This window comes from Rhamphochromis sp. 'chilingali', assembly GCF_963969265.1.
Source record: "Rhamphochromis sp. 'chilingali' genome assembly, chromosome: 6".
NCBI classification, from domain to species: Eukaryota; Metazoa; Chordata; class Actinopteri; order Cichliformes; family Cichlidae; genus Rhamphochromis; species Rhamphochromis sp. 'chilingali'.
The window spans coordinates 14,705,005-14,831,832 of record NC_137933.1 but is presented as its reverse complement, the minus strand read 5'-3'; the positions used below and the strand labels follow the sequence as shown (position 1 = coordinate 14,831,832).

The 126,828-nt window shown below is 41.3% G+C and overlaps 5 protein-coding genes across 7 annotated transcripts; 2 read left to right on the top strand and 3 right to left on the bottom strand.

Moving 5' to 3' along the window:
* Positions 1-21,391: 21,391 nt before the first annotated feature.
* On the bottom strand, positions 21,392-31,105 carry leo1 (LEO1 homolog, Paf1/RNA polymerase II complex component). Its single transcript, XM_080884863.1, has 14 exons — positions 30,949-31,105; positions 29,644-29,795; positions 29,060-29,340; positions 28,645-28,853; positions 28,276-28,377; positions 28,072-28,166; positions 27,760-27,908; positions 27,567-27,651; positions 27,381-27,475; positions 27,147-27,281; positions 24,479-24,614; positions 22,107-22,299; positions 21,877-21,974; positions 21,392-21,686 (listed from the first exon to the last, which is right to left on the bottom strand). Exons 1-14 carry the CDS (start codon positions 31,004-31,006, stop codon positions 21,573-21,575), a joined length of 1,902 nt encoding a protein of 633 aa, XP_080740989.1. The 5' UTR covers positions 31,007-31,105; the 3' UTR covers positions 21,392-21,572.
* A 2,401-nt stretch (positions 31,106-33,506) lies between these two features.
* tmod2 (tropomodulin 2) lies at positions 33,507-50,553 on the top strand. 2 transcript variants are annotated; one of them, XM_080885624.1, is made up of 10 exons: positions 33,507-33,659; positions 39,051-39,270; positions 40,366-40,522; positions 46,057-46,179; positions 46,530-46,604; positions 46,691-46,821; positions 46,898-47,005; positions 47,086-47,229; positions 47,368-47,512; positions 48,091-50,553. In XM_080885624.1, exons 2-10 carry the CDS (start codon positions 39,145-39,147, stop codon positions 48,120-48,122), a joined length of 1,041 nt encoding a protein of 346 aa, XP_080741750.1. In that variant the 5' UTR covers positions 33,507-33,659; positions 39,051-39,144; the 3' UTR covers positions 48,123-50,553. The 2 variants fall into 2 exon arrangements, with proteins under 2 accessions (XP_080741750.1, XP_080741751.1); XM_080885625.1 differs by having other exon boundaries at positions 33,555-33,659; positions 39,055-39,270.
* A 12,217-nt stretch (positions 50,554-62,770) lies between these two features.
* On the top strand, positions 62,771-71,619 carry lysmd2 (LysM, putative peptidoglycan-binding, domain containing 2). Its single transcript, XM_080885920.1, has 3 exons — positions 62,771-63,242; positions 65,803-66,152; positions 70,666-71,619. The coding sequence occupies exons 1-3, from the start codon at positions 62,997-62,999 to the stop codon at positions 70,715-70,717; spliced, it is 648 nt and encodes a 215-aa protein (XP_080742046.1). The 5' UTR covers positions 62,771-62,996; the 3' UTR covers positions 70,718-71,619.
* Positions 71,620-71,756: 137 nt separating this feature from the next.
* On the bottom strand, positions 71,757-85,685 carry scg3 (secretogranin III). Of its 2 annotated transcripts, none has more exons than XM_080885918.1 (12): positions 85,274-85,685; positions 84,241-84,293; positions 84,062-84,104; positions 83,666-83,863; positions 82,391-82,533; positions 81,872-82,021; positions 81,577-81,790; positions 81,041-81,157; positions 77,932-78,015; positions 77,256-77,366; positions 75,217-75,306; positions 71,757-73,083 (listed from the first exon to the last, which is right to left on the bottom strand). In XM_080885918.1, exons 1-12 carry the CDS (start codon positions 85,377-85,379, stop codon positions 72,965-72,967), a joined length of 1,428 nt encoding a protein of 475 aa, XP_080742044.1. In that variant the 5' UTR covers positions 85,380-85,685; the 3' UTR covers positions 71,757-72,964. The 2 variants fall into 2 exon arrangements, with proteins under 2 accessions (XP_080742044.1, XP_080742045.1); XM_080885919.1 differs by having other exon boundaries at positions 83,678-83,863.
* Positions 85,686-94,384: 8,699 nt separating this feature from the next.
* tnfaip8l3 (tumor necrosis factor, alpha-induced protein 8-like 3) lies at positions 94,385-114,550 on the bottom strand. The gene is made up of 2 exons (XM_080885848.1): positions 114,195-114,550; positions 94,385-95,459 (listed from the first exon to the last, which is right to left on the bottom strand). Exons 1-2 carry the CDS (start codon positions 114,238-114,240, stop codon positions 94,897-94,899), a joined length of 609 nt encoding a protein of 202 aa, XP_080741974.1. The 5' UTR covers positions 114,241-114,550; the 3' UTR covers positions 94,385-94,896.
* Positions 114,551-126,828: the final 12,278 nt, after the last annotated feature.

Below are 126,828 nucleotides of genomic sequence, written 5' to 3'. Positions count from 1 at the left end.
CCAAACCAGACCGTTGCAGAGTCTGGACCAGCTGTATGTTATCAAAATATGCATGTGAGAGCATGAGGTCAAGCTGTGGGTTAGGGGTTGTTTGCCTATATTTTGCTTTCTAAATCGTCACTTGTTTGCGAGGAATTAATCAATGGAGTGTAGTGATTATGCTGCAAACTTGTGCGCTGCCATGAGCATTGCCTGCGCGAGCAATGCTGCGCTCACTTGATAAACAGCATTGATTAATTAATCACTGATTACCCTGCCTGAGTGCAGTGAAAAACCTTTACATAGCGCAGCTTACAGAAGCAATAAGTCCTGCTCTCGGTAGACTGACCAGCACTAATCTCTGATGCTTTTCACTACAGTGTCCTCTGTTATATAACAGTCTGCCTCACCGGAGCTCAAACTAAGGTGCAGAACGGCTCACAAAGGAGTTTCAACTCCTGCACCCTTGTAAATGACCATATGACCACAGGACGTGTACAGCAGCTATATAATCCATACACTGTCTAACGCTGCGATAGTCTGGTATTTCACAGTGTTGTGAAAGAGGCTGTGAAGTGTTTGTCATTGTGTCTCCAGTGCAAGCGGCAAATGTGTTTATGCAATGGCATGACTTGCATATCTTGACAGAACAGGTAGTTCTGTGTTTTAAAACCTTTTTTTTTCCTTTCGTGTATGATCACTTTATTTCCAAAGCTTGTTGTGTTTAAATTGAACTGAACTTCACTGCTGCACTGCTGCTCAAAGGTAAAGCAGCCAGCTGTATTGAAAAAGCACATTTCATGCATACAGGTAGTTTTGGGGTGCTGTAAAAAAAACAAAACAACACAGAACAAGTCAACAAATGCACTTTTTTGAATTTAAAAGGAAAAAACTTCAACTTAAAACCACATGAGGGCACAATAAAAAAAAGTATGTTTATATAAAACTGAACAATAAAAATAATAATCCACTGACGCTAGAAAATCCAAGTGTTTGTGAACTGTCGGTCTGTCTTCAGTCTGGATTAAAGGAGCATATTTAACGACACTTAAGTTCATGTCAAGGACAGATGAGTTCTCATCCAGCTGTTCAAACGATTTACTCCAGCCGGAGATTGTTAGTGGGATGTGACAGTACGATTACGCAAGACACAATAGTGCCACCACCACTAGCATGAAAATCAGGCTGTTCTTTTTATTTCGTGGTTCAATTCTAAGATGAGACCACACCATGTGAAGCGTGTCTTCAGTATCAAATCAGCTTTGAAATTAAAAGATTGCAGAATGATATCTCTAGTGATTTTTAAATTAACACAAATTTCATTCATCGTATCAACCGCATGACCAAAAAGTGTGTCAGAATGAAATCTCTGCTTTCCACAAAAGATAGATTTTAAATAAGTCAGAAACTAGAACTGCGTGTCTGCAGATCATAAATGTGTAATCGTTTTGTTTTTTTTATCAGCATCTTTTCAGTGCTGTATTTTTGGAAGCAAAAAGTGCGATGAAATGCGAGGAGAGGAAAAGACTATCTGCCTTTCCTTTTCTTTTTCTCTCACCATCTGTGAGTGGAGAATCCTCACACGCAGGATTGCTGGGGGTATGAGCCGTCCGTTCTCTGATGTGATATAACCTGTTTTGTCTGCTCCTCGCCCGCCAGAGAAATGACAAATAGTACATTCTTGGGATACTCTGAAGTGAAATGATTAAGTGATCTGGCAGGTACACTGTGCGTATTGTGTGTTCTGTGTGCTTGATGTGATTGGATTTGTTTGTTATGGGGTCAGAGATAAAACTGGGTGTTTGGCGGTGATGTAAGAGGATCAGAGGCCCTGGAATCTGGAAGTTTCTTAACAGCACTAATGCAGAAAGCATTCACTGCTTATGTGTTTGAATGTATTCAACAGGTTCAGGTGAGACAGATTATTAAAAGTCACTGTCCAAACATCTGAAGCCGTATGGCAGGATATTATTGCATAATAGTAATCAAAAGCAAATAAAAGAGTAACCGCTGTATTGAGCAAGAGCATGTTGATTATTAATAGATTAAAATAATTCCTCTAAATGAGCCGGGATTCTGAGTACACCATAAACCTGAGACGAGGTTCATTTCAAGGTAAGTTGCTAAATGTTTGATGACACTTGAGTGGAAAGTTTGTTTTTTTTTTCTTTTCATGGCAATAAAAGCGTAAAGATTAGCAAACAAGGTCAAAGTCAGATGCTGACCATGTTTTACGCCACAGCAGTGCCAGAACAAATCCTGAAGGAGATCATAAAGCCGAGATAAGAGCATGCTGTCCACAGAAGACTGAGGGAGAGCTGGACTATGATAACCATATGAAGTATGACACACCTGCAAATGAAAAAGCTGCGTTTAATATCAGACATCTCGATGTGTGATAATGATACAACCACACACCTTTGTCCCGTCACTGTCTTTTTACTGTCTACAAGGTCTTATTACTCATAATATTTGGGTTTAAAATAAGACCAAGGACATCCTGTGCCATCAGTAACTCTCTCCTGTCTCGAACTTCTGCATTCATCTCCTTCAGTGTGATTTTTTTCACGTTTACAAGCTGAATCAGATGATTTTCTAAACTCGTCTGTCTTGTCTTGTCTTGTCTTGTCTTGTCTTATCTTATCTAAAATGTGTTTATGCTTATTTATGCCCAAAGGGGTTATGGTGCAGTTAGAAGACTTAATTTTGAATAATTACATAAGATCATCCTCATCTTTCCTCTCTGACTTTCCATCACACACACATTTCCATTGTCTGACTTTAGCAGCTCTCTCAAATCCTCGGCAGCCGCAGCATCAAGCTTCTTATCACACATCGGGGTCACAGCAGCGATGGGCATGGGATTAATTGGCTTCCTCTGTCACACCAGCATTCTTTAAAGACTGATCCCAGATGAGCCTGAATCTCACTTCAGCTTTCCCATCAACTAAACCCTCTCTTATAATATCTCAAAATTCAGGGGCATGGCAGAGTGGCTGGTGTGTTGTTGAGAAGCAATACTGGGCTATGAAGCCAACCAAAGCGTTGAGATTACTAGCATATAATCACACCTCGCTGTCAGTGAATAACGCTGCAGCTGCTCTTACCGCCCTGCTTTCTGAGCCCCCCTGCTTTGGCTCTGTGTGTCTGTCACTGCGGATCTGCGGATCGATGTAGCATTGGGGGGGGGGGGGGGGGGGGCAGGGTTAATGGGAAGCCCGTCTGGCCAATCTTGGCCTCACCTAGCTAGGCTGTCACTGGCATCATCCCACCTTCGAATACAAATTATTGGATAAAAGGGTTTCACATTCCTCTGCTGGGATTGGCCAATCGCATCGCTGGGATGACATCACAGGCCCAGTGCTGCAAGAAAATGCTTAGGGGTCCTTGTCTGAGACAAATCCTCCAAGGATATGCTGGGGTTTGAAAGTCAATATGAGCTTGTTCTCCAGTGACCGTAAACACAGGCTTGAAAGGGTAAGGGTTAGCCACAACAGGCACGTCTGTGACATCTGATTGATTGGCCTGTGTAAATCATCAATTATTAACTTGCTCTACTATGGCACGATGTGACCGGAAGGTGGAAAAACACCTTGCTGTTGTTTCAGGTCGATTGCACTTCATCCCTCTCTATCAGAGGACACTGAACTCGGGTTTGTTTTGCAATAACATGTAATCCTGTACCATGGAATGCCACAGCTCTTGGACCAACTGAGGTGTGTGCTCATTGGGTAATTTAGAGCCTTGAGAGTGTGCTTTATATGCGTATATATTTTCTTAGCTGCACTACATGCTCCACAGTACACCCTAGTGTGGGCTGAAAGCTTGGTGCAAGGTTTTTCAGTGGATAGGTCATTGCAGTTCAGTTCATCTCTGTTCCTCTGCACTGCTGAGGAATATATTGCATAATTAAAGAAATACAAGTGAAAAAGGATTAGGGTTCTTCTGTTGGACCCTTGTCTGCCTTATTCTTATCAGGGAGGATTACATGAGGCCATCAGGCAGTGCAGACTTCACCCAAAAATCCATTTAAAAGCTCATATGAGTTTGCAGTAGATTTGGGTTAGATGGGCTATAGGATAGTCCAGTAGTTACATAATGCCAGACGACAGCGAGTGCCCTGCCTACCCTGCAGTGCTCCCCTCTATTCACCAGAACCATTTCTCTTTCTGTTGAAATGAGCGAACCTCCACTGACGTAAATGCCCCGGTAATGACGGACAGATCAATAGAGAGGCTTTTGCTATGTGAATGTGCGGTATGCAGTCATGCATGCCTGGATGTGTTCTATATATAGCTGCTAATGAATGGGTGACTGTGTGGATAAATCAAGTGCCACAGACAAATCAAATGCTGAAGTGGCAAGTGAGGACTGATTCCATCATCCGTGGTAAATCCATCCACAGACCCTCAGGCAATGCAGACACATTATAAATACTTTCTCTCTATTTGTCCACATTTAAATTGTGAGGTTTTGCGTACCTGCAAAGAAGCTCAGGTGGTTTTATAGAAAAAAATTAATAAATAAGGAAATCCTGCCTTTCCAAGGGCATCAAGTCTTTTTAAAAAAATATTTTTTCTAGCGTTAGATAAGAAGATCAGTATCACTCAAATCATTGTGGTTATAGTGTGAGGCTCATGCCAGCAGTTTGATAGCTTAGCTAAGCAGAGATGCAGAGGAACACAGCTAGTCTGGTTCTCCCCAAGGGTTAAATAAATTAGTAAACGAATAGAAAGCTATTAAAGCTACTAATTACCTCCAGCAAGGAGTTTATGTGTTATATTTTTAAAGAAAGTATTGTCAGGATAATACAAGCTACCTGGTTAGTTAGAAACCTGCTGTAGGATAATACTATAGAATAAGACCAAGATAGTTATATCCAGTTACCTACAAATCAGTAATTATTCATCACTTACTCCTACATGGCAAACTGCTTTAAAAACAATAAAGAAAGCAAAATGAATACATAAAAATTACAATACTATTGGCTTAAAAGTAAACACTGCCCAGACAGTGAGCAGGTTTGTGCTCTCAAAATGCTCCTTGTTAACATTTAAATCTTGTTGGTATAATCTGTGTAAAATAACAATAATAACAATTGTTGTATAAAAATGATAGTAATGATAGCAATGAAAAAGGCAACCCGGGCAACATCATTGTATTTTCTGGTGGGAAGTACTGTTATGTAAACTTTAGTTATCAGACAGAGGTAACATCACATTTGTTCTAGGATAGGATTTTATTAAGTAATCCAAATCCAATATTTTATTTTTTTTTTGCCATCAGTACAATGATTTTGGGGTTTTTTTGTTGTTTTTTTTAATCCAGTTGGGGGTCAGAGGATATCCCTTCTGACATTGGGCATAGTGGGGCACGTCCTGCACATTTCTTTATAGCACAGAGAAGCACATGGCCACTGCTAAGCAATTTTAGATCAATTTTAGATTGTAATTGATAATTGCAAGTTAGCTAACATGGATGCGTTTAATGTGTGGGAAGCTGAAATCTAAAGAAAACCCTCTCAGGCACAAGGACAACATGCAAACTCCACACAGAAAGGTAAAAACCCCAACCAAGTGCACGAAATCCATCCATCTTTGTTTCATTGCATAACTGGCCTTAATCATGCATGAGCAGCTGAATTCTGTAGGCTGTGCAGAGGAGAGGAAGGCAACAAAGGTATGTGATGTAAGGTGGCAGCAGCGTTTTGTGTAGAAAGCTGAAACAGACACAGACGAGAAATCCAAGAAGGGAACGATCATCACTTTCTACACTTTGAGGTACACATGCAAATTGCTTCGGGTGATGCGTTGAGATTCAGTCTTTCATCAAAAGGCCAATGACAGCCTGTCTTTAGGTTTATGTGAAGGCCTGAGACTTCTTTAGCACAGCTCTGCTTCTCTGCTCTTGCAAACAACTATTACCTTGCTATAATGCTTGTGTGGGAGGAGAGTGTGAGAGTCTGTGACCTAGAGACAGACTTCATTACTATGCACAGAAAAGAAATGAGGAACTGGCCCTTTTTTCACCATCTTTGAGCATCTTTTTCATGTCTGCTCTAACAAAACGTCATGTTAATTAACACATTTTGCAGGAAACTGTTTGCATAAAGCAAAAGCAAAGAAAATATTTTAAATGAATAGGAAGACCATTACAACACATTTCTTTAGCCCAACACGTCCACAATACTTGAACATACATGAGGTACAAGTGGGATTTTGGCTGCATCTGTTATTTAACAATAACACCAGCAGATTACGCAGTGTAACGAGACCATTTACCAGAGTGTTAAGCAAACATATCCTCAGGAGTACTAATGAGGGCCTGAGGGAGCGAATGATGAGAGACAACAGAGACTGATGTGAGCACACCATGTCTGTGCGCTGCTCTTTGCTTGTAGACAAGCATCCTCGTTCTTACAGAATGTCCAGTTTGTCGATTTAGCTGGAAACAGAGCTAAAAGCTGTAAGCAGTCTACTTTACCAACAACATCTAAGTCCTCACCATCATGTCTAATGCAAAGTGTATTATACCTACACACTGACCTTTACAGAGAAAGCACTATACACTATACATCCCCACACAAACTTATATTAAACTCATATCCTGTTAAAGAAGTTAAAAAAGCACTTTCAGAACAGGCAGGACAGCATTTCATTTCCTGCTTTTTTGTCTTTGATGCTTTTTTTGTGTTAGTCAGTGTTCCAGTTCATTTTTTAACCAATCAGCATTCAACTTTCAGAATTCACATTCATCAGGCTATGCATTTCCCCATAATCCTTCATTTTGTGTAGCCAAATACCCACAGAAATGCACACAAATTCACTACCATGAATTCCACTTTACAGTCATTGCTGTTCTTACGTGGTAAGTCATATATTTGCATTGGCACCCTGCTTGAATCATCTTTTTGTCACGGTTTGCCGGGGCAAGCCGTGTGGAATATGAAATAGGACCCAAAATGCGGCAGCTCTGGTGCAGATGAGTGTTTATTTACAGGGGTGTGAGTACAAACAGCGGTGGCGACAAAACATGAAACCGGAAACCTAAACTGGGTAAACTAATAAGACAAACCAGAATGAGGATGCAGGGAGGTCCGGAGAAATACATACGGGGAGACGCAGGGAGACCGAGGGGAAACAACACAGACGAACCAGCGATTACCAAGACAGAAAATACAACTTAAATACACTCAGAGAACACAGGGAGATTACACACAGGTGGGAGACACAGCTGGGAGTGATTAACATGACGAGACCAGGGAGGCAAACTGAAAACACTCACATAAGACGCAGACCTTCACAATAAAACAGGAACACACGGGGGGGAACAGGGTAAACACCAATTAGAGAACAGAACCAAAATCGCGAAGAGAAAACACAAAACGCTGGGTCAAAAGGACCCAGGATCATGACACTTTTATTGGACCAACAGAAACACATCAGAAATCATACAGTAGCTGTAACAAGGACATTCATCTCTGTCTTTGGTCTGAATTCTCTGTCTTTGGCTTGGGCGTGGGTACTTGCAGATAACTCCATCCTCTCTCTCCCAAAAAAATGTGGCCACACAGATTCGATAGCTTTGTCTACTACAGCACGGCGTTAGGCCCTCTCTCTAGGCAGAAGCATACCATGAGAACATGGAAAGACAATAAAGTGAAGTATAATTACCAACCTGTCAGACAGACTTGGGCAGACTGGCACAGACTGGGGGGGGGGGGGGTGTGTGAACGACAGGGTTTTTAGCCAAGGAGACATGTCATTGCTGGCAAGAATGTGGTCTGTCTGATTAATCTGGTAACCAGCCAAGAGAAAGAAGTGCTGACACAGGAGTTGCTGGGTAGTACTGGCACTTTTAGTGAGCAAACACGACAAAGAAAAAAAATCATTTTAGGACTGAAGGGAAAAAATTAAATAAATTGTTTGTCTATTGTAGACAATGAAATAAAAGGTGTGGCTGCCATATCTTTTCTAAGAATTGCAACCACAAACAGTATACAGTATAGCTATTTTTAACAATTTCCCATTTGCAACACATTGTAAGAGTCCATAAGAGGTCACACGGGTGGCGACCTGCAGCATTTGTGGTTGTTTAAATAATCATGAACGAAAAAGGCAAAGAAAAAGGTTTTTTTTAAGAACGTGAAAGGTTACGCTTTCTGCACAGTTCAACGACCAGCACATCCTGGTCCTGGTTCACACTGACAATGACACTAACAGTTATAAATAGAAAACAAGGCTTCTGTGTTGCTTTCAAGTGCTTGTTACATAAATGTGAACATCAAGTTAAGCAAAAAGTAATAGTGGAAACTGAGCCCTCTGCAAAACGTGCTGCTCTTCCGCTTCAGGCTTGCCTCGAGGATTCCTCAAGTAAGACAGAGACCAGAGCTTGCTTGCATTTGTTAGTCACTCAGCCAGTCCCCTTTCATGTCCCATAAATGGCATACACTATAATCAGTGCTTCTTTTTAAAATTCTATTAACATGTTAATGAAGATATTGTGCCGTTTTGTTGCTGTTGTGCAAACCAGCAAAAATCCACATGTCCAGATTTCATGAAACTATTTGAGATGTTTCTTCTACAAAAATCTATCTTTTTAACATGATGCTAAAATGTAGATTTCATGAACTTGTATGTATGTGTGAGTCCTGTTGTAATGACCCGAGAGCACTAATATGATGGTGAAAGAGAAAATCCCTTCACAAAGGTATGTAACCTCACAGATCAATCCTCTTAACTGATTAAAGCTTTACCACAGGCTGCGCTCCCTGCAGCCATTTGCAGGTCAGCCTCCTGCTGTTACGGAACAAACTGGCATCGACACTGATTAGGATCTTTAGACCTGTTGCTATCTTCATGGAAACAATTAAGATTAACAGGTGAAAGTGCAAAATGAAGGACTCCAGGACCATTAGATTCATTTGCTTTCAAATTGACTGCAGTACTCAAACAAGGGAAACAGTCTCATTTCATTCTGTATTACTAGAATGACAGTGCATTACTCCAACAAACACCATCCTGATGTTATTGGTCCAATTATCTTTTGAAGTTCTTTTCTTTTTTCCACCTCAATTTTAACCCAGTTTGTCCACTTCAGCGACCCAGCTATGTACTTGTGTCCACACTTATCCGCTGTGTCACAGCTGAGGGGAATAAAAGTAGGTCAGACTGAATATGTAAAGGGGCCCTTAAAAGGGGCTACCCAGCAGGATAGATCATTGTCTCCTAACGGAAGGTATGATAAATATGTGTAGTCCAGGTATTAAAACAGACAAAAGTGTGCCCTCCTTATATGAACTACAAACAAGCCACCTTGATGTAAATAAACATTTAAGGTTTTTTGTTTTGGATAAAAGGATAAGGGTTGGGAAATAACTGTAACTCAGCATTTTCTAAAGTCATACATGTGCTGTTTTGTGTGTGTGTGTGTGTGTGTGTGTGTGTGTGTGTGTGTGTGTGTGTGTGTGTGTGTGTGTGTGTGTGTGTGTGTGTGTGTGTGTGTGTGTGTGTTTGGCTTCTCCGTAATGCACTGGGTGCTCTTATTCAACTGATGCTCTATTTGTGGAAGTATCCATGGTGATAATGATTTGCAGTCATGGAAAAAAGGGCGGATGGACAAGTGGATGCACCTATTTGGCACACATGTGATCTCTGCTCTTCCTGCCAGTTTATTTACCCGCTCAAACAAAGGCTGGGAGAGTCTGATACGGGTTACGAGGGTGAGAGTGTTTCCTAAGAAGTTCCTGAAAATCCTGGATGATAAAAATGAGGGAATGACACGGAGGAATGGAGAGGTTAGAGCGTTCTGACGGCTGACACAGAGGTCAGGTCCTAAGAGTGATACCTGGAATCACAACCTGATTTAATAATTCCCGCTCTATCGGGGAGGCTGTTTTGGACAGACAAAAAGTCTCACTCAGCAGAAGCAAGCTCATTGCTCATCTTACTTCTCTCTGAAGTTCACTGTGGGGTGATTTCATAACAGCAGTCCAGTAACGATAAAGATAACAAAGACCAGACCATCAGTCACCAACCAATCAAAGCAGACATTTATATTAAAGTGTCCAAAGTGGAATCTAAATATTACCCTTGGTGCTGCGTGCTGCTGACATCGTTTTCTCTGATGCTTTAAAGCTACAGCGTTGTGTCACAGGATTGAGGACATCGCGTTATTGTGACATTAATTTAAAGCTATCGAATGCATGACGCAGTGTGTGACAAAGTAAGTATTTCAGATCTCTTCAGGGACTCCTAAATATCTGTTACTATGACAGTTATGAAAAGCTGTGGGTGGTTCAGCTGCAGGAAAAAAAGTTTCATCAAAACTTTTGTTCTTCCAAACTTAAAAGTAAAATCAAACTGGTTTCTAGGCAATTCAGATTATACTAGACTAAGATAACCAATCAACTAGTGTGTGCAAATGTAGAGATGGTACATTAGGCATCTGTCATCCCACTCTGCATGCTTTAGCTTATCAAAATCATGGCGGTAAGATAGAGGGTAGACAACGGATGAGTCAAGAGGGAAGAGAGAAAGACAGAGAGTTTGCTTGGCTTGGCTTGGTGCTGTCAGGGTGGTTAGATAACTGAAGGTCAGGGGCAGAATGTACTGTGCAGTGAGTCGCAGCGGGCTCTGAAATACTGCAGGCTAGGGAGACTGGGCAAGCTCTCTGCCCACACCTGACCTCAGCACCTTTCTCCCTTCCTCCACTCTCTTCCATAACATACCTAAGCTCTCTCTCTCTTAATTTTCCTCTCGTTCTCCCTGGTGGGCAAGCCATGCATTCTTTCATTAGCTTTAAGTCTTTTCTATTTTATCCGCTTAAATGTATGATCTGCTGATGGGCTTGGAGTAAACATCTACTGCATTACTTTGTTCATCTTTCACATTGAGGAGGAATTTTGGACAACTCCTCTTTACTGCGTTGCTTCAGTTCATTGAGGTTTTCAGGCATTCGCTTATGCACAGTCCTGCCAGAGTATTTCAAGTAGGTCGAGGTCTGGACTAGGCTGCTGTAGCACCTTGACTCTTTTATTTTTCAGTCATTCTGGTGTAGATTTGCTGTTTTTCTTGGGACCATTGTCCTGTTGCATGAGCAAAGCTTTAGCTGTCAGACAGATGGCTTCACCTTCAACTCCAGAATACTTTGGTACACAGAGGAGTTCATTGTGGTTTAAATGACAGCAGGTGGCCAGGTCATGTGACTGCGAAAGAAACCCAGATCATCAGCCCTCCAACGCTGTGCTTGAAAGTTGGTGTGAGGTGATTGTGCTGTGTTTGTTTTTGCCAAATATAGTGCTGCGCATTGTGGTGAAACATTTTTCCACTTTGTTCTCATGTGCGCAAAAAACATTGTACCAGAAGTTCTGTGATTTTTCAGATGTATTTCACATGCTACTGACCTGGTATATTTCTATGGAAGCAATAAGTGGGTACTTAGTTTTTTATTGTACCTTTTAAAACTTTGGTTTGTTTGTTTTTTGCACAATACTGTATTTTCTATATGAATTTGACCCATTTGTGTCTACATGTCAGCTGATAATCACACATCCAATGCTAACTCTTTCTCGCATATGAAACAACCAAAGATGATAGCTGAACTCATGTTTACTTGATAAAACTACCTACATTTAAAAAAGCTGACATTTAGGACTTAAATGAAACAGTTACTCATCAAAAAAATGTAGCTCAAATGTCAAAAAGTGTTCAATGTCTCAATTTTGCTCAAAATGCATTTTCTCATACACAACCACATCATAGGATGTTAATATAGATGAGCAAATGTGTGAGCAGCACTTGTGTGATGTTTTACTTAGTTATATCTGCAGTATTTGTTGCTACAATAAAAAATGTTTAGCTTGGTTTGGTGGTTTCCCGTTTTGGGCTATGGCCCAGATGTTCTGCCCAGATGTTGCCTAAAAGATAGTTCCAAAGATGATGAAGTGATTAGTGGTATGAAGTTCTGTTACAAAACTTAGTATATAGTTTAAATCACTGTGAGCAGCCCATGCTATAAGCATGTGTATGACTACATCTGTACTTGTCTGTATGAAACACACAGGTCAGATCTTTGCAGCTAAACCTGTTGTTAACCATGCTTTGCTTGTATGAACACTAACATCTATCCATGCCAGACAGCAGTAGGGAGAGAGCTACTCGGGATACTGGTGCATTTATCGATGGTGCACTACTTTTTGTGTTTAATGAGGGAGAAAAGTGACTCTGACTGAAGAGAATCTGTAACACAAAGGGTCACCTTGCTTTTCTTAAGTTTTCTCTGTTTTTTTTTTCATTTGGAAAAGCTCAAGTGTAATCTGCATACGCAGCAGCTCACAGTTGAAGGTAACCCGTTGTTTACAGATTAAATCACGATCCTTCGACAGAACAGGCTGACCCAAATCGTTAAGGTCAGAAGAAAAAAAAAAAGAACCCAGATGATACGGGATTGTTACAGTTGTGTTTGTGTGTGTGTGTGAATAACACACACCTGCTTGTGCATAAGGGAAATGTTAGTGTTAAGACCCCTGCAGCGGTCTCTGGGCCAGTGTCATGTGTGAGTGTTTGTGAGTGTTTGAGGATCCTGTAGTGAGGGTAGGGTATTGTATTTCTATTTTATTTATTAGCCTCTTATATAAGCACCAGCAGGGAGAGGGGACATACTGAGACAGGGGAAAAGGGCACCGAGCTATGAAATACAATCAGAGTGGACAGAGTTGAACTGTTATTGAAGTAAGTCAACAAACGGCAGAAAAAAAAGGCTTTTCACTACACAGACTTATTCCGATTATTGAGTCTTCTAAAATGTGTATTCTCTGAAAACAATTTGGCTCAATGTTAGCCCAGTGATGGACTAGCGATCAGTCCAGGGTGTAAACTGCCTTTGGTCCTGTGACAGCTAGGATAGTTTCCAAACCCCTGTGACCACGAACTGGATAAACAGTTAAGAAAATAGTTGAATGGATAACCACCACATTCTTCAGAGACTGAAACTGTTACTTATAGCCCGATCCGTACCAACAAAACAAAAGTGATGCTACCTACTTGTGTTATGGTCTCCACAGTTTGAAGCATTAATTTTAGAATTGTGTCCACTGCCTTGTTGGTTTTTGGTATCTTAAGTGACCAGATGAGTTATCAGGCTGCAGCCATAGACATGAGACAGGTATCAATCCCTGCGAATTGGTGTGAAAAGGCAACAACACCAAACAACACAGGTTCAAATGGTTCAAATATGCTGATATGAGCCCCCCTCCAGCAAAAAAAGGCAGGATCTGAACCAGACTCTGCTGTTGTTATTTTATTTTATTTTGTTTTATTTTGAAGGAACACATTTTATTTTATTAAACTTGAGAGTCTATGGGAGGCAGCTTCAATTGGCCACTGAATGAACTGGTTTTTTTGCACATCCATGTTGGCTTTATTATTCAGCCCTGGAAATGGCTACTACTACTGTGTGGGACAAATCATAGACTATAACCAAGCCGTGTAACCTTAGTGACCAATTATTTCATGAGGTTCTGGTGATATAGAAAACCCAAATGCAAGCCTTGGAGAAAGATAGAATAGAATAGAATAGAATAGAATAGAATAGAATAGAATAGCCCTTTATTGTTATTGTACATGTACAATGAAATTGTAGGTGAACCACACTGACTGTGCCAGAATAAAACATAAATAGTAGACAGCAGGAATAAATAGCAAACAGGTGGAAAGATGAAAAAAACACAGAACAAACCTTCAAATTCAACAACAAAATACAAGAAAAAAACAACAACTAAAAAACAAACATGCGTAAATAGAGACAGGGGAAAACAACAGACACTCAGAGACATGAAGGAACACAGGGCTGTACACTCAGCAGCTATTTCATTAATAATATCTCGCTAGTAGAAGGTTCTTCCTTCAGAACAAATTCACAGATTCAACAGAGTTTCAAGAAAGTGCCTGAAACATTCCTCAGAAATGTTCGTCCATCTTGACATGACAGTTTCACGCAGTTGCTGCAGATCAGTGACGAGAATCTCCCATTCCACCAGATTACAGAAGTGCTCTACTACTCTGTGCAGTCACTATGGAAGCCGTTTGGTGTCAAGGAACTTCCTGTGATGAAACCAGTTTGAGATTATTTAAGTTTGTGACATAGTGCGTTATCCCACCGGAAGCAGTCATCACAAGATGGGTACCCTGTGGACATAAATAGCTGGATAACAATAATAAGGTTGGGTCCAACATTTACATGATGCTGAGTTGGTACTAAGGGGCCTAGAGTCCATCCATCCGTCTGTCCATCCATCTATTTTCTTTTGCTTATCCAGGTTTAGGTCAGGGGTCCAGCAACCTACACACAAAAGTAAAAAAGTAAAATGTATCTGTTACAAAGTGCGGTCCCCAACCTTTTTTGCGCCACGGACCGATTTATGCCCGACAATATTTTCACGGCCCGGCCTGTAAGGTGTCGCGGATAAATACAACAAAATAAAACTAGTACCGGTACCGAAAAAAAGAAGATTTATTCATAACATACGTGAAAAGACCCAGGAAAACCGAGTTAACGATAACAAAATAACGCTGAAACCCGATAAAAACCCTGAAAACAATACATTTCACACACGAGCATCAACTCTCGCGGCCCGGTACCAGATGACTTATGGACCGGTACCGGTCCGTGGCCCGGGGGTTGGGGACCGCTGCTTTACAGAGCTCACACCTCTCTCTCCCCAGCCACCTCCTTCAGCTCATCCAAGGGAACATTTAGGCATACCCAAGCCAGCTGAGAAACATAATCTCACTAACATGTCCTGGTCTCACCCCGGGGATGTCCCAGAGCCACGATGTGTCTTGTATCCTTATGAGCATGCCACAAGATGAGGCATGCTAATCGTCTTGTATCCTGCTTGTGTTCACAATCTCCTTCTTTCTGTTATTAAGCCAACTATCTTGGCCTCACTGTTACTGTACGCTCTTTTCAGAATACACTTTGCCACCATGGGAGGCGCTTGGTCCACCTTTGCTCCTATTAACTCAGTATGCTCAAGGTTTTTCACTTGGAACTCTTCTCTACACCATGTATATGCTCTCCATTGGTCAGATCAAATCTCTACTAGCTTTTTTTCCACCTAATGAACATCTCTCAACTTTGTCCATCACTCACTGACTCTGCAGCAGAGACCCTTATCCATGCCTTTGTCTCCACCTGGATGGATCATTACAATGGGGTCGTGTTTTGGATTTCCACCAAAGCCCAGGACAGAACTCAGCCACCAGGCTTCTAACACCCACTAGCTCTGAGAACATATCACCCCCACCCTCATAAATCTCCACTGGCTCTCGTTTAAGTCACGCATTACTTGCGAGATCCTTCTTCTCTTCAGTACCTGTCTGACCTGCTGCACCCATACACAGAGCCTTCTGTGTGGCTCTTTGTATGGGCCACACTGAAGGCTCCCCTTGGAAATCAGTGTTATCAGACCACAGACAGTATTAACAGTAATGTCATCCAATGGTTTCAGAAGTCCTGCTCTCGAGCCTTGAGATCAATGCTCCCACTATCACTGTCTTGGTTGCAAATAGCTGGATTTGACAAGGTTGAAGAATTGCCAATCACAGATCAGCCCCCATTTTGAAACAGTACGACCAAGATTTTAAAAACAGAGCCTGTAAGCCCATAAACCCATCAGGAAATATCATTCTCCCACGGACTGGAGGTCTGTTTGTACCCACAGCTATGGTTACTCAGCAGCCTACAGATAGAGTGCAGGTTTAAGGCACTTGCACAGTGGCTTCACTTTTCAGACCCAGAAGCTTCACCCGTTTTATACTGTCTCTGATTCAGACACATGGAAACACGTCATTGTTTACTTAGAGCAGCACCTAGCATAATACTGACCTAGCCACTGCCTTCTCTTGGTCCTAGTTGGCAGAACGGTGCACAATTTAGCCCCAAATTACAACCTCCAAGGTGACTTGTGTTTTGCTGTGCAGTTGCAAGTCTTTACCCTCTCTGCGCTGGTCTGCCACAAGCACAGAATATGTGATGTTACAGATTCCAGGTACAGGCTGAGCAGCAGGCAGATTGCTATAAGAAACATCAGAGGTGATACAGAAAAAGAGAGAGAAGAAAACAAGAAAAAAGAGGGTAAAATGCTGCAGTCCTCTCCTCTCTGCCTCACCCCTATTCAGTCAGTGCTGACTGTGTAGCAGTGCCTCTCTCACTCCCCCACTCCTTACTGTGTGAAATTGGGTTTACATAACCTACTGCAGTCTGAGATAACGCAGCGCACCACGACTGGCGACATCTTCTCCTTAAAGGCAACAAAGACACACAACATTTGCATGAAGCAGCATTAAACATGCATGGCAGTACCATGCATAGACTAGTATGTGGTATACTAAAGGCTACTGTTTCTGCACGCCATTGTTGTGTGCAAAAACACGTATGTACAAACATCTGCGCGCTCACAGGCCTCTTCTGAGTAAATGAAATGGAAAACGCTAACGCTCTTCCATCACTCATTGCTGTCGCCCACAGCAATGAGTGGTTTAGGTGCATAAAAATATCCATAGCTCTTTAAACACTGCCGTCCCCCTCTCGCACATAAGCCTGTACCATGTGAACAGTATTCAAGAGGTCTTTGATATGTTCTCTTGTAATGACAGTAGTCTCCGGATACATCAAAAGTATGTGTGTGCAGCACAGAGGGGCCGTTGTCAAGAGAGAGAATGCACCCAGTTTATGCAACTCTTACTTAATCACTTCGTGTTTTACCAGTTTTGTATAGGCTTGTTGGCTACAGCCAGTTCTGTCTGGATGGAGCTGGGCAAGAGGTCACTTTCCAGGGCTGTTATCTATCTCTGGGAACCCAGTTTGTGTGCTTGTGTGTGCGACACTCTGCGTCATTCTGGCTGATGAAGTTGAATCAGTTACCAGGATTGTTGTTCCCTACATTCTCCTCTTACTGTGTAGCTCAGAAGGGATCAAGTCACATTACCTCAGTCAGCCTCATTTGTTTTCTAACAGCTGGAGGACTGACGTACCAACTGGACTGGACTGAACCTTTTTCCTAGTAAAGGTCCTGGTAAAGCTTCAGGACTTGAATTACCCAATGAATTAGCCAATAGCAGCACATGAAGTTCATCTTGGTTTAAAATGGAGCACTGTAACAAAAAATAATTTCCCCCAGGGATCAATAAAGTATTCTGATTCTGATTCTGATTCTGATCTTGAAGGTATATTTTTAATGAAGATTTTTTAAAAATAGATTGATAGTAGGAGCCTAAAAAGAAGTGCATTTTGAAATAAAACCTATTAGACTATACCAAATCAGCATATCTGACAGAGTGACATATTTGAGTATACAGAAATTTTTTTTAAAACTTATCAAGTTGATGAATTTGAAAAGATTGTAAGCCTATGATTAATATTTTCATACTGGTGATCCCACTAATGCTACTGGCTGACAATTGGCACCAGAATTAGTTTTGTATTTTCCAAAACAGTTTCTATTTTTTTATTTAATATTGACTTTTGGTTTTGTTTTGTTTTGTCTGTCTTGTCTGGCAGCATCAATCTTTCAGATCACAATTCTGATTGCAAATGCTGCATCGTGGTGCTGAACACATTATGCCTTTGCTAGAACAGCTATGGAGAGTCTCTATAGGCTTTTCTTGTTCATCTTTCATCTGTTCGTTTATTCATTTGTTTTTGTGTCATTTCAGATATTGCATCATATGTGGAATAGTATGGCAATGTCTAAGGCAAGACAGGCAAGAGACAAAAAGAAGTGGTGGTGGGGGGATAGAAATGGGGGGATAAAAACAAATACCAATGTACAATGTATCACCAACTGGTGCACCTGTAAGAGACAAAGGAAACTCCCAAACAAACATACAGCACCTGGAACACACACACAAAAAGAAAAAGCACAGATACATAAATCAACAATCTTCTTATAGTGTGTGTAAGAGAAAGAGAGAGCGAGTATGAGTGAGTGTATGAGAGTGTCACAAATGTACTTAACGATGAGGGTGGGAAGCCTGCAGCGTAACCTGTAATGACCACCACCACAAATTGAAAGCGACTGACGTTTTGTTTTTAATTCAGTTTAGTTTAATTTAGATTACAGTTTGGATTTTTGTAGTTTTGTTTTAGTTTTTGTTTGTTAGTTATAGTCTTTTTTTTATTATTACAGTATTACTATAAGAAGGACATATGTTAGGGGCAAGATTTAGATAAATCCACAGGTATTGCTACAGGTATCGCTAATTTTTATTTTAGTTAATTCAATTTTACATATAACTGTAACTGCAGCAATATACTACTAATACAGTTATGTTTTATTGTTGAAGCACCAGTCTTCTTGTAGAATGAAATATCTCACTGGGTACATCGCATTCATTTTGTCCAGGTACGATACTTGGTGCTTAGAGACACACTAATCATAGACTGTACATAAAAGATGCATTTAAGCCTTTTTTCCATTAGTACCTACTCGGCTCGGCCTGAGGCGGCTCGAAGTGGCACGATTCACCTTGACTCATATTCCATGAGAATCGAGTACCAGCTAATGGTCATTATAGCAATGCGAAAAGGCATCCTGTGACGTAATAGTATGCTACATGAATGCCACAACAAAGGTGGACGTCGAGGAGACGATATACCTGCTGCTCCATCTGTGGCTTGTAGTTAGACTCGAGGACCACAGCGTTGTCTTTTGTAGCCATTTCCCTCATTGCCGGGTTGCGATTTTCGTGAAGGAGATGCTCTCATGACTCATCAAGTGACCCCTCTGACCAGCCAATCGTTGGTATGCAGTCTGCTGACGTCTTTTTGAATCGGTCGGAATCCCGGCAGAGAAGGTTCTGAAAGAGAACTTGGTACCAGGTGCTAACGTATAAGGGTCTTTAGAGTTGAGTTGACCCTTTTCGCTGTCACCATCTTGATATTTTGAAACCAGATGTGATGAGTGAGGGGTGGATCTGACTCAGAAACCAAGGGGCACTGCAGACTCACACAGCAGTGTCTAGTCCACAACAAGGTACAGTTATGGAGCTCAAACTACCCCACTGACATCCTTAAATATGTATGAAGGTACAGCTTCAACTGCTGGATCAAACCATAAAATTCTTCCTGCTGCTGACTGCTTATGAGAATTTGATTAACCCAGAACCTGTTTCTTCCTTTCATGATTAGAACGATCAGTGCCAGCTCATTGTCACTTGGTGTTGACTTCATTTGTTTGATATTACAAGTTTTTTTGAGGATACAGTTTTTGCAAAAGCAATGCTTCCCTTTTATTTATAGAAGCATATGATGGGCTCTTTTGAGGACATTTCTTATCATTGTTATGCTGATGATATTCAGTTGTACGTTTCTTTTATGTCCGAGGATTTATCTAAGCTTCAGCGTCTGAATGATTGCTTAGATTTGATCAAACGTTGGATGGCTGCAAATTTCCTCCAACTCAACGAGGGGAAAACCGAAGTCCTCTTATGCGCCCCTGATAGGTTTCTATCGCAGATAGTGAAAGCCCTTGGTCCTCTCTCACTTTATGTTAAATCCTCTATCAGGAATTTAGGTGTCACCTTTGACTCGAGTCTCACATTGGATGGGCATGTGAAATCTCTGGTTCGGTCTTGTTTTTATCATTTAAGAAATGTGGCTAGGCTAAGCCCGGTTTTATCTCGCTCTGAACTTGAGATTGCTATACATGCTTTTATTTCGTCACGCTTGGACTATTGTAACTCGTTGTTTATGTGTCTAAGCAAAGGTTCTCTGGATCGTCTGCAGGTTGTGCAAAACGCTGCAGCTAGACTTTTGACAAAATCCTCCAAGTAGTCACATGTGACACCGTTATTATCTCAGTTACAATGGCTTCCTGTTAAATTTAGAGTTGATTTTAAGATCCTGGTCTTGACCTACAGAGCTGTGCACGGACTGGCACCTGCCTACATCTTTGATCTGCTACAGCCCTGTGTCTCTAGCAGGTCTCTGAGGTCATCTGATCAGGGCTTACTTGCTATAAAAAATACTAAGAGGAGGACTAAGGGTGACAGAGCTTTTGCCACTGTGGCCCCGAGACTCTGGAACTCCAAGTATTAAGAACTGTGGACTCAGTAGCTGTTTTTAAAAAACAACTCAAAACTTACCTTTTTAAAACTGCTTTTGGTTAATTTTATGCCCGTTTTATTTTCTCTTTTTAAATCTTTTTATGACTTGTAATCTTATGTGCAGCACTTTGTGATTCTGTCTTGAAAGGTGCTATATAAATAAAAATTTATTTATTTATTTATACAAAAACTTATATAATAAGTTAACAAGCTTGGTTATCATAGATAGGCTCTAGTAGTACATTGGCAAATATATAATTTGCCAAATAATTATGTAAGAAAAAAAACCCTAAAATGCCGTAAATGTTTCAAGAGGTTCTGTCATGAATCAACTGAAGTGATGCTTCACTGTTATAGTGGCTGCAGCTGCCTGTGTTGGTCTCAACCTGCACATTGCTCAGTGAAGCAAACAGGTTGTTTATGCAGTTTGGAGAATAATAAGCCAGGTTAGCTTGCTAATAGTAACACTAATTAGTGTTTCTTTTACAGCATTTAGCTGCAGGCAGGCTGTCATATCTCACTTTAATATGAGATTTAAAATGTTTTCTTTGTTTATATGACTATGTAATTCAAGTCTGCAGGGTTCCTGTGAGGTTTCACATCTTCTAAAACCCTTGGTGTCCTGACAGTTGAAACTGTGACGATTTGGCAATAATAATGGCACCGATCTATGGTTGACAATTTAAAAGGGTATCTATTAGCAGGCCCTATAAGGGCTGGATGTTTAGCAGAGGTGTAGCAATGGCATGGGTTAGAATATCAGAGGGGGTGCCAGTGAAAGCTTGGGACTTCCTACAGCTGCTTGTACAGGAAGAAGTAGATATTCCTACTCCTTCCTCTGCAGGCAGGTTATTGAGGGGGGGGGGGGGGGGGGGGGGGGGGGATCTTCTCCCACAGAACTACAGCTCCTTTGTCTCAAACCCCAAATCCTCTAATCTCTTGTGTCTTCTATCAGGTGGGTTTTGGCATCGTCTCCTCCTCTGACAACACTACACTCCCCGGTTCTTTCCTGAAACATTCACACGAACTGCAAAAAACCCAAAACAAAACGAAAAAACCCCACCACCTCTAAACCAGCGCACTGAAAACACTGGTCAATTATGTGTGTACATGAGGGAGAGGAACAGAAATGGCAGATGCTGCTTCTATGCCATTAACTTAATCTTTCGGCAGCCCACAGCAATTATGCCATTAACAGCCTCCCCTCGAAACGTAACAGTTTGTTTCATAACATCGCAACAGCGTGATTCATATATATATGATTCATGGTGTTAAAAAGATGAAGAGGCCTCGAGAAGCTTTGGTTACATAAAACCACCGTTTTTTGTTTTATTTCTCACCTCTTCTGTACACAACATAAACAAGCAAACACACAGACACAGCCACCCACAAACAGGTCATAAGAAAATATACAAAAAATATGGCTGTTTATATGCCATGCGGGCTGAGCACTGATAATACAGTGGAATGATAAGGGAAGATGAATTATTCCTCGTCGTCTTCCTCGTCTTCTTCGTCGCTGATGACATACTTCTTTGCCTTTTTGGTGGCCGTTTCCTCGTCATCTTCTGCCTTTCTCTTGCCTGATCCCTCGCCCTCCTGTGACAGGAGTACATACAGCGTTCAGTTACACTTCAACAGTGAGTGCAGAAAAGCTTTCCTGCTCTGAAGAGTCTAGCTTTTGCTGTCCTGCTTAGTTACAAAGGATAATGAGAAAAGTTGGCTTTTTTTCTACACGGTGTCCAGCCTCACACCGCCCCCTGTCTGTCAACCACATCACTGCACCTACCTCGTCACTGTCCAACTTCTTAGCCTTCATCAGCCTCTGGGCTTTATCGTCATCAGAACCTTCATCACTGTCTGATGAGTAGATCCTGGCTCGCTCCTCTGTACGTGAGGCAGAAAGAGAAGAGCGTGTGCATCAGGCCTCTGTAACTCCCAAACACGTCTCAACATACGAGGAAAAAAAATTATAGAAACAAAACGACAGCAGTCAATGTGAAACGCAGTCATCCTCACCTCTCAGGCCACTTCCACCCTTATACTTGCTCTTGATGGCTGCAAGGCTGATCGCCTCCTCGCCCTCTTCCTCGTCATCATAGCGATCGGGCTCCAGGTAGCTACTGCTCAGGCCTCTCTGATGCTGCTTCTCCCTTATCCTCCTCTGCTGGGACTCCCTGCGGATGGAGGCTCGCAGCCGCTCCTCCTCTTTCTGCCAAGACAGACCCGAGTGGCGAATTTATACAAAAATCATTTCAAGGCATTTAATTTCTAGCTGCTTAGTTGTTAATTGTTTTTCCCCAAACACACTGAGAAAAAAGGTCGCTTTTTATGTTAGGTGTGGGAAAAGTCTAATTAATTTCCCTTTAAAGCAATAAGCTGGCCTTGTTGGAAAAAAACAATAAGAAATGAGCCTATTATTCGTTTTTGCTCTAAAGTACATTTACCCTGCTTGTTGTTCTGTTATTCCTATAACATGACAATTCCTCACTGGAATAAACAGAATTAGCTGTCCTATAATAAAAGGACAACTGCAGGCAGAGTAAGGACAAACGAGAGAAAGGGTAATTACTTTCTAAAACATTTGCCCTCCTGCCCATTTTAAGTTTGACAATCAGCTAGTGCCAGTTAGTCAAAAATGTGCTTCAATAACCTTTAACTTTAAACAGGAACACACGCTTACTCAGTCTGAACATTATTAGGCATCTACAATATGTCTATAGCAAACCTTACTATCAAAAGAGCCGTTTTTAAGCAATTCTTGAACCCTCAAAAAGCATATTTAAGTCTTGATGTTCCTACTTATTTAAGCTACCTGCCATATGTTTGCGGTGGCAAAAGAATTTCCCAGCTTTCACAGAATAAAGTGTCTACTGTGTATAACTTAGCCCATCAGTATTACTAATATATCTAAATACTTCAAATCTTTTACCACATGTGACTACTCTTCATGATCATTAGTATTTTGTGCTTTAACTTTGCATTTTCATTACAATAATACTGTGTTTTCTAATCTAATCAAATTCATTTATCATGTCCTTATTTTTATTACCAACAATGAAACAATTGTGAAGAGAGGGGAAAAAAAAAAATATCCATTAGCTTGTTTCAGCATACTTTGAAACAGAAGCTTGACTTGGGTAACTAAAAGCAATGCTGTTTACTTTGAGTCCTACCTGAATCCAATCAAAAGGAGGCTACTTTGATAGTAAATAAAAAATATAACAGTCTAATATCTTAAAAAAAAATAAAAATAAAGTGAAAGCAAATAAAATAAAGTTTCAATTTGATTTTGACTAAAGCCAGCAGTGTTGGTGGTAAAGCAAAGCATTCCTTATCCATTTTTCCTGCATGGATCTCCAGAGCCACAGCTTCAACACCCCATGGGCTTTAGAGCAGGAGTGGGCAGTTAATGTGGGTACACGACAACCTGTGGCCCCCTCTGCCCACCATTGCTCTAGAAATCTACACATTGCGCAGCTACTGAAGCTCCCATTATGATTAGCTTTGACTGTCTGCCCAAAGGCTAGATCAGTGTCAGAATTATGACACTGCAGAAGCGATTAGAAACTGTGGAAACTTAAAAGACATTTAAAACCTATAAACAAAGACTGTGCTGTGGGCTACTGGTGTGTTTTTTGTACTTTAGTGCAAGCTTAAGGATTTCTGTCGCCAATTACCACCCTTTTCCACATCTACTACATTTTAGCTGCTCCTACCACATCTAACAGATGTCATGCTTTTTTCTTAAAAGTAAAGCAGCCTGATTTCAGCTGCTGGTACTGAAACAGCCTGTTTGGGCTGTTTGAGGCACAACAGAGGGAAGGACCTATGAAGTGTACTGAAATTACACCTGAAATCCACATTCTGTGGAAATGTGAGACTGGCATACACTTGTATAAAGGCACGGACCCTTGTTGCTGTTGAACTGTAATTATGATAACTTAAGAACCACCAACTGGGAGTACTGACTACAAACAATGGGGGAAGCGTAATTGATGTCTAGTATTTGGGCGTCTATTGTTAATTATTCAAACTCGCACAATCCCCACTGACACACATTAGACGTCATCATGCAGGACACGAGTGTTTAAAATACAAAGAGACAAATGTGTGTTTATATGTTTTAAAAGCCATTTTAAGCTAATGCTGCACAGTGAAGAACAATGTAATCTGCAGTCTTTCTCGAGCCGACAGTAAACGCATCACCAGAACTCTAGACTGGTTGACTCAGTTTCCATTTCACTCGCCACTGCGTGACCACATTATGCAAGCATGTCAGGTTATATTATTATGTAAGCAGCCATGGTGCCTGTCAACAGCTGACCTCATCTCACTCTTCCGGTCTCTGTGGTAACAAAAGAATTCCCACACCGGACGGCTCGTGCTACCTTGATCATTTCATTGCGATGGGACTCGGGATCTCGTCCAGCCATGGGAAGGATTCTGATCTTCTGTGTCTTTGAGCAGCGGTCAGCCAGAGACAGGGTCATCTTCCTGTGGGTGGCGCTGTCTGTGGAGTGGGGTCTGGAAGTGCAGAAAAAACAACCTGAATAATAACATTTCCCCAGTACGTCTTCATAAAAGTGAATCTCTTAAGAGTGGGAGGTTTTCACACATTTTTCCCTTTTCTTCTTTAACACATAGATCACACTTCTGTGTTGCAAACAGGCAGAAAGAAAAACACAGTATCGACTGCCAAACCTGTTTTAGCCCACACTCATTAAATCTACCTTGTGGAGTTTTTAATATCGCACGCTTTATTTCTATCTTGGGCAAACACATTGCACACAGGGCATGTTAAGCATATCCCTGCCAGTAATGTAATGCAGAAGGAAACTAAAGCACAAGCTAATTTATAGCTAACTGTCATCTTTATTAGGTCATGCAGCATTAGGTACATGCTGGTCTTTATGTTGCCCTGTGCTTTCACACATTTCCATGAGCTCCATATAGAGATTAAAAGTTGCACTGAGAACCTCTGATGTTATTTTGTGATGTCTTGCTAATAAGAAAGAGACTCCCACTCTGCTGCTGTGGAATCTCTGTTCACAATGATTCACGGCTACACAGCAACAAGCACTGAGAGCAGGTGTGGATTAAATAAAACACAATAAAAAATAAAACAAAATGTGCCATTTTCTTATGTACACCTGTTTGACTGTTCCCTAATAGAAATATATGATCAGCCAATCACGTGGCAGCAACTCAGAGCATGGTCAAGATGACCTACTGAAGTTCAATCTGAGCATCAGAATGAGTAAGAAAGGTGATCTGAGGGGAACTCTGAATGTGATATGGTTGTTGGTGCCACACGGGCTGCCTGACTATTTCACAAAGTGTTGATCTGCTGGATATTTCCCACATAACCATCTCCAGAGTTTACTGGGAAAGTTTATAAAAAGAGAAAATATGCAGAAGAGCATCTTTGAACGAATATCACATAAAAACCTGTAAGCAGCAGCTACAGCAGCAAAAGACCACGCTGGGTGCCGCTCCTGTGAGCTAAGAATAGAAACCAGAGGCTACAATTCACCTGGGTTCACCAAAATTGAGCAACAGAAGACAAAAACACTGCCTGATCTGATGAGTCCAGATTTCTCCTGTGACATTCAGATGGCAGGTTCAGAATTTGGCATTAAATTCATGAAAGCATGGATCCATCTGGCCTTATATCAAAAGTTCAAGGCGCTACTGGTGGTGGTGTAAAGGGGTTGGGCGCACGTGTACCCCATAGAGTACCAACTGTGCATCACAACACCAAAGCCTATTTACTACTGCTGCTGACCGTGCCCAGTCCCTTAACACTATAGGGTACCCATCTTTTAATGGCTCCTTCCAGCAGCATAACACACCATGTCACAAAGCTCAACTCATCTCAAGCTGTCAGGTCAATACGGACCAAAATCTCAGAGGAATGTTTCCAGCACCTTGTTGAATCTCTGCCACAAAGAATTAAAGTAGCTCTGATGGCAAAAAGAGGTCTAATCCAGTACTAGCAAGATGTACCTAGCAAACTGGCTGTTGAGTGTAAATGTGGTCTCATTAAGTAGGCGTACATGGATGTAAACAATGCTGGCGCATTAAAAAGCCCCCAATTCTAAGCCAGGTATGACGTAACAAATTCATCAATTATGTCTGCTTGATTAAAAGAACACACTGTGTTCGTTTGACTTCACCAAAGACATCTGTTGTTGTCGAGTGTCTCACGTTATTAGATCCCCAACAATGTTCTTACAATACAAACATTAACTGCTGGCCTCAGCTCCCTCATTTAATGATGACTTATGAAAATATCACCACAAATATAATCTATGCATTTATTAAAAATGCATTAAATTTAACACAAATCACTCACGATGCTGAGACCACTCGAAGCTGTGAATGACAGAGTCATGTGTCTGTTTGGCTTATTTAAGAAAATGTATTTATCTGTAACCTTAAGTTCACTGTCGTATCAAATGACCTCGTGAATGAAGAAGTCTTGTCATACAGTATGTTCTTTAGGTGCTCACATTTTTTTTTTTTTTAAACGTGAATTTTCTGGCTTTAAAAGAGTTAAAGGTGCTTTTAAAAGGAAAATAAAAGCATTGTAACCATCTGCACGCTGAGCAGTTCTAATCCTAATCAAAACTCAAATGTTAATGCTCCAAGGGAACAAACTGTAATAATGTTCTGTTTGGGAACACGGAGGCCTGTTGCACACTGAGGCAGGTTTGCCCTCATAGACCCATGTGGGGTGAAAGACAGAACATTCAGGTGGATGGGGGGGGGGCGCTAAGAAGCTTAAACAGTTCTTACTGGGAGAAACCTGTGCAGCTTGCACAAGGTGATCCGGGGACTTAAAGCATTCAGTACATTTCTAAATGGAGCCTGAATGAAGGGTGCCATTGTGGCTGCTGTTGTTGTTGTTTGCAGAGGTAGCCCGGAGTTTGTTGAGAACATATTCTACTGTCAGGGAGCCAGACGGAGGAGGAGTCTCCCTCGCAACTCTCAGTCTGTGCCTAAAAGGAAACAGCAGCCTGTTACCAAAGCCACACTGGCATGTTAGTGCATTACCTGAAAGTGAGTTTGGTTTTGAACACGGCCTGTCCCTGCAGCCCGGTGCCCTGTCGGATGAAAAGGTGATTGTGGTCTCCTTGGAGTGGAGCTTTGTAAACATCGAACACTTCGTTCCCCAGGTGGAGGGACATGCTGTGGAAAGAATGGGAGACTGAAAAGCGTGCCAAGTACAGAGTTATGTCCTGATCGCAGTGTCGCACCCCGCGGCATCCAGCCTGACGTAACACACACCTGCCGTCGGACCATTTGACAATGCGCGCATTGCTCTCTCGGGTTTCATTTCCCTCCTCGTCTCTCTTCGCTCTCCACCGGATTGTGTTCTCCACCTGTGGGGAGAAGATGATGAACATCAGGTGACGTAGGAAAAAAATCTAAATAAATAAAATCTGTCATCCGTCATTTCCAATCTACACAGACCTTCAGTTTGAGCCTGGTCCGCCCCTCTTCATCCAGCATTTCTTCATCCTCAAATTCATCCTCATAGTACTGAGGATCAAACGGCCTAAAAGGGAAAAAAAGAAAAAGAAAAGACAGCGTCAAAGAACATCTAATTATCTTATCATCAAGTGAAAATAATTTTTCCATCTATCTACACTGCACATGCTCTGACCTGGGCTCCACAGACAGGAAATTGGGCAACTTGACAAAATAAAGGTCGGATCCCAAGTCAGTGCTGACTTTTGGGATCTCTACTTCAATACGAGTTTCAGGCGCAGGCTCCTCTTCTGCCTGCTCCCCCTCCATACCATCCTCTGCATCCTAGACACACACACACGAACAAGTGAACAAACACTGTATAATCCAGTGACCCATGACAATAGGGATCAGCTCAGAGAGGCTTAGAGAAAAAGGGGATTTTGGATCTCGTTTAAAAGTGTGATGAGTGCAGAGAAGAACAGAGGGTGAGAGAACAGACACATACCAGGGGCTGGCCCGGGGTCGGGGGCTTCTCTGCATCGCTGTCTGAAGAGATGTCGTCCGCTTCTCCGAACAGGTCATCTGCTGCGGCCTTCTTTGCTGCGGAAGAGTACGGATAACTTTCAGTACCATAAAAATATCAAATTCAGCAGCAGAAACAAAAGACAAATCGTTGCTGCTACGTTGACCCAGTAAGGTTAGGGCTTACGTTTTGTTTCAGCATCGCTGTCTGAATCGGAATCGGAGGCGGCTTTCGCTTTGGGTTTCCGTCCTATGAAATCATCTTCGCTGTCACTTCCTTTTGCAGACTCTGAAAAACAAAACCAAGAAATTTTATGTATCATTTTCCACATGTCACGTTTATAGTGGAGGCACGGGACACCCACGCACATCTTACAGTAAAGGAAAACAGTTCATCGCCTCGTGCAAAGAGTCTGTGTGAAAAATTAATCTCATATTAACCTCTGAGTTTTAAGCTCGGGATAAAATGTTCACATATGGCCCCAATCCATGAAATTTACTGTGTAAAAAGATTAACCCTGGAGGCTGGCTCAGCGGCAGATCCTGGGGGTTGTACCTGATTTCCTGTTCCTCGGTCCCTCATCATCAGAATTTTCTCCCTCTTCGTCAGAGTAGTGGCGTTTCTCCTCCTCGTCCTCCGACTGGTCGCTCTTAGCTTCTCCGCCCCACTTCTCATCTTCCGATTGGTTCTCCCTCCCTGAAGCTTCGCCGTCACTGTGCGGTGTGCCCGGGCCCGACTGCGGAGTCCCAGGATCGCTGTGCATACTGAATAAGAACAAACACGGTAAACATATATTCTGATTTTTATTCCTCTGGAAGTCACTTAATCCCCCATCCACTTCCTTATGACAGATCAAAGACCTGATTGCGTTTCTCAAACTGGAAAAGATATATTTTAGCATCCCGATCTCCGTGCCATCAACGACCTCAGTTAAACAACGGTGAGCTGCAGCCTGTGTGAGACGTCGTACCTTCTGTCTGAGCGAACGCTGCCCCTGTCAGAACGAGGGCTCCCACCGCCAGACATCCCGCTGCCAGCCGGGCTTCCTCCGTCCGACCGGTGACCCCCATCCTCCTCGTCTTCATCCTCATCTCGATGGTCACGGTCCGAGCCGCTGTGCTGCTCTGCGTCGGAGTGATCGTTGTCCCCGCGGTCTGAGCGCATGCTGGCATCTGACTGGTTCCCTGAGCGCTCAGACTGGTTGTCGCTTCCGCTGTGTTGTTCATCCTCACTGTCGTCTCCAAACAGCTCCTGTTACGGAGAAGACACATGAGTACGTTTAGATGCAGCTCATGACTGTATCGTCACACAGACACACACGCACGCCTCAGTCCTTCTACTGCAGACACAGGACACCTTCATTGTGGGATAAACATACTAGATGGTTTGAGGTAGGTTGAAAGTTTATTAACTCAAGTCAATGCAAGATTAACATTACAAAAGGAATACAATTCTCTGAGGTCACTGTGGAAGTTGAAGCAGTATTTTCAGTGGCTAAATTCACAGCTGAACGACTGATTAGGCGGCTGTCTGAACGATGTCTGCAAAATGCACCTTATTCATGCTGGGCTTGCCGGCCTCCTGGCCTTCGTACTCGTCATCATCATCATCCCGCTCCCTCTCGCTGTCACTGCCGCTGCCTGAAGCGTTGCTGACAGAACGAGGCCTCTCCTGCTCCGACTCTGAACCAGAGCCGGAGCCAGACTCTGCAAAGAGATAAAGCAGTCCGATTTATTCTAGTTTGTAGTGCCAAACAGATGTTACTCACTCCTCTCACATTACAAATGTGTGACTAAAAAGGTGAAGCTCAGCTTGTTTAAATCCTCATACTCTCCATATACCAGTGTTTTGTTCAAACAAAGCAGGGCTGGGGGCAATCCTGTTTAAAAGAAATAATATTTATTTATTTATAACCACCTTAAGTCTCTTTGGGGTACAAAATCACAGTATTTCTATGGAAAAAACGAGTGATGCCAGAAAAAGCTTCCAATTATCAACTACTTTTGGACAAAAAGAAGCAAAGATGATATCAGTTAGCTCCTTTTTGTAGACTTTTTAGAAGATTTCAGCATCAACACAACAAAGTGCTTTGATGGTTTTCCACACTTTGTCTCATACAGACATAATATATTTATGAATAATACCCATATTATTATATTTAGACCTTTTTTGAATAAATACTGTTATATCTGACAATTGTTTGTATGGGATTATCTGATGCAATCACAATATTATTTATGTACGGCTGTATCAACAGTGAGTACTGAAATACACAGTGTCATACGGTTTTCTCGTACTGTTCTTCTTTCTGTAAAAATCATTTTAGTAGCAAGTCTGTGGAAATTAAAGATTATGTAGGTGAACTTAGGTGCTGCACCAGTTTGTGCGTGAAGACAATTCTAATTTTGACATAAGGGAATTAAGTTTTTTTAAGGTCTTAAAATGTATATTTGCAGTCGTGCTGCTAAAAAAAAAAAAAACATGAGCGCTGATCACATCCTGCACCACAGCAACAAAACAACTTAAGCCATGGCCCTCCGTCTCAGACACATCACGTGAATCCAAACACTGAAAACCGATTTTTTTTTTAAAAGGAAAAAGAAAATAAGAAAGAAAAAGAAAAGTGAAACTAGGTGAAGGATAAAAGAACTCCACGATGGTTTCCATTAAAGCCAACGTTTAAAACACATTAACATTATTAACGTCTGCCTCGATATAACGAACATCCGCGAAACGTTCCACACCTCACTCTCGCGTTAAAGCTCCCCTCTGCTACGCAGCTGCGCACAACGCGGCACTCATCTAAATGCACAAACTGATGATTAAACAATATAAGCCACGAGTTTCGGGCAACATTACCTCGCTGGTCGTTGTCGCTGTCCCCATCGCTCCCGAACAATTCATCCATGTCCGCCATTTCTTCCAAACTGTAGTAAAACGTGACCTACAGGATATAATCACTGGGTTTAAGGATTTTGGATCCGGGTCAAGCTGAGCTTAAGTGATGTAATAAATCTAGTCAACCGCCAGGGGGAGACACAACACCTGCTTAGCTTCTAACCAAAGAATATTCGTTTATATATACTTTTATGAAAACATCGTTATGTCTCTCCCCTCTCCCCCCCCTCTCCCCCCCCTCTCTCCCCATATATATATATATATATATATATATATATATATATATATATATATATATATATATATATATATATATATATATATATATATATATATATATATATATATATATATAAGTAGGCAGTGATATAACAGAAGGAAAGGGTGTAATTTATTTTAAACGTGTACATAGATAGCAAAGTCTGGTTAAATTTAAACCTGGCTATTCGGAGTGTTTTATGGTCTCCTTTCTTTGTTCTGTAGCCTTTTTAAATACTTTCCTTTGCCTGTAATAAATTCTGCAATGGCACACATATAATGTGGCTTTGTGTGTGGGAATAGCAGCTGTGTGACACTGGACGCTATTGTTCACTTTATAACAGCAGGCGTTGTGATGCTGTGGAGAGCTATAACGACTGATGAATTCATGAATGCATCAAAAACACTGGTAGGAATATTACAGTGGTGTTTAGTTATGGCTTAAGTTTGAATGTGCATTTTACCAGCTGGTTTGTCTTTCGTTTTTTTTCTGGCTATACTGGTTGAATTGTGTCAGTGTCAGTGCTGGGAGCCACCTGACAGCATCTGTAAGCCTTTATTAACCTTTGTTTATTACCAGATGCTAAAGCAGTGAGGCTTATTTTCCTCTCAGATAACATCTGTGCAAAAATCCATGTGAAACCTGCTCCACCCTGCATTGTTTTGTTTTTTTAGAGGAAGGCGCTCATGTCTGACACCACTGGAGCAAATCATAACGACAGCCAAGTGCTCTGACACCAGTTAACCCTCTCTCAGGCATGTGTTGATGAATGAAGAAAAACTGATTGCATTAAAAGCCATGTTCCTCTCTGCGCCTCAGTGCAGCTCAAATTCTTGAGCTGTTTATCTTAACAGCTTTAGCAAATAGGGAACCGAGGCATGTCTCAGCACCCTCATCTTTTGCTGAAGTTTTTGTGTTACAGACAAGGCATCTTATAAAACTGCGTGTACAGTTTTATGTGAGCCAAGAAGGTACAAACAATTGAGCAAGGTATGGCTTTTAGTGTAGTTTTTCCTCAACAGCAGTAAGTGTGAAAAAACTGACAGAGTGAATGGGATGTATGCCGGTAAACTCCAGATCCAGATGAGCTGATTGGTGGAGCCGTGGGGAAACTGTCTGAAAAATAATATTGATACGAAGGAGCTGGAGCCGGCAACTTTTTTTTTCTTTGCTAAGGTCTTTAATCATGAAAAGTGCATGACACACTGGCAGACCGAAAAGACCATTCAGTGAAAATACATGCTTAAGAGAGAGACCTGCTGCTGCCTCCTTCCTTTGGGTCCTTAGATGTAGTTTATCTGGACATCACTTGCCTCCGCTATGACGCCCAGACAATCAGACAAAGACAAAGTTGGAGTTATTCTGTATCTTTGCACAGCTATCTCTTCTTCTCTCACCCTCTCCCCCTCCCTCTCCTGTTGTTACTTCAATCATGAAACTGATCAATGATAAGCTGATTGGCTTTTCTGTCGCAAGTCCCGTCTCCCTTGTTTGTTTATCGCTCACTTTGCGCAAGACAGAGGAAAACAGCGGGTGTCCGCTGTACAACAGCAGCACGTTTAAGCTTGATAAGCTGTTGTTATTGTGAATTTATTTAATATTACTTTCTAGTATCAGCTGATGTTTGCTGGAGCCACAGCACCACACTTTTCATTCAAAGGCTTTATGGCTTTTCTGGTGGGCCGGTCTCTAGTCAAAATGCCCGATTTTTTGTCCCAGTCCAGCCCTGGTACACAGTGTAAGCTTTGTGCAAATGCTTGTGTTTGCATAAAAGAAAGAGAGAGAGTTTGATTTGCACCAAAATCTAATATTAGTGGAACAGTGACAATAAATGATAAAATATAGAATAGTAAGTATGATATACTAATATGATTCTAAATGCAGCCTAGTAGAATTTCATCTTAAATGAACATGCCCTTAAAGTCTGCAACACATGGTGGAGTTTACTCATTTAATGTAAAGACGTCATATTTAATTATCATGATGAGTAGCAGTGGCAATCATCCAAAGCTTATCTCAGCGTCTCAGTGCATTTCAATTCTTGTCCAAATTTGGTCAAAATAATACCTCTTTTTTATTTCATTTTTAAATATATTTTTGTTTAAATAGAGAAATTTTATGTTACTTTGTTTTATTTTATTTTACTCTATTTATTATTTTATTTCAGTTTGCCTCCTCCATATTTCATATGATTGGTCTCTTGTAGGAGAAAGGGCGGGTTTATTAGTGCCATTGGTTGAGGCTTGGGATACTACCATCCTATTCGTTCAACCAGACGTTACTCATATACTGTTCGGTTCCCTTTTCCTGTGTTACCGCCCTTACCCTGAGTGAGGAGTCAAGCACAGAAGACATCGCATTGGGAAGACTGGTGCTATTTGGACATTCCCTAGCTAGGTCCCATCAGCCTCAGGTAAGGAAATAGACGACTGTTTGAGGTTGGAAATCACTCATCACGAACAACTGTATAGCTTTGCCTGCTGTCATTTGTAGTATGTTCACTGTGGCTGCTAAACGGCTAGCAACTTGAGTGAACTGCAAAGGTTAGCGCGTTAGCTTCTACATTTCATCGGACTGTTTCCCATGGTAGTGTCCGTCCGATACGTGCAGCTAAGTTAGCAGAGCAAGTGCCCCATGAACCGCTTGTTCTGGCTTGAACTGAAGTGTGGCGGATTTTGCTAGGCGGTGATAATTACAATCATTATGGCTGCTGTCAGCGTGGTAATCATAAACATGTCAAGAACGGGTTAGCTAACGCCATTCCGTAGCCCGCGGTGTCTCCAGAAGATGAGACCAGCTAAGTTTTCACCAAAAGTAGCATATTTGATATTTATTATGTTAGTAGTGCTGTGTGGTATGTGGTGTAACTGCAGATTAACCCGGGTCTTCTCTCTTCTGTATGTATGATTATTGCTAATGCTATGCAGAATGTAGGTCCAATATAATGTGAGCTGCCCATCCCTGCTAGCCAGACAAATAATTAGAAACGCGGTATGAATAGTGCCTGTGTTTCTCTATTTGACCGAGACAAGAGTTGTTTGTTTTTGTGTTTTTTAAAGGACATACCTTTGGTGGGATGGCTCACACCATTGTTAGAGGTTAAGGGAAGACTTTGTACTTCTTGTCATCAAAGTGCAAAGTCATTTTACCTGTATCGCAAGTATTCTGACACATTCTTTGCTCAAGATTTAGCGTGAGGGTTTATTGGTGTGTTCACAATGGTAGTTTCACCAAGCAGGACTCAGTGGTGAATGAAGGGTGTGGCCCAAGACGTCAGCTTGGGTACTTGTGGTTTTTTGCCTTTAAGCCCCAGGGCAGGAGGCCTCCTTCCTGGATCTGAGAGTCATGCTTTGTAGCCAAATAATAATGTTGTGGTGGTTGCTGAATTGACTTTTCTTTTTTTTCTTTTTTTTTTCTTGAACTGCCACCACTGCAGTATTGCAGATAAACTGGCTTCTCAAATAGGTTTTGTTTACCCCGCATACCTTTCACTGAAGGGTGAAACCTGGCTCTGAGCCATGGTAGTGAATGGTGGCTTTAGTTTTTACAAAGAAGTGATGAGTTTTCTTGAGCCTGTATTCATACCCTAGCCCCCCGTGAGCTGAAGGCTAGGCCACTCCTTGAATCCGTTCTCATTATATAATAATGTGGTGTGTCTGGAGTGTGCGGGCAGGTCAGAGGGAATACACAAATCGTGTATGGTTGTTAGAGTACCACCCCACTTCCTGTCTCACCCTTGTCCGCTTTGTAAAGGAGCTGTTAGGAAACATTGTGTGAGTGCAAAGTTTTGTTTTTATGACTTAGCTTTTTAGCTATTAAATAAAAATGAAACTATTACCCTGGCAGTATCATATTTCAAACACTTTTCTCCTTTTCCTGACTCCTATATCAATGACTGTTTTCACTTTAATATGCATAGTAATATTTCAGTATCAGTGTGATCAAGCCTCTCTGTTTTCTCTCTGTTCCATCTGTTTTCTATCATTTCAAACACTTTCAGGCACCTGGAGAGACTGAACACACACACACACACACACACACACACACACACACACACACACACACACACACACACACACACACACACACAAAGTGAGTAACAGCAGGGTGGAGAGAGGAACAGCAGAGCGTAAAACTGGAGGAGAGTAGGTGGGAGGTGGAAGTACAGAGTTGTTTCCCATGAGTAGCATAGCTGGGTCATTCTAACTATAGTCTTTTTGTGCTGCAGTTAGGGTGGTGTTCTGTAATAATGCAATACCAGTCAGTGCTTCCTGTTCATCTTTAGGCTGCAAATTACTATTTGTGCAGCTTCTGCCTGCTGAGATCAAACCCATTGTGGCAAGAATTACGCTTGACTAAGATGAACTTAATGTTTTCTTGTAGCTCCCATCAGGTTATAGCATTTACTCTAGGCATATCTGGGGTGGTGTCTAATAACGTATCACAGCAGGTACGCAATTAGATATCAGACGCTGTCACTTTTGGAAAGAGGATAGTGCCCCACATTTGGCCTGAAACTGAGATAATGCTAAAGGTAGAACCAGATATTTTACATTGCACTCTCTCCATTTGTCTTACTTAATAATATCCTGAAGAATGGGGCCACTACTCTTGCTGTAAAATTGGAGCACAGAGTAGTTCCCATGAAACTTTGGTTGAAGTGATACAGATTCTCAAGAATAAAACTTTAGTTTAACTTTGCAGATGTCTCCTGCAGGGGGGGAGACCTCCAGGTGAATTTACATTAATAATAATAATAATAATGGATTGGATTTATATAGCGCTTTTCAAGGCACCCAAAGCGCTTGTTATATTTATATGGGTCTGTGTGTAGCCTGAGTGGACAGGCGAGTGTAGCATGCAGGCAGGTTTGCAGTGTTGTTGGCCTTGAGCCATCTGTTGTTCTCTTGAAGGATTAGCAGACGAGGAGGTGAAGGAGAAAGGAATCAGTCAGATTGGACTAATGGATCCTTCCAGTGTCTCCAGCTCGGCCTGAGCTAACCTATTGTTATCATTATCTCTGTCTCCGTGCTCCATTTCTTTTCTGTCTGTCTTTTTTCTAATGTGTTCAATAATCTGTCAGTGAAGTGGAAAGTGAGAGAAAGCTGGATAAATAGTGTTAGGATTCCAGAACAAGTAAAAGGAAAGACATCTGCAAAGCCATAAAATCAGGTTATACTCCCAGCCACAGAAATGCCTGTTTCCCCCACACTCGGTGTTGATCATAAAAATGCACAATAACCCTCCTCCTCCAGAATGAGCTAAAGCTTGTGATGATGTCACGAGAAACGTATCCTAGTGCCATTCCATGATCGCAGGCCAGGCGACTGTTGTGGTATTTGGAGCATGCAGTGTGATTTTCATATGATTTGGATGCATGGGATTTTTTTTTCCTGTCCTGTGACATAAAATCTAAAAGGTAGACTGTGTTCAACAAAAGTACTGTTTTCCTCTCATGCAGTTTCTTGGATTTTCTTCCGTAGGTGTTTAATTTGTAAAAATGAAATTTATAAACTTGCATGACGACTTCACCACCTTACTGTTAGCAGTGATAGGATTGATTAGCATAGAATTGAACAAGATAACAGTGTAAGTGTAGATTATTACATTTGTGAGCTTAGATTTTCCAGTCATCATTGAAGACATTTGAGCTTCATCTGCTGGAACTCACACTTGTGAATGCCCGTGCAATGACTATTGCAGTCATTTCAGAAATAAATGTGTGTAGCCGTAGCACAGTAATGGAGGAGATGGGGGGGAAAATTAGATGAGGACAGCCTGGATTGTTGAGACAATGAACTGAATGGTGTGAGAGACACCGGCCTTGTTGGACTCCTCGGGAATTCCCTTGATTGGAGAAACTAGCCAGACAGCAACGGGGAGCACATTGCATTGACTAAATCTTCATCAATAGTGTGACGAGGAGATGAAAGATTTTAAAATATTTCAATGAAGATTTTTTAAATTTTCTCAAACAAAACAAAATCTGTTATGTTAAACAAATGAAATGAATATTTCTGGCAGGCTTGACTTTTGGCTAAATTGTTATAAAACAAAAGACGTGGCAGTGTCTGTAAATGATTTGGCTCCAAGTGTTAGTTTGATCCTTAAAACATACAAAAGCAGCAACATTTGAATCACAATGTTTATTACAATTTTTTTTTTTTTTTTTTTTTGTGGCAACTAAATCATTTCTTTGAATGTGCACGCACTTGTTCTTTTTCTGTAGTGCTCAGTTACACAAGGGAAAACAGAGGTTGGAAAACATCCTGTGTTACCTTTGAAATTGTTACTTTGAAGAAGGGGGACCCAGTCTGAGACCACTCACACTCAGCTGTCCCCAGGCTGACTTTGGTGCATCAAGATGGCAATAATAATAGCAATAAGATGGAGACAGTCTGTTGTCAGTCTGCAATTAAATGCCAGCTAGCTGGTAATTAAAATTTACATTTGGTCCTGACATTCAGAGTCCAGCCAGAACTTCGAAAGCAGAAATTCCTCCACAAGTAGTGACATTGTTACTGCAGAGTGGCAATTTAATTGTAAAATCACAAAGGAACTCAGCAGCCTTATGTTTATTTAAGAAAATAATCAGAGTGCAAACAGCTAGCAACCAGAGAGTCGAGTCTTCGATTGCAAAGAGAAGCATCAGAGACGAGTCGTATCACTGGCACAGATTGACTCCGATTGGTTGCATGAGCAATTATTTGCAAACCTTCACCAGCCTGATAGTGATTACAGTCTGAGTCAGACTGCGATTGTCTGGAGGCAGGTTGCCTCCCACTGGGCGACATGTACAGTTGAGTGTGTTGCGCATTCAACATCAGGATGACTGTTGGTTAGTACAACTGCAAACATTTTTCTGGTTACCAGGAGTTTGCTGTAATATTTTTGGAAAGTGACAGTCATAAATTCTTATTACAAACTTGAGAATCCGGTCAGAATGTAATAATGGATGTGGCACTAATCTATAGGTAACAACTACAATGAGGTTCCTTGGTTTATTTGCTTTTACACTACTGGAGCAGCCACGAAAGAATGTCTGTTCTAAATATACACTTACATGCACAGTTGCTTTTCTTGCAGAAGAGGGGCACAACTGTTTTTTCTTTTCACTGTGACAAAAATCAGTTGTTTTAAAAGAATACAAGTTTAAGTGTGTTTCCAAAAGTGTACACCAATTATTTGGAGAAGTAGCATCTGTGGAGTCCTGCAGGGAGTTTGGAAAATCACGAGGTCGCTCTGTGTTCGGACTGTGGCGTGGGAGAGGAAACTGCCTCTTGATTTTATTTGAAAGGACACACACTCAGTCACTAACTCCTTCGCTTATCTGAGCTTTATTTAAACTTAACTGCAATGTTATGCTCAGCCTTTCAGTCCCAAAAGACAAAGAGACACATGCATTTCCTCATTTTTATTTAGAAAAAGCTTCCTTTATTTCTTCTTCTGTCTTGATAGTGTTTTATAAACTTTCTCAAAATTTTCATTTGCAAAGAGCTGTAGTTGATCCTTATGGGATTGGTCAGATGTTTTGTCCAAGCCTGAGAAAGTTCTTTGTTCCAGCTCTGTGTGTGTTGGGTGTGTGTTCACCCATCATTACATCATCCCAAGGCCTTATTATCCAGCCCAGCTGTGATCAAGTGTTGGTTCACAGCAATAAGATAAACAATCTTTATCTCAGTTAACGACATGCAATTTAAAATTGTCTTTTTGTGAGTCAGCATAATAAAATGAAATGTATGCACCATCCAGCGCTCATCACTAATTTATTTGTGTGTGTGTGTGTGTGTGTGCTTGTTTTCAGGTAGTGTCTTCCTGGTTTGGAGCAGTAATCCCGAGAAGAGCAGTGTGGCTGTGGTCTGGTGTTCGGTGTTGCTTAGCAAGCTATAGCTGGTACCATGGCGTTGTCCTACAAGAAGGATCTGGATAAATACAAGGATCTCGATGAAGATGAAATCCTCAACAAACTGTCGGCAGAGGAGCTCAAACAGCTGGAGACGGCCCTCGAGGAGATGGACCCTGAGGTCAGGGCTCGATGCAGGTTGGAGGAGCTCCAGGGCTCCTCAGTGGGAGGAAGTTCATTTAGAGAAAGGATTTATTGAAAGGGATTTATTGGCTTATCTCAAAATAAAATAAAAAAAACACTATGCAGACACAAGTGGGTCATTAGATTTGTTAAATGACTAATCGTTTTTCCAACTTTACGTCTCTTGTTGTGGTTGTAGTGCCAAATGGCGCAAAGTAGACCTGGTTGTGACAGGTTAATGGTTGGGAAATTTCCCCCCTGGAATGCCTTTAACCTCACTAATTCACATGTAATGGTGGGTTTTTTTCTCGTGTGCTCTGACAGTCACTTCCCACTCCAGTCTCTATGGTTTGGAAAATAATTTAAAGCTGCAGCGGCTCAGGTTGCCAAGTCTTTGTGAGAAGAGCTGTACAGCGTAATGAAATCCCCTCCAAGCCCCTGGACGTTTTCTTTAATTTCCATTCAGTGAGGCAAATCGGTCTACATGGCGACCACACGGGGCCCACAGGAAACAGTCAGCAGCAATGGGAAAATAATCATTTCTGGGTCTCATGTCGGTGAAGAGATGAAATCTCATTTGGTGTGGATGCAAAACAAAGCACTGAATTTTGTTTGTTGCTGTGTGTATAGATTAACACACGGCCTTGTTTGCTCTCTGCCAAGTTTTTTTTTTTTTTTTTTTTTTTTTTTTTTTTTTATTCACCCACAACTAAATATTCACAAGCTGCATTTTTGGATTAATCAAGTTCAACTGGTTTTAAAGTATTCTTTTACTTCCTTTTTGAGCAGCTTGTATTTCATGTTTTAATTTCTCATGTGACTGTCAAACTCCTGCTTCTGGCAACTAACACAGAGGCCGGAAGATGCAGAGGATACACTAGCAGAAATGTTTTTTGTTCTTTTTTCTAACAAATGGTGCCAAATATTGTTTAGCTTGGATTGTGCAACTTTTTCAATGTGTGGAAAAGGCTTTTAAAGCCTGCTTAAATGGATTTGATGAAAGTCTGGTCAAGGAGTTGTGCTGCGGCTTCATTACGGTGCATAAGTGCACTGAGGTCTTAAGCTCTAATGTGGCTCCATGTCTTGTTCCCAGAATGCTCTTCTCCCAGCGGGTTTACGTCAAAAAGACCAGACGTCTAAGACAGCTAGTGGACCGTTCGACAGAGAACGTCTGCTCAAATACCTGGAGAAGGAAGCCATGGAGTATAAGGACAGAGACGATATAGTGCCTTTCACTGGAGAGAAAAAAGGTGGGTTGTTTTTTTTTTTTGCTTTTTTCTCGACAGCGCGACCAACTAATCACCAATAACACCGGCAACAAGGTGCTATTACATGTTAGTGCTGTATTACTCGGGGGATGGAGATTCAGGGTGCACCTGCAGACCTAGCAGTAATTACTCTTCACCTGTGTTTGCAGATATTATTAAGACATGCTTGCACTTACATATAAGCATGTCTGCTCAGCATAGAGCAGTGTTGGGAGGGTGTGCTAATACTAAAGAAGGGAGGAAGGATTTTACATTTTGAAACTATGTTTTAATTGATGCTTTTAATAGATATGTTTATTTATATGCAAGCCTGAAACATATTTTTGAACCATGTTGGCCTGAAGTATACTACATAGAGTATAGTATATATTATACTCTCTATATAGTATGTACTGTGCTTGAACTCACAGCATAGTAGTATGATTGTCTGCCAAACCGTATGGGTTTAATGTCAGACTGATATATCCTAATCTTTCCGTGTGAAACTTGTTCTGATGGGTTTTGTGACATACTTGTGACACTCTTATCCACCTCTTAGAGGAAACAAAAGGTGAAATTCTTTATGTGGCAAAAAGCCAGAAATGCAGACGAGTGAGTAGAGTAGAAACCTCAGTGGGAAAAGTAGGAAAGTTTTTATGAGATGAAGCAGTTCCTTTTGTCGGGATCTCCACAGATAGGAATCTGAAAGCTACTCCCTCACCAGAGAGGAAACATGGACTGATGTGTTCCACTGACCTTACCATGGCCTCTTAGGAAATTAGTGTGTGCGTGTGTGTGTGTTTGCAGTGACAACATGGAAAACTCACATCACTGTGGTTTTGTGGAATGCAGCTGATTCTCTTTTCATTGTTAGACTCACCCCCTGCTGATAACTAATGTGGTCATGAGTGTTTATGTCTCTAGTTTCAAACTTCACATAATTTCTGAGAAAAACACTCAGTGTGACTCCATGGTAACCATTTTTAACCCTCTCGCAGCTGAATTTGTTGTAGTTGTTTTTGTCGCTTCTCCATTATCCATCTTTTCTGTTGTTTATTCCTCTGTCTAAGATGTGTTATCTGTAGATAACGAGCAGATGATGTATGATCGATGAAGCTACTTTTAGCTGCTCCCTTATTACAGTTTTTCTCAAATGCTAAAAGACATTTCACAAATGTTTCCACCATGTTCCCCAATGTCTAAACACAACACCCTTTTCTAAAGCTACATAAACACAACCACACCTTCCCACTGCAAAACTCAAACTTTCACAACAAAAGAGCAGCTTGAAGCTTTCAAAAATGTAAACACTATACACATCATTACACACTACAGCAAAACAATTAAAAACACAATGCTCAATTTGTGAGAAGGTTCTTTGTTTCATAACTGCCAATGCATATTTTTAGAAACTATACAGTAACGGATCGTCGTAGATCTCTGCAGAGGATTAGGCATTTAGATTTGTGTTTCATATGAAGAGTATAAATCTATAGGAAATCCTGCATGTACGTACACTACTGTAACACAACTCAATGCAAAAACAGAATCTATTGCACACAACAGTACTCTTGAAAACATGATCAGGGTGTGAAGTTTTTTTTAATTTACATTATTCACACCACAATCACTGTGCGGCATCATGTCGCTGAGCTGCATCGGGCCACATCACCTCATCCACATCGCAGGCTATATTGTCTCTTGCCAGGCACCGCGGGAAAAACGCCCTGGAATGGCAAATCCATCTTTGGAAGGCCTCCGCTGGGATGTCAACACAGGCCAGCTCCATTGCCCTTAGGAGGTTGTCTCTTGTGTATGGTTGTCTGTCATAAACCTTCCATCTCCACGATGAGAAGAACTCCTCTATAGGGTTCAGGAAAGGGGAGTAGGGTGGCAGACAGACGTTTAAAAAGTGGTCACTGTTGGTGGTGAACCACTCTCTGATTTGGTTTGTTCTGTAGAAGCGGACATTGTCCCAAATGATCACATCAATGTGATGTGTGGGCCTAGGATGGTGTTGGTGGTGGTCCAGGAGGATGTCCTTTAGCTCCTCTAGGAAGGTGAAGAGACGTTGGGTGTTGTAAGACCCAAGGACAGCATGCCGGTGGACAAGCCCCTCCGAACCCATGGCCGCACAAAGGGTAATATTACCACCACCACCCCCCCCCCCCCCCCCCCCCCCCCCCCCCCCCCGTTGGCCAGGGACCTCGGTGATGGCTCTTTGGCCAATGATGTTACGGCCTCTTTGCCTTCGTTTCTACAGGTTGTAGCCAGCCTCATCCAGGAAGAGGTAATCATGAGGTCTGGCCATCGTGTCCAACTGTAGTATCCTCTGTGAAAATGTGAAAGTGCACAGGTGTTCAGAACAACAGTCAATCAGGTAGCACAGTATTGTGCAGAAGTAATGTAGGCCACTGAGCAACACAGTATGTCCACTAACTGTACTGTGAACATGGATGTAAACTTACTTGCACATACTCGTAACGTAGGTCTTTGTGTCGCGCAGAGTTGCGCTCAAAGGGAACCCTATAGACCTGTTTCATCTGTCTTTTGGTGCCGGAGAACTTGGTCTATTGTGGCCAAGCTGACATCGTCAGTGCTCTCAAAGTTGACATTATCGGCAATGACTTTGTCTCTGATCTCCCAGAGTCTGATGAGGTTGTTCCCACGAACCATATCCACAATGAGGGTTTCTTGTGCCGCTGTAAATATAGCAACCCTCCCACCTCTATGTGGCATTCTTTCAACTCTACAGAAAGAAACACGTGTTGTCAATTGACATGTGTTACAATACAGTCACAACTGATTTGAAACCAATAGACTACTTTCACAGGTTTGTAAAACTGTATTGTGACAGAGAAAGCAATAGAGTTCAATACCTGTTGTGTTGTCTGAATGCCCTGATAATGGTGGCCACGGTGAACCTACTCAGGTGTGGACGGACTCTTAGTCCTGCTTCAGCCATTGTCATGCCATGGACAATGACATGGTCAATGACTGTTGCTCGCATCTCGTCCGTAATGATGGCGCGAGGTTGTCTTGCTCTCCCCCCTGGACCTTCTCCTCTCCCATGTTGGCCTCCTCCTCTTCCTCGTTGTCCTGCTCCTCTGCCTCCTCTCATTTGAACTCCTCTTCCTCGTTGGCCTGCTCCTCTTCCTCCTCTCATTTGAACTCCTCTTCCTTGTTGGCCTGCTCCTCTTCTTCCAGGGCCAGCTCTTCTCCCTCCTCTGCATCGAATTCCTCTTCCCCTGACTCTGCCTTCATCCGTTGTGTTTGTTTGGAATCTTCAGCATACTGTGCACTCTGAACTTGCTTTTATACATGTGGTCACAGCATTAGCAACAGGTGTCTTCAATTTTGAGTCGTTGTGTGTAATGAATGACGCCAGGTCATTGTGTTCAAATATTGCTGACTGTGGCAAGCATGTTGCATCACATGAGCTTTCATTTGAGAATATGAGCAGAGTTCTTTTGCAGCTTGTGTTTTAGCAAGGAAAGATGTGTTTAGATTTATGACAACGGAGGATTGTGTTCTGTGAATTGTGTCTTCATGTGACATGTGTTTATGATATTGGTAAATGATGGCTAGATTTAGTAAATGTGTTTAGACAACTGGTTATTTGGTTTAGAGGGTTGGCTTTTGTAACAGTGTAGAGCTCCGCACTTTTGATTTGGCAGATTTTTACACCGGATGCCCTTCCTGACGCAACTCCAAAGTTATTTGTGCCACCTCCTGGGAGTGAAGCATGGACTATTCAGTTGTTAGGCGAAAGTGTAAAGCGCTACACTGTGGAGCGGCGAAGATGTGTGATCGATAGAAGCCTGATAAGCATTTTGTTTGCTTAGGTTACAGTGGAGGGCGTTACTGTTGCACCAAGGAAAATACAAACACACAGCAGATGTGTTCCACATGCTCACAGTGCTCAGTTTTTCTCATGAATTGCTTTCAGAGTTGAAGCATATGGCTTTAAGCGTCCATGTAACAAAGCTATACTGATGTGATACTGCAAGTCAACTAAGCCTATTACTACAAATTCACTGTTCATGATAATAGTTCAGTTAGTTTAATTATTCTGGTTGAATACACACTAGTACAATGTGTAACCTGGGTTAGCCTTACGCACCCAAATAACAAGAGCGAAATGAATAGCTGAAAACAGATGGACAGACGTCCAAAGATTTCCTATATTTATTAGTAGGTATACATGTTTTGTACTGTTTTTGCTCATGTTCTGTAATTACCTCTCCGTGTTGGTTACTGTTACCTGGTTATGTGGTGAGCAAAGCCACATGATCAGAATCATTTGGAAGAGATAACAAAAGCCTGCGGTTTGCTGTAAATGCCGGCGATGGTGGAAAAACTGGTTTGCAGCTTCAGTTGACCTAACCTTACCTGCTGTATCTGTGATGTTAACTTTGAGTTAGTAAATAAAGTTTTCATTTGTAAACGGTGATAGTGATAAACTGCTCATTTGTAGATGTTGAGATTTTTTAACAATGCAAAAACAGATTAGTGCACGAAGACGGTGCCTTCTGCTTTAAGTTACAATTGAAACCTGATTGGAGAAACATGCCTCCCTTTGACACCTATTAGATAAGTTACTGCTAGAATCTAGTATTTCATGGGAGAAGCTTTTTGAATGAGAATCGATTTGAGCCAAAGATTTTATTTCTTCTTCCTTCTTTTTTTTTTTGAGGCACGTATACATTACTATCGTCATCTTTTATGTACAGTCCATGTGAATGCCTTTTGAGTTTTTAAATCCAGTTTTAAATCCGTCGTTCTATGGCCCTGGTTTTTCCTTGTTTCTGGCGAGTTGAATTTCGCTCCAGAGGGACTGGCACAGGATGCTGCCTGATGACTGTATTTAATGTTTGTTGGCTTTCAGGAAGTGCCAGTGCACCCCACTAGGGACCGGTTTGAGCAATTTGAGCAGCTTGACTGATTTAGGAGGGGGAGGGGGGGGAAATGAAGGGCTGTTCCCGGGGTGTTTTTGTTTAAGAAGACGGGCAAATGGAGAGGCAACAAATGGCACCCACTGGATGGTCTCTCTGCCCAGTGCAAGTGTTTGGTTGCCCCAGCAGTGCAGTTTAGATTAGACTCAAGTCATTGTTCCATGACTTCCTTTGTGCTTTCCGTTTCTTCCCTCTGATGGGTTACCATGGCAATACTGTAACTGTCAATGCGGTCCAAGTTGAGCGAGTCTTGTGCACACTTAACCTCTTGTAAGAAATGTAACCAGTTTAAAAAGTAATTCGCAATTTAAAATCCTTTAGTGACAGTCAGTGTCAGTGTAACTACCGTAGTTGCTCTTAAATGAAGCTTAATATGCTGCAAGGAATTGTGTAGAAATGGCCTAAAATGAGACTGTGATACATCATCCATGGTCCCAAAACTTGATGTTAAAGTAAAAAGTAAGTAGGTCTAAGGGAGTTTATTAACAGTTATGTGTTTGTTTTGTTTTTAAATAGAAAAGTATCTGTTTTTACTCGACTCCTTTGAAATTTGACTGAAGTGTTCTCTTTGTTTGCCCACAGGTAAAGTGTTTGTTCCTAAGCAAAAGCCAATAGAAACACGTAAGGAGGAGGTCACGACCCTTGATCCAGAATTGGAGGAAGCGCTCTCCAGTGCCACGGATACGGAGCTGTGTGATCTCGCAGGTAAGAATGAGAAAATACTTCAGAGAGTCTTTGTGGAAAGGCTTCAAAAACACAAGTGTTTAAGTGGGTGTGATTGAAGACAAGGCTGTATTGTAGTGGTGGGAACTTTCTCTGGGCTCAGTCTGTGCTGGGACAATAAAACACAAGCTCTTTTCACTCCTTTACTGTGTGTCTTGATGGGGGGAATAAAAAGGGCATTGAGCAAAATCACACCAGTGGCCTGCTATGCCATTTAGAATTGGTTACTTTTGTCCACACTGGAGAACATGCATGCATACATGTATCCATGTATGTTCTGGTCTGTGGTCTTAGCCTCAGTCACTGAAAATACCGTCTGCTTTCGTTCGCAGCGATCCTGGGTGTTCACACACTGGTTACCAGTAGTCAGACATATGATGGAACAGGAAGTAAAGAGGGTTACAACAGTGAGTATTAAACGTAATTTATCCCAGTTAACTCAACTATTCGGAAGAGAAAAATCTGCTGACCTACACTTGCGTTTGTGTCTTAGATGTGGTAAAAGGGGAGAAGATGAACCCAGTGTTCGATGAGCCTCCCAATCCCACTAACGTAGAAGACACTCTGCAGAGGGTGAAAAGCAATGACAGCACCTTAACAGAGGTCAACCTTAACAACATTAAGGTATGTAGAAACGTGCGTGTATGTATATGCTGGTCAGTCCCCGGACCAATGGCAGTGTCTTTGTCTGCTTTTCCAGAACATTCCGATTCCCACGCTGAAGGACTTCGCCAAATCCATGGAGAAGAACACGCACGTCAAGAAGTTCAGCCTGGCAGCCACGCGGAGTAACGACCCAGTCGCTGTGGTGAGTGGTTGATATGCTTCTCGTGGCTTTTGCAGACACCTGAGAACTTCACACTCACATCTTTGCCTTCTTCCTCCCAGGCGTTCAGCGACATGCTGCGGGAAAACAAAACATTGCGAAGTTTGAATTTGGAGTCCAACTTCATCACCGGGGCAGGAGTGCAGGCTTTGGTTGATGCATTGCGAGACAATGACATGCTCACAGAGATCAAAATAGACAACCAGGTACAGTAACAATTAGCTCAGAAGTTCCAGTAATGGAAAAGGAGGAAGGGGAAATTTCACACCTGTAATTTTGGTTTAGCTGAACAAGCTGTTGTATTTTTTTCTCTAATGAACTGTATCTATTTGTGCGTACTGTAGAGACAACAGCTGGGTACTACCGTAGAAATGGAGATTGCTAAAATGTTGGAAGAGAACAAGAGCATAGTGAAATTTGGCTACCACTTCACCCAGCAAGGGCCCCGATCCAGAGCTGCCGCAGCTATCACCAAGAACAACGACCTGGGTATGAACGCAGCACGCACAGACTCGACACTCTGAGATTTGTTTAAACTCGCAAAAGTCGGGCGAGCCGTTTCCGCTCCCCCCCCCTCCCCCGCCTTCCTCTAGTCATCTGTTTTATGGGAGTGTGATGACATAGTTGAAACATCTGTTCAATATCTCACTCCGCAGTGACGACCTCTGCTCTCTCTTTTAGCTCCTCCTCCAGACAGAGTCGTGGTAGCACAGGTGTGATGCATGGGTGTGGCTCCCACGTGTGTCAGTGCATCAGTGATAACGGAGATTAGTTTCACAGTATTTGAATGGAGCGTTCACCATATTAACCGTGTGAACATTGACACTGCGTGATATGCAGCTTTGAGAGTGACGACATCTCACTTCTTGTTTTCTGCACATGCTGACACACACTGTATAAATAGGTGTACATTTTAACCACACAGCTCATGATGACTCACTCAGCGTCTTCATGATGAACTAACAAGCCTGCGTAGGGTTAAGATTGTGTAGCATTTTTACAGTTGGTTTTATTCGTGTGTTCTTTAAGTCTTTCACCTCTCGTTTTATTGTGCTTTTCCTCTCCAGTTCGCAGGAGGCGAGTGGAAGGGGATGTGTAGGGACGCCACGACACCAGTCTCCCAGCCAATCCTGTTTTTCATCTCATTGTGTGGAATAATTTCAGCCAATGCCCTGGTCTTTCTCATCTCACTGTGTGGAAACTTTAGTCTTGTGCCAAACTGCGGGGCAAGGCATGCTAAACCTGAACATACATCTGAGAAGAAGGGAAATAACTGGAATTGCCCTCTCCGTACACATGTTCATACTTATATGTTTATTATTATGTTGTTATTGAAGCTGTAAATCTTAGTTTTTAGTCATTCATTTCAGCTGCTCCCCCTTTTTTTGAGCCTTTACATTCTTTCCCCACTTTTTACTTGCTTTGTTTCCCGTTTTTACAATTCTACAATTATGTGAGCTACCAACAAGTACCAACAACATCAATAACAGCTCTATAAATACAGTAACTAATGGTGACCTTTGTGTCCTGATAGCTTGCTATTGAGGCTGAAGCGTCTTGTGGAATTCCTGTATTGATTAAGCACTCATCAGAGCGATACAGAGAGCTCTGAAGTTTAGTGATGACTTTAGCTTCAAGAAGTGATGTCATTCAAGGCTTGCCTAATCTGCTAGAGACACAGTGGTTATTGCTCGGAGATAAATACCAGACTGCTGACCTGAATGCCTGACTATACAGCTGAATGTTAGCATTGTGAAAACAAGGGCTGTTGTGCAGTGTTGTGCAGCGCGCTTGGCAACAGTTTACATGAGCAGGTGTTGTTTATTAGAGCTGCCTTGTAAAGCCAGAAGTACTGCTGAGTTGGAGTGGCTAACAAGGCGTGCAAAAAGTGCACCAGGTCTCTTAGCCAGTGCTGGTACTGTACTGTCAGCCCCACTCAGACTGTATATCAAAGATGGATATAGCCACTGCAACATTACCTATTGTTTTATGCAGTCTCATATTTTTTAAAACCTGAAAACTGGCTAGTCACAAGGAGGGTCCACCTTAAGTTGTATCCTTATTTTATATTCATTTTTGATGCAAATTTACTAAATTAAAAATTGTGTTTTATTAAATAGGATGTTAACATAGCCATTGAGGCCACAAACTTCAGCTCCCGTAGGCAGTAAGGTCATTTTCCTCATAGGCTTCTATATAATCAGATGTTTTTGAAAATGGAGGGGTCGCCCCCTGCTGGTCATTAAAAAGGATTCACGTTTAGGGTTCTTTCTTCACTGTGTCCATCTACATGTACAGTCTATGGTTTGATTTGAAACACCCTGCAGTAGCTGTTGGCTCGCCCCTCGTATAAAATGTATACTTTATCAGTGCGATATTGCTTTACTGTTTTATTCTATGATCTTGTTTTGATACGGTTCAGTTTCTGTTGCTAGTTTTTGTGATCACTTTATTTTCTTGACAGGAAGTTCTAACTGTTTTGATATTTTGGAGTAAGCAAAGCTGCGGTTGTGCTGTAAATGGACCGTGATATTATTGCCAGTCATGGCTATTAAGGCCTTGACCTGCTCCTACAGATGTCTGCTTAACATACTTGGTTTCACTGATGCTTAACCATGCCAAAGACTAACACATGCAGTGCTTAAAGTATCGATAGTAGACATAATGGTTACTGGCTCAGGTTTGGCTTTGTGACAGAGAGATTTACATCATGGCGTACAATGGTTTTACTTTTTTTTTTTTTAAATGTGTGATGTTCACAGTGGCATCTTCTTCGAGCAGTCCAATGAGGTGCGAGGAAGGTTTAGCAAAAGGTTTGCACAAAACTTTCTACTTTGACTTCTCAGGTTGCGACTGTTCGTGAAATGTTTCTTTGAACTACATCTCACTTTTAACTTTCCACTCAAACTTCCACACTCTCAGCAGTAAGAGGTCACTTATGAAATATTAGATGACACCACGCTGTGTGCGCATCAAGTAGACTTTCTTTAGCTCGAGATGGGTATAACAGGACTAATTCAGGAGTTACTTGAAACTTGTATATACTGTTTATGTGTAATAGGAACAATATCCTGGCATGAAGTCATCACCTGTGAACATCATGTTTCTGTTGACCAAAAATGTTTTCATCAGCCTCACATTCCTCACAAGAGCTGTACTGTTTTTATATCCATGCACTTTTTCCACGAGCATATCTGCTTCTTTTTTCCATTACTGTTTTTTCTCTTCCTGGTGGACACTCTGCTAAAGGAGAAAACTGCTTCCTTGCTTGAGCTTGTTAATAATACTCTGATTCATAAAAGCTATATAAATGATAAAAAATGCCATCTCAAATTCAAAGTGTGCACGTACACATAATGTTATATGTGCACCACGTGAACCTACAAAAGTCACTGCTGAGATTTTTTTTTTGTACCTTAAATCAAAACCCAGGTGTTAATGCAAGGATTCTGTATTATAAGAAAACCACAAGACTGGTAAAACGCACTGCTGAATATAAAACAACTTCAATAATAAATGTTTTTACATAATTTGTCTGTTCTGGGGTTTTTTGTTGTTGTTTTTTCCTCAGCATAAATTACAAAACTTTTGCACAACATTTCAGGAAAGCTGGAATATTAGATGCCTTGTATTTTCTGTCTGCATTTGGTCAGACTTCCAGCCATCTTGTTTATACTGTGCTTCCACAGGCTCGCTCAATCTTACAAAAATCACCTAAATTAGAGTAAGGGTTAGCATGTGTTTTAAGCTATTTAATTAAACCCAAAGGGGAGAGAAGTAAAGTAAAACAAAAATGAGAGGCTCACATGGGGAAGGTACACAGTGACATAGAGACAAGAGAGAAAGAAGCAAACTGAGGTCCAGTGATGGTGGAAGATGCAGTACCACACACAAAAAAAATAAATATATATATATTATTAATGTCTCAGTGTCCTCATTAATATGTGCTTTTTTGCACCATCTAGTGGTAACAGAAGCACGACAGCCTAAGTAGTATTCCGCTGCAATGACCGGGAGGAAAGTGCAAGTTTTATGTCAAATTTTATTTTATAAAAAATTTGAAGAAAAAAGAGCTTAGACAGAAAGAATTTCACAACATTTAGATGATTTAAATTGGACTTTATTTTATCTGACAGATTTCAGAGTCCGTTTCTCTGTCAAGCGCTGAAGATTTGTTTAAAAAAAAAAAAGAGGTAACTCAAAGGTGGAGGTTAACTAACCTTGTATAGAACAACCAACTTGGAGATAGATTATATTTCACCTTAGTCATCGGAATTTGATCAGGTATGCAATCCTGTGATATTAAATTTCTCTTAGTAAAAGGACTAGTCAATTTCAGTCTCATTACCCTTTATGTCTAAATCTTTATGACATGTAGTAAAAATGCACTAATCACTTTCTTGAAAAAAATAAAGTATTATCAGATGCTGAAGATTTAGCAGAATTAATGAATACAAAATCAGTGCTCTGGTGTTAGGAGGTTAATATCTCTCGTTTATTTTGTTTACCATCTTCTATAGCAAAACTACCTCATGTTTACTTTCTGTCAATAGTCAGTATCTATAGTATTTCCTTTATATTATTGTTCCAAATGTTTATAAATGTTCAGAGTTTTGTCATTACAGATCTATATTTTGGGACTTTAAAATATCAAATTGGGACTGCATCATAAAAGGAAAACATTGGATAATATGTCAATTATAGCTTATTAATGTGTACAGTCCCTGTTAAGTAATCTTTCAAATAAAATGAATATTATAAAAGAAAATTACCTTGTTGCACTATATTAAATGAAAGATTATAGTGTAAACTGTGGAAGAGAGTCAGATATGAATGATAACTACGTAGTGGTGTATAGTGAGTAAGGAAGGAAGGAACTGCCTGAAAGAGCAGCTTCAGCAGAGGGACAGCAAAATCCTGATCCTGAAACAGAAGAAGGACAGTCTGTCTGCCGAGCTTGCACAGCTTCAGAAACACGAGAAACCACAATTTGTGTGCACTCTGCCTAAGAGTACACTGGACGACCTTATTCAGGTAAGGAAAGCCTTCCTAACCACTGTGTCTGAAAATCAACTTTTAAAAGAGGATGTATAGACAGCCAGACAGCAAATCAAACAGCTTATGGCCCAAATTTCACTGATGCGCACTAAGCTGGACCAGTGTGAGATCCAAGCTGGAGAACTCACTGACAACTCAGTGTCACGTGAAGAGGAACAGACTTGTTCAGATCAGGAAAAGACCAGAAACTTTGACCTTGAGATGAACCGTCTTAAAGAGCAGCTTCAGCAGAGGGACAGCGAAATCCTGATCCTGAAACAGGAGAAGGACAGTCTGTCTGCTGAGCTCGCAAAGCTTCAGAAACATGAGGCTTCTTTGAAAGAAACTCTGTGGAATGAGAAAACACAGAGAGAGAATCTGGAGGAGGACAAAAAAGTCCTGGAGGAAGAAAATTTAATTCCTAAATTTAATTTTAAAACCATCTTCCTTCCCTAATCACCAACTGGCCGCTGCAGATCGCCACCCCGTCCCGGAGCCTGGTTCTGCCAGAGGTTTCCCTCTTTTTAAAGGGAGTTTTTCCTTCCCACTGTTGCCAAAGTGCTTGCTCATAGGGTTTGGAGTTTTTGTGCATTATTGTCTTGACCTGACAATATAAAGCACCATGAGGGAAGTGTTGTTGTAGTTTGGCACTCCAATTACAACAGGACATTTTAAGTTAAGAAACAGTGCAAACCGTCAAAACAAAATTCCATAAAATAAAATAAAAAACTTGGAATTTGTTCTTCATTTCATTTGCTGTAAATTTGCTAAGACTGTAACATCAGATTAGAATCGTATGTCTCAAAATAATGTATCACAGCATCATCCTGTAGGCAAATTTGAAGTGGATGTTTATGTATGTGTGTACAAACCAGTGGTGAAAAACACCGGAGATACGGAAAGTATGACCGGTGTTTAAGGTTAGCTGGTTACATTTGTTTAGATATTCTACTTTTCATGTTCCAGATCCCCAGAATTGATATTTTCACCAATGGTCTTTTCTGTCTTCCAGTGTGTCATGCACTTTTCAAGATTAAAGAGAAAAAGAAGTTACCGGCTCCAGCTCCTGGAAATGCGTATAGCCTTCATGTCAATATTATTTTCAGACAACAATTAATTATTTTAACTTTTAATAAAAAGCCTTCTGTCTGGTTTTAAAATTACAGTAGTCCAGCCTAGAAGTACAAACCGGATTCCAAAAAAGTTGGGACACCAAACAAATTGTGAATAAAAACTGAATGCAATGATGTGGAAATGGCAAATGTCAATACTTTATTCAGAATAGAACATAAATCACGGAACAAATGTTTAAACTGAGAAAAGTTATAATTTTAAGGGAAAAATATGGTGATTCAAAATTTCATGGTGTCAACAAATCCCAAAAAAGTTGGGACAAGGCCATTTTCACCACTGTGTGGCATCTCCCCTTCTTCTTACAACACTCAACAGACGTCTGGGGACCGAGGACACCAGTTTCTCAAGTTTAGAAATAGGAACGCTCTCCCATTCTTATCTAATACAGGCCTCTAACTGTTCAATCGTCTTGGGCCTTCTTTGTCGCACCTTCCTCTTTATGATAAGCCATATGTTCTCTATAGGTGAAAGATCTGGACTGCAGACTGGCCATTTCAGTACCCGGATCCTTCTCCTACGCAGCCATGATGTTGTGATTGATGCAGAATGTGGTCTGGCATTGTCTTGTTGAAAAATGCAGGGTCTTCCCTGAAAGAGATGACGTCTGGATGGGAGCATATGTTGCTCTAGAACCTGAATATATTTTTCTGCATTGATGGTGCCTTTCCAGACATGCAAGCTGCCCATGCCACACGCACTCATGCAACCCCATACCATCAGAGATGCAGGCTTCTGAACTGAGCGTTGATAACAACTTGGGTTGTCCTTGTCCTCTTTGGTCCAGATGACGTGGCGTCCCACATTTCCAAAAAGAACTTTGAATCGTGACTCGTCTGACCACAGAACAGTCTTCCATTTTGCCACACTCCGTTTTAAATGATCCCTGGCCCAGTGAAAACGCCTGAGCTTGTGGATCTTGCTTAGAAATGGCTTCTTCTTTGTACTGTAGAGTTTCAGCTGGCAACGGCGGATGGCACGGTGGATTGTGTTCACTGACAATGGTTTCTGGAAGTATTCCTGAGCCCATTCTGTGATTTCCTTTACAGTAGCATTCCTGTTTGTGGTGCAGTGTCGTTTAAGGGCCCGGAGATCACGGGCATCCAGTATGGGTTTACGCCCTTGACCCTTACGCACAGAGATTGCCCCAGATTCTCTGAATCTTTGGATGATGTTATGCACAGTTGATGATGATAACTGCAAAGTCTTTGCAATTTTTCGCTGGGTAACACCTTTCTGATATTGCTCCACTATCTTTCTGCGCAACATTGTGGGAATTGTTGATCCTCTACCCATCATGGCTTCTGAGAGACACTGCCACTCTGAGAAGCTCTTTTTATACCCAATCATGTTGCCAATTAACCTAATTAGTGTTAATTGGTCTTCCAGCTCTTCATTATGCTCAAATTTACTTTTTCCAGCCTCTTATTGCTACTTGTCCCAACTTTTTTGGGATTTGTTGACACCGTGAAATTTTGAATCAACATATTTTCCCCTTGAAATGATACATTTTCTCGGATTGAACTTTTGATCTGTCATCTACGTTCTATTCTGAATAAAATATTGACATTTGCCATCTCCACATCATTGCATTCAGTTTTTATTCACAATTTGTTTGGTGTCCCAACTTTTTTGGAATCCGGTTTGTACTAAATGCATCAACTAGTTTTTCAGCGTCACTCTGTAACCGGATGTTTCTAATTTTAGTGATATTGTGCAAATGAATGAAGACAGGTCTACAAATTTGTTTAATATGTGCATTGAAGGGCATATCTTGGTTAATAACAACTCCAAGTTTATTCACAGTGTTACTGGAAGCCAAAATAAGACTAAATCTCCACATTGTGTGTGTGTGTATTTCAAAACATTATGATGTCACCTCTACCTTTTGGATATCTTTTTTTGTTGTTGTTGTTAACCAAGTGAGTCCAAGTGAATCTTAGTCCACCCAATTTTTGTGAAATGCGGTGGTCTGTAAGTACAGCACCATGAAAATTGACCTGATTATGGCACCAGAGAAAAGGTCATTGGATTACCAAAGTCAGCAAGTCATCTCTGGTTGGCCCAGTGTCTTCAGGGCAGCCCATGCAACTATTTTTGAGATGTGCCATCAAACTAAATTACTTAAGTCAGTAATTTAAACTCTGGCAGATCAACCAAAATATATCCTGACATCACAGAGCCCCCTCCCCCCTCCCCCCCCCCCCCCCACACACCCCCACCATCACCACAAAAAAAGGATACCACATTTACTAAACTGCATAACTCTCTGTGTTGCTACTAAATCACAGATTAAAAACTGACATGCCAAAATCTCAAGTTCAAAGAGTATTTTTAATGACTGACAGATGGGCCTTTTGGTTTTGGAGGAACTCTGGGTGGTGTGGAGGTATACGCCCTTTAATAAGATCCAGTTTTAAGACTGTTTGCACATGCCCAAAAGATGATGTAATCTGCTAGTACATGACTCCATCCCTCTCTGAGTTTCCTGTGCCAGAGTGTTGCGGTGAGCTGCTGTCAGAAAAAAACTGCACTGCCAGTGTGGCCGGGGGGGGGGGATGACTTAAGTGTTTCCACTATGTGAGGATAGAGGGAATAAGCTGGTTTACGGCATGTCTAGTTTGAAAGCAGAAGGCTTTATTTCAAACTCAGAATCTGAATCTGAAAGTAAACTGTACAGTTGTGCTCTTATGTAAGTACAGTAAAAATCTTCCCTCAGACCAAAACTATTAATAAGTGCTGCCCCCGCACGTGGAAAAAACAGCATCTAAAACTCAGCTTCTGTTCTCTGTCTTTATCACAGGCTGTTCAGAGAGTACTGCCTTTAAAAAACGCCTTTGTTTAGTTTCAAGAAAATACAGGGATTAGTTTCTGGCAAGCCATGAACATAAAACCCCAAAGCAGATGTTACCTGTCACCTCAAGCTTGGTTCAAAATCTGACTCCAGTATGCATCACTCCATGTCACACTCATTATTGGTTAACAAAGCCTGATAAAGCAAAGTTTGCAGCTTATAATGAATATAAATATAGAGTGGGAGAAATAATTATTAGACCTCCTCCTGAATTTGTAAGTTTGCTGACTCAAAGAAATGAATAGTCTTTGATTTTTATGATAGTTTCATTTTAATTGAGGGAGACAGAAATAAAAACACATTTCTTTTTTAGCCACTCGTGTTTTGCACTGGCGGTATGTTTTGGCTCATTGTCATTCTGGAAGACCCATTCATAACCCATCTTCAGTGTTCTGGCTGAGGGAAGGAAGTTCTCATCGAAGATTTAAAGGGAGATTTTTACTGAAGTTGTTCCGTAAGCTTAGCAGAAAAACAGACCCAAAGCATATTGTTTCCACCTCCATGCCCTTTTGGTCATACTTAACTCTTCCTGCAAACATGGCAGGTGGAGTTGATGCTGAAGAGCTTGATTTTGGTTTAATCTGACCACAGCACTTTTCCCCAAGCCTCTCTTTTACTGGAAAACTCAAGATAGGCCTGTACACGTACCTTCTCCACAGGACACTGAAGGATGTCACTCTATTATAGCACATTACGAGTGGTGTTCACTTCATGCTTATATTTTGTACCTCAGACTTCCTCATCTTTCACAAACACACTCTGTTGTTTGCTCTTTAAACAGGTGTGTTCACCTGCAGTTGTCAATTTGATTTTCCACCAGAATGAGAACTGTAATTAGCCCTGCGAGCCCAGAACAAAGCTCCCAGAAGTCCTTATCCATTCTGACCTTATGCAGTCATTAAACAAAGGCCTGCAGATTACAAAGGAGAGGAGAGAACAGGAAAGGCACTTGTACTGCATTCACAAACTTCAAACTTATTGTAGATAGGTACACTGAATAAAGTGCTACCTACCACTATGTTTATTTTAGAGTACACCATATTCAGTTCCTAACAGGTTAAAAGGCCCTCTTAATCTTAATTGCAAGTTAAGCATTGATACTGTATGTAACTAGAACAAAGAGGGCTTTGATGTTGTCCTTCAACACGGGCTCATACCTGACCCACCTGACATGATTATGTAATAACTAAGAGTCTGTGAACTAAGTGAGACGAAATAAGTAACATGTGCGAGTACGTGTTTGACAAGAAACAAACCATATCTTGTCTTATCTCCAGGTGGAGCAGACAGATCAGGTTATGTAAGAGATGTTGGAGAGAATGTTTTTACATCTCTACTAACACTTATGTAAAAATAGCTCTAATGAAAAATAAAAAGTGCATCCTGTCATAAATGTCAGCTTTGCAGCCACAGCAACAGTGTACTTTTAGATTCCTTCTCTTTCGTGTTAAAAATAGAAGTTATGTCATCCTCATAATGTGAGGAACAATCTGCCGAGGGAGACTGCCAGTGCAATTCCTGTTCAGGGTGGAAAACTAATCATAAGCAGTGCCATAAACCAGTGGGTCGTTTGTAATAAAGGTTTGAGAGGGCTATGGTGCAGACACTGTATGTAGGAACACACCCTCCTGGCTATTTGTGTTTCTCAGTGTGAGTGGTATATCATTTTTACTTGAACTGTGGTTCTGAAACTGTCTTTCACTCTGTCTGTTAGAGATTTTTGGGGCACCAAACCCTCCCAAACAACCTGTTTATTATCAAATCAAACCAAGCCAAACAGATCTCATTACGAAAAGACTCTACTAAGAAATGCAGAGTGAATTAGAGGTGTATATGCAGGGGTTCAGAGGTCACAGACGCCCTTTTTGGTTTCAAAAAGTCGTAGGCTTTTCTTGTGACTAACTTACACCCCCTGGTGGTTGAAAATATATGGCACTTGGCGTTGGTGCAATATTTAAAATGGTCCAGTAGGGGTCAGAGTAAATGCACTTCTTTGGGTATCATCCAAAGTGCTCCTGTAGGGGTCTCAAGCGGAGCGTGTTCTCAGTATTTTGTGGAACGTTTCATTTGATGGTGAACGCGAGACAGCAGTGAGGCTTAATGAGTTAACACGTAAAACTGACTTCAGCCCCTCGCACCACCTTAAAACTAGAACCCACGTGCTGGAAGTAGTGGGGGCACCAACCTCCTTGCAGGTAAACAGCTTTAGGAGTAACGTTGCTGTGAAAGGTTCAGACTGTAAGGCGGCTACAGACATTGTTGTCATGGTTACAGATGTGACAGATGACCCACTGCTATTGGTTGTCATCCTCTTTTTCTAGTCGCCTTTGTTTGCTTTGTCCGCCCCCCCCCCCCAAAAAAGCAAGTGATGCAATCCGATTCTTGCTGCAGGCCAGGCAATGTCAATCTGCTATTGCTATTTTTACCTCTCAGTAAATCCCGAGAGCTCAATTTAGATTAAAAGGTGGGTTATATTTTAATTGTGATGCTTTCACTTCCGCAACAAAACAACCATTAAAAACAATAAAAACGTCTCTCCCTCCTATATGCTTGTGCTCAGAGAAAGATGTGGCGCAAATATGACCTGAACAACGAGCCGTTTAATAAAAAAAAGTGTGATCTCATAACGACAGCAACATGAATAATGAATGCCCCGAGCTCCTACTTCCCACTCTCTCTTTGTACTCCAAGTTTAATGACATGATTTCCATTAGAAAATGTCAGCCCGTGAGATTACCTCAGCATCGTCTCTAACCAAGAGAAGCTAATTGAATAAATTAATCATCGGGAGATCGTCGATCCACTTGTTGTTCCTCAGTGAATTAGGTTTTACAGAGGTACATCCTGTGCATCCCAGATTAGCACCTGCACCCTTTGTGTTAGATAACATATACACAGCAACAGCTTGAAATTACTTAATATGCTAATAATGTTTACACCATCCATGCTTTCCACTTCCAACAAACAGTGGAAAGAACAGTAAAACTTTATTAGGGCATTTTGTGTGACAGACAGTAGTCTAGACAATACATGCAGTACTTCATGGAAAGTGCAGTAGAAGAAAATATTTATACTGTCATGAAGGGAAAAGATTCAATGAGCCAAATGGCAGTCTAAAGACAGAAAGACAGGACTGTGGACGAGAGCCAGAGATTAATGATAACTAATGATTAAATAAAGAGTAGTGTATAAACACATGGAGAGTGAAAAGAAGTAAGAAAAGAACAGACACTAAGTGCATAATGGGAAGCCCCAAGTAGCCTATTGCAGCAGGACTAAGGGAGGGTTTAGGGTCACGTGATCCAGCCCTAACCATAAGCGTCATCAAAAAGGAAAGTTTTAAGCTTAATCTTAAGACTAAAGAGGGCATCTGTCTCTTGAATGCAAACTGGAAAGTTGTTCCATAGAAGACGGGCCTGATAGAAATGCAACATAGGCTATAGCATCTGCATTTAAACCAAAATGTAGCTAGAACCGTTCCCGAAAGTTACATTTTGGCACTCATGTATCAACTAATAAGTGAAAACTAACTAACCAAAATGGAAACTGGATAAAGGACAAACAACAGATTTCACTGCATCTTTGGATTCTTAATAACCATGAGCCACACGGCGTGCACAGACAGCAGGGACAGAATGCAGTGAAACTTTCCATCCGGCTTCCAGCGAATGAATGCACAATGAGAAGACTTCTGTTCATCCACAGATTGGCTTTCACATTATTGGGCTGTTTAATTCTCTTTCTACTGACATATTTTACTTGCATGCAGCACCGACTGGGGCCCCTGGCCTCACCCAGGAGTCATCCCGATTGCAATATTGCATATTTTTATACCAATTAAATCAGTACCTGTATTGCTGATACCAATACCAATACTGATACTTTTTTATATAAAGGTAGCGCATGTAGGGGACAGCAGTGTGTCATGACTTATGAAATGAATCATCATCAATTTGCAAATTCTGAACACATTTTTAATGACCACTAAATCCCTGTGATTTTTACTTTCCACAGTAATTAGATAAAACAGAAAAACACACCTTTCAGCTTTTCATGTGTATTAAAACTGGGTTTTTATGAAGATCTAGAATGTAAATGCGCCCATCTCTAAAGCATTTGGGTCAGATTCTGTTCTTGCACTAGAACCACCAAAGGGGTCATTTTGGGTTAATTTGACCCCCTTGGTGGTTGTAGTGTAACTCTGTTAGACTAAATTCTCATATTTCATGACTTTTCCTATGGCCTCATTCATCCAACACTGAATCTTTGGCCGTGTGAGATAAAAATTAATAATAATTATGCCCATTTATCCTTTGAATCACCACGGACGTCTTTTTGACCTGATGGAAATGAATGTAAAAACTACTACTGCAGCACACCATGTTGCCTAGCAACACAATTGTTTACCCACATTTTGACATTAAGCCTGTTATAACATGATATAATACCTGTCTGACCAGTCTGCCAGCCAAGCTCTCACTGTGGTTGTACAAACACCAGAAATGACTAATTGATACCAATGCTGGTATTGGTACAGGATCGATCCTTTGTTTAAATCCTTTAAGTTCAGTATGTAGCGCAATTGACACTGAATTGTGTTACATTTATTATTATTATTACTGAAATGAAAAAAAAATACTTCAAATATTAAAAAGCACTATGAAAAATATCGGAGTGTTTTTGTGCTGTTTGCCAAATTCATTTTATTTATAGCCTGTAGCACATTTAAACAACAGAAGCTGAGTGCTTTATAGGCATATTTACATTCCATGTCTCCAAAAACATAGATCAACAGAATAGCAGGGAGTATGGCAATGTTTTATTTCTGTCTACACACAGCCAGCTCTTCTGTTGGCAGACCCGATTATTTCCAAGCCTGGGAAAATCCCTCGAATGCTTTTGTACCGCGTGCTGTCTAGCGATGATGGAAAATATGCTGCTATCATTGATGGTCGGTCATATGACTGTTGACCATGTCCCTCCCACAGAAGCCTCCTCAGATGTCACATGCAGCGGTTGGTAGTCACACAAACCTGCCAAATGTTCCCACCCAGTGTAAAGTATTGTTCCAGTCCTCATTGGTGTTCAGCACATCAGCTTTATTATTGTTTGGATTTTCCATGATTTTTTCCATGATGGTTCACTCTTTCGCTTAAGTTTTAATTAGCTGTAATATTATAGTTCTAATGTTTTAATATAATTTGGGACATATATGTATAGAAAAAGAAGCTCAGAATAGGTTTGTGAAGGCGCATGATTCACAGTCATGTGCACATCTCAGTCTTAGTGCTGGATGTGTTGACAGGTTTGAGCAATATGACCTGATTAGAGACCAGAACTAAAGACATGTTCTGCTTCATTTAGTTAGTTAGTTTTGTAAAGTGCTGTTTCAGTTATAGTCCATTTTGTTTTATTGTTCAAGTGTATTTCTTTTAATTCAAATGTTTTTTCTCTCCACGCCTGTTTTTGAGTTGACTATAATAACATTGCTCCTGATGCAAAACACACACATGAGAAAAGTGAGTTAGTGCAGTCTTTTTTTCTAGTACAGGGCATGACTGATGCCACCAATCAAAACTCAGTCTGTGCTGATATTTTTTAACTAAAAGCACATCGTTCACCAAAGCCAGTGCTGTATTTTTCCAGTTTTCAGAAAGTGATTTGTAATGTAATGTAATTCGTTTTTCCTCTTTCCTCATGCATTACCTCCAGACAAGTTCCATGAAATTTGCACTAGTAGTTCTTGCACACTCTTGCTGACAAACAGAAGTGCAAACAGCACATACCCACATAGTTTCAGCAATGGAAAAAAATGCACCATCCCCCCAGAAGGCCAAAACCTAGATTCTTATCCTGGGCCTCTACAAGACGAAGCTAAAAGATGAGATAAAAGCACTGCTCTTTGCTTTTGGCCTCATTTTAGTGGTGAAATTGACAAACATGTCTACATTTAATAATAGTAATACCACTACTACGAATAATGACAAAGACCTAATTTTTAATGGCAAAGACATCACCCCACTGTCTGCCCATTTACCAAGTTAGAAAACAAAAACCAATGTGGTGGATATCTTCTTGTTAGTACTCAGTTTAAAAACAGATAAGCTCCTTTTTTTCACTATTCACAATAAAATTTGCTGGTTTTTACTCTGAAACAATGCAACAAGTGGATTCACACACATTATCTGTTGTTGTTTTTTTTTTTTTAAAAAAAACAAAACTATTATAAAGTCCTTTATTTCTTATAGTATAATTTGTAATGTAGAAAAACAAAGAAGAACCCCCCCCCCCAACACACACACACACACACACACACACACACACACACACACACACACACACACACACATACAAAAAAAAAAAAAAGCCCAAAGGTCTACAGTAATGTTTTTAAAAATCCCACGGAAATTATAGCCTACTACTAACTTCCTCTTTTTTGCCAGTGGAATTCTCACATAACGTCTGTGGACAGGAAATGAAGGACCACGAAAACATTAGCACTTTCAGGCGAAATAGGACATCTAAATTTTATCTCATTGTATTACAAGATACTTTGGTCAATTAATTTCCTCCTATTTGTGAGCTTATTATTTAGAAATATTTCAGTCATTGCTTGTAATTTTTCACACCAACAGCGAACAGATAAAGCCCGTGCCCTAAATCGGTTCTGCTTCACTTATTTTGAAAGTGCAGTAACCGGAAATTGTGTTATAGTCTCCCCCTGCACGCGTTCTGTACGTTCATACGTCAATGTAGCGGATCAATGACAAAAGAGGGCTGTGTGGTAGTGCCCCCCTAAACATGCCTGTTTTCCCCGGGGTTGCATGCTCCATATGACCCGGGATGGGACTCTCTCCGCCGCCTAAATCAGCGATTTAGTTCACTGAAGCGACGGAGCTGGAGCGTTAAAACAAACAGAGGCTAACGGGCTGTTTATTTATTCAAGAGAAGATGGCGGAGTTCTCGCCCGTCCTGCCGATGCGGGATGGAGGAGGACGATTTGCCCAGCCCATCTTCCCTCGGTCCAGGTCCGGTTCCGAGTCAGAGAGTGAACTGTCCCAGAGTCTGGCCCGGACCAAGATCCGCTCGTACGGCAGCACAGCCAGCGTCACGGCCTCCCTGGGGGAGAAATACATAGAGCATCGGGTTACAGACAGCGATACTCTGCAAGGGATTGCTCTCAAATACGGTGTCACGGTAAGGTCGCTTCTCGGCCATAGATAGCAGTGTATGCGTTGATGTTTACCTTGACGGAACTAGAGATTGCATTAAACACACCACACTGACAGATAAGAGGAGCAAACACTGAAACGGACACAAGGGAAGGCATTTTCTCTTACTTTCCACTCTCTGATTCTACTAAAAGTCACGCACTAAGAAATCCGAGCCCAGAAAGTTGTCCGTAAACTCTCTGCATTGTGACTGAACACCTGGGGACTATTTCCGTTCACCTTGAGAGAACAGAAAGCTCACTTCCATATTTTACTTTCGCTTTTACTCCTAATGTAAACGTCAGGCAGTACTGAGGACCCCCCAAATGCAGCTAAATTATTCCAATTTGAAAGAGGCGTGAAATATTTGCTTCGAGGGTTCAGAGTTTCCACTCTGAGTTCAGATGGGTGAGAGCAAAAGTTTGACAAGCTTGCTGTGAGGATGATCACTTGGTCAAAAATGGGCTCTACCTGAGTGTCGACATCTCAAGTTTCCTCAAAAAGTCCAGTTTGTGAAGTGACTCTGCATGATTCCTATCCAGGGTTAGAATAAGTAATCTGCTTCACATGCAATGCTATATTCTCTTAATAAAAAAACAAAACAAAACAAAAAAAAACAATACATGCACACATGCAGGATATTTACCTGCTGTGAGTTAACCACTTCCTGTTTCTTGTTCATTTTTACCCGAAATGACCTCTGAAACAGCCGAAAAATACCCTGCCAGTCACTTCACTGGTTCCCAAATGTAAAACACAAGTTTTACTTTGTTTGAAGGGCTGCTGACAGAACTGACTGATGTTCAGACTGCTGTGACTTCAGGGAGTGAAAGTGTTCCTCTAATATATTACTAATATATTTAAGTTTAAAGACTGGGCTTTTGTGTAAAATAAGTAAATGGTAAATGGCCTGTATTTGTATAGCGCTTTTCTAGTCCCTAAGGACCCCAAAGCGCTTTACACAACCTGTCATCCACCCATTCACACACACAATAAATACCATATACACTCATCAGCCACTTCATTTGATACATCAGCTGCTGGTTATAGCAAGTGTGTAATTAGCCACTCGCATGGCAGCAACTCTGTGCATTGCGACATATAGACATGGTCACGATGACTTGCTGAGCATCAGAAAGGGGAAGAAGAATGATAGAAGTTACTTTGAACATTTCATGGTTGCTGGTTCAGGATGGGCAGCTGTGAGTATTTCAGAAACCGCTGATCTACTGGGATTTTCCCACACAACTCTGGGGTTTACAGAGAATGAAGAATAAGAAACAGAGAGCGAGAGTCAATCCTCAGGGAGAAAATGCCTCGTTGCTGCTAGAGATCAGAGGAGAATGGCCTGACGTCTTCGAGCTGATAGGAAGGAAACATTAACTCAAATAACTGCTTGTTACATTCAAGAAGAAGCAGAAGAGCATCTTGAGTGCACATCATGTTGAATCTTGAAGCAGATGGCCTACAGCAGCAGAAGAAGACCACATTGGGGTCCACTCCTGTCAACTAAGAACAAGAAACAAAGCCTACAGTTTCCACAGGGTCATCAAAATAGGATGAAAGAAGATTTCAAACAATGGTAAATGGACTGGTTCTTATATAGCGCTTTTTCTACTCTTCTGAGCACTCAAAGTGCTTTGCACAACTTGTGCATTCACACCCATTTGCACAAGCACATTTTTTCTAAGTGCTTTCTAAGTAACATCCACACACACTCATACTCCGATGGATGCATCGGAGAGCAATTTGGGGTTAATATCTTGCCCAAGGATATTTGGCATGCAGACTAGGGGAAGCCAGGAATCGAACCACCAACCTTCCAATCAGTAGATGACCTGCTTTACCGCCTATCTAAACTACAGCCAGGCGGTAGAGCCTGGCTGTAGTTTAGATAGTCTGGATTTCTGCTGAGATGTGTGCATAGGGTCAGAATTGATCATAAACAACACAAAAGGTTATGTCCCTCTTGTCTCCAGTGGTTGTGGACGGTACATCAGATTGAATGTCACATCTACCTGAGTATTGTCGCTGCTTTATGCAGGATCACAAAGCTCAAGTCATCTCAAATTGGTTTCTTGAGCGTGACAGTGAGTTTCCTGTACTCAAATGGCCTCCACAGTCACAAGATCTAAATCTAGCGGAGCATCATATTGACGGGGTGGAACAGGGCATTCTCATTATTGACGTACAGCCGATAAATCCACGGCAACTGTATGATGCTACGCTTTAAAGTCAATATGGAGCAAAATCTCTGAGGAATGTTTTCAGTGCCATGAAGAATTAAGTCAGTCCTGAAGGCAAAAGGCGATTCAAACCGGTACCAGCAAGGTATAACTAACCATGTGGTCAGTGATTGTATTTAAAATACTGCTATCAAATATAGATACGCAGATATAAGATGATTTTCTTTTCAGATGAGAGGCAGGGGTGCCATCAAAATAAGTGTGTAGTGAGAATTTCATCAGAATTGATTAAATAGAGTTTTAACATTTCTTTTTCTTTCTTTCTTTCTTTCTTTTTTTTTTTTTGCTGTCATCTTCCAGATGGAGCAGATCAAGAGAGCCAATAAGCTGTTCAGCAATGACTGCATCTTCCTGAGGAACAGCCTCAACATCCCCGTGGTGTCAGAGAAGCGCTCCATATTTAATGGACTGTCTCTCGAGTCTCCTGATGGGGATGGTGACACTGCTTGCCAGGAGGCAGACGCACCTTGTATTATCACGCAGGACATCGAGGGACCCTCGCCGCCCCCTTCCCCGCCCCGTGAGCACTCCAGACCTGCTCAGCCTCAGCCAGAGGAGCTGTCAGCCAAAGACTTCTTACACAGACTGGACTTGCAAATTAAACAGTCAAAGCAGGCTGCGCGCAGACTGAAAGAAGAAGAAGAAGTGAGGTGAGGTGTTAAACAACAGCCAGCAAACTGCTTCCTCTTTTATGTGTGCTGATAAGTAACCACTTTCATACTATTTTTGTGAGCACCATTGCTCATTTCAGGTTTTTTCCTCTGGGCCGCTGCTTCTCACACTGGTGCTTTCTTCTAAGCATTGCATCCAATCAGACTTTGTTCTGATTGACCTTTGCCTCATGGTCAGATGCAAAAACTGATACTGTGTCTTGGTTTGGTATCAACCAATGACACGACATAAATGCCAAGTCATTTTTTTTCAAGCGTAGTAGACAGAAAACCGCATAATGTTTGCGTGTTTTGACCTCGATTGACCAATGTTTCACCTTCTCACGTGTCCCCACACAGATGTCACTGCAGGGGCTCGCACACTTGCTTTTAATTTTCCAGACAGCTTCCTGCTCTTTTCTCACATGGGCGCAGTCCAGAAAAGTTCAGGGCTGCAGTGAATTTGCGGAAACGGCTTACAGTGCAGCGTCGTCTGAAGTGAACCGCTCTCATCTTCTCTTTGAGCTCAGCGGGAGCTCGTCAGAAATCCCAGTCAGCATGAATAAGCCCTTTTAAAATGTTCTCACAGAGAGAAGATCGAAGCTAGGAGTACAGGTTTTTGCCGTTCTGCAGTACTAGTCAGGTATTTAGTGTGAGATCTGACTTGCCCTCGCACGTCCTACCTCTGCGTGCTGAGGCAGAGAAGCCGGTCGCGTCTGCTCAGTAGTGAAGCAGCAGTAAGTGCCTGGCGTACAGCGTTCATAGAGAAACGGGCTTTGTTGGTACTATCACTTTGGAGGACTGAGTCACGCTGTGAGTCATATTGCTCCCGCTACCTAGTATTTAACTTCAATATTTGGTTCACACATTCGCCCAACAAGCAAAAGATCCTCCAGTTCGATCCCTGGAGGAGATATGTGTCCTTTGGGGTGCAGTTGTGTCATGAAGGGCATCCGGTGTAAAAGAAAAAAGCAAAATCTGTCAAATTAAATGTGTGCATCTGCCCGATGTACTGAGCCCCTCGTGAATAAGGGAACAGCTCAAAGTAGATACTACATTTGAAAAAATAACCATTCCTGCGTTCTCTTCCTATAATATATAAATATATAAATATATAAATATATATATATATATATATATATATATTAGGGGTGCAACGATACACAAAATTCACGGTTCGGTTCGGTTCGATACTTTGGTGTCACGGTTCGATATTTTTTCGATACAAAAAAATGTTCATGCCTTTTTAATTTGTCATTTATTAAAATTATAAATATATATTTTAACTCAAAAGTACAGTTTTTAAATTTAACCCTAACCCTTGTGCGTGTTTTTTATTTTGACAGCGAATGCGCACCTGCGGACCACTTATGTGCAGCCCTGGTTATTTAGCTCGTCATATTGCAGCCACAGAAATTCTTTTGTCCATGAAACCATAAAGCTGCACTTTCTTTTTGCCTTATAGTCTCATTTGTCATAACTTCTCCGTTTTGTGGTAAGCTTTTCTTTGGCTGTCACTTCTTCACCCTGACCTGTCTTATTTGGCTCAGCAGAACTAAAATATAAATCCTGCTGCTTTTACACACACACTCACATAAGCTCAGCGATTCTCTGCGCGATCAACCTCTCACATGTTTAAGCTTGCTGTGGGAGATTTCACTTGTCATGTTTGCATAGTAAGCTAACGATTAATAAGACGATGTCAGAGGAATTGGTGCACAAATTATCATCACTCACAGATCAGTGCTGTCGCTCTCTATACACAGTTCACGTGATTGCAAAGTGAAAGCAAAAAAACAAGCGCAAATTCAAACGCGACTTCAATATGTCACATATTGACAGTGGCTCACCGATGCCAATGACATAATTACCCAGCTACATTTCTGAAAGAATGCAAAAGCATTGACATATATTTTTCCTTCCTACAATAGCCCGACGGGCAGGGCAGAGATAGATTTTGGTAGCCCGACTGGAAAAATCGCTAGCCCCGGGACGTCGGGCTAGCGATATTCCTCTGATTGAGGAATCACTCATCTTTGGAAAAGAGAGTTTATTACAGAGAAATGGCTCCTTCCAAAATAAAAGCTATACTATCCGCTTCTTCTGGGCTATATTCTCAGCAGCATATTAAACACATAAGGAGAATCACGTGCTAACAGCTGTCTAAATGACTCGGCTAAAGTTAGTAGCATGCTTGTTGTTTTTGTCTTTGCACTAGGATGATGTCGGCGTAAATGTGCAGTCATATTCGTTGTGTTCCCACTAGTGCTTTCAGGTTAATCTCGTTGAAATGACCTTAACGCCACAACACGGCAAATCTCCGTTAACGAGCTACCGCCGATCGCCCCGTGCATGGGGCTAGACGGCCAACACGTTAACGAGCTAACTGCGCTAACACACTAGTTCACACCAATGTAATTGAGCATTGCATGGCACATCCAACATACTGTTTTACTTTAGTCCATGACGCGCTTACCTTCAGGGTCATACGTCACATGAAAACCAAAATAATTCCAAACGCCAGATCTGAATGAGGGTGGGGGAGGTCCATGTTGCAAGGAGAGCTTAACTTCTGTCTCGCTAGCTTGCCCTGCGCTCTTCCTTCTGACTATGCTGTCTGTGTTGAGCGCTCAGTGGATCTGCGCTCGACAGTGCAGCCTAGGCGGAGTAGTCGAACGCAGATCCACTGAGCGCTCAACACAGACAGCATAGTCAGAAGGAAAATTGATAAAATAAATTACAAATGTTGTATTGTTCGATACATATGCGTACCGAACCGAAAGCACTGTATCGAACGGTTCAATATCGATACGAATATCGTTGCACCCCTAATATATATATATCCACCTTTACTGCCTACATACATTACAGTGCAAAATTGTGTCTCTCATTTCATTATTACACACTCTATTCAGCTCATGCATTTCCTATGAATCTATTTTTAAGCACAGATCTGTGCTTTTAACTCTAAATCTGTGGTTTGGTGTTACAAAATGCATCAGCTTTTAATTTCTCTTTCAGAGTTCGCCTGCTGGCTTTGTCAAATCTGTGCTCTGTGTTTAGTCCCGCTTCTGACTTCAGTCACATAAAAGGCTGCCTTATAGTGTGTTTAGGCAAACAAAGGCGCACTCCCTTGTTTATACAGAGTGCTAGGGCAAACACGAGCAGCGTGCCTGCTTGACTTTAATGCCTGGGATGAAATGAACCACAAGCCCCCTTGAGCTAAACCAATGACCCAGTTCTCCCTTCTGAAGACCTTCTATCATTTGTGCACCCGTGGCTATTATATTACAACAAGTTAGGAATACAGCACAGATTAATCTGTAAAATTATGTTTGCATGTTTCCCTCTGTCCTGTAGTCCCACCTGTCTGCCTTCTCTTGAATATAATGGAAGTAGCTGGCACTCCTTTTAGGAGTCACAGTTCTTAGAAAAAAAAACAAACATTATCCAGTTTCTCAGAAAATAGGGCAAAAATTGTCTGCATGGCTTCTAGCTAACATTGTAGCTTCAGTGAGAGGGAAATAAAATTGCTTCTACAGAAACGTCTCATAAAGAGGTCTGTGGTTTGGTGTTGTTTGTAACTGGGTCATGTTTTAGTGAAAGTATTCACCTCTTCAGTGTATTTTCAACTGCAGGTGCTATTCGGTAAGGTTAGTAACATTCAAGAGATTACAGACACCCTCGCTGAAATTTTCAAAACTAGGCAGCTCATGTTAGAACGGTCTCAATAGCTCCAGAGGTTTGAAGTAAAAGTACATACATTTGATTGGTGCATACTGGTGGAATAACCATTACAGAAACATAAACAATGTCAATAAAAACAAATGTTTGTTGTTTTTTTTAATTACCGATACTCTTAATGTAGGACAGCTGTGGGATAAAGCTTACATTAGATGGAGGTGTGATATATCTGTTAAGAACTTTGTGTGTTTATATGTATATTTTCAGGAAATCTGTAATCTAATGGCCGCCACACATTTGAACTACATAACAACATAACTGGAATCTGGTGAACCAGTTAGGTTTCTGTGAGGGTTATTGAAAGCCAAACTACACTGAGAGTAAGTTATTTGTGGTTTAAAAGATTGATTTTATCCTAAGTCGAAGGAAATCCGCCACATCGCATTAGCGGTTATTTCGCTTTTTACCCTCAAAGTTGTGGTATAAAACCTTTTTTGCATCCTTTTTTGATGTTCATCCTCTCATATTTCAGCCTCTAGTTAAATAAACTCTCAGCAGCTTCACTGTTGCTGCAGTAGTCGTAAAAGCGAATGTTAACACTTGTGATGGATCTCAGGACATTGATGTTTTATACTGATCGGCCCACTTTTTCTGAACATGTGAGCTCTGAGCTGTGATTGAGAACGAGGCAGCGACTTGGTCAGCCTCGTCCAATATTCACATCCTTACCTACACTGAAGAGGAGTGAGGCGTAAAAGAGAGTATGTGTCTGTAATCGAATTGAGGTTAAGGCTGTAACATGTTTTTTTAAATTTCCTCTTGTTTGCAGGAGCAGCGAGGAGAATTACGCGGCCCCCACGACATCATACCAGGAGATCTAAAGAGCAATCTGTTTACCCAAAGTCTCGGACACGCTTGCCCACGCACACAAACACTACCGCAGCCTCGTTGCTTTTTTCTTTTTACCTTTTCATGTTTACTGAACCGCATTCAGCAAGTGTCATTTCTGCCTTTTTATTTATTGAAATGCAGTTCTTATGATGTACATTACAAGCCCATTTCCAAGACTGCTGCTGTGCTGTGTGAAATGTAAATATTAACTTAGCCTGTCCTGGTGGTCATAGGTCAAAAGGCAACACACATCCTAGATATGTTGCGACTTTATCACAGGGCAACCGTTCCCACTCCTACCTATAGTTAATTTAGACTCGCTACTACCAGAAGCGAAGACGCTCATATCTATGGAAGCTTGTTTTTGCCAGAGGAAAAAAGTTTTTCAATCCACAAGTCATCATTTCAAAATCATTTCAAAATTTCAAGGTAGGCATCTGAGAAACTGTGACAGAAACAAGCTTCCTATAGATCTGCCGCCATGCAGGGAGGTCTAAGCAAGACAAGGCCAGACCACTTTTTTGCACATATTCCAGCAGTGTGGCTCTGGAGAGTCTGGGTGCTAAACACCCACTGAAAGCTCGTGACACGTTACAAAAACCAAATCTCCCAACAGACGCTCCAGACTGTTCCGTTAAGAAAAGGAGGTGATATAACACGGTGGTGAGAGACGTGCGCCTGACTCAGCATTTTGGCATCCAATTCATAAACGATAATTTATTCTTGTTAAAACAATGTTTTCAAATTCGTCATGCTGTGTTCATGATACGTCTAGATAAATCTGGGGTTTAAATATATGTATGTGTATTTTTTTAAATTTCCATTTTACATGGCACATCTCCTGGAAGTAGGTTTGAGGGTATTTTTTTTTTTTTTTTTGTAGTTTCACCAAGTCGCTCACATCTCATCTGGAGGAGCATCTGAGCACACGTGCCCGTCCACATATGATATGCTTGCAAAGCTGCTGTACAGAACCTACCTGCTGCATATGTTCAGATACAAACACACACACACACACACACACACACACACACACACACACACACACACGCACACACACACACACACAGACAGGGCGCTAAGCAATGCCAGAAGGATTAGCTTGTTAGACTTCTGATGTTCTAAATCTCCTCCTAGAATAGGATTGTCGGAAAGTATATTCAGGCCTTCCTCATCAGTGTTTACTCGGTTCGAGCTCACCCCACACGGAGGCGGCGGATGGACTCAAGCCTTTGAACGCAGTTCCATTTGCCCTGTTTGAGAACAAATGGGACCGCTCTTATTATTATTTTGTTTTGTGAGTGTGATTGCATTATTTATGTGTGGAGAACTGTCTGTATCAACTGTTTTATTGTGCTTTTAAGTTCTATTGGGTTTTATTTGGACAGAATAAATGCATATTTAAGCAAATATTAAGATCAAGAGTGCTGCTTCTTCATCACAGTCGAGCACAGTCGAGTAAAGAAAAGGCAATGTTTTAATTGCTTTTACAACTTTAGGAAAAAATCACAAATATTTACATTTAAAAATACTTCATCTGTTTTTCCTCTACAGAGATAGAAATGTTGAACTCAAAAGACATGCAGAGAGAACTGATTGAGTCAGACACTGCCCCCTATTGGGCTCTGGAGGGATTACAACAGAACAGGCGTACATAGGGCACTGACATACACAACAAATATATTTTTGGTAAAGTAAAAAGCGAGAGTACATTAGGAGCTTACACATACACTGGAGGGGGAAAAATAAATGTAGGCTAACACAGGTTAAATACAATGAGAATAACTTGATATATGCATGTTTTGCTGTAAAATTGTATGGAAAACAGTTATGACAAAACTACGGCATTATACCCAAAACATTCATGTCCCATTGGAGTCATGTTGGAGTAAAAGCTAGCACTAAAATCTGACAAGTGTGACTTTCCTCTTCGCTCTAGTGATTATTACTCTGATCTTGGCGTGCAAATATAATCAGTTCAGTAGCTGGAAGGAATAATTTAATTTTTTTTTTTTTTTATTGTGTTGACAGTATTATGAATTCCCATTTCGTAATACATATAGGAATCTCCGGGAGTTCCCCTAAGCAGGTAGGTTTGAATACAACATTTATACGTTACCATGCCTTCGGTAATAATAAGTTGTAATCTGGGCTTTTTTGAGCATTATTCGTATCAGATTGAGCCCTGGTGTGTGTGTGTTTTTTAGGCCGGGCTGGTTACAGGATGGACAATAGTGTTACAGACTGCTGTAGATCCTCTTGATGGTGTCTCCTTCGTCTTTGGCGATGATGCCCTTCTCGATGTATGAATCAACCTGCTGGTCCATGAAATCCTTCAGCTTGGACAGGTCATAATCTGGAAAGATGAGGAAAACAGGAGAAGATCGTGAGGTTAAAGGAAAGATCAGACATTCTAGAAGTGCTGTCTTTTTAAGATGGCACACCCAAACAGGGTTCAAGGAGGATTAAGGTCATTTTTGTCTTAGGCCGAAATGCACGAAATGAAATGAGGTCAAAAGATCTCAGAGCGAAACACACTTGCCAGTTAAATAACTGCTAACTAAAAGACTTTGTGACATTGTTTTCCACCATGCTCTAGACAACTAATTGTCATTTGAAACGGCACCATATGGCTGTGGCTATATTTAGAGTTGAACACAGCGTAACTCTGTATTATCCATCATGGTAACAAATGAGTGCAGGCAAACAGCTGCCGCAACACCAGCACCCCTCTCTGTGCTAACAGACTCTGAGTAAAGTGGCTGCAGGAGGCTAGAGGACAGCCAACAAGTCCCACAGTCACTCCCGAGCATCTTCCTAACAACATTTCTAACAGAAGCAAATTATTAAACTGCTCGAAGATACAGTTGATTTGACGGACATGATGTGCGTGAAGGATTAGCAGGATGTAATTAGAGACAGCACTACTTCTCTCAATCTTGGCACTGAGGAGCCAAGAGCCCAAACCAGGATGCGGCCTCTACGTCCATCTGCTCTTCTGGCTAATCTCTGTGGTGCGTAGGCGTAAACACACACAGAGTCTGCTGAGATTGTTGTAATGGGTACTTCTGGCAGAGTGAGCACAATAAATGGCCCATCTTACACTCTCTGTTTCTATGAGGGTGTTTTTTTGTCTAACACTCTGAAAGAAGAGAGGACGAGGAAGACGAGAACTTTAGAGAGCGTTTTAAAGTGGTACAAGCTGTGCTAGATAAATAGGTCCTGGCGGTGTGTCGTTTTAGTTACTGAGTGTCTCGGTATGGGAAAATTGGGTGATTCTCGGGCACATTTTGACCCTCTGTGTGTTCAGCCTGAACTTGTCCTTTCTTACACCAGTATCAGTCTGTCCCCTGTCCAGATCACTGACAGGCAGGCAGGGAGGCCCTCTGTTGTCCCAGACAACTCCTCCACGCACTTGAATGCTAATGAGGTGTCCTATATAGAGCAAGGTCAGAGATGAGCTCCAGACAAAACTTCCCTGCTGCTTTGCTCCTCTCTGCTATTCAGTGCTTTAAGCTCACTGTCAGTCTCTTGCTTTTCTTCTCTTTCCCTTCCGTGTTTAAGATCCACACGAGAATCTGGGTCACACTTTGTTTTTTCTTTTCTTTAATTCCTGTGTTTGTCTGGTTCACTATTGATCAGCTCAGATTAGATCAAGCCTGCCAGCACAACAGATATAAATCTCACTTAGCTGGAACTGTTTACTTATTTTCTTTTTTCGCTGTTTTTGTCTGGGATTTCCTACTGAGATGATCGCCATTGGGTGGATGGCCTCAATAGTGAGAACTCATTAACATTTCATTCTGCTCTGCTTAATTAAGCACCACTGGGCATCGATTTTACTCTGTGGAGAGCCCAACAGCAGGTTCCTATTGTTAGACGAGTGCACCGTAGTGTGTGAAACTTCCACAGTTTCCACAGATCTGCAGACTTTCTTTATGGAAACCGATTGTTCCGGGAAAGAAATACATTTGAAAATATACAAACATTACACAAAAATCCCGAGACAGATGCTGATGCCTGATATTTTAGTGTTGTGGAGCAGGGTAAGTATCATTAAATATATTTCTTCTTCAAAGATGCCATCAATGATGAGGAACAGGTAGGAGGGAATAAATGAACTGACCTTTGTCTCTGAACAAGCCAGCTGTATCACAGCAATTAGGACAACTCATTTACAGTTATCCATATTCATGAGGTCTGGAGTGGAGCGTCTATGTTAGTATCCCACTCTCTTTGAAAATGCAAATCAAGGCGAACAAAAGAGGCTTCAATTTTTCCTCTTCTTTGCCGCGTCGCCTCAGACCTGTGATCTACAGCTGTTCAGTAAGGAGAGGACAGCTTCTAGTTCTGGCTCGTAGTGCTCAACAAAGCCGTTCAGGACTCAGCGTGGAAATGTTTGTGTCTTTTGCACAAAAAGCAGACACACGAGAACGAGGTCTGTATCCAGTTTTTCTCATCTATTGTCGAACGTGAGGACACGTCTCACCATCTTTGCCCTCTTCTTTGTTGTGTTTCTTCAGCCACTCGATGTTCTTCCTGATGGCCTCCAGATAAGTCTCGGATTTGCCAGGCCGATCTGGAGTTAGAGGAAAGGGGAAAATGAAGAGAAAGGCAGGCGACGAACCGGCTCGTTGAGATATTATAAAATGCAAAAAATTTCAGCTCAGGTAAGCTTTGTTTTCACCAAAGAATCAGTCTGTGCTGTCTTTGGCATGTCAATTATTTATAGCTCAAAACTCTTCAAAAGCAAAAAGCGCACTTTGTTTATTTTTACTTTTTTCTTTCAGAAGCCATGGAAACACAGATTTTGACAACACAAGATTTTTCCTTTAATAACTTGGCAGCACAATAAAGCACTGCTGTTGAAATCAGATGCCCACTTTAAAAAAATGGTAGAAATGGTGCCTGTTTCCCCCCCAAAATCAAAATCCTTTTGACAGTTTACTGGTTCTTACTAAATAAAGCTTCTTCTCTTTCATGCCCACACACACCCTGAACGCCTCCTCTTGCGCTGTATAACTTGGGTTATTCAGATGCACTTCCCCGCAAAATCTACAGCACCGTGTCCCACACCAGTGAGTGTGTTTTCATCTAGTTATCGGAGAAAGTCGCTAAAGAAGTTAGGAAAACAAATCAGGACAGGAAGACCAGAGGAAATCTCAGAATGAAAAAGCTGAACAACCTGGTTGTTGGACCTTTAAGTATCATTTGCTATACTCAGTCATCATAAGACAAGTCAGCCCCTTTTCACACAGGTTTAGGTGTGGGCTTGGTTAGATTACTAACCCCAGTATTGCTAATTTGTTTTGAAGTGATGGTTTTTACTATTCTAAAGACAGGAAGGATAAGCAAACAAATCAAAGGTGTGTGTGACACAACCATTGTTTTCCTCATTCATCATGAACAAACCAGCAGGAAAACAAGTTTTGGAAATAGTATAAAGCCGCACTGGTGACAATGATGCAGTGGTTACTTTTCCTTCTTTTCTAAACTCAACTGGTTGATCTTTGGGTCAATGTGACAAACAGCTGCAGAAACTTCAACATCCATTACTGCACTGCACTGGAAAAGGGTTCTGAAATTAGCATGTCCACCCAAGTGTGATGTGTTCTTTCAGAGCTTATCAGAGCTGGGCCTGATAAATGGCTATTCCAGAGTCACGTAACCCGGGACTGAATGACAGTTGTAATCTTTCCCCTTGGAGTCAAAACCCAGACCTTAGCGAGTGTTGAAAGCAGGCCTCAAGTGTTGGTTTGAATCGAGATAATGATCATGTTTTATTCCCTGTAACATTCACCGCTTGCAATCAAAGACATGTATAGTTTCACTTTCTGACACAGAAAGCTCAGTTACAGTTATATATTTCAGCAAACTTGCAATGATTTGATGAATCACACATCAAATTTGGATTTTAACCCAATTTGTTCCGTAAATATCATATTATGCAACTCAGCCTTTTAACATGCAGATAAACCAGAGTTTAGTAGGCAGCACTTCATATTTCCTTCATTTCCTGCTGAAATGTCATGGTGGTAATCCTGCTCTGTGATTCATTTGTTTTTCCTCTTTATGCACTCCTGTTTGTGTGTGCGTACATGCGTGGATTAGATTGATGAGTGGGTACAGCACAGCAGACAGGGACACAGAATAATGGCAGCTGTGACAAGCTTTCCTTTGAGTGCTATTGGACTGGCCTAGTTCAGGGACTCGAATACACAGCACTGTATATTTCAGTGGCAGCTCTGCTGAAAAACAAAATGTCTGAAATTGTAGTCAGCCTAATAGTCAGGTAGGAAAGGATGATTTGCTTCAAAGAGCTAATCTTGTGGGATTTGCAATATTTGTGACTCATGTATTTATTTGAGATGTTTGGCACTAAACAAACCCTAAAAAAATAATGCAAGAAAAGAATTACAGGAGCGTAGCTTATTGCTTTGCGAGGGCAAAACTGTTAGATAGCATCAAATTATTTTAGATTTTTCTTTTTAAATCACAGAAAAAAAGATGATTAGGTAGTGGACTGACTGGTCTCAGCTGATGGCTGCTCTTCCTTGGTCGAATCTTTCAGGTTCTCATATTCCTTCTGCATCTTGGCAGCTTCAGCTTTGGTGTTGTCATCCTCATCCAGGTTTTTCCCTACAGCAAAGAAACAGGACAGGAATCCTTAAAAAAATCCTGGTCTGTTGCTGACAGCGATGCTTAAAGCTACAGGTGAACAACTTCATTGTTTAGTTAAATTACTTACATTGTATACTTTGTTTAGTCTTTAAAAAAGTCTGATTTGATATTGTAAAACATTAATACATTTTAATGGTGGATTGTCCTGCAGGCTGTATGTCTAGATGAGTGACGTTGCTCAATAGCACACAAGAAGTAGCATGTAACCATCTAAATTACTGTTTTCAGGTCCACATTTAGAAAATGTTAAGCATGATGCAGTGTTCTCACTGGTGAGCTTTGGGGTGTTGCTAGGTGGATTTAATCTTCTAGTGTAGACAGTTTTTAGTGTTAAGCTAAGCTAACTGGCTAATGGCCAGAAGTGCATTCCTGCCTTTAGCCGGTTAGCTTAAGCAGAAGGGCATTCCTGATGGAAAAAAAGTAAAATAACTGAACTGAAACTATTAATGTGTTAATAATATATGTTAATGATAGTTTCATTAATGTCTGGCATGTCTGGAGGATAGTCTGTGCAGCTGTTTACCGTTTGGTCCAGTAAACTCAGGTGGCAGGAGAGGTTTGCCCCGCTTGTTCTTGGTCTGCATGGCTATCATAGCGTCCAGGTTCTCTGCAGGTGTATGAAACACAACAAACAATTTAGATTTCATATTAGATTTCATCAGCGTCACGCTGCTGCTCCACAGTGAATGAAAGCCTCTTAAGTGCTTGAGTGACCCGCACTGTTCCTGTGTGACTCAGAGCCTGATTATCATTTAAATTGAGTGTCATCTAATTACTGAAAAGAAGTCTCAGGAGTACAACAAAGGGATAAACATAATCTTGTGTTTTCCACTATTATTTCCACAGATTTATTTATGCATGCAGTATGAGAAGAGCCCTCACAGAAATCATTTATGTACAAAGCAGTTAACAGTGAGCTAAATCTATTTATTCTCTCTTTTAATCACTCACAAAGACTAAAAAAAAATGGCTGCATTTATTTGGGGGGGATAGACCAGGTATGCATATATGGTCATGATGGTCTCACTTAGGTGTTAGAAAACATGGAATGAGACAACCAGGTAATGCAGCTTAATGAGACATCCAGTCCTATCTGGATTAACAAAGGGGTGAACCTCATGTTCAAAAATAAAGGAAGCAGATGTTCTCAGATGTACCTCACAGTCCCCTCATTTAGCATTTAAAAGATTTATTTACGCATTTAATCCCTACAGTGCATTTATGAGCAGGTAGAAGGACTCTTAAGTGTTTTTTTATGTATTCTGTGAAGATTATTTTCTATGAAGACACAGCTGATATAATTACAAGTCTGCAGATATGGTTCCCTCATAGCGTAATTAAGTTCCCCACAGAGTTGTATTATTTTGGTTAATAAATGTTTACTCAAACTCCCAAAGTGCACCTCACTGTCTGAAAGAGGTCATATATACTGGAATAAAATAAAATAAAATTATGGATTGGTAGAGTTTGGTGAATAAAATATGACCACATATGAGAGCGGAGGAGCAAAAGAGTTTTTGATGGTGGATATTAGGACAGAAGGACGATAAAGATGTAAGACAAACAGAAAGGTTCAGTTTGTTTGCTGTCACCGAACATCGTAGAGCTTTGCAATTTCCTCTTTCATCTTTGCTCGCTCCGGCCTCCTTCCTCCATTTTTCTTTTTTATTATTCAACCATCTCACTCTGCTCTGCACTTTCTGTGTATTCACTCCACCTCCTCCCACCTGTGCCACAGTGGAAGCCCATTATTTTACTCTCTCCTCTGTGCTCGCACGCACACGCACACAACATTTCTTACTCGCCCACTCTCTCCCCCACGTCTTACTTTCTAGCTCAAGTCCTGCATCATCCGCTGGCAGATTGACAGCTGTGTGTATTCACTCGTGTACCTGTGTGACTCACTGGAGCGCCACAGGCAGATGGGCATGGGGGGGAGGGGGGCATTTACGTATTGTTTTTCCATTATCTTATTGCAACCTATGCTATAAAGCCAGAGGGGTTGCCTAGGAAACTCACATCCGCTCTCGTGGTATATGGCTGTTTGCTTTTGTAAGTGACATCAGCAGTGGTCATTTCCTCTGTGTAAGAAACAACACTGGCCAGCTGCTGTCAGGGGTCACTCAAAGGAGAATTGATTCATCTTTTTATAACCGACATACGGCAGGTTAGCCCTCCCAGACCTAAGGATCTAAGGACTGTGTTTTAAATATCTTTAAGCTTTGAGAGAACAAGCAACAAAAAGACATATGTTAGAATTCTAGAAGCTTGAAGAATAGAACCTGATGTTAAAGTCGAACTCGGTCCTAAGTATGCATGAAAGAAGATTTTATTTCCGTTGTCTCTTTCTATGACTGAATGTCAAACAGAGATGACAGCTGTCCCTTAAACGTGCCTGACTTTTCCACTGGCCAGTGATGTGATGGACGTCCATTAAAAAAAAGAAAGCAAGCAGTCTGATTTTACAGGGTGCCCTTGACACTAATCTGTCTCTGCAGGCTTTACGCTCCACTGCGTCAGTTGATAGCGAACATTAGCTTGACTGAACGCAAACAGAGCACAGGGGGAAAGCTCAGGTAACTCGGAGACAGAGAAATGTGCGCATGTACATCCAGCTGGTTAATGCAACGGATGGGTGGAAACCTACAGCTTTTATCCGCATGTTAGCTACACATGTAAGCAAAACAAGTTCAAACATTGGTGGTCAGTAATCTAGATTTGGCAGCTTTATCGATGATTTCAAGTGACTGCAACAAAAAAAGGCTTCAAAAAACTAAAATCCACTCAATAGCTTTTGAAGATCTTCATCAAAATTATGGTCAAAATTAGAAATCAACTCTTATCCAACAGTTTTAACAGACACAAAAAATTGTATTATGATTTTAAGGCAAACAGATCAACAGTTATTAGGTAAAACATGTTAGTTTCCATGACCTGTTAATGCCAAATGCACAGTTTGTTTCTGCTGTTTGTTTGTGTGCTGATAAAATAACGCAGTAACTCTTTAGTGAAACTCTTTCCAGTAAAAACTGGGAAAAATGATTAAAAAAAAGGAATAGAAATGGAAACCATATGGCTCTTTAAACAAAGCTTAAGTCAATGAATTGTTTTTAAAAGTCGACCTGATAGCTGTGATCCAGAGGTGCCACTGCAGAGATGCAAACATGAGCTTGCAATCAGCGTGACAAATGTTAAAACTGCATTAGAGCTCTGATTGAATCCAACAGAAGGAAAACAGAGAAGAAAGAAGAAAAAGTAAAACATCACTGTGTCTGTGCTGCGCTGCTGATCTGATCAAATAATGATGTTGTCCAAGCTCACATTAGAAGCCCCATGGGACTTTTTATAGCACTCAACATGCCAACCACATTAAGACCTTGAATTGCAGCTGGAAAAAGCCAATAAATTGACTTTGTGCTACTTTGTCATTACCATTACCAAGATGAAAAATGATCTGTCAAGATCAACATTACTGAATTATGACGATGTCCTGCATGTACATAATATTATTTACCACAAATAGAGCAGGATCTTCAAGGACTTCTGCCATCTATTATACAATCCTTTGCCTCCCATTAAATCGCTGAGAATCTCCAACCGTTACACAACATTAGCATTACGTTATGTCTTACCCAGATAGGACACTCCCTCCTCTGGCGTGATGGTGCCGTACTTCACCATCATTTTGACAAAGTCAATCAGAGTCTTCATGATCGTGATCAGCGTCTCTCTTTCCTGGGTGTCTTGTTCTGCAACAGCAGAGCAGAAGACAAATCGCAAACCGGTGTCTAATAATGGTAACTGCCTACCGTGGCCTTTATGTGACCACATGGTGTTTGACTCTAGGGGTTATAATGATTGGATTATAAATAATTAGTTTTGTGTGTGTGTGTGTGTGTGTGTGTGTGTGTGTGTGTGTGTGTGTGTGTGTGTGTGTGTGTGTGTGTGTGTGTATTTGATCTGCACTTCCTAGATCTGTAAAGGGAAAAATGGTGAACAAAACAAGCTGCACCTCGATCTCTTAAAACAACATCACCAAGATTAACAATCTAACCCTGTTCTCGATCTGAAGAACTGCTATCTTGGGGTGGAATTGAGTGTAACAAAGGTATTTTTGGGTGTGGTCTAACGCATCACAGAGACTTTGTGGACATATTTGTTTTTGTACCTGAGTTGAGACTTTTAAGCAGACGGTAGAAGTTTGGGAAGTACTGCAGGTCCTGGAGCCCATCTTCAGGGCTCACCTCATTGCCGTCATCAGCATCCCTGTCCCAGACGTTGTCCCCATCTTCTTCCGCATCTCTGTCCACCTCGTCTTCAATCTCATCATCCTCCTCATCCTCATCCTCCTCGTAGCGCCTCCTGGGTGGCTCCCATGTGTCCTGAAAGGGTGTTGTTTTTTGTTATTGTTGTCATCCTTATTCTTATTATCATTACATTCACCATTTTTTTGGAGGTTTTACCGCATTTGTGTCAGAATCCTCATCATCCTGAGCACCTCTAGCTTCTTGGTCAACGTCCTCAATCTCGTTGTTTTTGGCGTTTTTGGTGATGAGATCCTGGAGAGCCTCTGCCACCTTGTACTCCAGAGTATCTGCCTGATTTTCAGTGATCTATAAGACAGCAAAGTGAAAGAGGCAGGCTGAGAATGATTGTGTGCGGTAAGAAATGGACTGTAAGATGGATACTGGTGGACTGGTGATAAAACTCCATATATCACGTATTGATCACTATCACTGAGCTCTCCGTCTCAGGGAGGACTGAAAAAGTTTTTATTGACTGGCAAAAAGCAAACAAACAAACAAAAAAAAAAGCAATTCACAGCCAAAATGGTGCAAACACAGAACAATTCACACGTCTCTAAATCTTAACCCATGAGGAAGCAGCGAGCGCACAGAGAGGGAGAGAGAGAGAGGGCTCCCGCTGAGAAAATGCCATGCGGCGTGCTGTGCTGAACTGAATGATGGGAGCTTACAACTTACCAGCCCCAGTTTGAGCAGTTTGGAGACGATCCTGTCGAACACTCCCCTGTCGTCTTCCTCGTAGATCTTATTCGCAATCTTCTGAACAATGGCATCAGCCGTCAGCGGGGTGCCGTCGATTTGGCGGAAGCTTTCTGGGTCGTCTGAAAGGAGAGGACACTCGTGTTATCGTTTGGTAGCTTTCTCGAGACACTTTTTTAGCTGCTTTAATGTGTGCACTACATCGACTAAAGATCCTTTTCTTTCTTCACTTCTTTACTTTGATTCAACTTTTCTGTTTTTCTTTTTTCATTTTCACAATAAAATGTCAAACCTGGACCCGGAAACAAGTCTCTCTTTTATTAGATTTGCTAGTAAAAAGTTGTTTTCCCTCTCCTCACATTCACCATATCTCTGCCTCTATTACTGAGCACGAAATGTGCAATTTTTACAGCTTGTTCTCTTACATAACATCCTCTGCTGCTTCTCAAAGTCCAAAGACAATAAAAATAAGCATCGACAGGATGCTTGTGCCTGCACTGGCCTGACTGAATCATCGCTGATGCATTTAGCCTTCAAACACCAGGAACCTATTTTTGCTTCACGCTGCAAAATGAGAAATGAAATCTAGACCACACTTGCCAAATATAGCCACTTGTCATTGTTGGACTTTATCCACAAATCAATAAAGGACGGCGCTCAGTGGTTTGTGTCAGAGTCACCTCACCTCAGAGACAGCTCATATGCTGATGATAAAATTACATGCAGCCAAACGTGTGCACATCTGATAAAGTCCAGTGAGACAAAAAAAAAACAAAAAAAAAACCCAAATATAAATGTTGAGAAATGTGTTTTGGCTAAATTTACAAATATTAAAAGAGCAATGACAGCAACTGGGGATGAATGCATTTTACATCACGTCTTAAGTCAAAGCCAGAGCAGTGACAGGCATTATTTACATGGGACAGAGATGAGATACTGCACTAATATTCAACCATGCCAGGCTATGTGTTCACACAGCTTCCTGTGAAGAGATTAAAGAAGAAGCCAGCACTGTAGCTGAACATCAGCGTTCACAAACGCAGTCAGGGAGAGGATAATCATGCATTCACATGTTCTCTCTCTGACTCTTGTCTCTGCTCATCCCCATCACACACTCATGTGTTTATCCTGCCTGCTCTTCCTTAAAACGCCTGCCCGGTGTCCTGCCAGCGAAAGGACAGAAGCACGCAGCGTGAAGCCTGCCTGTAGCAAAGGGGCCAAAGTTACAGTGCATGAAATCATGACAGCGTGTACCCTGGTACTTGCCGTAGTCCATCCCGTTCTTGGTGGAGTCATAGTCCTCAGCGAGACGTCGGCTCTTGGTGGAATCTGACTCGTCAGGAATGTACTGATCGTCCTTCTTCTTGGCAGGCACCTCGGTGGTCTCCTTTGATTTCGGGCCTTCAGCCAGCGACTTGAGCATGGTGAAGTCATCGTGGTTCTGCTCTGACTCTGTCGGGCAGAGGAAACAAAAAAGGGGGGTAAAGAAAAGTGAGCGCTAAAGATGAACTCATCTTACATTACTGTGGCTGCAGCAGTTTTTCTTCTCAGTACGGATGAATTCTGTTTTACTGGAAGTGCTGCAACATGATTCCACTCGGCAGGCGGAAATAAAGTCATTAATTGATTGGCAATAAGGTTTCCCCTTACCAGCTGACTGTACTGCAGCCTTCACGCTGTCCGCCTCTGCGATCTGAGGAAATTCAAAAAATAATTTCCACTCAGGATATAAGCTCTGATTAATAATGTTTGCCGGGTTAATACCCCGGTTATTTGCCAAGTGGCCATAAAGCTCATTTGTCCGGATATTGGAGGAGAAAGGAGCTTACCTGCTCTTGCAGAGGTCTTTCTTCTGTCAGCTGTCTATTGTACACAGTTTTATCTGTGCCAGGAAAAAAATGCATGCAGTTACTAAACAGCTGGATTGTCCAGACTTTATTACTGACAAACAGAGCCAGATTTGAAATGTAAATATAAAATCAATGCTGTGAAATACTTGTACAGGAGGCTCAAATGAACAGTATAGAAAATAGATATATTTAATATTATAGTGATGCTCATCCTATTCTTAAATTATAATCCCACATAGATTTTGTTATACTCCCTTTGTCCTATATTACAAATAAGCAGCCTGGCTGTCGATGAGGCTAATCTCAGAGCCAAAAAACTGTAACAAGAGGAAAAAAAAGGTGAAAAACAAAGGACAGGTCACTGTGTTACAAAAGGCTTCTTGACCTTTTAAAGGTCTCCCCAGAACAGTGAAAAGTCACCCAGTGCAGGGGTCAACACGAAAAAAATAAAAAAATAAAATACAAACCAATAGATAACTAACAACTGTACAACCAGTAAGATAGTTAAACATGTCTCATTTAAAAAAAACTAACTTTATTGAATAAATGCGTAGCCTTCATGCGTCCCTGCTCTCCTAACTCGCCACCGCACAAGCACAGCTTAATCGGATTATCAAACAAAAGATTAAAATGCAGCGAAAATAGACCACAAGCGGCCTCGAGCCAGGCGCCTTTAGAAACACCACCGGTCAGGCACTGCCGAGCTGGACCTTAACTTTAGGGAGTCCGCTTTTTATTTATTTATATACTCATTATTGTGCTGTTATGATTTATGAATCAACAGATTTAAAACTAAATTTAACCTGGAGCTCTAAAACGTATAAAACCCACAGAAATATCAACTCAGTAGGATTTTTTTTGGATTTTTTTTTTTAACATTTCAACAACCATGTGCTTAAATAAAGACTTCCATTGTGGACTACTTTGTGGCATTTTATAAAATCCCCTAAGCAATCACTGCTCCACCAGCCCGCAGACTGAGAAGAGAATTCCACGATTGGTTTCAACTCACCGTCCGCTGAGGCTGGTGTAGGTGTGGGGAAGGCAGATGTCTGGCTCACTACATTCAGGGCAAGAAGCTGGAAAAGGACGAAAAGGCCAACGTGTTTTGACGCCATGGTGATAATAACTTGTCTATTTCTCCTCGGTGTCCCTGCTGTCCGGTTTCCTCCTCCCCAACAAAAGTGCTGAATGTGTGGACAGCTCCGCTGCGCTTCGGCCGGCCGATGGTGCTGAAACTGCCGCCCTGAGGAACCCGCTTCTGCCTGACGTACCGGGCGGGGTTGGGGCTGGTCAAGTCTCTCCACTGGAGCTGTTGACGAGCCGCGGTGCTGAAAACAGGTCACGGTCTCTGTAATTATAACCAGATAAGCAGGGAGGCTCTCCAAGCCCCGTGTGAGCTACAGCATCACCTGCTACGGCAGTAAAAGAGCCCACTACAACAAGACCTGCCCCCTTCTGCCTTTACTTAGGAGGAGGAGGGGGAGAGAGAGGGAGGGAGGAAGAGGAGTTAAACACTGTAAAAAGTGTTGATGTGCACGTGAAGTCCACCTACATATCTTATAAGTTCTCCATTAATAATGCGTGGAAGCAAGGGCGATAGTTTCACACACACTGCTGCAAAACGTGAGAACAGGTTAAGATTCTGCTGTGTGGATATTTGATGCGTTTATGATCATCAACCACTTTTAGTGGGGAAAAAATCATCTAAAACACGCGAGACTGCGCTGAAAGTAAAGAATATTTATGTAGGATCAGATAATTAATTGATAACACATAAAACTGAAGAGAAGACGAAGCAAAGCCGTAAAGCTGAGTATGATTTTTTTGCAGCACATGAGCAGTGGGGGGTGACCCCGCCCACTCCGTGCGTCATCCACAACCTGCGTCATGGTTGTAGATCTTCTTGTCAATAGCAACCGCTATTAAAACAGCATTTGAGCACATAAACAAAGGGTGCACACGCACATCAGGCTCGTTTTATGACCGCTGTCCTTTGGCCGCTAATTAGATTTAGGCTTGTTTCATGAAGGAACCAGCAGGTGGTTTGAAGTGGTATAACAAAATGAAATACTTGGATTCTAAAGTTCTTGCGAAAAAAAAATGAGTGCAGGAGATAAACTTCATTCGTTTTGCACTTAATAGTTCAAATGGTTCATCCAAAAATCAGATGCCATCCTGAAAGCTGTCGGTCTGCAGCGCACTCATATTTCACATGTCACAGTGTGAAAGCAGCGGGCTGTGGATGCAACCAGACAGTCATTAGGAGCATATGAGCTGGATGATGTGGCCTGTCACTGCTAATCCTCCGGCTTTAGCTTAAAGTGCATCCCGGTCAATAATTGGACAATTCTTCTTCATGTCACATCATTCATGTTTGTTGGTTTGACAAGCTTCAATATTATTCTTTAGGTTGGCAAACAGCTGCCTTTCTCCCCTCACAGGACATTAGGAGGGAACCTATGAGATCTCTTCCTTGTTAATACTTGGTGCTACTGGTTTATGTGTTTGTCTCTTGTTAAAATTGTTTGCTTTTCGTTGAATTATATATAAAAAAAATACAACATGATGTGGTATAGGTCAATATTCTTTTTTTCCCTCTCACATACTGGTTTGTTGGGAAAAGCAGGTGTTCATTTATTGCCAACATTATCAAAAGGTAAACATAATATCTAGTTTGTGTTCATAAAATATTTAATTTTCTTAGGCTTAAACTGAGAGGAATAATTTTTAACAGTAAACAGTATGCACTGTACTGTGCAAAGACATATGTTTTTATAATTTTCTTGGAAAATAGGTATGTGTCATAGTTTATTAAAACATGTAATCATACATTGAACTACAGCATTTGAGAGTTTGTACAAGTCTTCAAAAAAGCTTAAAAGTCAGCATTTGACCACCTTTTTCCTTCAACACACTGTGAACTCTCTTAGACAAGTTTATTTGCCATGTCTTCAAGCAGTCTTCAGGAATTGTTCTCCAGGCTACTTGAAGGACATTCAAAGCTCTTCTTTGGATGTGTGTACCTTTTGTTCTGTTATCTGTCAGGATGATCCCACACTGTATGTTGAGGTCTGAGCTCTGGGGAGGCCAATTCGTGACTGTGTGTTTTTATCAAGATATGCTTTTACTGCATTGACACTTTGTTTGGGATCATTGTTAAAAAAGAATCTGTTCCCTGTTGTCCTTCCACAGAGATCATTTGTGACAAGGCTTCAGCAAATAGTAGATGAATCAAATGAAGCATCTCTCGGGTATTTTTCAGGTCTTTCTTTTCCTCTTAAAGACATGACTTTCAGGTACTGTTTACTGTAAATGTCGGTGTGCTGCTTCCTCTTCTGTCCTCCACTTGTCCAATTTACTGAAAATGTTCAAGGACACACTGCACACTATATTGAGAAATGCCAAGTTTTCAGCCAGTAGTCCAAGGAACCAAACTAAAAATGATCAGGTACAAGGACCAGACTGAAAATGAGTAACAAAGCAACCAATGTCCAAAGAAGAACTTTGAACGACCTTTAGAAAGCCCACAGAACTATTGCTATATTAACCACTTGACAAAAGCAAATAATGAAAAACTGAGGAGTGTCTCAAGACTTCTGAATAGAATTGTATGGGCTGGGTGAAAAAACAGAGTTACAGAGACTAACAAAGATGTGCTCCGTTAACCTGTGCAGCACAGCTGTTATACTGTATCGCAGTTTAATGTGAGTTCTAGTTCTCTGTCTTCTATTTGAGGGCATCTTATTAGTTTTCCTTATCACTTTTATTCATCACAGCGCAGATGCTTTAAAGCTGTAGCACTGACCCTGCTACATCACGGTGCTCATTGCGGTACAAAATAGGATGTTTGCCACCTGCTGTGGGACGACTGCACTTCCTGTCCTCTGGCTGCCTCAGCAGTCTCTGAACAGGAGCGCTGCCAACACCAGATTATACAGTATGCTACACTCTAACAGACCCCCCCCCCCAGTCAATATGATATGATTTAATCATCTAAGCAATGAAAAGAAGAGATTGAGGATGTACAACAATCACTTTATGTTGCTCATAACTGCAAAAGAAAGTAACAACAGCTATTTCTTTGTGAATTTTTTCTACAATCCCCCATATTTGATTTACCCCAACAAACCTTTTCTCTTTTTATCTGTTAATTGGCATGGACAAAAAAAAGTAGTACACTAGTGACACCTTGTGTGTGGTAGCTCTAATTACACCCACCGTCCTTAATCCCATAACCCATAACTATTCTGAAACCCAGCACTCGTTACTGATTCAGAAATACTATTCATTTTGCACGTTTTTGAACAAAAGACAATTGTACACATGATCCAGATGTTTTCTGCTGTATTTGTGGATGCTTCACAAAAAACAGGGACAGTGACAGATTTTATTAAAAAAAAAAAAAAGAAGGTATACTCTGCTTATTTTGGTAGTGAGACACCAGAATCACATTGATGACTGCCAATTCTACTAACTTGCCATCAGCTCTGAGACCCGAAGATCTGAAGATCTTTTGTCTCCATCGATCTAGTAATGAAGACTTTGAAGTTTGTTTTTAGAGGCATCGTTAGAAAGATCTAATTCCATTATTTGAAATGGACAATGTCTCTGTCTATAGCTGAGGTTCTTTTGTGGTCGGTGAGTTGTGAGCATGATGCAGATGAGTGGAGGCTGACAGGTCAAAAGCCAGCCTTAAATTACAGTGTCAGTCTGTGCCAGCTGGTCATTCTGTCCAATTAAAAGAAACCTGTGAAAATATGCAAATTGTGTTGGAGAAGCTTAAATACAACAAGCACAAGTGAATTGTATGTGGGAAAAAAACTGATTGGGATTTTGTGACAAAACAGAAAGTGATTGAATACTTTTATTAGAAATTTAATTTTGTGATGCAAAATATTTTCAACCATTTATGGAAAATATTTAGTAGGAAAAATATCTACGTCCATATTTCTGACGTATTATTCCAAGAAGAGAAGGAAAAAATGAAACTGTACTTGACTCAGCTCCAAATGTACAATTGCAGTACAACTGGTAAAGATGACTCAATGCAAGTATAGTTGAACATTTTATTACTCTCTGCTATCTTATGTTCTTGGAGCAGCTGTAAGCATCCTCTTTCAGTGCGCCCCAGGGCAGCTGTGGCTACAATGTAGCTGCCATCACCAGTGTGTGAATGTGTGTGTGAATGGGTGGATGACTGAATGTAGTGTAAAGCGCTTTGGGGTCCATAGGGACTAAGTAAAAAGTCCCTATGGACTTAAATACAGGACATTTACCATTTATTCTGATTCAGGTTTTGAACAACGCATATGATTATAAAAAGTATATACAAAAGCTTTTTACTGCATTACTTCAGTGATGTATAGTGAATATGCTGCCATTGTGTGTTTGTTGAATAAAACACAACTCATGTTATTTTTTGCCATTCATGCTAAACAGAGCTATGAAACATATGAACCTGAAATGAGCTTTTCACAATATAAAGTATGGTTTTGTCATTCACTGAAAGCCTTACAAGTCTTATAAACTGTGATCAGTGACTAATCTCAACTAACCAGTAACTAACCTCTGCTGAATTACCTGTAGCAAAGTCCTAAAATCATGCAATTTTTTAAGTCAGTGTTTAAAAATGAAATATTTTCCTTGTTTTTAAATTTGGAGTATAACTTTATGATCCAAATATTGCTGTCTAATAAATATTTAAAATAGCAAAGAAGTTTAAGGTGAGTTCCAATGTGGGCTACCCCCAATTCAGGACTGCACTCAACATCTTGGACCCACAAACAATGGTTAAAATGTATGAACGCTAATGTGACAGAGTTGGGGTGTCTTTCTTCTTGGGTCCTGTGGATCGAGTCCACCACGGCTCACAAACATTCTGAGGAAAATCACGGGGAGTTTTTTAAACAGCCTAAATATAAATCTAGTAAGAAGTCCTCACTTACAAGTGATTCTCAGAGAAACGTTGAACTAGAAAGGGTCTGAAACTCCTGTGACACATTCATTCTTTCAGCTGTTTGGTTAAAAAAGGAAAGCTCGGGGTTACCAACACAGTTATCTATTTACATGCTATTGATTATGATTACATTTTTTTTACTGTGCAGTTGTAATGTTGGTAGCTTCGCATGCCCCTTGTGTTCAACCCCAGCTACACTTAGAGACATCCTCACTGCCTCCAACATGAGCCTCCCTCATGGCAGGTTTACCTGGAGGCACAACTAACTGGGGAAATCTCTGGTGTCTGGTGGGTGCTGTAGATCACTGATGTGGATGAGGAGTAAAGACCCCAGCAGGATCCTGAGATTTCAGGGATACAAACCAAGGTCTGATCAGCATGTAATGGGCCAAAAGGCTGAAACATCCAATTATGCTGAAGAACACAACTGAGGATTTCTCCCTAACATTTGTGACTGGCTGATGGAGCATTAATCTTGTGCGGTGGTCCTTCAAAGCACATGGCACTCCTACTGTCTTGTCCTATACTTCAAAAACGTAGTACTTTGATATCAATGTGGAAAATAGTTCTGCATTCAAGTCACACCAGCTACGCTGAGGAAGTTTGCTGAATTCACCGTCACAGGGTGTAGCAAGTTGCAGGAGTCAAGTGCAAGACTCACTGATAGGCTGACTTTTTATTAGTTAATATTCCAAAGTCCAAAACAACAACACAAACAATAAATTCAAACACTTCAAGAGAAACAGAGAACACACTAGGGGGAGGTTAACACACATAGTGACAAAGGTAAGAAAACTGGAAACCCCTGATTAACAAGAAACAGCTTAAACTAATCACAAGGACAGCAAGGCAGAGAAAGTTAAAACTAGCAAAACTAGCAAAGCTCCTACTAGAGGCAAGACCCTAACATACATAACCTTGACACAGAAAGACATGGACAGAAGGTCAGGAAAAAACAAACACCAACCAGAAAACTAACGGAAACAAACAGGAACTGAAATAAAGAACTGACGTCTCAAGATAGTAAGGAACATGAAAATCAAATGGAAAACAATAAACACACTGAAAACCAAACAGAACATGAAATAATAGACACAGGTTCAAAGTAAAAATGACCCAAAACAAAAACAAATATCACATCTCTGACCTGGGTGCATGACATACCTCTTTTTATAAGCGTGCAAGGCATGCACTTCCAGCGGAAGTAGAGTGAAGTGCGTGACAATGTGAGACTGTTAAAGGGTATGTATTTGGTTGTGTAATCACTCCGCTCATGAGAAAGTCCACAGGATATTTTTCCGATTGCCAAATATCTTACTGCTGCGATCGCTTCCATTTTTAGCGTTGCAGTGTTATTGCACTGGGTGAGGGAGATGTGAGAGCCTCTCTGCAGAAATTCATCAAAACCATTATAAGAGTGAAGGTCTTATTAGTTCTCTTCTCTGCTCCTGATAGTTTTCCCACCTTTTGTTGTTATGAGCTATGTGTTTTAAATAACTGTTATATTTCTCAACACTGTGGGGAAATTCTCAGAAAACATCGTAATTCAAAGAGTTTTCTGAGAATTTCGTCTCCTCGCCTTGGGACTACAGGCACAAATGTTTAGCTGCTAATGCATCCTTGAGCCAACTACTCTGACAGAAGTAAAATCACGTGACGCAGTTTATCAGGGCCTCAAAAGGCCTTAGCCCATGCAATGTTCATCCTTTAAACCATCTGTGGTTTGAATCAAAGATTCCTCTTGAGTACGTTCAACGCGCTGTTTATTAATGCATTTCTAAGAAAGCCAGTAGTTGGCGTTGCACGTTTGTGCCTAGAGGCCGGATCTGACATCGTTGTTTGAGCCTGTGTTTGGGGAGAAGAGGTTCTGAGGAGCAAGCTGACCTGGTATTTATTTGTCTTTTTCCTCTGTTTGCAAATGCCATCTGACTCTCTTTTGTGAGGGCCTGAACAGAGGCATTCTCTGGAGAACAAAATAGATGGAAAGACATGAAGTCTCTGCTCATGTAAGACTCAGGGGGAAACTGTTGAGACTTCAAAGTCAGTTCAGCTCAATCCAATCCACGGAGGCACTGCTTTTGATATGTCATCTATTTACAGCCTCCTTCAGACAGACTGTCAGGGAAACACTTCATTTATCTTTTCTTTCTTTCTTCCTTTCTTTCTTTCTTTTTTTTATTTTTAAGAGAACCCCCCCTGTGGTTATGTGGGACAAACAACTGGTTGCATGTCTCAAATATAATTTTTTAATTCCCTTTCCCATCTGTGACATGTGTAAATAGGGATTTCTTTGTCCCATTTGAGTAAAAGCTTTGACAGATGATTAGCTGCACTGCTTTTTGTAACTGGCAGCCCTCGCATTTAGCAAAAGTACTAACATGTGTAAGAAGTTATTTCACCACTAGAGGTCTACGCTTTCCTTCCATCCACAGGAGTGCTGGGGAGGACCGACAAGAGCGGACAGAAAAAGGCACCGAAAACCTGAAGCAATCTCTGCTAATGGAAGGTAATTGTGGGTGAAATGTCACTGCATGTGCTGTATGTGTTCCTCATAAACATTTTGAAGGGTCATATGTTTTTCAGTGGAGATCGAAAATGTGAATTTCCAGTGGAATTATCAGCTGTGGGGTCTCTTTATAACCAGCTGACAAGATATAATGCTGCTGACTTCTTCTTCACCCTCTGATCCTTTGAAGACGGCGCTCAGGAAGTTCATTAAGCCGCAGGGCGTTTTACATCACCGAGCTTTCTGTGTTTTCTCCTCTGTTTTGTGTATGTGTGTCCTTCTTGAACTTCTAACCTTCTAACGAGAGAATATCTCATTAGTTTTGAGGTTTTGCTTACATTTACTGTTCTTCTGCATATTAGATAATTTAACACAAGTGCTCTTCTGAGGCAGTTAGTAGTATGTCTGTGGTTCTGGAAGGTTTTTATCAAAGTCTGAGAAATTACTTTACAAGGGTTTTTTTTTTTTGCCCTGGGTTTGGGGACTGCATTACAAACTTCATTTTTCCTAGATGTTTATATGAATTCATTGGAGGCGGTTCGGGTTCAAAGAAAAGACCGTTTTGGTGGCATTCTGGGAAATGTCAGATTCAATGTTTTAAAGCTTGACCCACACAAGAGGCCGAAAGTCAGTCGAAAGTCAAGACTGACCCAGTTACAGCCGGATCCGTCTTGACCACAGGATCTACATAAAGTTTAAGATAAAGTTTGAATTAGGTTAAAGGACAAGTTAGATATTTTGAGAATTAAAACGAAAATCAGTAACAGAGAGTTACATGAGATGACTGATTATTATAAATCGGCCTCTATGGCCAATGGAAGGAAATCCACAAAAAAGTAGAGGAGAGGCGCACGTGCGCGTACGTGTGTGCGGTCTTTTTTTTCCTGTAGCAGTTCTTTAATTCAAACTAGTCAACATTATAAATTATGCGTCCACTTTTTTTTCCCGGTCTCATATCCAGACTGTTTGATTTAAGAATCTGGAAACAGCTGGAGGTTTTGTGCAATGGTCGGGAATTAGAAGAACAAAGATTTATAGATGTAATGGAAGTTTATGGTGAATGACATGAAATTAAGTATCCAGTAACAATAGCTGCATGAGTATTTCGACGTCTGGATCTGACTGAGAGTGAGTGCAAACGGGTGAACATTGGGTGGGTGGTCTTCTTGTTCTGTGTTTTCTGTAAGAGAACACAGACATAAAACTGGACTTCTTCTCTACTGGCTGCCAGAGTTACGCTGCTGGAGTCACACCAAACCACCAGTAATATGTTTTCCTGGCCTGGGGAGCAGAACAGAGGCAGAGGGCATCTAATGAACCAGAAATAACAAATCACTGAATTCTCTGGACATTTCAAAACATGTGCAGATTTATGTCTGGCATGCATCTGGGTCAAATGGACAAGAAAGTCCCCCCATATACTTCCCCTTAAAAGACCTATTCTAGTTTAAAAGAGAGTAACTGGTTAGCAATTAAGCAAATCATTGTTTTCCTTTTTCAGTTGACTACAACATGAGTCACGGGAGAAAATTAGCGTTATGACTGCCAACACGAAGGAACAAACTCTTGTTTCCTAAAAGCTTTCCCAGCCCATGTGGAGCTTTTGTTGTCAGGAAAAAATGCAAAATAATGATTTAAAGAAATCTTTAATAAAGAACACGTGTTACACCCTTGTTGAGAAGATTGACACAGATACATAATACATACCAGGTCATTATTGGTCTTATGTACAAACACTACACAACGTTATTCAAGCGGATCCCATACAAGCACACGCAGCCATCCTCTCATACACGCACACATGCAACCACACATAGAAAGACTGATTACTACAACTGATTATCTTCCATATCCAAATATACCTACTGCAAGTTTTTTTTTGGCCATTGGTACAGTACACTTTTGCACACAAAGAGGATGTAAAATGCATACAATGTGAAACAGGCTGTCTTAGCGTGCAGAAAGGATTCCACTGAGTGTAAAGACAGTCCAAAAAAAAAAATCCCTCATTGAATCATAACAGCAGGATGTTACAACAACCTCCGTGGAAATCGATGCGGAAGAAACAGGAAGACGAGAGCAATAAGAGGATGTGGCAGTCAAGTGAAAAGGACATACAAAGGAGCAAAGGGAGAAAGAGCTTGAGGTGAAAGGGGTCAAGTGCAAGAGGTTAAAGCGTTCCTTCGTCCAGCAGTTTGTTGATGCCATTGCAGATCTTCCTCAGAGAGAGTCTGTACTCCTCTCCGTCTCCGTACAGCTCGGCCAGGAACTCCCCGTGGGCAAAATGGTTGAAAACGTGATCGATGCGGGCATGTGAACGTGCGGTCAGGTGCTGCTCGACCAAGGCGTGAAGCAGGTCCCTGCACTCTAGCAGAAGCTCTGACAGAATATTCCGGTCAAAGGTGTACTCCACCTCGTAGAACGACACCGCCGTCATGGCTGCCTGGTTCATCTTCTTCTTGAAGCGCTCCACTGTGTCCAGCTCATCTGGGCTGAACTGGTGGTTACGGTATAAGATGCCAATCTTCAGAGCAATCTTGATGACGTCCTTGATGATCTTGTGGGCCTCCTTCTTGCTCTTGGTGAACTCCCGACTCGCCTTGTAGAGCTCGTCCAAGATCTCACTGCTGGTATCATCCGTCAGCATGTTAGCCACCACCATGGTGGCCATCTTACTCAGGATCTTCTTCTGGGCCTGCAGAGCCAGGGAACGGGAGTTGAAGCTCTCCTGCCCTGAAGGAAGAGAAACGAAAAGGAGAAGAAAAGAAAAGACATGTGAGTTTAATCTGCAGCATATATTGCACTTCGTGATGACCAATCCAAAATAAGAAGGTTTACAAATGAGTTAAAAACTTTAATGTGTGCTGCACCTTTCAGAGGTGAGAAATATTTGTTGCACAAAATCACAACAAGAGTCGACTCAAAGCTCTTTAGAATATAGGATAACAGCTATTAAATTCAGTTCTTTGTATTCTTTTGGCGGCCAAGAAAAACTCAAGGCTCAAAGTGGTCTAACTCAAAAAATTATCTTTATTTTACACGAACACACAAGCTCAGGTCTGAAAGCAGCAATAGCCGCATGGTTGTTTATATACTTCTGTAGCACATCACACACTCTAAGTTTCGAACACTCTGCTTAGTTTCACTTTCTGTCTGTACCTCATATGCTCTGCAAATGCAGTTTCCTGTCAGCCTAGTTTACACTCAAAGTTGGCCCTCTCTTATTAAAATACATAAAACAATATAATCAGCAAATAAGCACTAAGAATATATGTTTATTCCTTAACACATCAACATCAATATTCTGAAAATCAAAAGACCTCTTATGAAGATGCAGTGTGCGACAGTGGGAAGGAAAAACTCCCTTTTGACAGGAAGAAACCTCCAGGAGAACTAGGCTAAGGGAGGGGCGGTCATCTGCCATGACCAGGTGGGAAGGTGGGAGATGAAAGAGAAATAAAATAAATAAATGATGCACACATTAGTCATTGTTTACACACTCTTACATGTTTACATGTACATAACAGCTGAAATCCATCTGGACGAGCGGGCTTTTGCAAGTTGCTCGTTTCATGACATGACACTGCAGAAATTTCGTAGGTTTTATTTTTCCTTTTTTTGTTACAAGAAAACTGGTAACAGTTTTATGTGAGTAGATATGATGACATGGCAATGCTGAAAGTTCCTCTTGGGATGAAAGGTCAAGTCGAATAAATCAGTCTATTCAGATATACGACTCTGTTTTTTTTTTTATAAACAAGATTGTATTTTGTGTCATGGGCAAAAAAAAAAGGTACAGACGACAGTCTGAAGAAGTGAACGAGGGATAAATTGAGATGCATCTACATTCTGCAGCAGGGCGGTGGCTTTCCTGGAGCTGGCAGTGGTTTAGCGAGCTGGCTATGGGAGGAATGACTGTCTTCCCTGGAAAACTTCAAACAGCTGAAGATAGATAAGATTCCTTTTCACACACTTTCCTTTTACAAGTCCAGATTGATCACATTTGTTAGTCTGCGTCCTGTTGCAGCCACAGTTTATCTCAGAGCGAACATCAAAGGCTCCTTGTGTCCTCATGAAGCAATGCGAGCAGCCAAACACGTGTCTGTGTGTGAATGTGAGGAGTGGGAGGATGGAAAGGGGTTTTATTTAGGTGCCACCCAGCTTCAAATTACACACCAGATAACTCCTATTATGATTAAAGCCAAGCAAAGAGGCTTCACTACCCCCCACCCCACCCCCTGTTCCCTGGGCACGTTGTCAACCGCTCCCTCCTCCACATCTACGTCCAGAGTGGGAGAGAGACGGTAAAAAAAGTGAGGATGAGTGTGCCATTGCCCAGCGGGCTTAGCGCAGAGCAACAGATGAGCCCATATTCGAAGAGGAACACCTGCTTAGTTGTCATTATAATTTTATTTAAGCACACAGCTCCTGTATGTGACTGTTTAGAATTCACAGCATTGTCACATCATCCGGTTGTTTGTTATTTCAATACAAAGGAGGTGTTTGAATTTGGGGGAAGTGGGGGTGGGGTGGGCAACAATTGGGAAAACCTAATCAGTGGCATTTCATGTGAATGTACAGAAGTGACATTTCCTGTGTTGGTCTGCAGCTAAATGACATTTCATGTATATATAATTAGCCCACCATGACATTTAACAGCAGATGTCTTTGTCTACAGTCCTTTCCCCCATCGCATTAAAAAAAAAAAAATCTGATGTCTCTTTTCACCTCTTCTTTGTAGAGCCTCAGAAGAGCGGGGGCGAGACCTATTGTGCATTTGACAAACGTGTGGTGGGTGAGCATGAGGACACAGAAGTTCCCAGTGCTATTTAAATCACGAGGTGTCAATATTTCTGGTATTTCTATGAGTTCAGTTCAGCACGAAGGCAGATTTTTACTGGGAACAGGGATAAGTGTGTCATCCTGACTGTAATTACTATGAAAACACTCGTTTCACTTGTGGTCTCCGAGGAAGTGAGTCGCATGGCATATATCCTACTCTTTCAGATTTTGGAAGCGTGCAATATTTCATGATGGATTGATATGTCCCGATTTTCTTTTCTTTTTTTGTCCAGTTTGGCGTGGCATAAATAAGCTGTGAACATAGCTTTGATGAATTATCCCCACATAAACCTGACAGTATGGAGGTGCTGGTAAACTAACAGTTGTTTGTGGGACAACGTCAAGATTGGTTTCTGGCAATTTAGCAAATTTAATATTGCCGTTTGCTTCCTACCATTTGCTCGGGGAAACACATGGCTTGTTAGCAGCTAAATGCTCCACGTTGCTTTCCAGTATGTTTGCCTGCTGTTTGGTGCTGCACAGCTAACAGCAGGTTTACCTAAGCTTTTAACCTAAGATGGACTACAATATTGAAACAATAACTAAAGAGGAGTGTGGTGAGAGTAAAGCCTAAAAAAAATCACTTATCATAAAAATCACAGCTGCTTTGCTTTATGGGTGTTAAAGCAGGGGTGTCAAACATAAGGCCTGGGGGCCAGAAGAGGCGAGGACTCCAATCAGACCAGTTGGATGGGCCTGTAAAGCAGGACATTAATTTTTTGACTTTTCACTGTGCTTTCACAAGTTTCACAGCTTTTCCTACTGATAAATGTACTGTATGTCGTTTTCCTTGCTTGTGGTGGGACCACACTGTGTGTACAGAGCAAAATTCCTAAACATTTGCTTGTCAAAAAAAAAGGGCTGCTACATTTTCCATTTATTAAAGATGGCCATCTACCCTCTCTTTACCATAGAGGCCACAGACAAGCGACAATAGAACTCCAACAACTTCATAAACAACCCACTTAAAAGACTTCCAAGAAACCACCTAGGAAATAACTGAGTATCATGGACACAAACATTTGAGCAGCTGCACGATAGTTTCCATGATATTTGAATAGTCACACCATAATATACATATGACTGGTTGTGATTAGGCAGATCTGTGTCTGTGCCTCTCATCAACAGACTCTCTTTGTCACAGTCATTTCCTGTTCCTCTGAAGCAGCTCTTTGTTCCAGCGAGCCTCTGATATTCAGAAACCCAACTGGATAGATTTCTGAAACCCTGGCACACTGATAAAGGTGACAGCTTGCTCCATAAAGCCGGCCTTGTCAGACCGATGGCGGTGCGGGCGACTTGGATTTGGATCCCACCAGTATGTGCGAGTGACTCCATTTCTAAATTAAATTTAAAAAAAGATGCAAACAAAAATAAAAAAAACCATCTGCTGTGATTATGCCAAAAGATTTATTGAGCTGGAATTGACTGGACACTTTCTCACTTTCTTTTTTCTTTTCTTTTTTTTCTCTGCAGAGCTAAAAGCAGACTAATTATTCTCCTGCCACTCCTCAACACGCAGGCTGGAGCCTCTTTTTTGAGCAACAGCAGGTGGCTATCGACTCACTCGCCTTGACCCCTGTCTCAAGTCTGGTTGCGCATCCCGCAGTGATGAAGAATGTAAGCAAAAATGAAGGAGTGTGGTGGAAGGGGCGGGGGGAAATTACTGAGAAGACTGGACATGAGGCCGCTTGAGGTGTGAGTCAGAGTGCTGGTAAAGGAGGTGGGTGGTTCAGATACTGACTGGAGATTTTAGCACATAGAGAGTAAGTGAGGGTGGATCATTATGGGAGTGAACAAGAAGACAGTGAGAAGTCCAAGCTTTCCTTCTCTCTCTCTCTCTTTCTCTCACACACACACACACACACACACACACACACACACACACACACACACACACACACACACACACACACGTACAGCCTGTCACCCAGAGGCTGTGCTGAGTGACATGCATGAACCACAGTGTCAGAATAAGTTAAGGAATAGTGCAAGCTGTCAGAGGAGACATGGCCAGAAAAAAAACTGCATGCTAACTTTCTCCAGCACTGGCACTTCTTCTCCTACCTGCTCATTATTTCCTTTGCATCACTCTCTGCTGTAAAAGTTTTTACTAAGCAAAGCGGTTGCTCTGAATTTGCTGCTGAACACAAACAGGGAGCGGAGCTAAACCGCTAACGCGGGGCCAGTCGCAGAAGCCCATCAGAGAGGTTACATAAGCATGTTTTGGGAGCTGGTGAAGTTTACTTTTAACATCAGGATTAGTAAGGTGCTTGCTGCTCTCTGGCCACGGCTGTTGACTAGACAGTCTCTCTTTGTTCCGCCTGGTGTTTTCCGAGGCCTGAGTCAACAGTTTCAGCTGCACTGCATCAGAATATACATCCACTGTGGATCATGGAGACCGGCCAAACCTGCCCTGCTCAAGGTGTTGGAGTGAAAAAAAAAAAAAAGATCCATCTGGACGAAATTATTTTGATTGCAGCCAGAGACACTTACATCAAGCAACCGAGATGGAAAAATATTTATTTGTCAGTTTAACGGTCCCTGTGTGAAGTGAAGCTGTAGCCTTATGTTTCACAACCTGAAAAGGGCAAATGTCATGGCTCTTGCAAACAGCTAGCTGCTTTCGGGCAGTCCGAGGAAGAGGTGACTGCAGCAGGTAGCGCTGTAATATTTAATTCTGCAGATTTTTATGACAGATCGCCTTCCTGGTGCAACCCCTAAGGGATCTGTGTATCCTCTCAGGACCAAGTGGGCAATCTTTTGCTTGTTAAGCACATGTTTAAACCACCACACTATGGAGCCACTGGCTCTAGTGAACAGATATGTCCATATATAATGAGCATGAGTTAGTCCTTCTCTCCATACTGACCCTGAAGCTTTTTAAATGAAGGAGGCTGGAGTGATGGATTGAGATGCTGCTCCAGCGTGAGGATATAATAAGCAGACATTATACAGACTAGGAATGAGTCAGCAATAGTGAAAGGATGGTTAATACCAAACAGTGCATTCTTATAAAAATGTGCAGTCAACTTTGTTTCAGCTGTTGCATTCTTTAAACTGTCCCACTTTAAAGGGAATCACTGCTCATTGAATGCTGACAATCCAAGAAAATATATGTTTTCTTTGGATGAAAAGTGAGCTGCTTCTATTTGTGTAATGTGCTAAAGCTCAACACTGGATGCAAGATTTGCTAATCTGGACATTTTCTGTAGCACACCCAGCTGTGAGGCGGTGGGGATGGAAAAGGCTTGTGTTGGTCTTGTTCCAGACTAATCAGAAGAATGAGCCATTAGCAGAGCCAGCAACTAAGACTGACAATAGCTGGCTGGCCTTTACCGAGTCAACACTGGAGGCACTTTACATCCGGAAGTGTGGAACACACAAATATGAGGCGGCTCTGTGTGAGTCTGGATACAGTACGTGTATATTTTGTGTCTGTCCTTTGACCAGGAAAAAAAGCTTCATGACAATCTGAAGAAATACTTCCTGTTTACAGACATAATCGAAGATGTAACTGACCTAAAGGGAAAGAGGTTGTTCTAAATAAAGGCTTCCTAAGTGGAGCTGTCTTAGTAGTTTTGCTTTTTTTTATATTGTCTGGACTGTTTTCAGAGAGCTATGAGTCATTTGGTGCAGCCATTAGAGTGTTATTAGTCTGAAACATTCAGAGTTTCTGAATACTCAGGATCTTGATCCTGTCAGGTGACTACATGCACACTCACACACACACAATAATTCTATTTCCTCTTCCAAAAACATTATAATGACCTAAAATCATTTCCTTGGGGTCTTAGCCTTACTAAACTATTTTTCTAACCCCAACATTAACTTCGTCTTTGGTCTAAACTGCGATAACTGATGCACGGAGTACTTGCTTTTTGTGCTTAAAAGGCAGGCAGGGCTCTATAACGTGACATTAATGTACCCACAACGTGAGTGATACAGGCGCACAGACCCGCTCACACAAGGAAACATAATACTTGATAAGCGCATCCCCGTGCGGGGTTACTAACGACAACAAACCAGGTCACATTCTCAGCACAGGTGCAGGTTTTTTTTTGTTTTTTTTTAAAGCCAGCTAGCCACTGATACACTAACAGCACATGACTTAGTGTTTATGCAACAGACACAGGTGAGCATACAAATTATTTCCAGTGAAGATGGATATCAGCATATGATGAACATGTGACAACAAAAAAGCAAAAGAATAGGAATGAAAAACATTCAGAGAAATAGATGAATTTCAATTAGATAACATAGAATAAAGTCCTGTATGTGTGTGTGTGTGTGTGTGTGTGTGTGTGTGTGTGTGTGTGTGTGTGTGTGTGTGTGTGTGTGTGTGTGTGTGTATATATATGTAAATAACACTGGAAAAGCACTATATAAATGTGTGTATAGCACCTGTTGCAAACAGTAAATACTACTGACACACAACCTAGCTCTGAGATGCAAAAAAGGTCCAAAGCAAACAAAAACACAGTTTAGCTCTGCAAAGCTTCCTTGTTGCCTGTTTACAGCATCACCAAAAACCTCCTGGTATACGGTGACTTTCCATCTGCAACCAATTTTCTATTCACCAGCAGCTATGTATTGTATGCCTCTTTGAAATGAGTGGTTTCCAGGACATTCTTGGCACTCTGCAAGTGCAATAATTTTCCAGACATTTTTCCTTTTCAGGTATTTTCTTTATAGGAGAACAGAAGTACAGTGTAAATACCCTTTTGCCTCATGTGTTATATAAAAATGGACTTCTGCAGGAGTTGCACAAAGTCAAATTTTACTTTATATGACTTTTTTTTATAAGACAGCTACTGACCAGTGTCAGAATTAATTGAGATTCTTTTTATATAAAACATCTGGTTTTACTGAATATATAATGTTGCATCAAAGCAATGTATCAGGATCATATTGCAAAGGTAAAGGTAAGTGGCTCCTTATCAGAGATATGTGTTACAAACAGGAAGGAGATGGGAATGTTTTGTTAGTCCTATTTATATCAAACCACTGGCCCAAGCTATCTGCCAGGACGGGGAGCTGAGGGGAGTAGCTGTAAGGAACAGGGATCATAGAATTAGCCCTTGCACGGATGACACGATGATGTATTTTATGGATTTAGATGCCTCCTTTTAAGGATGATGAGAATCACAGAGAAACTGAGTTACTGTGCAGAATCTAAGTGTTCAAACTTTCCTCTTCAAATATGTGCCTGCAGGAAAGACCAAGCCTGTTCAGTGAGATTCAAAGTTAATCAAATAGCAAAGCAATATCAGTGGCATATGGTGCCAAACGCAATCGGATCAACCAATATCTGAGAAAGGATATAGGAAGGTGTCTGGATTTCAGGAGTAAGATACATGTGATGAATGAAAATGTGGATGCATTTTTTTATGACCAATATCACAAAAACTGTCTACAGAATGGGTTTACGTAGCATATATAAAATACTGAGAAGGGGAAAAAAGCCCAAATTTGATAGACTGCACTCTGAATGCCAACAAATAAAAATGGAATGGAATGTAACAACTAAAAGATGTATATGTGCAGACCAACTTTGACCACTAATTAACTGGGGTGATGATAGCTTTACAGCTAGATGGAAAGAGACTGACACACACATTCCTAGCTACCACATCTAAACGACTCATATGCTCCCTGGACACATTATAAGACCAATTGCACATTACTGTGCTATATATGATGATTCACATATATGACATATAGTAGCTGTATATGGTTTCTATTTTCTATTTATGTGACAAATGCACATAAATAAAATGAATTTCACTGGAAAAAGTTACATCATTTCTTTCTGCTGTAAAATATCTGGGGAAAGCCTTCGGTAATAAAGTCTGCCATCCATCAGCGATGCCATTTCGGAGCACAAAAAAGGCACCAACGATGTATCAATACCAGGAAAATGTCAGGGAGAACGCTCCTCACGCAGCAGAAGTAAACAAGGGTGGCAGCTTGACTTCCACTTCTTTTGCCTTGGCCTTTTCGTTTGCTTTTGGTTCCCAATAAGGATTTGCAGTGAGACTCTCTCTGGCTGCATTTACAAGGCTTTAGGAAAACAAAGGAGTGGGTCATTCAGTGATCTTAAAGGGGGTTTTAATAGCCTACAGGGTTGATGTTAAGCGAGCCCAAGAGGCCGGTGGACTGTGCCAGCTGGTACCTCGACAGAGGAGCTGGAGGAGGGACATATTTATTTTCCACTGTCAGTCTCGAGGCTTCTGACTTGTTGAGCTGCTGTTTGTCAGACTCGCTGTTGCACTAATATACTGCCGTGTAGATAACGGCTGCATAAAGACACATCACGATGCCTTTGTACATAAGGAAGGAGTTGTCGAATGGGAACCAATTTTTGTCATTTCATGTTCCTCCTCCACTCGCCCTGGACCTGCAAAAGTCTCTGCATAGGCGTTTTTTGGACTCCCACAACGCTCCTCAGAAGATGACTCAAACATAGCGCCCCTGCACACTCTGTCTGTTGCAATGTATGTGTTTGTTTTTCATCTGATAAAACTTGAGAAAGCTATGATTTCTGCACAGAGAGAAAAACAGTGCGATTCAGTGGAGTGAAGCACAATGATGTGCATTATTCATGACATGTAAAATCTGACTCTGAGCCAGTTTCCAAAGGGCAGTCTGGTGCTGAAAGAGGTCAGTCCCTGTGCCTTTAACAGCTGCTCAGGATGTAGAGTGGCATTCAGAAGTTTATGGTTAATAAATAACTCAGCTTTAATACTTTAATGACTTTCATTTGTGCAAAGTAGGGTTATGGAGCTTAAAGTATAAATGTAGTGTGTGTGGCTGAAACCGAAGGGTATGCTGTAGGTTACAGCTCACGCTTTAATGAGCGTAATGGCAAAAAATACGTCCGGATTTAGGCTTTTAATACTGCTAACATTGTGCAAAAATATGACAAACAAGACAAATGAAAAGCTGCTCTTTGTTAATGCTTTGTGCAGATGTTACCTGTCTCCGCTTTTTATGGATGCTATGGATAATACGAGGCACAAAAGTGACTGCATCACCACAAAGGTTACACACGAGTACTAGTGAGATAAAGGTCAGTGCATGTGATGGAAACATCACAAATTGGAGAACTGACTAAGAAAGCAAACAAACTGATCCTGTGACTGTTTTCACCGAGCCTGCAATATTAATAAATATAGCCTGCAGTGTGTGATTTCTGATAAGCATTTTCAGTTAAGTGTAAAGAAAAAGTACATATTCAGTCAGCCTGTATTAACAAAAGTAAAAATATATGGTCTGATGCCACAGCACACTTATTATGTGCTTTCCTTTGATGGATTGATTTTGACTCAACTTGATGATCAGCATATATTCTCAGTGCAGATAACAGCGTATGAGTGTGAGCCAGTATCTGAGCATTTAGCATTAGCCGAGGCAGGTCATGGAATCAAGCTCAGCCTGGTATGCCCGTACAGCGACTCATAACAGCTCATCTGATGGCTCAACAGATAACACGTGGGGTGCACTTTATAAAAACTGGCTTTGGCCTGCTCACACAGTTGCTTCTGCCCCTGCAAGCCTCTTTGCCGACCCACCTCCATGCAAGCTAATGTTTGTCATGCTAATTCTGACCTAATAAATATCATGTCTGGTATCACTGATCTGTGTTGGCTTCTGTATTGGAAGGGATCTTGCTGCCTCAGGCTTAACATATATATATAATATATGTGTGGAAGGGTAGGGAGATGAAATAGGAATCTCATTTTATCGCATTTCAAGTGCTGCAGGAAAATAATCAATAATCAGAAACCGCTGAATCACAGCTGCTTTGTGATATATTTATGTTAGAAAAGAAAAATCAGCTGACGTCACGCTGCATATGTGCATGATTATTATATTTTTAGTGTGTGTGCTCCAAAGCATTTTGTATATTCAGTTGTACAGCTACAGAAAAAGAAAAAAAAACACATTTTTCCTTCAGTGTGGCTGAACAGCAGGTTGGATCAATAGTTTGTTTCAGAGCATACAGAAACTATAAGATCGGTGAGGTCATTATCAAATTATTTTGTGCTCTGAGGAGCTTAAAAATAAACCATTCTCAGACTTTTTCTTTGGTGGCTTTGCAATCAAATAGTTTTAAGTCAAAGGAAATTGTGGAATGAAAAAAAAAGAAACGAGGCATAAAAACGCTCTTAATGAAGCTGGAAAATAGAAGCTAATTGGCCTCTGAAGTTAGGAGTCCTCTGTGCGTTATTCAGAAATGGTTTCACTCAGCGTTACTCACAGCATAATGGATGAATATCAACCAGGAAAAGCTTTAAAGGCCATTTCTAAATAAAAGGGGGTGGAAGGGGGTGTTAATGTAGCTGTAATGAAGAGGCTTGCAACAGAGTTTGAGACTATAAGTGTGTTTATCCTGGGACTGGTTTAAATGTCCACTGTGATGAAGGGTCCAGGGAAAAGCACTTAGGAGGGCTCTCTGATTCATGAGGGACACAAGAACAGATTGCCTTTGGCAGCCGTGCAGCCTTATTTAATGCTCCATTCTTCATCTCTTTCTTTGTCTCTCTCTGTCTCTTAGTTTTAATGGCCACGTGACGTCCCTGTAGAGCTGAACCAAAGAGATTGGGCGAAATGAAGCATTTGCAGAAGATGATTAATGCGCCGCTTGATGTCCTGTCACAAAAAACCCCCCAAAAAAATGGGTGGCCCAAAAGAGGGAGGGTGAGAGATAGCAGCTATTTGACCCCCACCTTCTACTCTGCCCTTGGCTTTCATCACAGTCACTCCTTGTTATGAAGACCAAAGGAGCTCCTGGTCCGCTGAGGATCAGAAGTGGCATCCAAGACATCCTGTTAGGACCCAGCGTGGACTGCGGGGTCCTGTGAGATTGCAACCATTTGACCTTTCCTCTGCTGCAAAGCAAATTTCTCCACCAGCTATGGTTTCCATGTTTGTGCCATTGTTTAACTACAGTAAAGCACCAGACCACAGTGAACTGGGTATCTGGCTAGCTGGGTATGGGAACTGCAGGCTGTCTCCCCTCTCCACTTCCCTTTTCTGGTAACCTCTGTGGAAAAGTACTCAGCCACCATCACCAGCTGACAAATCTCATTATGATGATGTTGACTGAATGGAGAAAAAGACTCCACATTTCTACGCAACGAAATGACAAATTTGCTTCTGTGCACCGAATAATCTGACAGCGACAGCTGGCTACAAATGTGTGTGTGCGGGCTTGTGCGTTAACTATAATGATAGACTGTGGGGCTGAGGCCTAATAAAATACAGGGGAGTATGATGTATTCAGCCTCTCTGTTACCCAGTTTCCCATTTTCCGTCTAAAATAAAGAAGTTATGCCTTTTACAGAATCAAAGGGCAAGAAAAAGAGGAATGCATCTTTCAGGCCTTTCAGTCTAAGGTAAAGATGGTCGAAAAAAGAGAGAAAAATTGACTATCTTTGCTTGAGAAATGCTCTGAATTATTGCGGATGAAAGAAGAAAATCAAAACAAATAGACTGTCGCAGCAATCTATACCGTCTGCAGATGTGTCAGGTCACTTAAATAAAGGAGTGTGGAGGAGTGATGGAAGCAAGGATGGAGGAGGCGGGGGTGTTGAAGAAAAAGAGGTGAGATCATATGTCCACAGTTTGACTGCCTAACTCCTGTCAAAATCCCTTAACGTCAGACATAGCCGCGCACAACACCAAAAAAAGCTAAACAAAAAAAAGAAACAACACCTCTCCCCCTCTCATTCTCTTTTCCACCTTCTACCATGTACAGCTGTGTTAAGAACTGGCTGCAGTGTCTTTGTCTCATACACACACACACACACACACACACACACACACACACACACACACACACACACACACACACACACACACACACACACACACACACACACACACACACACACGAAGCTCTTGTGTCTTTCTCATCTGCTCCTCTCTCCATTTCCTCAGCGCATCTACAGTGTCGAGGAAGTAAGCGTTTTCCGGCCCTGGGTGAGTCGCTCCTCTCATAGACCTCGGCCAAGTCTCAGCATGCCGTGGCATCGTTCACAAAGGGACACACGGGTGCTCGAGAAGATGCGCGCACACACAGATACTCGCATGCAAAATCATCCAGACCATGACAGCCCACCCAAATTCCCCCCTTCCCAGAACTTTGGCCTCCTGGTTTGTTTACTAGTTCACTCACTTCGAGTTCACGTAAAAAAAATAAAATAAAAATGAGGCACTGAGAAGCTTCGATTCACTCACAGAGGAGCTCAGTCTGTCACTGCCGTTATACAGTGCTTAGGTCCCCCCCTTCCCAGTTATTCTCTCTTCATTACAAAAACACTACATAATTCTGCTAGGCCTCCAGTATCCTTCTATTCACAGGCTTTTCCTGTACTTGCTGGTAAAATGTGATGACCTCACTGATTTTGTCACCTCGCAGGGATGTTTGTAATTTGGAAAATTGTGACGTATGCTGTCCACTTCAATTAGCGGCCTTTAGCGAATGCAAGCCCAAGATTCAAACATGACCAGCTCGACATGCTGTGAACACTGACTCTGACAATTTGTAAATGGACTGGTTCTTATGTAGCGCTTTTCTACTCTATCTGAGCACTCAAAGCACTTTACACAACTTGTCTCATTGACCCATTAACACCCCTTCGCAGGGGGGATTTTTTTTAATGCTCTTTCTATCTAATATTCACACACATTCTACTGACAGGACAGCCAGAGGACAGATGAAATAAAGCATCAATAATAATAAACTATTACAGAGTCATAAATAGTCAAGAAAAGAATATTAAGATCAGGATTTCAAGTTTTCAGATTGCTCCTGCTTTGATTGAAGTGATGAAACTGCATATGCTTTGAGCTTTGACCTTGCGGGCCCTCCCTCTCTGCGCACGACGCGCATTAGTGTGAAGCCAAAGGGCCTCTGCCGTCCTGGCTGCCAACACACCACTAACTAATGACCAGGAAATAACTGTGGTTCACGCAGACTCACAACGCTCCCTCTCTTTCTCACATTCGTATGTTTCTAACTGACTTTTATTGACTGCATTTTTCTTTCGACTCCTTATTACGAGCCTAAACCGAATCATTCCATGAGTTAATTCGAATCCCAGCCTCCAGGGATAACACAGAGTAAAGTTTTAGCTACCATTAAGGCTCGTGAAATGTCTACGCCCACAACATAGCTGCCAGGGCTACTTCTGTCTGCGCGGCTGTCTCCTATCTCACTAGAAATAGTTTTTAAAGGTTTTCTGAAAGCAGGATCAACATGACACACTGTTAAACTGTTATGAAATATGATGAACGCGGGTGCTTTTCCCTACCACAACTCTATAATGCTATAATCAGCACAGTTTGTTCAGTTCTCCTAGAGTTAAGTGTGAAAAGCTGTGTGTGTAATTGCCTCCCACTCCACATTGTTTTCTATCTTTTTTTTTTTTTTTTTTGGAGTGGGAGAGAGAGGAAAAGTGTATTTAGCTTTTTACCATCTGCATGTTAAGTTTTGGGTTTTTTTGTTAGTTTTTTTGTCAGAAAATCCCAGACATCATGTTCTATTGGCACTAATGTAGAAAACTCTTGTAACCACAAAGTAAAGGTAAAGAACACTTTCTATCAGAGATTGTGATTTTAGGTCAACGCGAGTGAGAAAATAAACCAACACACGCTCCTTCACAGAGGCGGCATCTGCACAGGCTCAGTGGTTCTCAAACACCAGTCCAGCCTTCATTTAATGCATACTGCTCTCCCCAAAGAGATCGTCTCTCACTTCAGGCGCCACTACTGACTGTTTGCTTTGCTTCGAATGGCCCTCCTGTGAAACCGCAGCCATCTCCTCCTTATGAATGTGTGTCTATGAGGCCTTTGACCAGAATGTCTGTCAGAGTGCCTCTGCGGTCTGACTCCGTGTTTCAGTAATGGCTCAGCCGTGGGGAGACAATCCTCTTTCCAAATGTCCTACAAACACCGTGAAATGCCACGGTATTATTGTGTCAGTGCATGCATGCATGCATGTGCATACAGAGGAAGTGCACTCACACACAGATAGTGACCAAAGGGGTTTTTTTTTTTGTCTTTTGCTTCAGTTGTAGGAAAAACTATTTTCTCCTGAGTCGTCTTTTCCACTTACGGCTTCGCTCCTGTGTTTTTTTTTCTCTCAGTTCGTGTTACAATTTTCCAGAACCAGCTCCTGGTGTCTTGAGTGTGGGTGTTTGTGTGTATGCGCGTGTGTACAGAGGGCTGGGTGTAGTGCAGTGAGCACTCTCCATCTGTGGGCCAGATTAAATGCAGAGTTTAGGGATGCACGTGCTGGGAGACCAAGGATATGAGCGAGAAGAGCGCAGGCTTTTTTTTCAGTATGTCTGTGCGTATCTTTGGGAGTGTTGCAGTGTATCCAGGGCTGGCTCACATGTGCAAAGCATGTGGCCAGTCTGCCAACATGGCAATCATGAGGCAGAAGCCTTTCTCTCATTGCCGAGTGCATCTGGTCTGCTCTGATGTGTCGGAGATAGCTCAAGTGTTTGTAGAAGCTTGGAATAGTGGCGGTTAACAGGAAAAATAAAGCAGGTTTGTTGATGCGCAAACATGTGAATGAATGGCGGGGATAATCTACTGGCCCAATATCGCATTTCAGTTGTGTCATCAGACAACATCTGCAGTTTTGTGTTTTTAATAGAAGCACAGAAACGGCCCTCACGCCCCTATGGATATCACAGCTGTTGTTACAACAGCCAAAAAGCTCCCCTTTTCAACAAGTCTGCTTTTCCTGTGAATTTGAAGGTAAACACAAATGTCTGGAAATAGATCTATACAGGGCTGATGGAGTTATGGTGTTAGAGAGAATCACATCACCAGGATAAATCATCCAAAAACAGAACGTGGTTAATAGCTAAACATAATGCCACAGTAATGTAATTTAATATAATATAGTGATATATAAAAAAATAATTCAAAGTGGAAAACAGGAGTGTCTGAAAGCCCTGAAGCATTACAGTTTAGTGAAATTTCTAGCCTCTATTTTGCACCTATTGTGCAACATACACAGGAGAACAGGTGTACTGACAGTCAGCTTTGCTTTGACTCATAATTAGGTGTGGTCATCCCCGCTCCACCACAGAAAGGAGGGACAGGATGACTGGGTGAATCAGTTTGTGGATATTGGTATGGTCAGAGGCATGCTCAGTGCATGACTGGATGATTATGGGTAAGAAAATATGATCCTTTCTGTTTGAGCTGGGTTTTTTATGGCCTTTTTTCAGAGTCGTTGCAGCACAGCTCTGTGTGCTCTGTGTGCAGAACGCTGTAGCAAAGCCAGAAAAACACAATGAAGCACAATATTAGTTTTTGTAATGAAGCTCTGTCCTAACTCTCCCATGTTAGAAAATATCTTCCTCAGCAGAACTTATTTAAATTTGCTTCATGTAAGCGTCCTGAAAATCTTCGAGAATGTTTTTGCGACACTTTAAATAGTGTGAAACTTTTACTTTTTTAATGGAAAAAAAAGTTTAAGCCTATTTATTTAAAATATTTCCATAAATTATCACATGGAGTGTGTTATGAGTAAACGCAAAAAATGTGCTGCATAAATCTTCTTGCTTCCCATAAGAAAGCATGGAGACAGATTATTATTTAAGCCCACAGAAATCATAGATTTATAGATGTAGTTGGCAAAAAAGAGCCTAAAAGCTGAGGTGGGATGCCCTACGTACGGGTTAAAAAACATACAAGTTTATCAGGGTGGAAAAACTGAGTCTTTAAGGAGACAAAATGGGATTCAGGCTCAAGATGTGAGGCGCCATCACTGGGAAGAATGGTAAAAGCATTAAGCATAAAGCATGTTTTCACTTAAAAGTAAAATATCAAATATCATTTAAGGCTTTCTAAATTTTGCTAACTTAGGCTAACCCATCTGATAATGTGCAACATTGGAAAGTGAATCATTAAGAAAGCTGAGGAATGCTATTATATTGTGTGTAAGAAGCTAATACAAAGAGAAACAGCACCTTTTCACAGCTAACCTTCCATAGAGTGATGATATATAATGACGTAGCCAAATCTAAGTCAGCCACAGTCAATTACATATTGTAGCGTGTGCTACACCCCCCTCCAGCTGGAGTAGTTTTCTGCTTTACTGCCTTTGGAAAGCTAAGGACCTACAGGTGGGTGCCTAGGTGGAGGTGTTTCTTTAAAATGCTGACAGCAGCGGTGACTGTGGTGGCACCAAGCAGCAGGAGCAGCAGCGTCGTTTTCGGGTAAGCAGTGTGCAAAGGCACACACAGCCCTGGTAGCTACACCTTCACCATGTGCTGTTTGCGGTGAGTCCTGCTGCCTAAATTAACTAGCAGGCTTTCCTCACCTTTCTCCTTCCTGTACACTATTTTCTTGTTCCTGGCATAAATATAAAACACAAAACACATGGGATCACAAGGCCACTATTTTGAGTTTGATTTACAGATAGGTGACCAAACAGCTCTCTCCTGGGGGTAGTAACAAACTTATCTGTCTATCTGTTTACTAGCAGCCACCTTCCAACAGTGTTTCCATGGCTCAAACTACTAGAAAGCTACTCATAGTTCAGTCATGATATTATCTTTATGTGGTTTTATTTATGAGTTTGCATGTTAGAAACACACACAGATATTACTTGAATGCACAATCCTGACATGACCTGTGCCAAGGTCATGTCAGGCTAGTTCTCTTGGGTTAGCCCAGAGAGGCACTGAAGAAAATAAACTATCACTAATTGCTCATGGAAAGGGCACGTTGAGGTAAAATTAATGCAGCACAGAAATTTAGAACATCACTCTCTTGGAAAAAAAAAAGTTCAACCATTAACTGCCCAAGGGCACAGGAGATGGTTGAAAGGTCAAGGCCAGCTGAAACATAATACCTTGCTATTTACACTGCTGAAAATATGCATGTGTATGTGTAAAGCGTAGATTTATCACACATCCCTCACCGACATATCCAAGGAAAAGGGTTTTGTTTGTGTACAACAGAGTTACAAAAGACTCCTGTTTTCCCAAATACGTTATCTCAGCTTTCACTGACCTTATCAAGTGAGCCAAACCAGATTTTTCCACGGTAGAGTAGGCACTGCAGCACAGCAACAAAGCACGATGCATTATGAGTGTGAGTCAGGCTCTTCTTTTCTCTTGACTTTGGAAAAATATAGCTCTCGCATCACCCTGGAGATTCAACATGTGCAACAACGTTTTGTTTTTTTGGTGTCCGGTCGATAAATCTATATGATTTTATTACTCTGACGTAACAAAGACCTGGTTATGTTATGCTGAAGGATGCTTTACCTGGAGTCTCTGGAAAACACTGTAGACCACTTCACATCAAAGTGACAGAAATAAAGCCTCTTCCTTTACGGTTTGGCTTAACTGTGACGCACAAAGCATCGCTTCATATGAAAGACTTTTATGGAAGTCAGCAGATGATATGAATATGTCATCACTTTCTCATTATATGCATAAAGTCCTCTAACCCTCACACTGAGGTTCCTCTCCACTTGCAAATGGATGAGAGGACAGACAGACAATGGTCCAGATGGACAGGCAGATGGCCAGAGTTCAGCAGAGCATCATTAAGGCACACGGAGCTCTGTGACTTCAAATAAAACTGCAAACACCCACGCCATCAACGTTATCTAACATTAAATGATAAAACCCTCCAACACCTAAAGCAGATCTACTAGTAGTATTAGTTTTAGGAAACCACGATAGGAGAGCAATAAAGTCAGTTCAAGCATCAGCGTGAGTTTTACTTTTATTCGCTGCTATTTGACTGTTCCTGTATTCTGACACTGCTGTGAAACAAAGAAACCCCTCCTGGAGACACATTTCAATCTGTCTAAACTCAAACATATCTCCACAAGGATGCTTCATCTCCCTCCTTTCTCCCACAGAATCAGTCGCCCACGTGCATGCGATGCTGTGAAATCTCCAATAAGCGAGTTCACTTTAAGGAGCATTTGTGCCTCTACCTGTGTGTTTAATGTATAACTCTCATCTGCGCAATAAATCTTTGCCCTGTACTTTGACACCATAAATCTTTTTTTTTTTCTTCTAACTTCCAGCAAACAGCAGCGAGCTTCATGAGGAAAAGGAGCTGATTTCAGCGTCCGGGGAGTCTGTGGTCTCTCCGGCTCGCTCTGTAGCTGGACGTGTTGATGAACAAACTGGCTGCACGTGTCGGAGCTTGCCTGTTCCTGGTGGTGACTGAGCCGGCTTTCCTCCACGCACTCAGGGAGCCTCTGCCAGCCACCAGCATCACTGTACATGCATTCGAGCTCACGGCTGCTTGCCTGTCACACATCTTTGAAAGCTTTAAATACTGTACTCGATTCTTACATTTGGGTGCACTAAAGAAGGGTTCAGATTTACAGGCAAGCTGTTGATCGCTAGAAACAGACTGAGCGCGTGAGAGAAATGGTTCAGAGAGGATTGAGACGCACTAAATGTGTTTAGTTGAGAGTAAAGAAAGGCTGGAAAATGCTGAAAATTTACTGGAACACAAAGGAAGAAAGAGCTTGTAGACCTCCTGGATTGGTCTGCTTAAAGTCTAGTTAGCAGGGCATGCCAGAAACCAGTGCTGTGGTGACCTGTAAGAGTCTTGAGGCCTTACCTGGAGAGAGGTCTCCGTCACTCTGCTCTCCAGAATCTGAATCCATCTTTCCCTGCAGGACACTCGGAGTCTGCAGAAGCTCTCTTCTTGCTCCCTTTCCTTTTTTACAGTAGCTTCTGGTTTCTTAGCTCAGAGAAAATATACACAAATTCTTGGTTGGTTTTTATTATTTCTCCCAGTGAGCTAAAGTTCCCCTCCCAGCCTGGATCACTGCAGCTGTGAGAGGAATGCTACTAGGCTTATTTGCTGATCTGTCCTCCTTTTTTTGCGCTCCTTTCCTTTTAGTCTCCTCTCTTCTCCTGACTCCCTCAGTTTCCCTCTTTACTTCTCCCTCTCATCTACTTTCCCCTCCTCTGGTGCTCCCTCCCCTCACTCGCTGAGTCCGTCCCCCTCTCAGCGTCTCCCACCCTTTCCCTGCCGCTCGGTCCCTCCTCCTTCTCTTCCTTCTCTCATTCGGTGCTGTCACACTCAGCCTCTTCACGCTCTCTCCACTCAAACTCTTTCTCTACCTCTTTCTGTATGCTGTAAGTGCCGTCTCTTCCTCTTTCGCTCTTCCTCTCTCCCTCCCTCTCTCTGTCTCTGGGTAAGAGTGCTGCCTGTGTTTTAGCAGAGCAATGGGAGAGACTCATTCACGGCGACTTGAAATTCATCTCCAGCAGTAAAAATCCCATGACCTCTTGTTACTGGCTGTTGTAAAAAACAACAACAAAACTAAACTGGCTTTGGTTTGTGACTGTCACAGACCAGGTAATGACTGATTAGTCGTGAAAAGTTGTGGATCATTTCTATGCAATAGGAAAGCTGATTTTTCTGTGGATCCCACAATGATTCACACTTCAGTGTCAATCACTTCACCATCATTATCAAAAGAATAATATTATTTGCCGCCTTTCCTTACTGTAATTTATTTGGTTTTCAATTTGCTGCAGAGAGCTTTTTTTTTCCAATGCTCTTGTTATTTTTGAAAGCACTCTGACAGAAATCGGATTCACAGCTTTCTTTTCATATTGCCCTTGTTTGTCTTTTTATTTTTTTCATCTTAACTTCCTGATCTCTAATTCTGAAGTTCTGAATGTGGTGTGTCCTTGAGCAACACACTAAAGAGTGCTCCCTGCTTTGAAATGCATGAACATTCCAGCAATATAACACTTGAAGAGCAGATCACATAATTGTCTTCAGATAGACGGTGGAAGGCTGAAAGGCAAGAACTCGATCGAGAAACTTAAGTAAACTTTCTTGAAAATAGTTTATAGTTATACCATCTTTATAAAGTACATTCGCTGTACGCTTGCAAAGCTGGTGGACGCTTCAAACCTGTAGTAAACTGAAAGAAAAGTAAAATGTCAGCACTCTGTGCAGTTTCAACCCACAAAGTGGAATTTGGCATAGGCCTACTGTTGTGGTTTCATGGTGTCCCACAAATCATCTCTGGAAATGTGTTTAAGACAGTGGATTTGTTTCTGTACTGGTTCACTCTCACCGTCCTCATGTGATATAATGTCACTGCTGTGATGGACTGCAACCTGTCCAGGATGTACACCGCTCTGTAACATGTGGAGCTGAAATAGGATGCCAACACAAAGTACAGAAAATTGACGTTTTTCCAATGGAGGTTGGCACCAAACGTCAGTCCCTGTAGATTTCCATATTTCAATGTCCACCTTAACCACAGAGATAACATGTTCACAGGCTGGTAGGAAACATTCAAATAGGTTAAACGTTTAAAGTTATGCTGTGGCCACGTTTAGGGACCTGTGGGTGCTAGCTAGGCTGCTAACTAGATGCTAGGTACTGCCTCGGGTAATCCAAGTCACCTCTTGAACATGAAAGTGGTGTTAGTACCCTGAATCTAGAGCATTTTGGTGGAAACACAAAATCATATGTCCTACTGTACCTAACTGTAAAAGAAGTCTTTTTTTCTATTTTATTTTCTTATTCTTTTTTTGGTAATGATGCAGTGGAAACTACAGCACTTTCTCTCTCTTAAAGCATCAGGGCTTGTTTTGATATGACTTCCTCCCACTACTTAATCTTACTCTTTTTTTCCACAGCTGAAAACGGGAAATAAAACAGTCGTCTAAAGACAATCCTCATCTGAGATACACGTGATAACAAAGTGTCTCTAAACCCGACAGACCACTGATGTTAAATGTGTAAAATGTGGGCCTCGTGTTTGAATGAATTTTTGTGAAATGAGTTAAAGCGGTTGGTGTGGAGGCAGGTGGGTGTGCAGTTGGTGGTCCGACAACAGTTGCAGGCATTAGCGTTTCCCAGGTGTGGAGCTCACAGTTTCTCAGCATGAACTCTGGGCACCAGATGGCATTAAGCCTGTCTTTCCAAAGCCAAGGGCTCAATTATCTCTGACCCTGTGTGCATTTGCATTTGTGTGTGTGTGTGTGAGAGCAATTGCAACTCTCTTGTGCAATATTCCAGTGAAAAAACATAATGCCGGTAACAACAACAAGCTGAACTACTTTGAAGCTATGTACTCCTTTGACCCGATGTGAAATGGAGAGTGTCTGTGTAGGCTGTGTGAGCGTGAATAGAAACATACAATTCTCATGCCCTGAGACTGAAAAGCATAACAGAGAGTCTGCACTATCATTGCTTGCTTACAGGAGTGAACTGGCTTTTACAAGAAACCAAAACATAAAAATTAAAGATCAGTCTGGAGCACAGGTCTGTCTCTCTGGACTTTGCATGTGTGCACTGGTTAAGCTTCAGGAATGTTGAATACCTCATCAGCTTTGGCACACATTTGATCTTGGTAATGTGGGGCCATCTAGTTATTAGGTATTTTAGTATTATAACTATACACTACTATAAATTCATCTGAGTTTCTTTGGACAGGACAAACGAACCACTGATATGAGATAATGCACTCTAGCAACGATTTTAAATGCACGTCATTACTAAGTTAGTATTCAAATTTATTTTCAGGAAAAACAAACTAAATGGGCTTTTGGACCTTCTAATAAGATACTTTGTTTACAGAGCTAACAAAGTAATCCATATATCTAAAATTATAGTTGCCTGTAGGAAACAAAACAGTGCAAGTTTATCCAGCCTGTGACTTGTGAGTGTGGAAAAAAGCAGACCTTAATCCAAAATTTCTAGTAATAACTGTGCAAAAGTGTCTAATTTTTAAAGTAGTAGAGGTCATTTTGGTAAGTTTTAACAAATAGAATAGCTGTACTGTAAAGCTCTGAGATTTAAAGCAAGGTTTTGTTAATTCAGTTTTACTTATATAGCACCAAATCACAACAATAATGGCAAAAGGCGCTTTATATTGTAAGGTAAAGACCCTACAGTTATACAGATTTTATTGTTGAAATCTTGGCGATACAACTTAATTCTTCTGTATTTACACTATTAGTGTAATGAGGGCTGATGGCAACGGCAGCGTTGGTGCTATGTGTCGGCCTTGGGGATCCATTCCTGTCCAAACAGGCAGCTGACATACGCTTACAACTATAATTAAAATGAAATCACACAGTTTGGTTTTGATAAAAACACACTGCTGTAATAAGCAGTTCAAGCTAATTCTACTTTTTAAAAATTTTGTGATGATAGAATATGAATATCAGAGAATATGTTTTCTAGCCTGCAGTTTTTATTCCATTTTGCTGCTTTTAAACTATTTCAAATATGCTTTAAATGTAAATGTTAAATGTAAATTTGAATCATTTTATAAATCCGAAACTACGGAGCCCCGCAGGGGACATGGGAGAAAAAAAAAATTAGGGAGAAAAAAAAAATTAAGACGGACTTTTGCGAGATCTCGCAAAACAAACTCGGGATCTCGCAAAAGTATTGCGAGATCTCACAAAAGTTTTAGCCGCATTCTTCGGAGGCCGCCAGCTCGAAGCCGACCGGGAGGTCGAGGCACGATGTGCCGGGAAAGCGGTGTTCCTCCCGGCTGTAGTAGGTCTCGACCTCCCGTTAGCTTCGAGCTAGTGGGTGTCAGATCTCCAAAAACGTCGGAGCACTTTTGCAAATATGTGATGTCTTGTAAACCGAGCAGGTATCTGACGTTTACACAACTACATTCACGCCTCAAAATATCTTAAAAGTGTATTTTGTGACCCAGAAAGAGTAATATTACAACTAAGTAGCTGCCGCCATTGTTGGAATTCAACTTTCGTGAGAAAGTTTTGCGAGATCCCGAGTTTGTTTTGCGAGATCTCGCAAAAGTTTTGCGAGATCCCGAGTTTGTTTTCTGAGATCTCGCAAAAGTCCATCTTAATTTTTTTTTTTTCCTCCCTAATTTTTTTTCTCCCATGTCCCCTGCGGGGCTCCGTATGAAACTGATATGTGCAGACATTCAGATTAAGATAACAAACACCGGAATTATAGGATGTTTTTGACTGTGCATTGCTTGGTGTCCGGTTAGCTCAGTCTTTTTTTTGGCTAGCTTTTTGCATGCTATGCCAACCTTTGTTTTATGGACACAGTGATGCTAAGGATGTACACCTCTCTGTCACAGTATTTCTTTTTATAAAACACAAGTGTGACATGAGCTAAATGCCCCCTCATACCAGCAACCTTCCAGTTTTCTTGCACCAGTGCCAACACTGGTCAACACCAATGTTAGCAAGCTAGCTTACAGTAGTGAATTTTGATCAGGCATTGTTACATGTTATAACATTAGTTGTTGATTATGCATTTTAACTTGTCTTCTTCAGTGTACCACAAATTCTATTAGGTGCATGGTCAGAGATTCAACAAATGCTAAAATGCTAAGCTTGGCAATGAAAATGTTTTTGAAATTTCTGTATTCTGCCGTTGTGCAGCTAAACCCAACCAAGCTAACATGTTCACAGCCCGGTAGGAAGAATTCAAATAGGTTAAAAGTTTAAAGTTATGCTGTGTTAAGTTTGTGGCCACGTTTAGGGACCTGTGGGTGCTAGCTAGGCTGCTAACTAGATGCTAGGTACTGCCTCGGGTAATCCAAGTCACTGAACTGGCCCTCTTGAACATGAAAGTGGTGTTAGTACCCTGAATCTAGAGCATTTTGGTGGAAACACAAAATCATATGTCCTACTGTACCTAACTGTAAAAGAAGTCTTTTTTTCTATTTTATTTTCTTATTCTTTTTTTGGTAATGATGCAGTGGAAACTACAGCACTTTCTCTCTCTTAAAGCATCAGGGCTTGTTTTGATATGACTTCCTCCCACTACTTAATCTTACTCTTTTTTTCCACAGCTGAAAACGGGAAATAAAACAGTCGTCTAAAGACAATCACAGTATTTCTTTTTATAAAACACAAGTGTGACATGAGCTAAATGCCCCCTCATATCATCAACCTTCCAGTTTTCTTGCACCAGTGCCAACACTGGTCAATACCAATGTTAGCAAGCTAGCTTACAGTAGTGAATTTTGATCAGGCATTGTTACATGTTATGACATTAGTTGTTGATTATGCATTTTAACTTGTCTTCTTCAGTGTACCACAAATTCTATTATGTGCATGGTCAGAGATTCATAAAAGATGAGTGGTACCAGAGGTGTACTACAAAGCCAGATGAATGGCTTAGTGAATATTTCATGCTTTTAAAATGTTTTTCAGACTCACCTGTTCTTAATTCAGCTATTCACTCTGACTGCATAATTTGCCAGACAAATATTTTTTCAATCTAAGCTCAATTTTTCAGTTCCAAACAGATCTGACCAACCAGACCAATGTATTTGGCAACAAGTGCACTGTAGCTCAAAAAGTAAATAGTAAAATAACACTGCTTTACCCCAGACACAGAGCTAGACACTGCTCTGGGTCTGAAATTATTTTCCTGACTCCTCAGATGCATTTCCAACTCTGCTAGCAACTCTCAAACTGCCCCACTGACATCCTGAAATATGAATGAAAGCAGTTGCGATACAGCTTCAACTGTGGGATCAAACCGTGAAATCTCAGTTTCCTCCCTTTCTTCTTGTTTGGAAACACCAGCTTATCGTGGCTTGGTGTCGACAATTTTGTTTACAATTTTCTTTTTGGGGATGAATGTTGCACAAAAATGCAATACGTCAAGTATTTACATACGTTAAGTGTCTGCATCCGGAAAAATGTGAATTTCATGTCATTTTTTTGCATCGTGCTTTGTGTGTGAAAGCCTTTAAAGTCAGTTTCCTGTATCGCAAAACCGTCTCTCTTTTTACCTGGATAAATCACCATGGTAACTTGCTGAACACATAACCTACTCTGGAGCAGGCTGTGTTTTGAGTTTCCGCTCAAAATTGCCTGGATCACCGCATTTTGATTAATTCCTTTAAGTGCATTATAGATTGTCTGCCGGGGAAATTCATATGTGTAAATGTTTAGCCATACCTTACTAAAAACCACTGCCTGAAGCACAAACTGTTTTGCATTGCCACATAAATGCACTGTGGTCATGCGAAAAATGTATAAATGGTGATTCAAATATTTTACACCAGAACACAACGTGTACTGTGATCTTTTTTCTGCAAACAAACTGAAGATATTTCCAAGTCTCCTTTACGCTGTGGGACAGTAACTTTTAATGAGACATATAAACAGCAGAACAGAGAACGCATTCAGCTTTAAATCATTAACTTGAATTAATATGATCGTTTTACTGCCCTGCGTGATAAATACCAAGATTAATGATTTTCTGCAGCGTTGCACTTCTTATGTTCTTATATATAGATATTGAATTTTAATCATCATCATCATCTGATAAGATCTCTGAAGTAAGCGTCACTCATGGGGATCATTTTGTGTAGGAGAAGAGTCATATGACCTGTGAAACTCCCCTTTTTCTATTAGCATTTTCTGAGCCTGAAGCCAGATTTAACAAAGAGAGATGATAACCAGCGTCGTGATATCCTTTATCTCTGACTGGGGCTTTAGGTTTTGTCGAGTGAGCTAACTCTGAAATCTCCAGGCTTATTTAGAAAGTAAGCAGGAAAGGGAGGGGTGAATACAAAAATAATAATAGGAAGAAGAAGAGGGTGAAAAGCTTCCCTCAATGATGAGTGCCACCACTCTCTTCTGATGTTCAATGGGAAACAAATGGGCTGACTTTGCAAAATGGGCTTCCATGAAAAGGCCATGAAGTGAGAGTCTGCCTTTGATCCAGTGCCTCTACTGGCAGAAAGCCTCCCAGTCTGGGCTTCTTCAGACAGACCAGTCTGACGAGAGAGAGTCTCTCCTGTTTCAAAGAGAGTCGCGCTGCATATCCTCTTTTGCACAAATTTTCCTGTGACTATCAAAAGGCCCGAAATACACTGCTCATATGAGCACAGTGCCAGCGAGGCTGAGAAACACTCACGAGGGCAAATTACTCCGAGCATCATGTTAAACAGTGTCATAACTGACTGTAGGAGGTACCGTTCATATTGACAGAATTCTGACAATGTAGAGACACGAGTACATTGCCAGTTTACCCTTTCTGGTAGATGTTTCCATGGCAACCATGGCTCTCTTTTAATGAAACACGAATCCAGCAGGGGACTGAAACGGAGAGACAATATGGCCACTGGCATTTGAAAATTTTAGCAAGAAATAATGTGTGTGTGTGTGTGTGTGTGTGTGTGTGTGTGTGTGTGTGTGTGTGTGTGTGTGTGTGTGTGTGTGTGTGTGTGTGTGTGTGTGTGTGTGCGTTTGCGTTTCTTGGCAGTAAATAATATGTAATCAATCAGATGGTCAATCAGAGCTCGAGGCAGGACAGTCTCAAGTTGGTGCTAGGCTGTTGCGTCAGAGTTATTTTAAAGCTGTCTGGCTGTCTGCCTCTGTAAACCTGTCATGGAAGAATTAAAATAAATGGATGGGTATGGAAAATGTACCTCATGTGACAAATGAAAACCACAAATGAAGAAACATGGACTTCCTAAAGAGAAAGAACATAAGATTACAGTTAGCTCAAGTGTAATACAGTCCAGTGTGGTGGATTTGCGATATGCATGTTTTCATTTAAGTGCTCTGATTTCATCCTAAATGAAATCACAAAAAAGTTACAAAGTGTAAAATCTCAAAACACATTACTGTGGATCATCTTTGTGCTTCAAGCAGACAATGCTGACACAATCTGAAACCACAAGTATTTTTCAATTCTTCTTGAAAAATATTTCTCATACGGACACACACACACACACACACACACACACACACACACACACACACACACACACACACACACACACACACACACACACACACACACACACACACACACAGCCATCACAAACTGATATAGCAGATGCGTGGTATAACAGGCATCTGCTTTGGGGCCACATTTTCTCTTATTACTTTCTCCTATTATTGCCTTAATAGTTACCGTGCAACCACACTCATGGTACACATTAGGTTTTTTTTTCCAGGGCTTACTGTTGCTTAAGAGATGGCAGAGTTGGTTTGTTTGTTTGATCAGCCTGCCACTTTGGTTCACAGTCAAGTATCTCTGGCTATTAGCTGTAGATTTCTGGTTATTGCTAAGAAGTCTGGTGTTGGAATAGACAACGTCTGGAGATGATGACTCTTCAGTGATGCATGATTCATTTGGAACTGTAATCTATTCAGTTGAATTCCTCTCTAGGAGCACCATCGGCTAAGAGTTTGCTCACCACCAGAATTCCGGAATTCGCATGATAAGGTGGGGCCAGGTTTCACAATGAACTCACCCGAAACTCTGGCTGATTGGGACCCACACCCAGTTTCACACCTTGGCTCAGACGATTAGATGATCATCAGGGGGTCCTTTGTCCCTCTGTGGGGGGATACTCCCACTAGGTTTATATCTGGGACTCTCCACCATTTGACCTTAGAACTGAAGAAGCTTCTCGGATGAGAGGTGAAACGTCTTCAAGCAACTTAAAGAAGTCCAGACGCTTTTCTTTGCAAGCTCCTTTGACTACAATGACCTGGATGACTGAGAACCTTCACAGACAGATTCATGAAGTATATATCTCTGTATCTCTGTCCCATCTGGCCTGTCAAACCAAAGTGTTTTGGGGACTCACTGGCTCCACCCTTAGTGCTTTTTTCAGATTATACTTCCACAGTCAGTAACATGACATAGCCCATCTGTAGCTGGAATAGCAACAACTATAAGCAAGCCAACAAGATGGGGGACATCATGATTTCAGGTTCATTGAATTTAAAAGGAGATTTTAGACTATGCCATTGGTATACTACAGTAAGTACCTTAGGAGCTGCTAAGGTTTGATAGACTACAGTGTCTAGTGCTAATAAAAGCCACCAAAAACGTATGAATGAATCATTATGGCTCAGCACACTTGAGTAACCTCTTTGTGACTAGGAAAAAGCAGAGGTTCCCTGGTGTTTGCACTGAATTTTTTCACATTCAGTGACCAATAGCAAGTAGTTGTGGTAGTTGTTCGGCCTCTGGACGACCACTTTCTATTACAAGGGGATTGCACAAGCTGCCTGGTGGAACAATCCTGCTCTGACTGCAGTTACTCTCAGACAGTTTGGCGAAGGTTTGCAAATAATTGCCATCTAATTTATAAATGCAGACAGATTGCCAACACATCATAGTTAATCTGTGTGCTGATGAGTGTAACATGTCTACAGTGTGTCTCTCTGCAATAGAGAACTTGACTCAGCTGTTGGTTGCTCATATTCTGCTTATATTCCTGTATAAAATTGCTGTCCTGCAGCAACACCGTCACTATTTCTGATCTTTTTCAGATCTACGAGGTTCTAGCTGGACTCTATATGTAAGCAAATTTCTGTTTAATATCAGTGTTTTTGTATGTACGCAGCAATAGATTTGCGATCAAAGGAAACAGATTTATGATTTTCCCTGATTTATCACAGTGAATCACCATTTTATTACAGATTGCACATAGTTGCCAGCCTGACCCCATCCAAATGCAAAGTTATAGCAGACTGACTCTGTTTCTTTGCAGTTGCTTTGAGGACAGCAACTTACAGTGAGTGGTGACAGGCCGGGTCCCCGCCTTTGAAGTAACATTTCAAAGGCAGCGAGAACCCATGTTCAGAGCACGCTGTTAGTTTTGGGCGTGTCGTCGTCTCCAACCACTGTTTTTCCTACTGTGACTGTAGCATGACCAGTACAGTAGCCAGAAAACCATAACAACATAGATCTGCTTTGGTTGTTGACTTTTACTTTCCTGTAACCCTACGTGAGCTGCTCCACTGCTATGATGGGTGCAGATGTCAAAGGTCATGCTATTGCAGTTTTTTGATATTTTACTTTGATGACTTAGAGTCACGTTGCATTTCCTTCGACACACAGAGTAGCTGATTTCTTTAATTATTGTTTTGTTTAGTTTTTAAGAGCTAATTCTCATTTCTAAAGACTAGCTACCCTTAAGAGGGAAGTAAAAAATAGACCCTATAAATAAAAGTTTTAATAACTTCTTAAAGAAAAACAATTGAGGGGGGATTTCTCTAAAAGTTATCAGTACTATAAAAAAGTTTTTGCAGTTCCTGCTGATGGTGATGTACAATGACTCAACTAGGCCTGTGCATGAGGATGTGATAATTAAAACACCATTACACCCTGAGGCTACTTTACACTGGCTGTTAACACATTTGTCAAAAGCTGCTGGAAATTGAATGTATACAGATCTTTATTTTAAATTATAATTTAAATTCTTGCATGCTGCTCGATAATCTGTCTGTTCAGGCTTTGTTCTCTTTTAACATAAATCTAAGATAGATAAACACGGCTCGCCTTAAGGGTTTTTGAACTGTGAAAAAAAATTGACAGATGAGCAGCAGGTTGCATGTGAAAAAACCTCAAGAACAGCAGCTTCAGTGTATTTTTAGCTTGATGTTTGTCAGTATTCACTCATTTACATCCATCTTAATAACTTAATTCTCTCTAGCTCTTCTTAATGTTATTAAGCTCACAGATGTCATGGAGATTATTATGACGAAACATTTTTTCCTCGCAAATTTGCAAGATCTCATAAAGATCTGTCTGGGCTGCATGTAAAATGTTTTCCATCCTGATCGAGGGCAGAAATGAGATTGGGGTTGATGAGACTATTATGATTCATTTGCTATATCCCACAACACCTGCAAGGAACAGCCTGTGATCTGTGATGCACACACACACACACACACACACACACACACACACGCACTGAAAACAATATTACAGAGAGAAAGACACAGTCTCTCTACAGTAACAAACACACACACAGTCACACAGACAGTGACTTTGCTTCTTGCAGAGGTGCCGAAATGATTTGTTGCAGGTACTGATTAGCCTACCAAGCAGCTGTGTGCGTGCTACCCTTCCTTTAATACCCTCCCATCTCACTGTGATCAGCACCATAAGGCCCCAAGAGGTCGCATCAGTCAAGCTGAGACAGATACTCTTATTTTGATCGTGTCACTCTCTTGTATCACTGACACACAGCTGACTGTTGACATGCAGAAACTGCACTGCGCAGCTGAAACTCTGCACACACTGCCTGTTTGAACACAGTTTCTTTCTCAGCCCTTTTTCTTTCAAACATTGAACAGTGATTGTTCAGCGTGTTTGTTGATTGCTTCTAGCAAAGCAATACAAGCTGAAGCATCTCAGTATGAAATGTATTAGCCACTTTTGCCCAAAGGCAGAGCAACTGAACATAATGAAAAGACTAGACGCTGAAGATAAAGATCAAATCACTGTATTAGGTGTTACTGCGCCCTCTCCTGACCAATGTTAGTGTTACATAATTGCAACAAGAGATGCCTTTTTTTTTCTCTTTGTGGCTGTCGAAGGGCAGTTTTATCACCCACTCAGAACAATCTCGAGACTAACGATGCCTTATAGATCATAAAGTCACACATGTTAGATCTATTGAAAAGCACCATAATGCACCGTTTACTGGAGTAAGTGAATCATCTCTTGCTTGTTTTGCAATTAGACAAAAGAGATCTGGTTACTTTGGTGTTATCAGACTTGCATTGGTTGTCTGTGGATTATAAAATGGCACTGTTTGTGACGACATGACTTCCTGATACTGTTTATCTGCTGTACATAGTTGTTTTTTTTTTTCAAGCCTGACACAGCGTGCTGAAATATGACAAGTCTTTGCCTTATAGCTCTTTGGGAATCACCTTGTTGGTGCAAAAATACTATTTCATGCCTGTCAAACTGTGTTATCGTTTGCATTTTTCAGAGATTCACAAAAGAAAAGAGAACAATGAGTGAAAAAGAAGTGTCCAAAGAAAAGCATTCAAAGACTTTCAGAAGGTCTGGAAAACTATTCCTCAAGAGCACTTTAAAAATTACAAAAAATTTGGCTTTTTGGAAGAAATAATATTTAAAGAAATAAAGGCTCGCTGAAGACTTTTGCACAGAACAGTAGGGGAGTTAGCTGTTGTGTCATTGTTTGGAATTAAAGTGTGTGGGTGCAGAGGAACTCTGGGAAAATGCCTGGTTTTCTCTCGCTTTTTTTCATGTGCAATAAAAATTTAAATGAACTTACTTCTCAGAGTTGGAGTAGACTTAGAATGCATCGCTTTCTTCTACTTATTCTCTGTGTAATAACTTGTATTTACATTCCCCTTTGCTTCCATTGGACTTTGCCTTTGCTTTTGCTTTTGTTTTTTTGTAATAAAAGGACAAATTTGAAATCCTTTTTCATTTTCTGTGTTCTTAAATGACAAACGCACATTTATACCACATT

Excerpts from the sequence above, each read along its gene's own strand:
- leo1 (XM_080884863.1), bottom strand. The coding sequence starts at position 31,006 with ATGGCGGACATGGATGAATTGTTCGGGAGCGATGGGGACAGCGACAAC. Across the intron at positions 28,167-28,275 it reads CAGCGATGCTGAAACAAAAC|CAAAGAAGGCCGCAGCAGAT; the intron begins GTAAGCCCTAAC and ends ACTCTTCCGCAG. Across the intron at positions 21,975-22,106 it reads GGGTGGAAGTGGCCTGAGAG|AGGAGCGAGCCAGGATCTAC; the intron begins GTGAGGATGACT and ends CCTCACGTACAG.
- tmod2 (XM_080885624.1), top strand. The coding sequence starts at position 39,145 with ATGGCGTTGTCCTACAAGAAGGATCTGGATAAATACAAGGATCTCGAT. Across the intron at positions 46,180-46,529 it reads GGAGCTGTGTGATCTCGCAG|CGATCCTGGGTGTTCACACA; the intron begins GTAAGAATGAGA and ends TTTCGTTCGCAG. Across the intron at positions 47,230-47,367 it reads AGATCAAAATAGACAACCAG|AGACAACAGCTGGGTACTAC; the intron begins GTACAGTAACAA and ends TGCGTACTGTAG.
- lysmd2 (XM_080885920.1), top strand. The coding sequence starts at position 62,997 with ATGGCGGAGTTCTCGCCCGTCCTGCCGATGCGGGATGGAGGAGGACGA. Across the intron at positions 63,243-65,802 it reads CTCTCAAATACGGTGTCACG|ATGGAGCAGATCAAGAGAGC; the intron begins GTAAGGTCGCTT and ends GTCATCTTCCAG. Across the intron at positions 66,153-70,665 it reads AAAGAAGAAGAAGAAGTGAG|GAGCAGCGAGGAGAATTACG; the intron begins GTGAGGTGTTAA and ends TCTTGTTTGCAG.
- scg3 (XM_080885918.1), bottom strand. The coding sequence starts at position 85,379 with ATGGCGTCAAAACACGTTGGCCTTTTCGTCCTTTTCCAGCTTCTTGCC. Across the intron at positions 84,105-84,240 it reads AAAGACCTCTGCAAGAGCAG|ATCGCAGAGGCGGACAGCGT; the intron begins GTAAGCTCCTTT and ends GAATTTCCTCAG. Across the intron at positions 77,367-77,931 it reads TGAGTTTACTGGACCAAACG|GGAAAAACCTGGATGAGGAT; the intron begins GTAAACAGCTGC and ends TCTTTGCTGTAG.
- tnfaip8l3 (XM_080885848.1), bottom strand. The coding sequence starts at position 114,240 with ATGGATTCAGATTCTGGAGAGCAGAGTGACGGAGACCTCTCTCCAG. Across the intron at positions 95,460-114,194 it reads TGACGGAGACCTCTCTCCAG|GGCAGGAGAGCTTCAACTCC; the intron begins GTAAGGCCTCAA and ends CTCTTCCTTCAG.